This window comes from Amborella trichopoda, chromosome 6, assembly GCF_054954075.1.
Source record: "Amborella trichopoda isolate Santa Cruz 75 chromosome 6, AtrichopodaSantaCruz75HAP2 v2.0, whole genome shotgun sequence".
NCBI classification, from domain to species: domain Eukaryota; kingdom Viridiplantae; phylum Streptophyta; class Magnoliopsida; order Amborellales; family Amborellaceae; genus Amborella; species Amborella trichopoda.
In genome coordinates, this window is record NC_142341.1 from 36,331,588 (window position 1) to 36,459,930 (window position 128,343).

The 128,343-nt window shown below is 38.8% G+C and overlaps 2 protein-coding genes across 2 annotated transcripts; both read right to left on the reverse strand.

The window, feature by feature from the left end:
- Positions 1-10,180: 10,180 nt before the first annotated feature.
- APM1 (aminopeptidase M1) lies at positions 10,181-78,767 on the reverse strand. The gene is made up of 19 exons (XM_088870264.1): positions 78,528-78,767; positions 78,254-78,399; positions 77,907-78,009; positions 50,444-50,630; positions 50,265-50,358; positions 49,880-50,033; positions 49,446-49,550; positions 49,242-49,358; positions 40,790-40,903; positions 35,097-35,279; positions 28,715-29,027; positions 28,504-28,625; positions 28,330-28,427; positions 17,028-17,205; positions 16,772-16,886; positions 16,618-16,685; positions 16,456-16,533; positions 10,642-10,719; positions 10,181-10,507 (listed from the first exon to the last, which is right to left on the reverse strand). The coding sequence occupies exons 1-19, from the start codon at positions 78,735-78,737 to the stop codon at positions 10,322-10,324; spliced, it is 2,649 nt and encodes an 882-aa protein (XP_088726390.1). The 5' UTR covers positions 78,738-78,767; the 3' UTR covers positions 10,181-10,321.
- A 37,317-nt stretch (positions 78,768-116,084) lies between these two features.
- LOC18435094 (Leucine-rich repeat protein kinase family protein) lies at positions 116,085-122,975 on the reverse strand. Its single transcript, XM_006845147.4, has 2 exons — positions 121,397-122,975; positions 116,085-117,030 (listed from the first exon to the last, which is right to left on the reverse strand). Exons 1-2 carry the CDS (start codon positions 122,865-122,867, stop codon positions 116,339-116,341), a joined length of 2,163 nt encoding a protein of 720 aa, XP_006845210.1. The 5' UTR covers positions 122,868-122,975; the 3' UTR covers positions 116,085-116,338.
- Between the last annotated feature and the right edge of the window lie 5,368 nt (positions 122,976-128,343).

Sequence of the window (128,343 nt, forward strand, 5' to 3'; positions counted from 1 at the left end):
CCCATGAGGCTTCTTCATTAAATTCCACATCTCTACTAATTATCAATTTCTTATTTTCAGTATCATAAAGCTTGTAAGCTTTTAATTTTTCATCATAGCCAATAAAAATACATTTTTGACTTTTGTCCTCTAATGTGGTTCTCATTTGATTTGGGACATGAGATTATGCAATGCACCCAAATACCCTTAAATGTGCCACATTAGGCTTATGTCCACTCCAAGCTTCTTGGGGTGTCCTAAATCGCACACTTTTGGTGGGACACCTGTTCAGAATATAGATAGCACAAGAGACCGCCTTAGCCCAAAATTCTTTAGGCATATTTTTGTATTTCAACATGCTTCGTGCCATAATTGTCCGGTTTTTTCTTTCAGCCACTCCATTTTGTTGGGGTGAATATGGTGCAGTAAATTGATGAAAAATACCGTGATACTTGCAAAACTCATCAAATGCCTTTGAAAAATATTCACGACCCCTATTTGATCTTAAAGCTTTAATAAAATAGCCACTTAGTTTTTCCACAAACGCCTTGAAATTTTTGAAGATTCCAAGGACTTATGATTTTTCTTTCAAGAAATAAACCCAGGTCTTCCGACTGAAGTCATCAATGAAGGTAATGCAATACTTATGTTGCCCATAAGAAATTTTTCTTTCAAGAAATAAACCCAGGTCTTCTGACTAAAGTCATCAATGAAGGTAATGAAATACTTATGTTGCCCGTAAGAAATTGTGCTAAGTGGCGCACATATATCCATATGGATAAGTTCAAGGGGTTTTGATGCTCTATATGAAACACCACTTGGGAAGATTTCACGGTGATGCTTCCCGAGCATACATTCTTCACAAAATTATTCTGGATGATCAATTAGTGGTAGCCCTTTCACCATATTTCGATTATACAACAACTTCAAGCCATTAAAATTGAGGTGTCCAAACCTCAAGTGCCATAACCATGGCTTTTCTTTTAAAGATACATTTAAGCATTGCAAAAATTCAGTTTTGATATCTAAAGAAAATGTCCTGTTTTTTGACATGCCAACTCTGGCAATCAAGTTTTCCTTTTTTGTCTTTTATGGTAAGGGTTAAATCCTTTAAACGAATATCATACCCTTTTTCTAAGAGTTGCCCTAGACTAAGAATATTATTTTTGATGCTTGGCACATAATAGACATTGGAAATAAATCCATGCTTTCCATTCTTGAATCGAATTAAAATTTTACCTTTCCCTTTGACCAGAACTTTTGAGAAATCACCAGATGTTATATTACCTTTCACTGATTCATCCAACTCCACGAACATTTCTTTTCTTCCGCATATGTGGTTGCTTGCGCCACTGTCAAGAAACCATGAGTTGCTACTTTCACTCTCTTCTTCTTTATATGCCAACAAGAGGATTGGTTCTTGATCCACTTTGGATTTTTCAACAAAGTTCACTTGTTCTTCATTTTCTTGGGAGTTCTTAAATATGCATTCAGAATTGTAATGGCCGAATTTTTTGCAATTAAAGCATTAAATCGAAGATCTATCATATCTTTGACGATTGAATGGTTGAGTAAAGTTTCCTTTTCCGGCATTGAAATTGGAATTGTCATAGTATCGTCCACTTCTATTAAATGTCCCACGTCCTCTTTGACCTCTACCTCTAAATCGTCCTCTTTCATCTTTTAGATAGGGATTAGTTTTGAGCACTTGTTCCAAAGGGGTGTTTGTTTTCTTCATCATTCTTTGTTCATGGGCTTGCAAGGAAACCACGAGTTGATCGGTAGTCATAGTTGACAAGTTTTTACTTTTTCTATTGCTACAACTATGTGCTCAAATTTATGGGTAAGAGATCTTAATATTTTCTCCATGATACGCCCCTCATCTAGCACCTCACCATTTCTCTTGAGTTGGTTTGCTATTGCCAATACTCTTGAGAAGTAATTTGAAATTAATTATGTTTCTTTCATGTGAATCATCTCGAACTCGGCTCTTAATATCTGCAAACAAACTTTCTTCAGTTTTTCTTCTCCTTTGAAAACATTTTGTAAGATCTCCCATGCTTGTTTTGAAGAGATGGCGGAAGCAACCTTTTCAAAGGTGCTTTCGTCAATGCCCTGATAGATTAAAAACAGAGCACTCTTGTCTAGTCTCCTTGATCTTTTAGGGCAGCCTTCTAATTGTTTGTCATTTCTGCGTCCTCTTTTGGGGTTCTGGGTTCATTATATCCTTTTACAATAATTTCCCTCGCATCATGTGATCCGAGTAGTGCTTTCATCTGAATGCACCAATTTTCATAATTTTCTTTTGTAAGACGAGGAACTTGTGGTTGGAACATCAAACTTGAGGATGCCATTCTTTTCGAACCTTGCTCTGATACCAGTTTGATAGAACTTTGTTGCAACAAAAAAGAATTTAAAATATTAAATAAAAGAGTTTCGACTCAAAATATATATAGGAAGCTTGGATTGAATCAATCGACACTTTCACTATTGCTTTAGAATAGAACACTAGGTTGTAGTACAATAGAGCAACCACAATCTTTCACTTGCGCCTAACTCACCCTTTCTATCTCAACACACACATTACATCACAATAATGTCTTACTATTTATAGACTCAATTAACTGCCTATACATATGGTCTACGAAGGGTCACATGGCCCATCACATTGTACACCTCTTTTCACCAAGCACCCCATCATATTGTACACCTCTTTTCACCAAGCACCCCTTCACATTGTACACCTCTTTTCACTAAGCATCGCATCACATTGTACAACTCTTTTCACCAAGCACCCCTTCACATTGTACACCTCTTTTCACTAAGCATCGCATCACATTGTACAACTCTTTTCACCAAGCACCCCTTCACATTGTACACCTCTTTTCACCAAGCACCCCATCGGTTTAGTTAAACTGCCACTCATGAATCTTCTAGAGAGAAGGAATGAGAATAGTCACTAAACAACAAATTAATATTCAACAAAATCTAGCTTCAGGTTCTGATGGGTTTTATCGACATATACTGTAGACAGAACATATACTTCATCTATTTGTTGGCCATGCATTATTGGGTCACCTTTTCTTCACCTTCTCAGACATCTTCACGTCCCAGTCACATCATTCATGTTCTCTGTCTTCCTTGGAATGCACAATGTTTCACAAAGTGGCCCAACTTTCTACAGTGATAACAAGTATTTTTCTTTTATTTATCCTACGATTCACCACTACTCTCCTCCTTGCATAAGTCGCCTTTGGGGAATGATTTTTGTTTTTGCTCCCCCATGGCTCATAGCTCGCCACAAACACCTCCTCACTCTCTTCACAAAGTGCCCCACCATGTGTCTTGCTAGAGCCTCTTGATTTACTAAGAGGTTCTCTAACTCGACCTACAAGGGTTATGTGGGTCAACCTTGAATCGCGGTCAATAAACCATTAAACTTTGAGCTTAGCCTGGGATGATAAACATCTACATATGACTATCAATGTTCTATGACTCCTCATCATGTTTGGAGATATCGTTGCATCTATTCTCCACATAAAATATTGAGAAACAAAAAGTGAACCTTATGTCAATGAACGAGTTCATTCTCCAACAGCTGTAATCGAGCTATGTTATTTTGTGAGAACACATCATATGCCTCCTTTGATGTCTTTACGTCCCTGATGGGGCCCATTGAGTCTTTTTAGATCAAGGCCTTTAACATGTACAATGCCTTAGTTGCTTGGATCTTCTACTTCTGTAAGGCCTATCTATTCAAAAATTATATTGCTAGTGCGACCGTGTCACTGCCATTCAACTTCTCCCAATGATCTTACCCCTACAAATATGACTACACGCAGGATCACCAATTGACATAATTATGGTTACTAAGCTTCTTGATTACGGCCATCAAGCTTCCATTTTCAGCCATTTCAATTGTGTTTCTTTTGATTCTAACTAATATCAACCCTCGAATTTCGAATAGTCTCAACCAAAAGTGAAAATCAATTGGATGCAAATATTTCCTTAAATCGAGTCTCCAATATGGAAATTTAGGAGGCATCAGCCAAAGTGTTAAATTACATGGAGACTAGGCTTCCTTTTAATCAAGTTGAATCTCAATGTTAAAATCTGTACCCTTTTATAAGAGCCAAGAGAACAAGCCCTTTCTCATGGCTCATAAAACATGAACCATGGAAGGTATGGATTATGTAAGATATTTCGTCAAATTCTCTGACTCGTAAACTCTCTACTCAATTGATAGAAGAGTGTTGATTGTAGGAATGTATACATTTAAACACGACAGTGTACCAAGAATTCTTCTGAAGCTAGATATGGAGAAAGCATATGATCGAGTTGATTGGGATGTTCTTTTGAGATCCTCAAATATATAGGATTTGGGGAGAAATCGTGTATGTGGATTAGAGGTTGTCTATCGTCAGCTCACTTTTCCGTATTAGTGAATGGACGAAAAGGTTTCTTTCAAGCCACAAGGGGACTAAGACAAGGTGATTCTCTAGCGCCTTTTCCTTTTACCATTGTTGTTGAAGCTCTTAGCTTGATGAATGAGAATGTAGTGGCACAAGTTAGATTTAATGGGTTTAAGGTTTGTCCTTCTGGAAGGATTGTCTCTCACTTGCAATATGTTAATAATACGTTAATGTTTTGGAACAAGTCAACAACATTAGAATATTGCTCTTATGTTGTGAAATGGCTTTAGTCTTCATGGTAAATTTTGATAAAACCTCAATGGTGGATGTCGTGTGTGAAGAAGAACTTGTGAATGGTTTAACTTCGCATTTGGGATGTAAGGTGGAGCAATTCCCAATTAAATATCTAGGCCTTCCTATTTTCGATACGAGATTTCCTAAAGTCAGTGTGGTATCCAGTTTTGAAAATGGTAAGTACTAAGCTTGATTTATAGAAGTCTAAAAATATCTCTATTGGAGGTAGAGAGCCACACTGATCAAAGCTTCGCTTTCAATTATGTCGGTTTATCAAATGTCTCTTCTTAATATGCCAAATTCTATTGCAAAGCACATTGAGCAGCTTATGACGAATTTTTTATGAGGGTCAGGGAATTTTGGAAAAAATATCATTTAGTAAGTTGGGAGAGAGTATGTATGCCAAAAAAAAGAGGGAGAGTTGGGGATTAAGAATATTAAACTCACAAATCAAACCCTTCTTGCCAAATGGTGGTGAAGAGTAATGAACCAAGATGGGATGCTTTGGAAGGATATATTAAGTGAGAAATATGGGGTGAATTAATCTATTATTCAAATTGGCGATGGAGGATGGGCGGGACAACAATCACAAATTTGGAAAGGACTTTTGGGGGGAAGAGAATTCATGATGCGACATTGTAGATGGATTGTTGGAAGTGACAGCAAAATTTCTTTTTGGCATAGCAAGTGGCTTGGAGACCCTTTATTAAAAGACTCTTACCCACTGGTTTATGATGTTGTTCAGCAGAGAATGACTATGAGCCAAGGTTTGATTGGATGAGGAAAGAGTGGAATGTGACTTGCCGTCACAATAGGGTCTCAGATTTGATCATTGGGCAATTTTTAGAATTGCATGAAGCATTACAAGAAGTGCAACCAATTCCAAGTAGAGAGTATGAATTTCTCTGGGAAGTTGAAAGTGATGGGATGTTCACTGTGAAATCAGCCTATAATCTGTTATTTCATGACAGTGAGAGATGGAGTCGAAGTTCTTTGAAAAATCTATGGTGTTAGAGAGTTCCATTTAAATTGTTTCTGTGGATTCTCTTTCAAAGAAAAACTTTAACTGTAGATAACTTAATGAAAAGAAGCAGAACAGTAACCAATGTTTGTATTATGCGCAAAGAGAGTGACGAGTTTGGAGAACATTTGTTTCTCCATTGCTTCTTTACTATTTAAATTTGAAAGTGGTTGTTCCATAAGATGGGGATGACTTTAACGCTGCCTAATAGTCATATGAAGATAATGGATCACTTAAGTATGGATGGCTTGCCAAAGGTAGGATGTGTGATTCTGGAAATTGGCAGTGCAGCAGTGTTATGAGAGATTTGGTTGAAAAGAAATGGACTAACTTTTGAAGGTCAAGGTGGATATGGTGGAGAGATGAGTTTTAAATACAATGTGGAGATGGTTTTCTATTACTAAGGAGGGTTTTGGAACTTCAGGAATTGACATGGAGGTTAACCTCTCAAATTTGATTAAACGACATACGGTGAAAGTGCGACCTAGAGGAAGGTGGATGCCACTTTTAAGAGGATGTTTGAAACTGAATTTTGATGGTAATTCTTTGGATAACCCAGACCCGATAGGCATTAGAAGGAATTCGTAAGGACTCTTCAGAAGCCACTATTTTCTATTATGCAGGACCAAGTGGTGTGTTATTGAGAAATCGAGGCTTTAGAACGAGATGTGCAGCTAATGGTACAAAAAGGACTCACAGGTGCTTTCATTTTCAAAAGGGGCTATTTAAATGTGACTAATTGGTGCAATTCTATTGCAAGACCTCCTTAGCGATTGAGAAGGAAACTGTTGCAAATTCTGGATCTTTAGTCAAGCACGCAAGTCTATATCCAAAATGTGTATGGGGAAGCAAATTCAATGGTTGATGACCTCGCTAAAAGGGTAGTTGAATTACCTTCAGTTTTAATTTCTGATGTCTTTCCTTTTTGAATCTTTGTACTCACTCTTTTGACCAATAAAAGTAACGTTGTTAAATAAAAAATAAAAATAAAATAAAATAAAATAAAATAAAAAACTGACAGAAGTACATCTAGGTAAAGTATTGTGGAAATTTCTGTCATTGATTGTAAAGTAGCAATGTTCAACTCATCATGGAAGAAGTCACATATGTTATTCGGCATTAGCTGTGCATGGCAGTGCCGAACCGTGCTCCTTCCTAAATACAAAGAGCATGGTGAAGTCATAATACATTTCATCCAATTTCACGAGTGAACATATGTCTCACTCCAAGAGCATGCACGAATCTCACCTCGTGAACCAACAGAAATTTACCTAGAAACCATAGAACTACAGTTTCAATAAGTATTATTTATGCCTCTATGTTACTGAGAAATAAACAGGAAAAATCAAACAGAGTAGCACACCATAACGTCTTTCTGAAGATGAGGACAAATTTTCGGAAAGCACTTACCTAGAATCTGGTGTTTCAGATTGTCCGAACTGTCTGAACAGTGCAGCCAACAAGAAGCCGCATTTGGCTAGTTTGTAGCCAATGTATCGCCGCATGTGGCTGAAACATGGCAAGCAGCCAAACTCATCTGCAAGATGATGTCCCCTTTTGGATGATGTTTGGTGGTAAGCTGCTAACCCACGACTGCGCGTGGTGCATGGTCGTAGTGTGTCCACTTTGTTTTTCATGACTCTAGGAGTGATTTACGACTTTAAAATTTTTCCAAACATATCAAATGTACAGTAGAAATTACAAAGGTTGGTCAATCTGTTTTTTTTTTTTTTTTTCAAAATTACCCCTAAGTCCAAAATTTCCTAAAATTGAATTTTCATTTGTTTTAGTTTCTTTCATAGTAGGGCACTGCCCTACTAACAAAAAATTTGGACGGAGGATTCTATCCTCAAACCAAGGAGAACTTTTGAAAAAACCTCTAGGAGCAATTTTGAAAAAATCTTAAGGAGCAATTTAAAAAAAAGAAAAAAAAAAAGCGGGTTTATTGACCTTTGTAATTTTTACCCATAAATAAAGCATTTCGTATTTAAAAAAAATTAGGGTAATCACTCAAACTATAAATACGCCACTCCTGCAGCTGAAAGGGGTATCGCATTAGGAAGAGAGAATAAAAAATGTCTCAGCTGCCCTTTTATGAATCTTTGTCGACCTGAACCTGGAGGACTTTGAAACCTCTGATCTAGTCACTGACCAACCATTTCATATATCGATTACTATCAATCTGTCGATTCCTTGTCTTCATAGTCACTGACCAACCATTTCATATGTCGATTACTATCAATTTGTCGATGCCTTGTCTTCATTAATACCCCTCCCTGCCAATGGATATCTTCTCTGAAACATGGCTTTCAATCTATTCTACGGTTCTCCACTCCAGATAGTCTTGTTTTTTTCTGCTTCTCTATTTTTTTACAATTTAGAATCCAATTAAACAAAAATCCTTTCATATTCAATACAGTTCATCAGTAGATCTTTAGTTTTCTTAAACAACTTATGATCATAGCCCAGAGTGTGTGTGGGGTGACCCGACATAATTTTGGTAAGAACCCCTTTTTACTCTCTAATATCAAGCAATCAAGAATTTGTAAGGTGCTAAACCACAATGAACTTTGATATGAAGGATTTCAACTCAAACTGATTAAAATAGATCAAAATGATAATCATGATGTAAATTTTCATTCTATTAAGGGATCTACTCCGATCAACAAGGATTTGGAAGTGATTCAGGCACAAAGCTTTGGACCAAGCAAGAGTCTAGCCAACCAACCCTAGCGAACATTCATGAATCTAATTTGAATTAAAAAAAGGGTGTGGTTTCCATAAGGTTGCAACCTTAAACACACCTCCAAAATTTCTGATGCAATTTTGGTTTAAAAAATTCTAAGGATTATATGAAAATCTATTTTTTACCTGTAGTTATACAATTTTAAGCTCCAAAAACGATTAAAATCAAACAGATCTATAAACATATGAAAATAGATGGCTAAATAATTTATTACGAGATGTACTATGTTTAAGACTCAAAATCTTTTTTTCTTTTCATATTCTCCATGTTGAGGTGTCTTTAATTTTACATTTTAAGGTTGCAACCTTATATAAACTTTCTCCTTAAAAAAAGTAAGTCTACTTAAATTGGACAAACTTAGAATCACCAAAATCTCAACTGATGCAGGAGAGGATCAAGAACCGTCAAATTTGAAAATGGAAAGCCCAAGATTGAGCATTGTTTAAGGGATTATTATCCATTCTTAAAAAAAAAGTATAAATGCTATTCTTGATGTGAGAGAACACCCCCTGCATGAATCGCGATCAAGATAGGCAGACTGTAAATCCAACCCCAACCAAAAAAAAAATACCGCGTTTACCTATATTTTTCATTTCATTTTCTTAAGTTCATCTACTATTTTCTTATATCCCCATAAACCTCTTTTTTTATTTTATATTTTTAAATTACTGATTTGGACTAATCCAAATTAGTGATCCAACAATCTGACATGGATTTGTGGGGTGCATGATCTACCCCACTGATCCAAATTTTGAAAAACCTGTTGGGGCCATCATGGTGCCTTACTCAACCAGCTAGCAGCCTCAAAGCCCATTCCTCGGTTTAGCCCACTAAAGGGTTCACCAAAAGCAAGACCCAACCATAGTCAACCAAGAGGACACAGGTAACGAAGGACATCGCATCAAACCCTAGCTTTGAACTTGCCTTTGTTCAATGAGGCAAGCCCATCAAGGTGGTCGTCACCTTCCCTAACTAGCAATGGGAGAGCCCCTAGTGGGCAGCCCATGTCCAAGCTGCTGCCCCTCCAATGGACCTAGCTTGAAACATGGGCAGGAGGCCGCCCCAGGAAGTGGCCCGGTCTCCATGACCAGCCAACCAGGATAGGTTTCAAATTAGCTGCTCGCAATCTAAAAGAGTCTCAACAGCTGTAGCGGAGCACGTGCCGGGAATCTTAAAGAGAACCTTGTCCCTATTAGGTTGAGATGCTCCAAGTAAGGCAACAAGATTCATCCCCAGTGCCTGAAAGAACCAATGACAGCCGTGGATGCTGAAAGCAATATTTTTCTGGTAATTCCAGAACTTTCAGATTTTCAAGGCAAAACTGGTCGCTAAGTTGATTAGGTCACATCCCAAAACATGGGGTCCAAAAAATGCTCTTAGCTACAGTTTCGTTGAAGGAGCAGACATTTTCTGCTCCCCTCTGGGAGAATATAATATTTTTCAAAGAACAAAGGTTCTTCTTAATACTTCAAGCACAGTACAATCAATGTAAAATCTCACAACCGTTTTATAACAAAATATCCACTCCCGCTGTTAGTGCAAAGTCTAGTTTTTTGCATTCTGTTGTCACTGAGATCTAACAAGAAGGTTACTAAGTTGAAGAAATGTCAACAGTTTACAAAAGGTAGCAGACTGTAAACGTGAAATCAATGTTTACGACTCATAAGAGAGCTTATTTGTAAGAAAAATGAAAGGCATCATAATGTGAATCATGAGCTCATCATGATCTTTGCTAAATGCTCGTCAGAACCTCCTCAGATTAAGGATCATACTTATTTTTAACATGAATATAATATTGATTATAGGGATGGTTCTTTGACCTTGCAACAAAAGTAAACACTCATATTATGAAACAATCTTAAATGTTATCTAGTACTTCCTATAAGTTAATTCCTTCACAACCGCTTCAAGGGATGGCTCATTCTTTATACTCTTAACCCACTGCGCATTGATCCGAATGTGCTCAACACTTTGCTTCACGGTCCTTTCAATTGAAGGTTTGATACGGCTTGAAAAGAAGGCTTCTACCTCCTCTGCTCTTTCATTGCTTGAAAACTAAAATCACAAGTAGATATATATAATAACATTAGAAAAAGGGATGTGCATGAATATTTTGCAATGGAATACAATGCATCATCATCCAATCAATATGCACGAATCAATACATTGAAGAAAGCTTCGGGACATACCTGAGACACAACAGCGCTGATAAAACGGGTTACCAAGAATCCAGAACCCCAAGTCTTTGATATGAAATCCCAGTTGTCCTACATTGAATTGAAGATATTAGCAAGACACGATTGGATTTTGCATGACAATATCAGACAATTTGTAGCTGAGGAGATCGGATCTAAATGAGACTTTCACTTCTTGCCTCTTTTTTTTTTGTTTTTGGATTTGGTTTGCATAAGGTGTCAACCTCAAACAATCAAAGTAAGGTGCACCTCTGGATCTTGCTAAAAGATGTCGTTTTGGTGAAAAACATCCTTTTGGTGGCCTAAAAAGCTATTTTCACCCCTATTATTGAAATTTAAAGCACAAAAAATGGTGTAGTTCCAGTTGATCTATAAACACTCAAATTTTTTGAAAATAGACTAAGATTTTGTATTACAAGATACACTATTTATAAGATTTGAAATAACTTTTTTTTCCATATCCATACATCTCAAGGTCAAGATTTATCAACTATAGAGGTTTTTAATCTCAAAAGAACCTTTTTAGGATAATTTTTAAGGTGCACCTTGCTTCTACATTATAAGGTGACACCTATATATACTTTTTCCTTTATTTTTTCTTTTCTTCTTTTTTTTTGAAATGTTCGACAGTGCTTTCATTAACTGTGAAGGGGCTTACAAAATGTGGCGAAGGCCCACCTCTTGTGGAGACATGTACAAAATATAGTGCTTGAGAAAGCATGCTATACAAAACTAGTGCTTTAGAAAGCCCGCTAGACATCTTAAAGGAGAAGGAAGACAAAAATTAGGAACCAAGCTCATAAAGTTGCTGGTGAGGTTCCACTAATGGCATGTGAAGTAGCTTCCCCTTTTGCCCACGCATCCGCTCCAGAGTTGGCCTCCCGCCAGATACATTGATAGGAGATGTAAATATGCCTGCATGGGAAGGGATATTTGCTAAAAAATGCTTTTTGAAGGCCATGGGCAGGTGGAGGCTCCTGAGGCCCATGCATTCATGGTTATAATTTTTGATACCCTGGAGAAGCGCAACCGCTTCAACTGTAGTCGAATCAGCAAGGCCTATGTGATCCAAGTAGGAAAGAATTAATACTGGAACTTAGATATGTGAAAAGTCATGTGAAACCTGCAGGATCCAGCTTGCCAAGAGAGCAGCCAATGAAGATCAGCTTGATTTGGTTGGCCTCAGGAGGCCTCTGAAGGGAGTGACAGGAAATACAAACCTAGTTTCCAAAATGTTGTGACAACAGTTGAGGAAATAGGCGGACACCAAACCTTTGAAACTTTTGTGACTATGTGACAAAAGTATCACCATGGCTTTGACGTTATATAACCTCGAATACTCTTGAGTTTCTTCCAATCCACAAGGTCCAAATGACCACCGCTACAGTTGCTCCCCAAAGGAAGATGCCGCCTGCTTGGATAGGTGGTGAGCGAAAAGCTTAGAAAAGTTGTATTGACTGGAGGGTCAACCAATACCATCCAAAGCACTGCAATAGGTCTGTCAATAGAGACCTACCAATGAGGGAGGAGATGATCGTTGGTCTCTTTTGCTGATTTACATAACGGACATCTGTTTGGGAAGGGCATACCCCTGCATTGTAGTTGGTCAACTATCAAGACATCAAGGATAGCTAGCTAACAGAAAAATTTGGGTCTTAGAAGGGATGGTCCAAGAAGGGTGAGGACCTTAAATTTTCCCTTTAACCTGTCGTAAGCCCAATAAAGGAGGTGGATTGTGTTAGGTACGCAGCCAACGTAAAACTTTGCATGAATTCTGTAGCCAATCCCAAATAGTTGGAGAAAGACTCTAATGACAATGATGATGATGAGGGATGGAGCTCAACCATGCTTTCTTGGATAAGGGTTGACTGAGTAGGTGAGGGAAGTTAGCGTAGGGCAGCATACAAGGAAGAAACTGAGAATCACCCACAGGCTGATGGGGACAAAATGATCTTATCAGGTCCTACAGTGGGTAAGATGATGTTCTGGATGAGGGCAGATAAAGAGGTGAAGTCGTTGAGCTCATGATCCTGCAACAGACAAAAGTGTGGCTCCAAACTCAGTGGTGCCCTAAAGTCTCAAAGGATTGACTAATAGTGACCTTTGGGTTACGGCTTGCTGGAATAGAGATGGATAAGATCATGTACTCATGTAGGCAGGCGTCACCTATTCAAATGAGCACCAGAACTTGGTTCTCGACCTAAACAAAATTTGGGCTTTCAAAGAGGAAGGATTGACATAATAGAATGCGAAGCCCCCAAGGGTATGGAGGTTAGCTGTGCCGAAGGGTCTAGTTGATACTTGTGCCGAAGGGTCTAGTTGATACTTTTGCCCAATGATCATGTGCCATATGTGATCTGGTTTTGTGGTAAAATGACGCCACCATTTACATAGTAGAGCTAGGTTTCTCTTTTTGAGACGCCGGATACTTAGGCCTATCATTCTTTTTAGGGAGAGTGATGATGCTCCACACAACCAAGTGTATGTGATTAAGGTTGTCTAATCCAGACCATAGGAAGTCCCACATGAGTTTTTCAAGGCCTTGAGCTGTGGATGCAGGCATAGGGAAAAAGGACACAATAGACTGGGAGATTAGCGAGGGTAGATTTTATTAAAGTGAAACGTCCTACATGGGAGAGGCCTCTACTACCGCAAGGTTCCGGTTAAACCCTTTTACTATAGGGGCCCACAATTACTTTCTAGGTTTGTCACCAGTGTCTTGAGGCGATCATTCCACCCGATTTTCAAAAACTAAACGAGAATGAAAAGCTTAGGTTTTGGGAGCCATAGTTATAGGGATCACCCATGTAGGGATCTGCTTCTGCCGCAGAATCTCAATCCCATGCTCCGAGTGACCGGATCTCGATTCCAAAAGCTTCCTTGTGTATTTAGATCTCGTGCCCAGAGTTATGGGAACTGGATTCCTATTATTGGGATCCAGATCTCGTTCCCTAGCAAGTGGGATCCAGATCCGCATGCCCTAGATCATGGCTCCAATATCATTTGGAACCACGATTCCATCATACCAGCAAATTTTATTTTATTCGTACATAGTATTTGGTTTTCCTCAATTTTTCAAATATCAATTAGTTTGTGAGTAAAAGCATCCAGTCGTGTCCTTGACTTTCATTTATTTATTTATTCTACAACTCCAATTGTTAAGCGTGCAAACCAAAAGAAATACATAATGAACCCAACACCCCTACTCCTTATACCTCGCTTCCTCTTTTTTCTCCCTCCCTCTCTCTCTCTCTCGCTCTCTCTCTCTCTCTCTCAAGAATGAAACCAACAAGTCATAGCTGCCACCTAAATCATTTCACGCAACCTGGGAATAGCGATTGTAGAATGCTATTTGGTGTTCTCTGTGCCCACCCACGAGAAGTATCACATGAGGTTTTCAAGGCGAAGGATAACCGAGATGGGGATTTGGGAGAGGGACATATAGTAGATAGGGATGTTTGCTAGAGTGGCTTTGATTAGAGTGATTCCTCCCCCAAAGGATAGGAAATGACCCTTCCAGAAGGCGAACTTCCAAGTGAACTTCTCTGTGTAAGATTGTCCCAGAGGTGTTTTCTAGATTTACCTAAACAGAGGGGCAAAAAACTTAAGTAGGAGGAAGGGAGGGAATCCAACACACAACCTGAGCGTAGGGCAAGGCATTTCAATTCTGCACCCTAAAGACGGATGCCCAGCATTTGGTCTTTGTTACGTTTACTTTCATTCCAAACAAAAGTTTAAAGGTCCTAAGAAACTGTTAGACGCAGTCTACTTGGTCAGGATTGGCCTTGCAGAAGATGCGGGTATCATCTGTATAGAGGAGGTGCGAAATTGTTGGGCAAGAGGGAGAGGTCCTAAGGCCTGAGGGGAGACTCCTATCAAAGAGTCCAGAGATAGTTCTAGTAAAAAACTCTCCAATGAGGGTGAAGAGGAAATTCGAGAGGGGGTCCCCCTGCCTAAGCCCTCTAGCAGCAGGGAAGAAACCTTTCGAGGATTAATTGCAGCACTTTTCAAAACTCGAGGACGAGTTTTCTCTAACCAGGGGAGAAAGATGGAGGGAAAATTATACTTATATTCAATTTTAAGGGATGTAGATTTTGATTTTACTTTTAGAATTTATTATAGGATTTGAAGTTTTTTTTAAGGATTCTAGGGTCTTTTTATATATTTTGTTTATTTACTACTCATGAGTACTATTTATGGTACTGTTCATGAGTTATTGTCCGTGCGTTATTATTCACACAGTATTTTTGAAATTTAAGTATTGTTTTAGGGGTAGTTTAGAGTCTTAAATTTTTACGTGGATCTCAAGTTAAATTAGGGTTTTATACGTTTATAAAAGATTGGATGTCATATTTTGGGAGATATATGTTATTGGAATAAAATTTTATTTTATAAAAGAATAAAGTTTTCTTCTCTTTGCTTAATTTACAGCCATATTATTTCTCCATTATTGTTGATTTTATTTGTTTATGGTTCAGGAAAAAGGAGGATTCAATTTCCCACATTTTCTTCCTGCATCAAGATGACAAAATAATGGAAAGATTTAGCCGGTCTGGTCATGGGCAGCATCGATCTAGCATAGCACCGGTTAAGAAGGGTGATTTGGTTCAAGTGTAAGGCTCTAAAAGAGCAAGGGAAAGGTCCCAAAGGACATGATGGAAGTAGTGAGAGAATATATAGTGACTTACGGTCCAAAGGGGGTATGGCACTTGATCAGTGTTTTCAAAAGCGCTAGGTGCCACCTAGGCAGTCAGGGGGGGTCTAGGCCGCCTAACGCCTAGGCGGGCACCCAGAACTTGGGTGGCAAGGTAGAATATTTGTTTTTTTGGGTGTTCTCTCTCTAAAATAGCCTCTAAGGGGTTTGGGTTTCGAATGAACCTAAAACCTTCAATTTTACCCCTTTAGTATTAAAAAAATACCTAAAAATACCCTTAAGGAACCGCATTTTTGCCCCTGGGAGGGGCACAGGCCTTGGGCGGCCGCCTAACCTGGATCAGGCAAGCGCCTGTGAAAATCCGCCTAGGCAGCTGCGAAGGTGCTGGGAGGTCTGCTTTTTGAAGCACGGCCCTTGATAGAGTAGAATGGTAGAATAGGATTCATGTAGCCGACCCAAAATAGTTGGGATAGGGCTCGAATGATGATGATGATCAAAGCATTTCAACTTCACATTTCCGCAATGATTCATAAGATGGTGAAAAAACTATGTGAGTTTAGGTCCCTAGCTCCATAGGCATGACTCATGCACCTTGCTAAATTTATTTTTATATGCCATCACCACTTTTTTAACCAGTAAACAAAAAAGGGATGCAAACATACCACATAAAATGAAAATGTTTGTGAGTAAACAACATAATTAATTGTCTTGTTCAATAAAGTTTTCTAGAAATGCAATCGGTTACATAAGACAAGTTAATTGTGTTTAGATGACCGATATCAAGAAATGTCCCGTGGTTAATATGATGAACTTGGAAAATATGGAATTAAAGCTTACAACAAGAACTTTACAATGTAAACGAACCACCATGAGATTATGTGAACCTCGTAAAAGCATAAATTTAAGTCACAAAATCATGGCTACTAATTGCAAAACTATGAGAAATTGTTCTTTGTTCGTTTTTATCAGAATGACAACTCAGAGCAGAACGCATAAAATTACTTTTGTCCCCACTATGCAAAGATACAAAATTATATAATATTTTGTCTAAGAAAGACATAAAATTACACTATCACAGTTTCTATGCTCAATTATGAAGGAACCTACGAAATAGATATCTTTGTATATTAAAAATTATATTGGGTAATTATTACCTGTAGCCATTTCCACGCAACATCGCGCCCTTCCGTGCTTATTCCTGCTAGTCCATATACTACATCTTGACTGCGAACCTGATTATGATACGGCAAAATGTCAATGACTATCGAGTATGTGATGCAATGAATGTGAAACAAATGGCTTCTGAACTGCCATACCTCAGAGGTCAGCAAAAAGTTTAAAGCTTCTTGAACAATCTCAGGATCTGGACAAGACGCCAAAGAACCTGCCAGAAAATAATGAAAGAAATTATTTCTTGCTTACCAGAGTGGCATGCCTTTAATATTTCTATGGGGTTGCATTATGACTTACTCAGGATCCGACTCTTTTCTTGACTCAGATCAGTTTCTCTATAAATTCTCAAAAGTGATTCATATCCAGACCTATTTGAAGTACTAACACGCTGCATGACAGCCACATAAGCCGCCTACAAAAAGGTACATGAACCAAATATCAATAAAGACTCTCAACTATGGAGACCAAAAAAAAAAAAAAAAGGAAAAGAGCAAAAGACAAATTTCTACAGAGAAACACAAGAGTAAAATCAATTATAAGCTTAAGGCATAACCTTTCTTGTGTCAGCAGGGAGAAGTGGTGTGTTTCCATCATGGACGAACATATTGAACCGATTTATTGCTTCAGATAGGGCTATCTCGTGCCCAAATACAGCCAGGGCAGTTAAAATCTGCCCCCTCAACATTGCATCCAAATGGCTCTCACCTGAAATTGGCTCCCAACCCAACTTCCTACACAATATTAAAATGACAAGCAGCTGTAATACAAAAGAATAACAAGGCATGCAGAAGTTACGATGTTACAAGATATACTGAGGGAGAACGAAGAAACCTAACCCACATTTTGCAGAGATGAGCAATACAAAAATAGTTCTCATGAATAACCATGATTTCTAAGAATAATTAGTATTGGAAAAATGAACAATTGAAAAATCATATGATTGCGTCGCATCACCTCCTACTGTTATTTGGAGTATCATCATCATCATAGCTTTTTCCCAATTAATTGGAGTTAGCTACACGAATCCTGGTCCACCATTCTGCTCTATTAAGGTCATACCTTCAGTGAGGACATAAGTCCCTATATCTTTTGTCACTACTTCAAACCATGTCCTGTTTGGCCTACCCCTTGTTCTTTTTTAGCCTTCCAATTGAACTAACTCGCACCACATAACTGTGTTGTACTGAGTCTACGACACACATGGCCATCCCACCTAAGTCTACTCTCTCATCTTATCACCTATTGGTGCCACACCTAAATTTTCTCGAATGGATTCATTTCAAATTCTATCATTTCTTGTCTTGTCACTCATCCATCTCAACATCCTCATCTCCACTACACTCATTCTATGGGTATAAATTTTTTTGACTGCCCAACATTCTGTCCCATAGAGCAAAGATGGTATCACAATTGTCCTACTTTTATTTGTAATATAAAGAAACAAAAATGGGTTCTTTCTATATTTGGCTCTGCGCAAGTAAAATAATCCCTTCTCAATACGATTGAAATGTGATCGGCAAAATTTCAGTTGATGGCCATCTGCATTCAGACACGAATGTTATTTCTTATGATTTTTCAACCAAACACAATACTGAGGGCTTGACGAGGAACTGAGGTATCGATGAACAATTGAACCAAATCTGCAGCTTCAACTTCTTTTTCTTGTTTTTGTTTTCCTTGTTCTGCATATGTTTTGCATTGATATAGTTGCAATGTAGAGCTTTGTCTATGTTATGGGGCCTTCAGGTTGAATTTTTTTTTTTTTTTTAAATTGTCAGAACTTTATTTACGCTTAGGGCCTTTATGTAATTGTTCATATGTCTAAGGGCTTTTTGTCATTGTGTATGTAATCTAATAAGAGCTTAGGGAGCCCCAACCCCACTTCTTCCAACCTCATGAGACCACTTCTTTCTGTGTGCTCTCATTAGAGAAAACTACATGGAAAAGAATTGGTTGTGCACCACCTATCACTCTTTTAACACAATGTTGTTTAGACCCAGTCTGGTTGGACAGGCTGGTGATCAGTTGAAATAATTATAAATTCTAAAAAAATGAAAATAAATAAATTATTGAAAACTGTAAATAATATAAAAAAAAAAGGAAAATTTCAAAAATGATTAGAAACAAAAAAACCCATCAAGAAATAATTAAATACTCATTAACAATGAAAAAAGTCGAATAACTACGCAAGAAACATCCCATGGCAATTATTTGACAAAAAACAAATCTTGAAAATATACTTAGTTACTCTCGGTTCATATAAGTGATTCAATATCAACATAAATTTAAGTTTTTCACCAGAATCACTACGGAAACTAAGACAAAAATTACATAAGCTCTTGACTATGGAAATAAATTCTTTCTATGATTCACTATTTATAAAGAGGCATTCCTAACATACAACCAACAAAATAGACAAGAAAACAATTTTCATATCCAATCAAAACCAAGAAGAAAAATAATGGAATAAGAAAAACCTAAGTATCGATGCAAAGAAACATCCCAACACAATTATGTGCAAAAATAACAACTTTTCTTGAAAAACCTTTTCATGATTTATACTTTCATATCTTTTTTGAGAAAAGTTGACTGTTGTATTGCTGTAGAGTGTAAAGTACATTAAAGGGATCCGAGAGACCCACAGGTCGGGTCTCCCAGCCAAAACATAGGTTAAAATAAAGACCTTATACAAAAAATGAGCTATTTTAGCGTACCCAATTACAATAGGTTGACCTTTGGAATAAGAAGTTGGGCTTATAGACTTGCCCACATACAGAGTCTTCTTTTAAGTTACAAAAAATGGGGCTTATAGACTTGCCCGATTACAAGAGATGAGCTAAGTAGTTACAAAAAATGGGGCTTCTAGACTTGCCTACAAACAAGAGACGTGCTGAGAAGTATTTACACCCTGTAACGCCCTCTGTGGTCCAGAGCAAAAAAGGACACAGATCGGGTGGGATCTTCAGCTTGGGCCCCAGCTCCTTCTTTCGCTAGGAGATCAGAGAGCTCGTTGGACGTCCTCCAAATATGCTTCGAAGAGATGTCCATATCCCTGCATGTGTAAGTAATTCTATCAAAAATAGAGAAAGGTACCACGGAGGTTGTGCGGTCCCTACTGCCCAGGAGATGACGTTTTGAGTGTCCCCTTCCACCAGCAAACCCAAGAGTGGTCGAAGCTTTTAAGCCCCATTAGCAAAGCCATGGCTTTAGCATATTGAGAGTCTTTGTGGGCTAAGTGTTGAGAGAAAGTGAAAAGGATGTTGTGGTGATGATCTCGAAAAACTCCACCTGCTCCCGCAAGGGCCGAGTTCCCCAAGGAGCAGCCGTTGAAGTTGAGTTTTAATGCACCATCTGGAGGTGGTTGCCAATTGTTGGGTCTTTGGGCCTTCCGTGGTTGGAGATATAGAATATTTTCTCATTGGCTGAGAAAAGTATTTGCTACAATCCTGTAGAAGGCCCTGTGGTTTGAGGCCCAAAAGGTTACTAGAGTAGTAACCTTATGGAAGAGGACTGAAACATCGTTTTGTGGCCTTGGAAGACCTTGGCATTCCTCAAAAGCCAGATGACCCAAATAGTGGCTGCAATAGATAGCTGCCACATGGTTCTTCTTTCCTTCGGCCAATGATGAGCTTGGTAGGAAGAAATGAGAGCCTTGACTGAGGGTGGGGTGACCCATTGAAGTCGAAACAGCTGTAGTACTTGGCTCCACAAGCCGAAAGCTAGGCTGCAGCGAATGAAGAGGTGAGAGTTCGATTCCTCCTCACATAAGCACATGGCGCAACGCTTGGGGATTTGAATCTCGTTCGTTTGAAGCTGATCAACTGTGAGTGCCCTTTGGGAGCAGGCAATCCTGTTGAAGGTCTGTACTATGGGAGGGGCAATGGTAGACCATACTTTGGATAGGATCGAGATAGGGTTGAGAGGGAAAGTAACGGGTTGGATGAGTGCTTTGTAAAAAGAAGCTACGGAGAAGGTTCTTGTGGAAGAGAGCTCAAATTAGAGAGCCCCTCCCTTGGGGAGCAAAGAAGGTGGAATGCAATGTTGCCGAGAGTGGAAGGAACATGCTAAATTCGTCTTCGTTGAGGTTTCTTCTGAAAGAGGGGTTCCAGACTCTTCGGTCCCTAGATGTGACCATTTCATCGACAATGGTAGCCTCTTTGTTAAAGGCTAAGTGGTAAAGAGACAGAAAAATATCCCTCAGGGGAGTGTGTCCTATCCAAAGGTCCGACCAGAATCGCACTCTTGTTCCTCCTGTAGGATGAATGCAAATGAATTTTTTGAACAGTGATAGAGAAGCAGTAAACGATTTCTACGCCCCTGAAGTCTTACCTGGGACCTTTCTATCAAGAATTCAGGTATCATCTACAATCCTGTATTTTCTGCGAATGACTTGAGCCTAGAGGGAGTTGGGTTGAGTTGCTAAACGCCACCACCATTTTCCAAGTAGGGCTAGGTTGTGCTTTCTAAGGATTCTAATCCCTAGGCCACCTTGGAGTTTGGGCAGGCACACCTTATCTCAGGAGATTAGGTGACATTTGATCGTCTTAGTCTGTCCTGACCAAAGGAAGCTCCTCATCAACTGATCGAGACGCTTGGCCACCGAGGCAAGCATGTGGAAGAGGGACATAAGGTAGACCGGAGAATTTGCCAAAGTAACTTTGATCAGAGTGGTGCGGCTCGCCACGGAAGATATCACCCTTTCCAACCAGCCAAACGCTTGTCCACTTTGTCTATGATATAAGACCACTCTCTTTTTAGGTTTTCCCAATCCCAAGGGTAGGCCCAAGTAATTGGTGGGAAAGTCTTCTACTTTGCACTCCCAATTAGGAATTAGCGCTCTGATTATGTCATTTGTGAGTGCCACCCCCATCATCTTTGATTTTTCCATATTTACTTTGAAGCCTGTAGCTGCCTCGAAGCATTTGAGATAGAGCCTCTGATTTTTAATTTCTTCACAAGAAGCATCAAGGAACACTAAGGTGTCGTCTGCATATTGCAGATGAGACACCATCAAGCCTTGAGTGCTGCACTTGAAGCTAGTGAGGAGACCTACCTAGTACAATCGTGAGATTGACCGACTAAAGGCTTCTACCGTGATGGCCAAGAGAAACGGGGATAGAGGATCCCCTTGGCAGAGCTCCCTTGAGGATGGAAAGAATACTTTTACGATCCCATTAATGAGGATCAAGAAGTGGGGTTGAGAGTAGCAACCTCTCATCCACTTTCTCCAACGAACCCCAAAACCTATTCTTGCCATTATCTCGTCCAATAATGCCCAGTCTACATGGTCATACGCTTTCTCCCAGTCAATTTTGAAATTTGAGTCCTGGCTTCTTGGAAATGTGCTTAGAGTGTAGGCACTCATGTGCCACCAACGCCCCATCAAGAATTTGCCTATCTTTAATTAAGGTTGATTGTGACTGCGAAATGATGAGGGGGAGAACTTGTTTTAACCTGAGGCTAGCACCTTGGCCATAATTTTATATGAAGAATTGAGCAAACTAATTGGACGAAAATCCTTTAGTTCCTCTACCCCTTCAACCTTGGGGATTAAGGCTATGAAGGTGACGTTGATGGCTTTGTGAAGGATTCCCCGAAGGAAGAATTCATAGTCTTGTCGAAAGGTTTACCAAAAAGATTTGAAAGGGGCAATGGGGAAGCCGTCCAGACCCAGCGCTTAGTCTTTGGCTAAATCACCTACAGGCCCTATAAATTTCCTCTTCAGAGAAAGGGCGCTCCAGCTAAGATGTTCAGTGTATTGGCAGAGTTAGGAAGTCTAGGTCAGTCATCCGTGGTTTGGGACCCTGAGGGGCAATGTAGAGTGCCTTGAAAAAACCGAGGATGGCCAACTCGATTTCCTCCGGCTGAAGGAGATAAAGATTATTCACCTTGATGGTGGAAATCATGTTATCTCTTCGGTGACAGTTAGCAATACGATGGAAGAACCTCGTATTTTGGTCCCTTGGTTTTAACCAATTATACCCTAGATCTCTGAAACCAATACAACTCTTCTTTTTTCAAAATAGAAAAGTATTCTAGCTTGGTTTGGGCCCTTAAAGTTCATTCAGTGGCTGTCAGAGGTCTGGACTCCTCTAAACGATCGAGGTCTTCGATGGAATTCAACAGAGAGAACTTGGTTTGAGAGTAATTCCTAGGGATGGACTTACTCCAGGTTTTGAGAGCGGCTTTGAGAAGTTGGATTTTGGTTTGTAATCTATAACCTTCTCTACTCGAGACCTGGGTGGAAAAGGAAAAGGAGTTCCACCAAGTTGGAAGCAGGTCGGAGAGAGAGTCCTCCTCAAGCCAAGCCAGTTCAAATCTAAAAGGCTTCGATCCTTTCGTGACTGCTATAGTGTCGAGAAGAATAGGACAGTCGACAAGGCCAGAGCATGAGAGCCCGGAAATTGTTCCTCCCAATTCAAGGAAAGGAGGAAAGAGAGGGTTGAGAGGAGTGATTGGACTGGGTGAAACTGTTTCCTTGAAGGGGTATACCTAGTAGTTCATGATGAAAAATGAACTCCGAAAACTCCATCATTCCCTGAGAGAAGGTGGGATTAGAATTTCTTTCATGGGACCATCTGGTAGTGTTGAAATCCCCCCCAGACACCAAACAAAATGCGGTAGGGAGGCCCATGGTCAAATTGAGCCCAGAACTGAGGTTTGAGAGAGGCTAAGTTGGGGCCATAAATGGCCGAGAATTTGAAAGGGAAACTGTCAGGTATGCGAGAGAGCAGGACTGTGATCGAGAACTCCCCTATGTGAGAGGATCTGAGAAGATGTTCTGATGGGTTCCAGACCACCCAAATTCCGCCAGAGGCCCCAACTGCAGACAAAGAAACCCATTGGCAAGGCCTAAACTAGGTGGATTAGTTGGAGGGTGGGTTCCGGCTGCTTCGTTTCAGTGAGGGCTAAGATCAACGGCAAGTGTTTTAAGGTGAGATCCTTGACAGCCTCCCTCTTGGACGACTGTCCCAGACCTCTTACATTCCACGTAAGAATCTTCATGGGTTAACAATGGGAATTGGAGAAGAGTTTACTAGTTTAGTCTAGCAAACTTCCTTAGAAAGGGAGGTCAATGGTAGCAGCCCTTGTAAGGGGCGACTCTTGTATCAGATCGAGGAGAATAGATTTAAGAGCTCCATGTGTCCTTTGAAGCTCACCATTAACCAGCTTTGTGAGTCTGCACGTAAGAACCTATGAGCCGGGCCACCTTAATGAAAGCCCATAACATGGTATATTTCCTTCATCCTTTCCATCTCCCTGTTGCTCCCAACCCCGTCAACCCCCTCGGCGTTGGAGTCAGCCGAAGGGGGAGAGATGGGTTCCTTAAGTCATTCCATCTCCCTGTTGCTCCCATCCCCGTAGACCCCCTCGTCGACTGAAGGGTGAGAGATGAGGGAGGTTGGTCAACTCGGCGACTCGCGATATGGTGCTGAGTGTAGGGCAGGTGTGTTGATAGGGTATAGGTCAGGAGGCAAGGTAGGTAGTGGTCCCGGATTCGGAGATTGTGTGGGGACCGTTAGGTAAGCAATGTCAAGGGGAGTGGGAGAAGATAGCGGGCTAAGTGTGTCTAGCGGATCAGAGTAGGGGCCTTGGTAATAGGAAGGTGAGAAGTGAAATGGATCATTGTAAAAAGAGGAGGAGGAGGCCAGAAGAGATGGGTAAGAGGTAGGGTTATAGGAGGTTGAGAATCCAAAGAGGGGAAAGGAGCGGTGATAGGTCAGGAAGTGGTGCTGTTGGTGAGGAACCAGAGGAGAATACGGTTAGGACAGGTATGGTGGGTAGGTGAATAACAGGGTCTGAACCCGGTAAATGTGGACCAAGTGTGGCGTAAAGGAGAGATGAGAGGCAAGCAAAGAGGAGATCAAATCTAGGTCCGGGGGAGAGGGATCTATGGAATACACTGCCACAATGCCGAAAGGGAGCATCGATCTGTCCATGCCTAGAGACGAGGAAGCAGGGGTAGGTAGAATTTCCTGCTGGGCTGTTCCTACCTCTGTGTCAGAGAAGAATGGGAGGTAAGTTAGAAAGAAAAAGGGAGGGGAGGATGGTGAACCAAGAGGAGAGGGGAGTACCAAAGGCACATAGATAGGTCTGGTTCCAAGGGTAAAGAGGGGGAACGTGGCTCTTGGAGGGATCCTCCACAGTGGATGGGGTCGAAGAAGGAGAGGGGGATTGCAGGGAGTTTGAAGGGGATCCCTGGGGGAGAAGAAGAGAAGAAGAAGAACAAGAGTCACCTGAAAAGTAGGAAGAACGGGTGGCTTGCTCGAAGCCATCAAGGGTTCCTTGTCTCGGGACAAGGGTTGGGGCCAGGTGTCACTAAATGGGACAGTAGGGGAGACCCGTGGTGCTTTGGTTGACGAAGAAGGATAAGCTATAGGTGGGGAGGGCGACTGTTGAAAGGACGGGTACGGTGACAACAAGGGAGGGGTGGGCAGATAGGAAGACACAAGCGGTGGGTGGTACAGTGGTGGCCGGAGGGAGACGTGTCGGTCTAACGAAACAGAGGGCAGGAGACCGAAGGATCGACAGGCACAGGTGTTAATCGAAAAGTAGAGGCTCTAGGGATGTAAGCCTGTCTCGGTAAAACCCCCGGCTGAACAAGCCGTCGGTTCGAGAGAGGGTCAGGCCTGGATGAGGAGGATGGGCCGGGATCGTTTGGAAGACCGAACGACTGAAACGGGCATGGACCAGACGGAGGGCTGGTCGACTGCAGCTGAGAAGAGGGTTCACGATCCTCTACGACTTCCTTGCCGGGCCGATGGGAAAAGATGGTGGTGGAATCAGGAAGTGACCTACATGGGCCAACGGGCCCGCTGCCTTCGAGACTAGAGTCTGACTGATGGGGTACATGTGCCGCGTGCGAAGGCGGCTAGATGACCTCCATCAACTGTTCAAGGCTTCCCGAATGATCGCCAGGTGGTCACCAGGTGGCTGGCTGGGGTCGTTTGGGAGGATTGGGTTGGTGGTGCTCCTTGAGAGGTGCAGGACAAGAGGGTGGTTGTCAATGTCGCCTCCTGGTGTGGCGAAGCTTCCTTGAGACGGTGGTCCAGCTGTGAGAATGAGAGCTCTTGAGCGAAGATGGTCCGTTTGGGTAAAGAAGTTGGCCGATTGCGGAGAGGCCGCCGACCACGAAAGCGAGACAGGGTAGTAAAGGTGGTCAACTTTAAGCCAGATGTAGGGGGGAACGAGGTTGCTATCCAGATGCTTCAACAGGAGACGAATGGACCCGAGAGGAAGCGATTCTAAAGAATTCCAACGGATAGATACAAGGTTACCACAAGCTTTCGCCGCTCTCCTGAAGGTGGACGGGGACCACACGTGGAGCGGTATGTGTTCTGCAATGAGCCTAATTCTCTGCTTCCTAAAAGACCCTTCCTTAGGGAACCACACTCGAAGGTTGAGAGTGGCCCCTTTGAAGGTGGAAGAGATGGGTTCCCGAAGATCACTAAGGGCATGTTTATGCGAGCGGAAGGAGAAAAGAAAATCTCCACTACAGAGCCGTCTGCAAGGGAGGTTAGGTTCCACCCAGAGGCGTTGAGCCCATCGTTCAATACCGTTAACATTGTCTCTTCTAGGTTGGAAGCTTTCCACCAGCAAAGTGAGATGTTTGGATATGAGAGGGACAGACTCCTCTGCAGGGGTAGGGATGAGAAAGGGACGAAACGGAGAAGAAGCATCTGGGGTAGGTGTACGCCCCTCAGAAAGAGGAGCAGTAGAGATAGTGGGGATAGAATTAGCAGAGGCAACCACCTGCGTGTAGGAGGCCTGTGGAGCTTGTTTCGCCTTCGGGTTTGGCTTGATGACTTCCCTAGAAGACAGGGAGAGGTGGGGAGGGGGTGGCTTCGGTTTAGGCTTAGAAATCGAGATCTGAGGAGAAGTTCTGGGGTAAAGGTTGTAGATACTATTCCAAATCAGGGCAGGAAGAAGACGATGATGCTTGTCCCACCTCAGGGGAGGAGGAAGATGACGGTGCTTGTTCCACATATTTTGGACTAAGACAAAGTTTATGCAATGCTCTTCTATTTATAATTTCATATCAATGATTCAATAGCACTATACTTTTCAGTTTTTCACCAGAAATCGCTGCTGAAAATAGAAGAGAAAACACAATTTCATAAGCTCTGCAATATCGAAATAAATTTTCCATGATTAACTATTTCTATAGACGCATTATACACACACACACACACACACACACACACACATATATATATATATATATATATATATATATAGAGAGAGAGAGAGAGGAGTGATTTCATATCACCATTACATTTTAGTATAATAAAACCACTCTTTAAAAAGAGCATGTTTATGACATTTGTATGATCCAAATTTTGCAATTGTGCTCCTTCATCCCAACAATCATTGCCAAAAAGAAAAAAGGTTGAATATGCACCCCAAAAGAAGTCAAAATGAGTCCCTCTCCAAAAATGAATCTAAACTGTCAATTTGGCAGATGTTGATCCAGGCCTTTATGAACTCGAAATCATTTTTCCCCTCGTTACATGAGGCCATATACAAAATTTGGGATTAAAAAATAATCCTTTCAAAACCTAGATGTGATACATCCCATCAAATGGACTACCTTGAGTTTATTGGGCCAAAAAAAAAGCAATTTTATGTTGAGTTTACAAGTTCTGGTTTTTTAAGATGGTTCATCATAGTTTAATGAGTGCTTAATAATTAGGGTTTACTAACAAGGTTTTTGAAGGCATGCTTCATTATTACTATAACACAGTTGCATGAAATCACTCCACACACCCAAACAAATCGTTCTTGTACAGATGAGTCCTACGGTACTAGCCTTTCGTGTCAAAATACTAGAATATTTAGATACGTACTAGACACGATACTCATGTCGGAATCCGTATAAATTTGCAATATCCCATAGAAATTATTAGGAAACAAAAACTTCATTATTTGTAAAAGCCCTAAAAAACAGAATTTTCATAAAAATTTTAAATCTTAAAGACATAAACCAACGAATGAATAACATATACATAACTAACTATATCGTCTTCTAGGGTGGCCTTCTAGACAGGCGAGCTAATACGGGAATGACCCTCCTTACCACAAGGATAAGCATTTGGGGAAGGAGAGCTGCTGGATCCATGATTGCTTAGTATACTTCTATAGTCGGTGCACAAATATTATTACTTGCTTAGTTCATAGAAAGAATTGACAAACAACCATTCTCTCTCTGGAAAAAATTTAACCAAGTTGAACATGCAAGATATTTGTGCACCGATTATAGAAGTATACAAAGCAATCATGGATCCAGCAGCTCTCCTTCCCCAAATGCTTATCCTTGTGGTAAGGACGGTCATTCCCGTATTAGCTCGCCTGTCTAGAAGGCCACCCTAGAAGACGATATAGTTAGTTATGTCTATGTTATAAGACCTTTTGGTCTAATTTTGTATTATCAGGACTTTATGGTTCACCCTTAGGTCCTTTATGTAATTATCCATATGTCCAAAGGCCTTTTTTCATGTTTTAAGTATATTATCTAATTCAAGGTTCGGTGGGCCATAATCCCACTTCTTGCAAACTCATGAAACCTCATATTTCCCTCTTTGTGCATTCATCAAAGAAGACTACACACATATACCACCTTGTGCAGGTTCTAGTTTGTATTTTCCAATATGCTTTCATACATTTGTCTAAACAAGTGAAAGTAAGTACCAGCTTGTCATCAATTCCTACAAAACATGAGGCAGTGGGAATGTTAAGGCCCATTCCTTTTTCCCCACACTTGAGTTAATGCATTCCCAACTAAGCAAATCTAACAAGCATAGGAACGCAAGTAACAAATAAACACACAAAAAGACAAGAAAACTTCAAAGACTTACTCAGCCCCAAACTGCAAAAGATTGATGATAAATTGTTTCAGGTCATTAGATACGCTTGGAATGGCATCACCAGCCATCTGCACAACTTTGTAACTTACCTGCAAATAACTATTATTGTGTTAAACTGCGAGCAATAATCACAATTTCAAAGGAAATGCATGAAAGACAACTCACATCAATCAAGCATGATAAGACAGTATAATCAAGCTCTTCCCTGTATGCAACCATTAAAGAAAGCAAAGAGGATAGTGTCTGCTTGCAAGCCGCACAAAGAGCATATGCATCATCCAGTACACCTGACAAACAATAATATATAAGGAATATAAGAAACACAGATAAAGAAATTTTGTGAACTATTGAAATATTTAGCTTTATTATGACTAACCAAATCGATCTGTTGCAGACAAGGAGTTTGTTTCTATTGCTCTTCTAATTCTTGATGCAAGCTCATCATCATATTTCACCCTATAGAAACCAGCTTGATCAATATTGAGTTTAATCCAATCTCCTGATGTGTCCGAACGAGTCCTTTTTCCCATCAAACCAAAATTGCTCTCATGCAATAGCTCTGATAAACCCATATCCCCTACTTTACTTTTTAAGAGGAAGTTTTTGCGAGTATTGTATGAACCATAACATAAAGTTATAGGAACAATCCACTGCCCATCTCCAGTCAATCCACTTGACAAGAAATGTGACTGCACAAAGAGCAAGAAAATTTAGGTATTCATCTATAAAGCAGTCTAACACAACCACAAAACAATTGAAGTAAAAATAAAATATCTATGATGAATATAATACCCATATTGGTCAATGCAACTTTGATAAGAAATGGGAAGTAATCCACACCTTAAAACCCTCATATCTAACAAGGAGCTAATATAGAGATGCCCATAATTTGTTTATTTGAGGAAGAGAACTACTATATCACAGGTCCCAGCAGAAAACTCAATACAATCAGGACACAAACTGAAAATAGTCAGGTATTCTGAAGCACTAGCATTTAACATGTACTTTTACATCACCAGGAATACAACAAAAAACAAACAACCAGTTAATATGTAAAATAACAACCAGTTAATATGTAGCTAAGTGCATCCACAACTTAAGGCAGAGGAGCATATGTGAGGTAGAGTGCCATGAAGAATAAACTTACAGTTGACCTCATAGTTTTCTAAAATAAGCCTTAATACTTTTATAAATCTCGTTACAATGGAATAGTGAAGACCATTGGGCAGCTCTTCCAACTCTGGTGTGATATAATCAAGCTGAGTTTGATGAACATACGGCCATATTGCAAATTAGAATCTCCACAAAACAGGATGGTGCATTGAAGAGGAAAAGCGAAAAGTCATATGACTCAAATTTATACTAGATAGGCCATAGGAAAAGGTCAAGGAAATCAACGAGAAGCACTGAAGTTTCAGGATTTCTTCAACGTGCAATGGACAGTTTGTTCGGTCATATGGAATGAGGACATGGGGGGCTTGAAAAGTAACTTTTATTAGTTAGTGTTGTGAAAAAGTAAGTTTATGTTTATTCCTTCTTATACTTAAGTCCCCAAGGCCTATTTATCGCTTCCCTCACCAAAGGGGACGTTTGTACCCCAAACCTTTTATTTATTAATATAGAAGTATGTAAGTGGGGCATGGAAGTCCAATGGGACAACATTGTGACCCTGTTCTCCTTCTTCCTCCTCAAGTGACTCTCTCTCTCTCTCTCTCTCTCTCTCTCTCTCTCTCTCTCTCTCTCTCTCTCTCTCTCTTTCTCTCTCTCTCTCTCACACACACACAAACAGACCCACCCACATATCTCTTTCTAACTTTCTCTCTCTTCCTCGACCTTGATGCCTCCCATACTCTTTCATCTCATACATTAGCTTGCTGTATTTTTTACTTAGTATGTTGAGATGAGGATGAGTATAGCGGAGATGAGGATGTTGACATGGAGGAGTGGCAAGACAAGAAGGGATAGATTTCAAAATGAATCTATTTGAGAGAATTTAGGCAATAAATGAAAGAGAGTAGACTTAGGTGGGTTGGCCATGTGTGGTGCCGACCAAGTACAGCACCTGTTAGGAGATGCGAGTTAGTTCAAGTGGAAAGACTGAAAAGGGTAAGGGGTAGGCCAAAAAGGACATGGTTGGAAGCAGTCCAAAAAGATATGGGAATAGAGCAGAATGGAGAACCAGGATTCATGTAGCCGACCCCAATTAATTAGGAAAAAGCTAAAATGATGATGATGATTTTTGACTTAGTATCACAGTAGGAAGCTTCAAGTTATGTGATTGAAACCCTAATAGTGATATCTGACTATGAGAAGGTTTCAAATGGCAGCATGGTCAGAAACCCTAGATCTGGAAATCAGGTATGGATTGAGAAAAGAAACCTAATGTTACAGTTCCTTCTTTCCACAAATTTTTTTTTGTGGTTTGAAAAATTCAATCTAAATATTAATGGTGGCCATAGCCTAGGATCTGGCTTGTGTGAATTGAGGACTCGGATCTGAAAATTTTTTATGGTGCATCAAAACCTATTTTAAGGTTACTTTCTATCTTGGTCGAGTTAGAGATGTTGAACCGAAAACCTTAGAACTATTTGGGATGTTATGGTGATTCAAAATTGGTTTCTAGGCTCCTACAATATGTTGTACCCTCATCACGAGTTGCAAGACTCATATTTTACCAAGATCGCTTGTATGGATGGTCTCGGATCTCATTGTGGAGTGAAGTAGAGTGGCTGATTATGTTAATCGGTGTCGGTCAAGTGGTTATTTGTGTTAATTAGCAAGTGTTTTCTAGCGTTTATTGGTTGTCGATATGTCCAATACTAGTAATTCAGAGCACTCTCTACCACCACTTGTACTCTGGATGCTCTCGCATGGGTATCTATGGAGAAAACCCTAGACTGCAAATTACGACTAGTAACCATGATGGGATAATAGAATGGTCACAGCTTGCTAAAATATTTATTGGTGGAAGAGGGAAGCTGGGATATATCAATGGAAAAATATAATTTAACCTGAAGAGACAAATCCTCGCATGAGAAGTGGAAGACTGGAAATTTAATTGTAATCTCTTAGTTGTTGCACTCAATGCTACCTTCAATTAGTTGGGCTTTTCTGTTTTTTTGGATTGCGAGGAAGATCTGGGATTCGGTACACCACACTTACTCCCATAGCAAGAATGTGTAAAGGGTGTACCAATTGAGGCATTAGATATTCCACCTTCGACAGGGGAGCGGTCTCTAGCAGTATATTTCTACTCACTTTGTAGTCTATGGGGACTGGATCATTATTAGATGTTTAAACCCATATATAAGCAAGATGGGAATAGAAACAAATTTGTGGAACAAAATCATATTTTGGAGTCTTTGGCTGGATTGAACCCTGAGTTTGAGTTAGCTAGTTCAAATCCTCAATTGGGATAATGTACCACTCCATCTCTCATTGAAGTATATTCCTATATTCAGAGTGAGAAAAGTAGAACAGGTGTCATGTTACCTACACAACCAATAGATCGTTCAGCCCTTGTCTCGGCCTCATTACCTCCTAGGAACAATAAGGCGTATTGACTTCGAAAATTTTGAAAAGGGGTCCTAATCAAGGAGATAAAAAAGCAAGCTGAAATGTGATCATTATTGTACAAAGAGAATTGCTGGGATCTTGTTGGCCGACCAGCAAATTCAATCATCCTGGGCAATTCAATGCACACTATACTTCATCCACTAGTGATTCAGCAACCATTAATACAAATCAAAGACAACCCAATAGAACTCCACCTTTGTCTTACGCCCAAAAGAAGACATCAGTTCCTAAGGAGGAAATCGAGAGCCTTCATTGGTTGTTTGAACAGTTAGATGGCCCATCTACCACCTCCACATCTTCCTCTGCCCGCTCAGTATCCATGCTTCTACTAATCATGTCGCTCTTTATCCATCTGAACAATCTTGAATGATTGATTCTAGAGCTTCAGATCATATGACTGATATGTCATCCTTGTTTCCTTCTTACTCTCTTTGTTTTGGTAGAGAAAAGGTTAGAATTGCTCATGGATCATTTTCTTTGCCATTGCTGGAAAAGGAACTATAAATATTTCGCATGAAAAAGAATTCCCCTCAATTGTCTCTGTCTTCAGTTCTTCATGTTCCTAGCTCTACAAACTTAATGCCCATCAATAGCGTTACCAAGAGCCTAAATTGTAACGTAACCTTTTTCCCTTCCAATGTTTTTTAGGACCGAGATACGAGGAAGATGATTGGCAGTGGTCATGAAGCTAGTGGTCTCTATATTATTGACTTGTCTACTACTCCTCAAGCTCTTTATCTAGCATTATGATAGTAAAGACCGGATATGGCAGTGGCATCTCCGGCTTTGTGTTTCAGAGATTCAAAGTGAAGTCTGTGACCTTTCAAAACATTGTAAAGACTATATTTTACCCAGTAATACTAAAAGTACTTTTCCTTTTGCTATTGCCCATTGTGATGTATGGGGTCCATCTCCTGTTACTTCTATTTTTTTTATTGCTATTTTATTTCTTTTGTGTATGATCACTCTTGGTGTACATGCATCTCTCTTATGAAGACCAGAGATGTTATCAAGGTCTTTCATAATGATCCACACTAAGTATGATACTAAAAATTAAGATATTTGGTCTAATCAAGGTGAAGAGTATAGCAATGGAGAGTTGTTGGACATATGACGTAGAACATCAAAATTCTTGCTTATACACGCCACAACAAAATGGGGCAGCTAAAAGAAAAAATAGACACCTCTTGGAAGTTAGTCGTGTTCTTCTCTTGAGTATGAATGTACCAAAGAAATATTGATAAAAAATTGCTGCTATCTCACCAATTGGATGCCTTCTCGTGATCTAAACTACGAATCTGCCTATAAACTTCTTCATCTTGGTCGTCCTCCTTTTAGTGTTCCTCCTAAAGTTATTCATTGCTTCACTCATTTTCTTGGTCTCAATCGTACATAGTCGGATCCCGAATCTGTAAAAGGCTACATATACTATGAGAATAGGGGGGGCAGTTGTACAATGTTGAAGATGGACAAAAAGGAATTAAAAGTTTATACTTGAGGGAAATAAAAAGAAGTTGAGACCATCATAACTAACATGCCTCCAAGCCAGTCACATACCTCTGATCCAGGTAATCCTAATGCAAATACAATCAATTCAAATTCCATCAATTCTCAGGATGATCAATAAGATCTTCCCATTGCTATACAGGAAGGTGAAAATAATTGCAGTGCTCATTCAAATTAGCAATTTTGTTTCTTATGAGTTCTTGTTCTCCATCCTACAGTGAGTTTGTGTCCTCTTTGCTTTATATTTCTATTCCTTCAAGTGTTACAGAGGCTTTAGATCATACCAAATGGAAGGAGGCAATGTGTGAGGTGATGAGGTCATTACTTAAGAATGGTAATTGGGAACTAGTAGACCCTCTGAAGGGTAGAAGTTGTTTGGCTGCAAATGGGTTTAAACTGTGAAGCACATGGTTATGGGTTTAAACTGTGAAGCACAAGGTTGATGGTACTATTGACAGATACAAGGCAAGATTAGTTGCCAAGGGGCATATTCAGACCTACAGAATAGACTACCAAAAAACATTTGCTCATGTGTCTTAGTTGAATTCCATTCGGGTACATCTGTCTCTAATAGCTAACTTGAGGTGGCCCTCGCATCAATTGGAAGTCAAGAATGCATTCCTTCATGGGGAATTGCAGGAAGAAATAGGAATCATGCTTGAGCTTGCGTGGTTAGCACTTGACATAAGCAACGCTATCTCAAGTTCGATTCCTACCACTAAACTACCCCCCAAAAAAAAGAAAAAATGCAGGAAGAAGCCTACATGCTACATTTACCTGGATTTTGAGCTTCAGGATATAAAGGACTACTTTCTAGATTGAGGAAGGCTATCTATGGACTAATACAATCTCCTCGTGCTTGGTATGAGAGGTTCAATGGTGTTGTTGAAAGAATAGATACACTCAAGTCATCCTAACCATACCTGATTCATCAAACATACCAAGACCAGCACAATTGTCCTAATTATATATGTGAATGACATTATTGTAACTGCTAATTGTCCTAAGGAAACTTTATTTCCAAAGTTCTTATCAGTTTTTAAAATCTTTTCTTAACATAATGCTACAATGTGGAAACGAAATTCGAACGATTTTCCTTAATTGTCTGTTTTTTGTATATTTTAGTTCAAATAGAAGTGATTAGTATTTTGTTCACCCAAAATTTTAGTAATTCCCAATCGGAATTGGTCTTGATGTACAATTCTTTAAGTATGTTTCACTGTCAGCACGAAGTTGTACATCAAGACCAATTCCGATTGGGAATTACTAAAATTTTGGGTGAACAAAATACTAATCACTTCTATGTGAACTAAAATATACAAAAAACAGACAATTAAGGAAAATCGTTCGAATTTCGTTTCCACATTGTAGCATTATGTTAAGAAAAGATTTTAAAAACTGATAAGAACTTTGGAAATAAAGAAAAATTTAATACCCAAAGATACAAAAATGAAGTGATAAGAAACACTAGATGTAATCAATCTCTAACTAAATACCAAAAAGAACATCAATCAAACCATAGCTAATAAAACCCACAAAACAAAACTGATGACAAGATTCATAAAAACCTAGATATAAAAAAAGATGCCAAAACAAGAAAGTGCACAAATACAAGCAGCACAACCAAATTTACTAAAACTAAAAATTCATCAATATAAAACATGGGACTCAGGGACCTGTTCAAACTCCAACCGGTGATCCTCGAGTTTTGCATAAATAACAGGATATCCTTTCTGCTTGGTCCATGAATCCATCAGCATGTTCACTGGTTCTCCAGATTCCTCAGAAAGCACAGCCCATAAGTCTTCTGTCTTTGCATTTTTATATGCATGCCTCTTTATGTATGAAGCCAAAGATCTCTATTGCAAACATATCATATTATAAGTTAAAATGCTGATTGTTAGGGTCAATAAATACACAACATATTATAGGTATCTATATAAGGAATAAAACCTGCAAACAAGTCACATTAGTAGGCTCCATTTCAATTAGATTAACAAAAATCGATAGTATTACCAACAAAATGCATAAGACATGCTCACATCTCCGACATTTGTAAAATCAAACTGGGCAGAAGACAAGCACAATTCAACTGTCCATATTAGCCAATTCTATACCAGGAAGCATCATAAGATATTTCTTGCAAATGACCAAAGTATAGATGAGGGTATGTCAAAAACTCAAAGAAACCTACAACTACTTGAAAACCATCTGAATTATTTACTATAAAATATCCAAATCATTTAAAAATTTGTAAACAACATTAGAACATTCCAATAGACCTTTAAAAGGCTAACAAGAAGACGATATAAGAGGTTAATTTATCCATTTGCAGCAATGATTAAAAAGTCGGCGAGTTGAACCGGACTCGTCCTATTCGACTCGAGAACCGGCACACTCGTGCCGGTTCCAGTGAAATATCGGAAATCACCCAGTTCTAGAGAAGAACTATCGATTCCATGCCATAAATCGCCATGTGATGTCATGAATCTCCCGATTCTTCGATTCATTACGTCATGGCCCGCCCGATTCTTCAACAATGGGCATTTTTGTAAATTTTAAAAATTACAAAACCTAAGGTCCGCACACCTCGCCACGTGGCTCTCCTTACTGCGCACGCGTTATCCTCGTTGGGTACAAAGAGGTATTTATTTACTACAACTTCCTTTTACCAATTCGATGTGGGATAATGTGAAAAGGTATTAACTTGAAACATTAATATATTATATATTTTGTTTTCGCTTTCAATACCACTAAGTTGCATGTGGCATACTGGGTATCAAATAATTTTTGCGCGTGGAGGGCGTTGGTTCGAATCCCCTCGAGTTGGTTTGAATCCCCTCTCGGAAAGAAATGTTGTTTTTTTATTTTTATTTTTTTTGTCAAATTTTTCTCTTATAAAAAAAATGAAAGGTTTTTTTATCAATTTCGCTTTTGTAAAAAAAATTTCTTATCAAAACAATGAAAGGTTTTTTTATCAATTTCACTTTTTGTCAATTTTTTTTCTTATCAATAAAATAAAAAGTTTCTTAAAAAAAAAAATGAAAGGTTCTTATCAATTATTTTTCTTGTCAAATTTATTTTTTTGAAGTCAAATATTTTTCTTATAAAAAAAATGAAAGGTTTTTTTTATCAATTTCGCTCTTTGTCAAAAAAATTTCTTATCAAAAAAATGAAAGGTTCTTATCAATTATTTTCTTGTCAAATAACTTTTTTTTGTCAAAAAAATAAAAGGTTTTTGTCAAAAAAATAAAAAGTAAAACAAAGTTATTGTCAAAAAAAAAAGTTCTTAAAAAAAAATAATAATACAACAAGTATTTTTTGTCAAAAAAAAGGTTCTTGCTAAAAACAAAAAAAAAATGTAATACGACAAACATTCTTGTAAACAAATAAAAGGTTTTGTCAAAAAAACTAAAAGGTTCTTATCAAAAAACCATTCTTTATTGTAGTCCATGTATGATTATTTACTTCATCCATGATAGTTCCAAGATTTTTATTTTGTGTGATGTAATTTAATGGTTAAAATAAGTTCATACAAAGAAAAAATATCTCAATATTCACATATTGAGGAAAAAAATGAAAATTAATAATGTAGTACCCTGATTTCTTATTGGATTCCTAAAAAACAACATTTACAATGAATTTTAATAATTTTTTTAGATTTTTTTAAAGCTTAATCCGACCGATTCGGCCGATTCCCGATCCGGATCGTCGATCCACTGATCCGGATGGGTTTTTGGGGTGACCGATCCGGGCCATCGATCCGTTTTTTAAACCACTGATTTGCAATATTAATGTAATATGTATCGGTTTTGAGAATATTTCGATCATCATAATTGCATTTGCACATGCATGCCATTGATCCCAATGAGAAATTATGCCCGATTGTGGAACTTAATCACCATCAGCTCTGATACAGAAAGCTAAGAATCTCAAGGACCCTAAAGAAATATTGGAGAATGTTGATCGATCTGTTGAGAGCAATTGAGAAATTCCCATCCTTTCTCCAAGTCCGTCATACAATTTTTGAACCACACCTGCAACAACTCAAGTAATCAAGTCATACATGTCAGCCAATTTGAGAAAGGGGAATACGACATTATATTTATATCGGGAATACGGCATTATATTTAGATATAGCCAACTTGAGATTCAGATTTTGACTCTAGATTAGGTGGGTACATTATTGAAGCCCGCAGAAGAACATCCAAAGTTCAAATCCCAACACACCAAACCACTACCACCACCACCACCACCAAAACCCCAGCCCCATGGAGTACCCACCCAAAAGAAGAAAAGGACTTAGTTGACCTGGAGATTTAGAAAGCTCCCCAAAACATTAAGAAATGAAACATCCATTCTTTTCATCAACAATTTCATAAGAGAGGAAGTGCACATTAACAAATATTTAAAAACTTCCTCCCTCAAGAAGGCATGAAACCCCACAAGCCTGACCCTTCCTTCTCAATATTCCTGCTCACAAAATTAGCATTTGGCAAACCCATCCATCCATCCATCAGAACATATGTTTCTCTGAGTACATAACTAACCACTACTGCCAACATGAAAAATCCACATTAGTATCCCCACTCCACTCCAGGTGAATGTGAAGTTTCAACTAAGACATGTTATCTAGTTTCCAGTCATATTAAGCTGTATGGACTTCCAAATTGAACGACAACGCTATCAGAAAGTATTTGTGTTGTCCATATGACCATCTAGTTAACAGTCTAAACTGGAAAATTACATTTAATGGCCGTAGGGTTCTTAGTTATATCCACACACATTGATTCTTCCTTTTGCCTTGTCATTCAGCAGATCTTTCAAGAAAAATCAGGAAATCTGAGGGAGAAGAGAAGAGGTTAACCTTGGAGATGGAGAAAAAGTAGTTTCGGTTTTCACACACTTTTCAATAACTTATATACGTTACGATAATAATTATATCATTGAACTTATAATCAACCAAAGAAATCCATGGGGAGAAATCGCATAACAAAAGAAAATAAATGTTGATAAATAAAGAGTTTAGCGTAGCTAACCCCTTAGAGAGTATCTCTTAACCTAGACAACTGTCATTGGACACCAATATCATTGGCTTTTAAATATAAAAAAATTTCAAGTAACAACGCATTTTGTCATTAGTGGGGGCAGAAAATGTATTTCTATAAGAAGACGATGAAATTTCATTAGTTGTTGAAAAGTATTTAATGCTCTATAGGTAATATCACACCTCATGTGGATAATGTCATTATCCAATATAAATGTTTTTTTTTCACCTACTAAAATTTCTACTTTACCTTTGATTAATTAATGAAAAAAGTTAATATAGAGTTGACATCTTAAGATGTAGAATTAAAGTGATTCAAAGAAGGTTGCTTTGATGTTGCTAAAACATCGTATTGATCATCTCAACATCGAAATGTATAGATAAGAAGAAAAAAAGAGATTTCAAGTCCTAAAAATAGTACATCTTGCTACACATTATTTGGACAGTCTATTTTCAAGATTTCCATGCGTTTATAGATCTGATTTATTTGGACTGTTTTTGGAGTTTAAAATTTTTTAATTAAAGATAAAAATAGATTCTCACACCATCCTAAGAATTTTCGACACCAAAATTGCATTTCAGGACAAATTTTGGAGGTACACCTTAATTTGATTGTTTAAGATTGCAAAAAAAAAGGTTACAACATTATGCAAACCAATGTCCAAAGACAGAGTTACTCATGTGGAGAAGTAACGGTATTGAATGTCTAAAAATGTTAAGTAGGTTTAGGAATACACTAGAAAGGGAGTATCCTAAAACTGAAATATACAAGATCATAACCCTCCACAATAAATCAAAGGGCTTTTAAAAAGACAAATAATCTGACGAAGATTCTTCAATATTTGATGGCCACAAGTGAAGAGTTTGATTTCCATTCAAGATCTTAAGTCTTTTCAGTTCCTTAATTTTTTTATCCTCTTTACTGCAGCCCATGTTGCACAAATACAGCTATGGACACGGCCAAGACATCGTAGATAAATAAATAAACATATAAGGCCAAAAATAGCCTTCTTCTACACAAAGCAAAATATGAAGTCTTCAGTACAAGATGGTCAAAATAAGTGAAAAGTCTGAATTCCCTTCAAAATAAGTGAGATGGGGACTTATGGCCTCACTGAGGGTATGGCCCTTGATAGAGCAAAATTGCGGACCAAGATTCATGTAGCTAACCCCAAATTGTTGGAAAAAGGCTCTGATGACGATGATGAGTTTTTCTCCTCTTTGCTGCAACCTTGCACATTTACAGCAGTGGACATGGCTAAGATGCCACTTCTCAAGTTTTCAATATGTTTTTTAAGGTATTGATGTATATACAGCACCCTTTTCGGAGAATCTGTGCATCACAGGAAGCAGCATAACAATATTTGAATAAGGATCCTGCTGTGATCTATTCCACCTATGGATTATTCACGAAGGACCAAGGTCCTGGACTTTTGAGTTACAATGTTATAGAATAAGGATATGTATATTATACTAATATGGTGTCAATGTTCCCAATACAATATCCCACAAGGACATCACATCAGATGACAAAATATTGGGGTTTTTTTATAAGGGAACCCCATGCATAGCTGGTTTCAGTATCTGGACAGTCTACAAAAGTGACCAGTGACGACAAGTTCCAGGTTTTTGATAAGGGAACCCCATTACAAAAACATGTTTACCGCAATGAATACCACCAACCAAATTCTCTACAGGACCCTAAGTTTGCTCATATATATTAATGTTCTTGGAATAAAAGCAGACAAATAGAAAGAAAAATGAAGGTCACAGGATGCCAAAACTCCACTGAACCTTTGTTCTGTCAAGAAGTTGATCCATGTAATCATAAGCACCATTGAAGATAGTGAAGCAGAAAACGCCCTTGCAACACAAATTCAATGTGATGTTATGAGATTCCTAATACCATTTAAATGGAGGTAAAGAGGTCTAACCCTTTTCCTATTTGACTCCATAAATTTGGATTGCCCATCCTAGCAATAATCAGCATTCCTCTTGCAATTCAATAAGTAACCATGTTAGGCAATTAATATGTATGATCAACTTAAGAAAGGGTGCCAATAATCTAAATCCTCTGTAGAGGCACATGATATCATTCTTAGAAAATACGACGACAACAGCAACCTCTTTTTTGTCTGACAACATATCTTAAAAAATTTTAACATGCAAATTGCTAGTTCTTTCTTAACGTTACCTTCAATGAAATTACAATTCCTGCCCACTTGCTATCAGGTGGAATACAAAGAATTTTTTCAATTTTAAGAGCTAAACGGATCAGTATTGTTTCTGAATTAAGCTAATCAACGAAGCATGGAACATCACCTGAACAGTTTCAGCCCCGAGGTAAGCCTGCAGCATGCGAATAACAGATGCACCCTTCTTATAGCTTATGGCATCGAAGATTTCATCAACCTCACGAGCATGGTTTATCTCAACCTGAAACACACAACATTTAATGCATAGCCACATGTTGAAAAGAGAAAGCAAGAACTCATTAAGCCAATATACAATTCGAAAAGTACTATAAACATTAATTTATATGGTAACTGGAACAACAGAAACGGAAAATTCTTAGGTACGAGAGATTTTAGGATGTAAATTGTTTGGATCCACTTAATGGAAACTTCCTTGCAGCAGTTAGAGAGCCTAGTAGATAATGTTTAGGCAGCATACGGACCAATAATTAAAACCCAAATTCACAAGAGAGCGTACAACCATCTAACATCCACTTCATCTTAACCTTTGATACATCAAATTTCAGTATCCAATCAAATGCAACTCTAAAAATACCATCGAACATCTCAGGCAGGTGGCTGCAAGTTTTAAGTATTTAACAATTGCAATACGATTACACAATGGATAATGCCAGATACCAAATGAGAAAAACTTCCACTTGCAGCCATCTCAAACTTATGTCCACATAAGACCGATGCATATATGCTACATGTAGTATTATAAGACCGTTTCAGGATATTTTGATCCATAAACCAGAGTAATGCACAAGTCCAATTGCCTGAAATGGGCACAACCTGAATGGAGGTCGGGCACCTAACTTAAGGTCCCATAAAAAAGGAAATACATAGAACTCCATTAAGATCAGCATACAGGTTTTTTTCCATTGCACACTATATGGCATACCATATAGCCCCTATGAGTGGGCCCTGAATCTAATTTGAAGGTTTCCACATTATTGCTTTCGCAATTTTTCCCAGCATGAAAGATGAAGACAAATGGTGTGGCATTTTTCTTTATTCTAGTCAGTCACAGGTGCAAGGGACCTTAGCCTGCCAATAAGCTTTTACTAGCAGCATTTATTGGCTTTGATATGACCATGAATATTCTAGAAATTAAGAACAAATTGTTAAATGGCGACACATGACCTTCAATGATCTCCTATTAGAGAATGAAGATCATAGATAATCTGCAACTCCCTAGAAAGTCCTACTAATTTTGCTTCAGAAATAATCTAACATATCCCTTGAAAGCATCTTACAGAAATATTCTTTATGATATCTTTTTTTTAACACAAAGATACTTTATGATATCAATGAGAAGAGCTAGCTACACCCAGTCCGAAATAGGAGGTGTAAAAACATCTAACTCTAGATGGCTCATCGTCGTCATCATCCTCCCTCCCTCCCTCCAACTTTGAGTTGGGAACAGATTTACAACCTCTACCCCAAAACCTCTCCCCCACTTTCCAGTACCCTCCCTCCCTCTTCTGTCGGCCCTCGGCCCCCTGCTCTGGGGGACTCTACCAAGGCCACCTTCTCTCAGGTGCTCACCTCGACTTCACCTACTCCTGCGCCGGTTTGCTCCTCCTCCTTTACTTGCGAAAGGAGTTCCCCTTTTTCATGTCCCTCTTCATTTCTTTCTTGCATCATCTCGACCCCGCTAAAAACCTTGACCCATCTCGAGGAAAAGCTTCACTCATGCTTGGTGGCCACGTTTCGTCCCAGACGCGATGATGACAGACGTATTGAGCGCTGGGCTAAAAATATCTGGGGTGAACCCTCTCTCACCTGCCGATGCATTAATGGCAGTTTCTTTCTGCTCTCTTTCCCATCCCCAGAGTTGGCCTTGAATGCTCTTGAGGCCTCTTCAAGTTCCACCTTCCATGGGGCTTCTTGCACGCTACGACAGTGGTCCACCTCTCAAGGATCCTAAAGGAAACAACGGGTTTGGCTTACCCTAGACAATGTTCCCCACCATGCTTGGTCTCCGGTGACTTTCAAAAGAGTGGCTGAAGTGTGCGGGGACCTGATAACCATCCACTGGAAATCAATCGAGACCCTTCCCCTAGGCTCCATCCGTCTGCTTCTCGAAGTGCTAGATACCAGCCTCATTCCTTCGAACGTCGGGCTTGAGGTTCAATTCCTTTTCTTTCGTGTCTCTCTCTCTTGGACAGGAGCCTCGCCTCCTTCCTCTTGCTTCTTCAATTCTCCTCCACCTCCACAGCCGAAAGATCCACTAGCCTAGACTACTATGCAACGCAAGAACCGCCACTCTAAGAGACGCCACCAACAGGCCACTGCCCCCCTACCGAGCCTCCCGGCGTCGCAACGGTCATCGGTACCTAAACCTCTTGGCTCGGTTTCGTGGCAGCCAGTTCAACAACCTAGGGATACGGCTGAGTACTGCCCTCGGACCGAACAAAGCATTGGAGGCTCTACTCCTTGTCGGGGGCCGGTGACTACAGTGGCAGAGGATCAATCGAGTTCGATTTCTTGTGTCAGAGCCCCTGCCAGACCTCCTACACCTCTACCCGTCGGCTCAGCAAAGAGCCCATTGCCCCAACAAATTTGAGTAATTTGTCGTCAGGTCTTTCTCTGAACCTGGCCCGTCCTCCACCACCGCCTCACCTCTAATCCCCGCAGCCTTTTGCCTCTTCGAACCCTTCACATCTCCTTCAGTGGGGCCTCCCTCTAACTCAGCATTTATTCCACCCGCTCCTCCGCTGACTGCCACGTCCCTTTCCGCCGACCTTGCCCCCCCTTTGTACGCCACGTCGCCGCCCACCTCCCACCCAGCCTTTAGTTCCTCTGCCCTCTCTCTCCATCCATGCACCAAGGCATCTTGCCTTGAGCCCCGCCCCTCTTCCCCCCTTCCTCTCCCCTGTGCCTCCATGGATGCCACGTGGCATCCACCCGACCACCGACTCCAGTCGCCATCATGGCACTTGGTCCCCTCTCCTTCTTCCCCCGCCTCGTCTTCTTATCTGCATCCTCCTTTTGTTCCCCCTCCCCTCCTTCCCTCACCTCTGGCGAGCCCTTCCCTCTCCTCCCGGCCTCGTCATCCTCTCCTCCATCTTTCTTCCCCCCCCCCATCCTTTCCTTCACCCAACCCAATCTCCGTCTTGTAAACAATGTCCCCCCCGGCACTGCTCTCAGTTGACCCCGAGGTCTCCCTCATCTTGTCCCCCTCCCACCTCCCCTTTTGCGTCTACTCACTCCACCCATATGGACAGCTCCTCTCCCCCCTTGTACCCCGCCTCCTCGTCTGATTCAGCCTCTCCTAACTTCTTTTTGACATCTCCCTTAGCCCTGAGCCCTTACCTTATCAAGGTTAACAGGGTCCATTCCTCGCACCACTTTTTTGGGCCCTGCTGTTTCTCCCACCACTCTATCTCCATCTCCCATTTTTACGCCTACCTGGTTCCTCCCTATCCTCCTTTTCTCACTCCCACCCCTCCTCCCCTTCTTTACCCCTCCCCCGTGCTACCTCTTCCTCTTCCCCACTTCTCACTGGGGATCAAGACTCCCGATCTTTGCCTTTTGAGCCTCTCCCCCCCTCCACCGTTTCTCAGCCTCTTTCGCCACAACCCACCCCTTTCACTGTACCCCCCTGCACTTCCCCCACCTCTTTCTGCTCTACTCCTATTCCATCTGCTTCACTCCCCACCCTTCCCCTTGATCTGTATCCTCTGGTGTCGGACTCATTGGAAGACTAATCAACGCCCATCTCTCCTCCCTCGCCAAGAACCACCGACGAGGGGGTTGACGAGGATGGGCAAGATCGCGATATGGAAGACCCTGAAACGCCCATCTCTCCCCCCTCAACAAGGGTCAACAACCCGGGGGTCGACGAGGAAGGGCACGACCGTGATCTCAAAAGGATGAAGGAGATGTATCGCATAATGAGTTTTCAGTACAACGGTCCAGAAGGACCAACCCATCACTTCATGCTCGCAGATGCACAGAGTCGATAGAACGTGGGATTCAAAGGACAAAGGGAACTACTGAACCCATTTTCTTCTCTCTCTTTCGACGGCCCATCCACTTCTGTAGGTGTCCCTACCTCCTCTCTCCCCTTCTCTTTGAGGCGATCAGCTCGATTAGCCTCTTTCTCTTCCCCATCTCCTAAAACATGAAGATCATCTCCTAGAATATCAGAGGTCTGGGTCATCCATCCAAAAGGAAGGTTGTTAAGGACCTCACATCGAAACACTGCCCCACTATTCTTGCACTTACTGAAACCAAATCACCCGAGCCCTCTCTCTTCCTCATTCGACAGGTATGGGGTAGGAGGCCTTGTCAGTGGGTAGTCCTACCCGCGAAAGGAACCTCAGGGGGAATTTGGGTGATCTAGGACCCCACAGAGCATCTTCTAATATCCTCACATGTAGGGGAATTCTTTGTAATTATTCTACTGTCTCGTTTTTTGGACGGTTTTGAATGGAATTCTCGGCCATTTATGGCCTCTGCTCTTCCTCCATTCGACCTCGTCTTTGGTCCGAACTGTACTTTGTAGCCTCCCTACCCCACCTTGTTTGGTGCTTGGGTGGAGACTTCAACATCACATGTTGGTCCCATGAACGAAACTCTACCTCCCTTATATCTCAGGGGATGTCGGATTTATCCAACTTCATTGTCAAGAGATCGCTCTTCCAGGTGACCGTTTCACCTGGTCCAGTCATTCCACCCAACCTACCCTTTCCAAACTTGACAGGTTTCTCTTAGCCTTGGAGTGGGAGGAAAGTTTTTCGAGATCACACGCCATTGCTTTGCCTAAACCTATTTCAGACCATTGCCCCATCCTCCTTTCCACCATAGCCCTGAATAAAGGCCCTAAACCTTTTAAATTCGAACTAGCTTGGCTAGAAGAAAAATCCCTACCTTCTTTAATCCCCATTTGGTGGAATTCCTTCTCTGGCCAGGTGAATGGAAGAGTTGGTTTCAGCCTCCAATCAAAGATTCAACTTCTAAAAGCTTCTCTCAAATCCTGGAGTCGGTCCATCCCTGGCAACTATTCTCAAATTAAGTCTGATCTCCTTAAGTCCATGCAAGAACTAGATTGCCCTGAAGAGTCTCTCCCTCTGACTACCACTGAAGCTGACCTCAGAACCCAAACCAAACTCAATTACCTCTCTACTCTCAAAAAAGAAGAGCTTTACTGGTTCCAAAGATCAAGAGTCAATTGGCTCAAAGTACGAGACCATAACACCCGATTGTTCCACATAATTGCAAACTGTCGCAGGAGGGATAATTCAATCTCGACCATTAAAGTCAATAATCATTATCTGGACCAGACGGCAAAAATCGAGTCAGCTATCCTCTCCCTTTACCAGAATCTTTACTCTTCTCCAAGTGGTCCAAGACCAGCCATGGCTGACTTAGGGTTTTTGACCTTATGGGAAGAACAGGCTTCATGGCTGGGACACCCTTCCTAGAAGATGAAATCCTTAAAGCTCTGGATGACCTAGCAAAAGACAAAGCTCTTGGCCCTGATGGGTTTCCCGTGGCCCCATTTAAAATTTTTTGGGAAACTTTTCGCCCAGACTTCTTCACATAATTCTTCCTTCAGGTTATACTCAATAAATCCATTAATGCCACCTTCATTGCACTGGTACCTACGGTAGAAGGGGCTGAGACTAAAGGACTTCCATCCCATAAGTTTGCTCAACTCCTATAAAATCTTGTCCAAGGTCCTGGCATCAAGACTATAGCAGGCCCTCCCTGTTCTCATTTCATCTTCACAGTCGGCCTTCATTAAAAATAGACAAATCCTTGACGGTGCACTAATCGCACATGAATGTATTCATTCAAGGCACTTGGCCAAAATGCCTGGTCTAATATTTAAGATTGACTGGGATAAAGCATATGACCATGTTAACTAGTCAGTCCTGGATGAGACAATGGCAAGAATGGGCTTCTGAGATCGATGGAGAATATGGATGAGAGGTTGCTACTCTCACCCATTCTTTTCGATTCTCATCAATGGTACCCCCAAAGGCTACTTTCCCTCATCGAGGGGCCTACGTCAAGGGGATCCCCTATCCCCATTCCTTTTTGCTATTTCGACAAAGGTTTTCAGCCGATCATTGGGTCGTCTTTACCAAGCTAGCATTCTTACAGGTTTTAAAACTTCATGCCGGGGGCCTAATGTGTCGCACCTGCAATATGCAGACGACACACTAGTCTTTCTAGATGCCTCCTCCCAAGAAGTTGAAAACCTGAGGCTCTATCTCAAATGTTTCCAACTGGCCACTGGTTAAAGGTCAATATGGAGAAGTCTAAAAAATGCTGGGTATAGCAATCGACAACAGTCAAATCAGAGAGCTCATACCATCATGGGAATGTAAAGTGGAGGACCTCCCCACTACTTACCTGGTCCTACCTCTAGGACTTGGAAAACCAAAAAAGAGACACTGGTCCCATGTCATCGACAAGGTAGATAGAAGGTTGGCTAGGTGGAAAGGGAGCTATCGTTTCCAAGCGGGTAGAATCACCCTCATCAAAGCCAACCTTGCTAATGCACCTGTGTACCCTATGTCCCTTTTTCAGATACCTACTTCAATGGCCAACCGCCTTGACCAACTCATGAGGAACTTTCTCTGGTCAGGGCAGGCCGACAAAACTAAGTTTCATCTCGTTTCCTAGGGCAAGGTATGTTTACCCAAAAATCAGGGGGGGTTGGGGATCAAACTTCTGAGAAAGCAAAACTTGGCCCTAGTAGGAAAATGGTGGTGGTGTTTGGCCACCCAAACGGATACTCTTTGGGCTTAGGTACTTCGGAGTAAATATAACACTTCAGATCATACCTGGGTACCAGAGAGATAACCATGGTCCAACACATCAGGAGCGTGGAGATCCTTTACCTCCTCCCTTGCACCATTCAAGATATTCACCAGGTTTCACACAAGAGAAGGCACAAGAGTGCGCTTTTGGTCAGAGGCTAAGCCATGCACCATTGAGGGAATGCTACCCTTCTGTTTACTCAATAGCCGTTAGTGGCAACCCTCATTTAGAAGAAACTTCTCAGAGGAGGAAACAGACCAATTTCTCTCACTTTCGGCACCGGTACACCGTACTTTTATCCCTCTCCAAGGAAGGGATAAGTTGGTATGGTCCCTCGTCCCTTCAGGGGAGTTTACTGTAGCCTCCTTTTACAATATACTCACCCAACCTCCTACTTTCCCGCTCAATCCCACATCAGTGCTCTCTCAGGTATGGAAAACTATAGCACCTCCCAAGGTGCAAACATTCAAGTGGACTGTTGGCTCCCACAAGGCACTAACTATCGATCACCTACAAAAGAAAGGGATTTCTATTCCCAATAGGTGCAGCATGTGTTTGTGCGAAAAGGAATCCAACAATCACCTCTTCCTCCACTGTAATTTTGCACACTACCTTTGGAGTCTCCTGCTTCAACTCTTTGGTGTCCACTAGGTAACACCACCGACGGTCAAAGATCTATTGGCTTCGAATTACACCTCACACTGGCTGGAAGCAAGAAGAATTCTATGGAAAGCAACAGTGGCAGCAACCATTTGGATGCCTAGGAAAGAAAGAAATGCCTGAATATTTCAAGGAATGGTCAGCCTGGCCCCAGCTCTCTTTCAAAAGGTTACATCCTTGGTAACCTTTTGGATATCAAACCACTCCCTCTTCAAGGGCATCCCAACGAATTCCTTCCTAATTCAATGGGAGAATATTCTTTTACACAAACCAAAGAAAAAGAAAAAATCAAGCGTCTGGAAACCTCCCCCTCAAGGAGCAATCAGACTTGACTTTGATGGGTGCTCCTTGTGAAACCCTAGCCATGCAGGTGCGGGTGGTGTCTTTAGAGACCACCAACACAACATCTTTTTCACCTACTCAGAATACCTCGGCATCCAAGATTCACAGTATGATGAATCATTGGCCCTCCTTAAAGGCCTGCAAAGCTTCGATCAATCTTGGGCACAAAACCTAATAGTGGAGGGTGATGCCCGAAATATCATTACTTGGGCCTCCAGGAATGTTATTCCTCCCTGGTATCTTGCACCTCTTTATGACGAGCTTGAACACCTTTGCAGGGATATGCCCGTCTCATGGATGCATACATCGAGGACGTCAAACGAGCTCGCGGATCTGCTGGCGAAGGACGGAGCCAAGGCCCATGAAGAAGATTAGGCCCTTAACTTTTTTGCATTGGGCCGGTTACAAAGAATCTTGCTAGGAGAACACTTGTCTTCGAACGGGGTAATTTATTTTTTGTGCTTCTTTGCAAACAAACTGTATACTCTGTAAGGGGACTTACTTACAACCCCATTTTGCATAGGGTCTGTTGACCTATTCTTTTTTTGCCGAGAGTCCCGTCTAGTGGGGCACTCTCGGACTAACCTAAACTTGTACCTTCTCTCCGACAGCAATACAAAAGTTAACATTTCCAAAAAAAAAAAAAAAAAGAGCTACCACTCCCCGAATTGTCTTAAAATATGCTATTAACAAATAAGCAATTTGTGAAACAGATGATACCAAAGTACAACACGAAATAATAAACAAAAGTTTACCTCTATGGGATGTGACTCTGCCAATCCATCCAGTCTAAGACCTCCAGTTGTTTCGTCAAGAAATTGTGTCCAAATATTCCAATCAGGAAACAAGGAATCAACAGCCAAATAACTCACCTGCAAGTTTAGCATTTAGCAGTCCAGACATATTTCCCAGGTGTACTTCGAGCAAATACAAGAAACAAAGAAACAGAGAAGAACTACCCAAGTTGCAAATCCCTCATTAAGCCATAAGTGGGTCCACCATTCCATTGTAACGAGATTTCCAAACCACTGGTGTGCCAATTCATGTGCTACCACAATGGCAACCTGAACAGTAAATAGTTTAATATTCTGATGAGTCCAATGACATACACTCCTAGTTGGCTGCTGAAAGATAAGACGAGAGTCATCATGCATCCAAAAGAAATAGCCAGCCAAGATTGCTACCCAATAGCCTTGGAACTACATAGGATATTATCAATCTAGATAAGAAAAAGAAGAGCCATGATACGTTCATGAGTGTATGTTATTTCACAAGACTTTAAAAGCCAATACAAAGCCATGTTTGATGGGATAATAACCAACAGTACACAGGAGTTCATGCAATGCACATTCTCAAACAAATAGAAGTCAAATCGTCAAATTTACAAAAGTACCCGCTGCTTGTTTGCAGCCGCAGAATTGCGCTCATCATAGAGCAAAGCCGTTTCACGATATGTAACTAAACCATAGTTCTCCATTGCTCCAGCAGCAAAATCAGGAATTGCGATCATATCCAGTTTGGGAAGTGGATATGGCTCTGCAAAGTATCTGCAAGACAACCAAAAAAAAAAGAAAAGAACAAGAAATAACCAGAAAAAGCTGATCACACAATTACGCACGCACATATACCAAATGCAAATTTTAGAAAATACATCAATCCATATTTAAACCAGTTTGTACACCGCATGTAGGAGCATTTTGTAAGAAGTCAATGGTGTTCCACCACCAAAATTTAAGATTCTACATCAAGGATCATCTAAATAGAACTCGGGAACTTACTTCTTATATAGATCAAGTGCCTTCACAGCGACATCTAGAGCAAATTTCCCTTGATCTGTCTTGCCAACCTGACAGTATACACGAACGCAAGTCCCTGCAATTGACCATGTTTGTGTTAGTTTGCCACGAGAAGAGAGGATGCGACCATCACAAGGAACCTGGTTTGTGTATTTGCATACCATTCAATGTCTTGCCCTCCATATAATCAAACAACCCCACAACAACAGCCACCAAATATGTGGACATAATTGGTGACTCCTCAAAATAAACAATTTTGAGAGGCCCATCATGTTTTTCTTGAAGCACTGGCATATTAGACAATGCTATCAGCTCCGAAGGCACTTCCAATGTCACCTTGAATGTAGCCTGTAATTTATAAGCACATAATGTTTCATGACATGAACAAACCCAACAAAAACACAAGTAAATCATAACTGAACATAACAAGATATTTGGAGCCAAAAAGTTTATCGGCATTACAAAGACATAAACAAGAGAGAGCAATTGGCTCAAAGCAGTGAAAATCAGAGTAAACATGCAATAAATGGATGGGTGAAAAAGAGACAAGGGGAACAATTGTGCCCAACAATAAAAGGTAATAATTACAGATGCATGTATGAGTTTCAATTCACAACATGAACATGATGAATATCTTTAAACTCCCTTACCAAAATTGTCAAAAAATGTGGCCAGAAAGCACATGGACGCAGGCACAAGCAGAATTGAATTATTCAAAGAAATGATCATGATTTTAATGAGAAGAAAGAAGCATAAGCCAGGACATCTTCTCCATGCAATGCTTCTTAAATAGTTGAATTTTCAGCTTTATTTATCCAGAGTTCCCACCTACTTATCCACTCAAACTCACCTGGACCACTCTGGCTCAGTATGGTCTCGAGCCCATGAACCCCCCAACTCGGGGGGTAGTTCATAACAACATATGCTGCGATACATAGAGGAGTATAAGCTCGGAGAGTTTTGAGTGACCGAGTCAATCACAACTGATCAAAAACCAGAATATGAAAGGGGCAGAAATAGACCCCCACTTTTTTCTCCATTTCTCATCATAGGAGCACTGATTTGAACCCAAGTTTCAGCAGTAGACTTCTTTTGCCAAGATTATCAATTTTGAGATAAGAACATGATATGTTATGAAATTAAGAGATCAAAGGTTTTGACACCAGTTTTGGCCGAAATGGAAAACTTGTCACTTATTCAGAATAGTTAGTTGGTCTTCTACGAAAATTTGTTCCCCAAGCCTATTTTTGGGTTCTTCATCGAATCAAAACAAAATAAAAACTAAACTGAAACTGGCAGACATTTCAGATTTCTATTCCAGGCCTACTACTTATCGGAATTTTAATAAGATCCGAATTCAAAACTCAATTAGGATGTGGGGCTTTCAATTTCGATATCTAAGGAACCTTTGACAAGAATGGAGGATCGGCCTTGAAATTTTAGATAAATTTCATTTTAATCAACCTAAATTCATAAAATTGATTTATATTTTACTGAAATCACTGGATCAAGTATTATTTCAGTATCTATTGCATTTTATTTTTAAAAAAAAAAAACAAGAGTAAGATCAATTTTTTTTTTATGTACATGCATAGAGAGAAACTTCTCACTTGTACACAGAGTTAACATTCTATGTATGGGTGTGGTTTGTATAAGGGTGAGGCTTTAAACAATAAAAGGAAGGTGTATCTTCAAATACTGTCGATAGACGTTATTTCAATAATGGAAATCTTTGTGATGGCCTAAAAATATATTTACATCTCTAATTACAGAATTTAAAAAGCTTTAATAATAGTGTAGATCGAGCAATCTAAGAACACTTGTAATCTTGAAAATTGACGGTCCAGAAATGCATTACAAGATACACTATTTCCTAGACTTGCTATCCATGTTTTCTCAAGTCCACATATCTTCAAGTCGAGATCATCGATTCGAGGATTTTGGGCATTGAAACAATCTCTTTTAGTGAATTTTTGAGGTGCGCCTTAATTTTGTTGCTTAGGGCCTCACCCTTATATAAACCTTTTGCTTTATGTATTTATAACGTTGATTTTGTTTTTTGTTTGATGATACCCATTAGATTTTCTTATGGTTCCTTTATGCATCTAGCATGCTTCTATAGTTTTGAAAACAGTAATTTTTCTCATAAGTTCAGTTAAAAAATTATATTTAATGTATAAAAAGATATTTCTTGTAGATTTATTAAATTAATGCCGCTAACATTTTTCTTATTTAATTTAATGATGTCATTTTATTCTTTTACAGTCCTTTTGTCTGTGTTTGAAAACCTAGATCGGCCGGGCTGATCTGTAGTTCAGGAACGTGGTCCGGATAGGAAAATCAATGATTCGAAACAATGGATCAAAAAATTGTTGAGAGTTCTTAAAATCCATTTTTTTGAAATTCCAAAAAAAAAAATAGGGGTATTGCATTATGGATTTTCATTATTTTATCGAAGATATATAAAACCTGAGCACATGTTTTATGTTCGAGTGTTTATTGACCATTACATGTATCTCATAGTCAAAATGAAGTTTAAAATGCAACTTATTGCAATAAAATGGATCCATAAGAGCATACAATTATCAAGAAATTATATTGTTAGCATGCATTAATATAGTGATTTGAAGTTTGAGTAATTTCACGGAATAACACTCATATATATTAAGCTCCCCAACAACAACAGTCTCGCGACTCTACTCTGAAAAAGAAATGACAAGTAGATCTAGTATGAATCATACATGGACGATAGTTGGATTCCCCTCTTACGCACATCATGATCATTTAATTACCAAAGGATTTGGCAACGTTCACCAAATTTTGTGAATGTCAAAATGAAAGTATATTGTATTATAATTTATTAAAGTTAATATAATAAATCATTTACTATAACAATATTAATTACAATTTCATTAGTTATAATTATGATAATTACATTGTATTATCAAGATTTTATTTTATTTTATTTATATATATATATATATATATATATATATATATATATATATATATATATAATTTATTTTGCTTTCAATAAATTGTTCCTTGCAATGTGCATAAACGTGGACCGCCCAGCGCCTAGGTGGCCACTTAGGCGGTCCAAAGAGCTTGACCACCTCGCTCAGGCCTAGGCGGCCGCCTAGGCACTAGAGAACCCAACTTGGCAAGCACCCAGCCCTGGGCAGCCGCCCAAGGGCAAAGGGGCATTTCTAGGTCTTTTTCTAATATAAAAAGGTGGAAAATTGTGGGTTTTAAGTTCATTTGAAACCTAAACCCCATTAGAGCCTATTTTAGAAAGAGAAATATTTTCATAAAGAGTTTTAGGTGCTTTCAAAGGCAACAACCACAATACATAACTTTAAAATTTCAAAATGCACTTTTGCACATGCAAGTGCACTATTACAATTACAGCCACTTAAATCAACAATTGAAGACCACAAGATTCAAATATCAACAATAAAAAGAAGACTACAACTCTATAGAGTCCCAATTACAAGTTCATAAGCATCACTTAAAAAAAAAATCAAACTATGTCACTTTTCAATGACAATATTACATGGACTATACTTGTGCTCTTGTCACCATCAAATACATAACATAACTTCAATACAACTTCATATCATTCACAAAGATAACAACAGTGAGTAGAGTGCCAAATAAGTATGGGAAAGCCAATATTTTGAACCCTTTGTGCCCAGGTCACAAGATGGACTTAATCTTGTCCCATAGACTAGAGCATGGATGGTTTTGATACTCAAGGAGATCCATTCACTTTGGGAAGTTCAAAATCAGATTTCTACCATTTTTATAAGTTTAATATGAGAGATAAATCATGAGAATCAAATATCAAGATGATTTGAGAGAGATCCAATTCATAGAGCTTAAACTATGTGCTCACTACAACCCACACTTTCCTTCATAAGAAATGACATTCACGAACCCTATTTGGTTTCTCAAATATGAAAATTAAAACCACTGAACAGATGTATGACCTCACCAGGATACTCCGAAAATTCGGATGAAGAAAACTACAGGTGTAGATGAAAGAAGATTCAAACTACAGTATAAATATTCAAGGTATGGATTATACAATTCAATTTGAGCACAAAGATCAATGAAACTAAGCATCAAAAGAAGTAATAACTTTTGTAAAATGAAATTTACGGAAGTCCTTTGATGAAGAAAATAGGATGTAATGAAAACCAAACTTGATGGAAAGGATTACCTTGTTAATGGTGATAAACCACTTTGATCTTCAAGAGGAAGACAAGCACACCATCAAAATTCAAACTCTAGCTCTAAGGTGGAAAATGGATTTCAAAAGGGGCTGGTTCTTGAGGCTCAAGATGGTCTCCCTCTTTCTCTCTCTAAGTTTGAAATTAATGTTCTCAAGGTATCGCAAGTTGAACCTTTAAGTGGTATTTATATTAAGTGGTATGATTTGAATTGATTTTAACCCTCGGTGTTCCAAAACTATGGCATATGAGAGGCCATAATCCTAGCCACTTATCCCAATCCAACCACCAAGATGTAGGGGTGCAATTTGACACCTTTACCACCCCTTAAAACCCTAGGTTTAGCCTTTTACCTTTTGGCCCATGTCCCACAGAAAATTTCCAATTTAGTCCATTGTAGAGATTTCAAGATAGCCCTTAGGTTTTAATAAAATCATGAGAGTGCTTTATGGACAAGGGCATGTCCACTTTAGTAATTGATACAACCAACATATGAAAAAATATCTTATGACATACATCCAATGAGATTTAAACAACCCATACTCTTCACATGGATCACACCAATGGGAAAAACACACATGATATTTTCCCACATGCTAAATATCCCATGTGGATAAGATATTTTAAATTCAAATTATTTCAAAAATACTTTGGCTTCACACATGCCAAAGCGGGACACATGTGAGTGAAAATAACATGTGACCAAATAAATCAAAACCATATGAAATTCAAATACAAAACTATACATCAAAATGCCTTAATGCCATCAAGGTCCCTCACGTGATGATTTGACGTCATCACCCTGTCAGCCCCCGATGGGGGCATGGGGGTGCCACATCGCATCCCCATGGGATGTCCTTAAAGTTAATTTAAGTTAAACAAATTTGAAAATGCTAGTCTCAGTGTTAGAAAAATTCCAAAAAAATTCTCAAAACATCTATGAAAGATATTTAATCATAAATACACATTTTTCTCATCAAATAAAATGGGCCCAAAGGTAAATGAGATATCTAGGCTTAACACTCAGTATTGAGCTACTCCATTGAGCTAATCCTGAATGGTTGGTCCACTTGGTTTCAAGATGAACCAATGGACCTATACTCCACAGTCTATGGCAAAGACACATAATTGGCCACATCAAAGTCATTTTAACTAAGCTTTCCATATCTAGTTCTCAAAGGATTACAGCGCACCCCTGTGGGACATATATAGTGCCCTAAAATAGGGGTCCTCTCAAGACACATGTGCATTGGCTCTTCTAAGTCGGATTATACTACCAAAGAGTAGTTTCCCAAGCGACTGTAAGTGCTATGGAGTGGTCCGTGTTACGGTACGTACTTATATTCCATAAGTCGTGACCATTCCATACAGGGCGAATACTCAGAAATTACTTAGGTTCTATTGTTCTCATTTGGCTCTCCTAGCCCTCTCCATTTACAACGACCATGAGGCATCCTAATCAATAGAGCCCTGACTTAGAGGTGACCTTTACACCTTCCAAAGAGATCGCCCTCTCAAAGCTCAAACGCTCATTGCCTTATGTACTCGGGCTATACAAATCTAAGTCCCAGTTCGCAAAGTACCCAAATTCAATCTCTTTTATTCCCACTGAGCGAAAGATTCTTAGCTTTAAGGCCTTGAAAGGCCATCTAACCAACAAGAAAAACCCCAAAAAACTAGATTTTTGTGATTGCCATATAATCGAAGGGTTTCTCAAAGATACAAGCAATCGATCTAAGCATCACCCATTGATATTAGATTTAGTTTTGGAAGTTTTATAAGTCTATCAGAGGGTTTTTAAGAAAATTTTGACCTTAGAAAACATCTTAGAGGTGGAAGTTTAGAGATCAAGCAATCAAAATTAATGAAAAATTTTATTCTTTAGATCGCTTGTATTATTTTGAGATGTCTTCTTCGGGATCTAATCAAAATGGTGATCCGGGTTGGAAATATAGCTACAACGTGAATCCTTTCGATAAAAATTGCATAAGAAGCAATTTTTGTGAAAAGGATACAAAAGGAGGTATAAACCAGTTCAAGAAACATCTTACCGACATCAAACGGGATGTTGCCCCATGTAAAAAAGCTCTTGATGTTGTTAAAGAGGAGATGAAAAATTTTATGAGTCTTGTAAAAATGAAAGAAGATGAAAAACAGGCATCCATAGCAAAGATGATGTCTCAGGTTCGGGTCAATTATGATTATGGTGATAGTTATCAGGACGAGGACAGGTGTTTTTAATATTTTGTTAGATGATGATGCATGGGCTTATTGATGATGATGATAATATATTGTTAGATGATTTTATGACGTGAGTATTCCTTTCAATACTGCTCGCCTAAGCAGCTTCTACACCTTGGTAGAGGCAATTGGTCAATTTGAGCCTGGGATGAAATCCCCAAACCCATATGAGCTTTCAGAGCCTCTTTTAAAAGAGAGGTTAATATCACAAGGGATATTGTTGATGTTATGAAGGATGCATGGGCTTATTGATGAAAAGTGGGATAAACAACTATATTGGCCATTGTATGTAGCTAGTTATTTTTTGAACCCAACTTTTATTTATGCTGATAGGGATATACATACAATTATGACTCAATTTAATAGTTGTGTAGATGTGCTAGTCCCTAATTCGGATATCCAAGATATTATATGCGTTGATGAGCTGATAAGTTACAAGTGCGGATTAAAGTCTTTTGAGAGTTCAATGGCAATGAGCGAAAGGATCAAAATTGATCAAGTTAATAATATTCTTAAGTTCCTCAAGTGCAAGTTTCATTTCATGTTTGTAGTTTGTTTTCCATAATCTATAATTATATTATTCTATATCTTAATATTTTGTATATAATTAGCAATTGTAAATTTGTAATTCACAATCAATTTGCAGACACTTGCTGGAGCCAACATGGGTTTAGTTCTCCAAATATACAAAAAGTTGGCCATTCGAATCTTGAGCCTAACCAGTACCTCATCCGGTTATGAGCAGAATTGGAGTACTTTTAAGACGATAATTTTTATCGGTAATTTAATACTTTAGGAGTTATTACTTTTAGTTTGTTAGTTACTTAGTCTTAGACCCTTTTTAATTTTTGAGGTTGGGGCAAATAGTCATAGACTCTTAGTTTAAAGAAAAAGAACGGCAACCTGAATCGTCCACCCTAAAAACCGTGTCGGATCGACATGTCAAATTAGTAAGTTTTGTCCCAAAATATTTTAAAAAATATTATAAATCTCAAAAAATAGTGTTTTTTAGTTTCTAAAGTGGTGGATTAGGTACTTTCCTTACTTTGTAAAATAGGTGAATACTGAGATGTTGTTTTCCGATCTGAATGTTCGTATAATTATTAATTATAATACAGTTACATAATATTGCATCAAAATAATGTAAAAATATTAAAAAACACTTCCATATTATAATATTAAGAATAATAATTTCCCACATAAGGGGAATTAGTATCACATTTGCCGAATCAACAATTTCGGCCTATAAAAAATCATTGCAATTTCTTAAAATTCTAGTTTCTTAAGTTTTGAAAAAAATAATGGTAAGTACATTATAGTTTTTTATTATTGTATAAAAAAAATGAAAATATTGAGAACCTATTTCATTATTTTATATAAATACAATTTAAAATTACATTAAATTTTTAATGTTGTATAAAATAAGTAATCATAACCATAACAAATTAACAATAAGCTATTTTTGTAAAAGTTATAAATATATTAATTTAAAATTACAATCCACACTAAATATGAAAATAATGTAATCTATGTAACAATAATAATTTATAAAATAATATAGCAATTTAATATATTAAATTATGTGATATTTTAATGTATTTATAACAATAAAAGATCTAATATATCAATAACAATTTTAACATAATTATAGCAAATAATTTAACAATTTTTACATAATTATATTCATTCGACATAATTATATTCATTAGACATAATAATATTAATGTAATTTTGAAGTGATCATATTCACATAATTAAAATTTCATAGTAGAGGGCCAACTATAGACAACTATATTACATTTTAAATCATTTAGAGTGATTTTTAATTTATAATCATATTTATTAATAGCATTATTAATATTTATAATTCTATAACTATAAGTTTAGGGTGTGGTTTGCACGTAGTGCAGACTATGTTTTATTTTGAGAAAGAGAGACAGGGAGAGATTGTTAGTAGAGAGAGAAAGAGAAGCATACCAAGGTTCGCAAGGGAGAGAGAGAGAGACGCCATGGTTGGGAGGAGAGAGAGAGACAGATGGCACTACTTGCCGCAAGGTTGGGAGGGGGGAGAGTGAAAAGCGAGACTAATTGTGCCAAACTCAAAAATTAAAAAGGAAAAGTGGCTTTCCCTTTAACTTAAGGGTGAGGTGAGAGTATTTATCCCACATTGATGACGCCAAAGTGGGAGAGCCTCAATAAAATCCTAAAGCTCCGTCAATCAAGGTGTGACTTGTGTATCACATGCCTTTGACTTGCATGCTCTCAAGTGAGAGTGGTGTGGGCCCACTAGCTGGGATCTCGCGATATAATTTTGAAAGAAGCATGGGGTGGGCCACCTCTTCAATTTTAAAAAATTTATAGAACCGGATGGAGCGCATACAGATTTGGATGGAGTTGACCGACTCTGTCAAAGAACCCGTTTGGACCAGTCGAATTCCAAATTATTATAGGATCTGGAACAATATGGACGATTTCCGATCCAAATCAGGCGATTCCATATCAAATAAGCGAATTTGCAAATTTGTAGTTTTTGTAGTATTACTATTAGAGAAATGATCCTATTCTCCCCCACCCATGTGTGTAGGACCCCAAAAGATCACCATTAAATTTGGTATGGATCTATAGAAAAGCCAAGTCCACACCCAGTGATAACTTTTCTAAAGATCCGTGCCAACTTTAATGGTGATCCTTTGGGTTCCTACACACATGGGTGGGGGAGGATCTTATAGGATCATCACTCTTACTATTATATATTTAATTATTTCAATTAGTTCCACTTTCATTCGATTTTGCTAGATTCATACAAAGAAAAGGAACAAACTTGAATCAATGAGACTCAATGGCCTAGTCTATGTCAAGTATAATCGATACTTGAAGGACACGTTTGCTAGGAGAGATAACAGAGATCTCCTCATATCAAAAAATATGGACAATGCTATGGAGTGGTTGGTTGGTGATGATAAGGTCGAAGGGCATGAAAGATTGAAAAGGGATATGGTCATGGAGGCCTCAAGGATGCTCCTAGGGCCACTAGATCTTCCTAGAGAACAAGGGTGGAGGAAAAGGAGGAAGCAGAGGCAGATTCAGAAGAGACATAGGAGGACAACCATAATGTCGATGAGGGAGATGATTCCGATGATGATGGCTTCGACTCCGATGCATATGATGCAGATGCAGCTGACCCTACTTTTTCTAATGATGAGTGATGAATGATGAATGATGAATGATGATTGAAGATTCTTTTAGTCTTCAAGTCTATATACTATATTTCTTTCATTTTTGTTTTCCCCTTGGTTGTGTATTGTGGATTTGTGGTTCATTGGTTTGGTAACTTTAGTTCGTAAATTTTAAGTTTCAATATGTGTGGAATGTGGACTATAGATAATTAGATATGGACTTCTAGTTCTGGAGTATAGAGGAGTGTATGTGCTATGTAGACTTGTGTACTATAGACATTTGACGTGCCCTAAGTTCCTAACTCTAGTCTTGTGTGCTATACAATTATATTGTTGAACTATGGACATTTTTCTTTCTACTAAGCCGCCCAGGTTCTGGGCATCCGCCTAGGATCTGAGCGGCCTGGACCCCCCGACCCCATAGGTGCCACCTAGCGTTTTTTGAAACACTAGTTCCTTAGGACGACTTTATTTGTTTTTAGTAAATAATTCCTTGTGACTTTGACTCAATAAATGGTATTGTTATATTTGTCTAGTAGTATTTAATAAACAAAACACATGCACGTGTTTATGAACAGTATTATCTACAAAACATAAACATATGGTAGTAACAGCATGCGCAAGGGAGAGGGAGTAAATGGCATGCACACGAGAGATGGAGAAATTAAATTGGTGGTAATGGCATACACACGAGAGAGGGAGAGACTGAAATGGTAGTAATGGTGGTAATGGCATGCACATGAGAGAGGGAGAGATTAGATTGATAGGCCTTGATAATTGAAATGAGAGAGAAAAATTGCAAGTGTTAACACTCTTGTCCCACATCAAATATGGGAAATTACTAGGTAGAAGGCATTATAAAAGTGTTGGGCAGTAAACAACGTGTGCTTACTTGGGATGAGGGCTACCCCCATTACAGATAGTGGAGGTGGGTACTCTACCATCTCTCTTAATTAGAATATTTAATAGAAAGTAAAATAAAAATAAAAAAATAAAATACAATATGAGGGAATTGGGCAATCCCACAAACCGGCCAGTTTTGTAGGGAACCGGCCAATTCCTGGTTCTAACTGGGAACCAATCCGGCCCCCACCAATTCCCTATCTACATCGGGCACTTTCGATCCGAATTGATATTTTCTCATGCACTGGTTTTTATGCATGTAGAATGCTTCAATTGTTTTAAAAGAAGTATTGTTCTCAAATAGTTCAGTAGATATTTTTCTTTTTTTTTGGTATTTTGATGCATAATAAGTTTTTATAGACGCGTTAAAATAACCTTGCTATTGCCATTTTTTAAAACTTAGCATTGCTAATGTGATACATTTCAAATGCTTCTGGTAGCCATAAATTTTTCCAAAGTACCATTTCCTTTAAAAGAAATATATATTTAGAGGAGATGTCGACTCCGAGGGAGGATCCAAATCGCAACTTGAGGGAAAACTGCTGAAGATTGGTAAGGGGTGGGTGAGGTGTGGATGTTATGGGAAGAAATAGCAGGTGGTATTAATCACCTAAAAATTTGGCTTTTATGGCCTTATTCAAATGTGCCGGTACAAGTGAAGAAACAGACTCAATAAGTTATCGAGGTTGTAAAGGCAAAGCAGGTGCAAAAACTTAAGTTTAGGAGGGGTGTGACTATTATGTATCTTCTCAATTGGAAGACGAGGAAAATTTTGATGCACAAATGAAGCTTGCAATGAGGGTCAGTGTAGAAGATATACAAGCTAGACACTCCATGTAAAAGAGAATTAAGCTAGACAGGCTGGAGCTTCCAGTAGTCATCTAGTGCCTCCAAAACCATTAGTCATTAGGGGGTGCGCACCAGGACTTTTCAAGCATTCCACCATGAAAAAGCTTTCTACTACTTGACCTTTTACTAATTCCAACCCAACTGCAACCTATTAAGGCCTACCCAAGGTCTAATTGACCGCTTGACTTATTAGCCCTAAGTTGAGTAGAACTGTAGAAGGCCCTTAAGTCCATGTTGGGTAAGTCATTTAAGAAGAAGATACAGAAGGCAATTATGAAATAGTGCTTTGTCATTATCATCCATTTAATGCAATGAATGGTGAATATTATCAAGTGATGATGTCCACTACAGCAACAGAAAGTTTGGGATTCGAGGGCCTAACTGCAAAATAACTTGCAGGCCCATTCTTAAAGGAGGAGATGAAAACATCAGACTTGCTCTTTGAGGAGTAAAATCAGATGTGGCGTAAGACTGGAGAGACAATTATGTCTGATGGTTGAAAGGATGGGATAGGGAGACATTGTTAATTTTAATTCTATTGTTTAAGAAAGTCTTGCATTCCAGTATAGAAATCTACCACAAATTTAGGTCATCAGACATATTGCAAAGAATTGCATTAAAGTAAGGAGATTTCTAATGAATATGTGAAAGTATTTAGTTAGGACCCCCTGTGCTGCTCTTTGCATAGGACCCATGTTAGAAGCAGTGAGTGAATTGAAGGATGTGAAGGGCTTGAATGAGAAAGGGAAGATTCTTACAAAATTTACACATGATCTCTCCATCATTAGCTCAACGAGGTAGCATTATGACAGCACGCTCATAAGCTCTGTTGTCACTAAGTCTGCGACTTCATACTTGATATTAGAGTCAATCATAAGGCAACAGTCGGGATTGACTAAGATGGTATCATCAAAGAATGGGTTTCTATATCTATCTCAAGAAGTTAGACTCATGGAGGCATATCTTCAGGATGTCCAACGAACTCGCAGATCTGATGGCCAATGACGGAGCCAGAATTCAAGAAGGCGGCCAACACCCCTCGTCCTGGCAAACCACCGTGGAATTCAAAAGCGAAGTGATGTAGATCGGGCTTCCCCCTTTAGGGCCATGTTTTGCCCAGTCTCTGCAATTACGTTGTAAAAAGGGTGATTTATAAGCCCATTACCTGGCAGTGTAGAACCTTTTTGTATAGGCAAAAAACTAGCAAGTCTGCAAATCCTGCAAACTACTGAGCCTATCCAGTGGCTCCCAAACACTTGGACCGACTCACTTCTTATTAATGCAAAAGTCAACATTATCAAAAAAAAAAAAAAAGTTAGACAAGAAGAGAGGTTGAAAAACATTAATAACCACAAGCTTGGGATAAGTGAAGGCGGATTATTGCTGCTGCCACCCCACACACATTTCTTGATGTTGGTTTATACAATGGCTAATCCTTCCCTAGGAATCTTGTATGAGGTGCTCGACCATGCAAAGCAGGTCATAAAAGCTAACTGCAGATCCCACAGGAAATCTTATCTCATTTAGTATTATAGTATATCTAAAGCTAACTGCAGATCCCACAGTAAATCCTATCTCATTTAGTGTTATAGTAGAAGTACTGTGTAAATGTACTCTTGTTTGATTAATTTATGTTCAGTCTGTTGAACAAGATGCTCGGAGGTACATGGAGGTAACACTCCGCACTTAAAAAGGATCACAATCATGAGCCTCAGTCAAACTTTTTCAGACACAGTGTTAGAGAAACTGGATCGCTTACCAGTAGATTCATATTCAGAGGTGGAAGAGGTTGAGAATTGAAAGGTCACACAAGATTGTCTACATGCACTATGAACTTAATCTGAGGAAGATGCTACTGAAAAGAGAAGTACGAATTACAATCCCGTCAGCATGCACTACATTTGAGGACCCAGCAAAGAAATGGCTAGTGGAGCAAGAAGAACCAGTCATCAACAAGAGACTTCTTGAAAAACAAGCTGGTCAAGAGTTAGATGAGAAGCAAGGAGAAGGGGCGCTGAAGAGACAAACAAGAGGAAGCTAAGGAGGGCCAAGATGGTGAGGGCTGTTGTGAAGAGGAGGGCCATGCAGGTAAGAAAGGTATGTTGAAGGGGACTGGACTAGCCATGGCAACTTTGTGTTAGATATCACTTCCACACAAATATTTGGGTGGGACCCCTTCCCTGACATTGAGGGACCTGTGTTAAGAATTATATGGCCTTTCAAGGGCTTGACATCATTGTACTAAAGCCTTTTAATGGATTTTCTTGGCTTTAGAAGAAGTATGGTCCTAAAAGGGACCGGGATGAGCTTAGGCGCATCCAAGACGAGGAAATTATGCTTGCCCATTGGGTATGCCTAGATGCACACATGTGACTCATCAGGTCTATGCAGTCTAAGTCTCGGATTGGTACCCAGAGTCACCAAACCCTTAATGTTGGGCATAAGACGAATCTAAGTAGGATTTGGAGGGTCAGCCCTTGTCCTGGTCAGAGTGATGCCCAGTGCTGGTTAGTCAAGTGGAAGAATTACTCCTGCATAGGGTTAACTGCTCGTGAGGGAAAGAGTCAAATCCTCGACATTTCTGCCCCATGGAATGTGCAAATGACAGTCATGTTTATGGGAAGCCGCCTCCTCGTAAAGGACATGAACATCTCCCAAAGAGAGATCCCCCGCACCCTTATATTTTGGAGCAAACAACCCCGAAAGGGCAACCTTGTCCTTAGGGGCACTTGAAATCCACTAACTCTGTGATTCTGCCACCTATCGGCCGGCTTTGATAGGCTAATCAGGCCCTTATGTAATAGACTATGAGTAATGGGTTTCCTTGGGCCGGGTTGAGATCGTTATTCGAGGATAACAATTGTTTAGCCAACTTGGGACTCACAGAATCGACTTAGACCAATCAGGCCCCAAGTTCCATGTCGATGCCAATTTTTCTACCATTATTCGTAATATAGAGCAATATTAAAAAAACTAGGATTTGCTTTGGATCTCACTTTAGGTTCCACCAAGGACCCAAAGAGAGACGGATGGGTGAGTAGGGAACTTGCCAAGTCCAATCCAAGTTGAGTGAGACCATAGTTAGCAATTCGGCGACTAATCGCGGAATTGTTCAAAAAATCGGCGAATTTTTGGAAAATGTTTTAAACGCCGGTTTTTTTGAAAAGTTCTTCAAAAAAAACACGTTTTTTTCATAATACCATTAAAACGAGTTTTTTTTTTAGGAACGAAAAAAAGGGACCAAAAAAATGTTTTTTTTTTTTTACTTGTAATTTTTTTTAGAAAGAGAAACAATGTTTTTCCAAATCTGTGTAATTTCTAAAAGAACCTACTATTTCCACACAAAAAAATCGAAAAATGGAAATTTTTATGCCCAATAGATTTGTGTATTGTTAGGATTTAGGGTTTATTATCTTAGGGTTTATGCTGTGTTCTTCTTCTTCTTCTTCATAGCCAAATTTTCAGATTGAAGGTATGATTTTTTTTTTTTTTTTTTTCCTTTTTAACTTCAACATGATGCATATTTCAGTAGTTATTGTGCAAAAAAAATACTGTTTACATGCAAATCATTGTGTAAAGAGAATTATTGTGTAAAAAAAATCATATAGACGCAAAAACCAGATTTCTGTGAGCAGATGTTCTTGTGGAAGGCATTGGATAACTAGGGATTTCTTCTACCCTTTCAAATTTTGTTGTTGAGTGTTTCTTCTGCCTTAGCCTTGTGAGTGATGAGTGATGGGAGCTGGGGCCACAACGAGAGTGAGAGGGACCTGTGAGAACAGAGACTGGTTCCAACAAGAATATGGGGATTTGATCGAAAGGGGTATTTGATGTTATGGGAGTCCCCAATTGGAAAAGGGATAAGAGGGGGATATGGACTTGAGGGGATTGGCTGGGGAAAGGAGGGGGTTGGTGGCTCTGTGTTAGTGAGGGTCTATGGAACTGGGAAGGGTGGTTTAGGGTGAAGGAGTGCGAGAATGGGAGAGCACGGAAAAGATGGGCGTAGGGTACGCCTTTTGCTGCTGCAACATCACTAGTGAAAACCCATCTTCTCACAGTGGTTAAGGCAGCTCTCTCTCTTGGTACGCCTTTTGCTGCTGCAACATCACTAATGAAAACCCATCTTCTCACAATGGTTAAGGCAACGTTCGCTCTCTCTCTCTCTCTCTCTCTCTCTCTCTCTCTCTCTCTCCCACACATATCATGTTTTTTGCCACGCATTACCCACCATTCCAATAGCCAATAGCCCATATGTAATTGAAAGGACAGTTCGGACACCTAACCATGGTTAAATGTAATACGCTTTTTTTTTTCTACAAAGATATTCAATGAATCTGCACCACTTGAGTTCAAAACACCAACCAAGCATAGAATGATGGCTTTGACATAATTTTTATTTTTTAGAATTTCAAAATTTCTAACATTTTAACTTATCCGATTTTTTTACTCCGATTTTTTTAGCCTAGTCCGATATATTGGCGATACCTTTACATGAAGTATTTTTGCAGATCCGTATTTTTTATCCGATTTTTTCATCCAACTTTTTAAAATAAAAACGATTTTTTCCCGATTTTAAGGTATGCCGATTTATTGAAAGTCCCTGACTTGCTAACTATGAGTGAGACCCACAAAATGACGCCAAAAATTGGGAAAATAAAAAGGAAAAAAAAAAATCAGCAAACCCACTTATAAGATGAAAATTTGACTTTATTAGCATACACTGAATGAAATTATCTACAATCTCATGTAACATTCAATGATTCTATAATTTCTAATCTCCTAGTGCAAACTAAAAAGAGTCCCATCAAGTTCCATATATTTTTTTCATATTAGAGAGTACGTAGTTAATGATATGCAACAACCATATACACAACACACAGACCTAGAGACATACACAACATACAAACATACAGCAGTGGAGTGAAAGTCTCACAACGAACCTCGCAAAGTTAGCATTTATGCCATGTATCTCGCTGGCGATGCAAAGCTTTGGTGGAGGATGCAATTTGAGAACACTTCAAGGCCCAAGGTGAGCACTTAGGTGGCCTTTAAAAAAGAGCTAAAAGATCAGTTCTTGCAAGGAAATGCAGCTTGAGTAACTTCAACAAATGGGCTCGGTAAGGATTACCTAAAGAGGTTTGCATCCCTCATGTTGGCCACACGAACAATGCCCGAGAAGGATAGGTTGTTCAACTTAATGTCTGGGTTGAAGGGTTGGGTCCAAGCCTAATTGAGCAGCCAAAGTGTGCAAGACTTCCCTAATGCTATGGCGGTAGCCAAGAGCCTAACATATTATGTTCTTCGCAGTATAGTGGAGTCCACTCGCAAGATGGGCCATCAAGGGCAAGTGGTCAGTTGGGCGCACCTTGATGGGAACAGAACGGAGAAGGGCATGACCAATAGAGAGAAGCACCTTGGAAGACCTTCTCAAGCTGCTTTATTTGCAAGGGTGACCACAAAGATTGTCCACAAAAGCAGCCCTCAATGCGGTTCGATTGATCAAGGAAAATAAGGACGCCCTAGTTCAGATATCCTCAATACACTTTTTGAACGCAATGCAGTTGATAAAGGTCAATGCACGGACTATGCAGGAGCCCAGGCCAAGGGTCATTGAGGCAACAGACTCAGAAAAGTCAAGTGGTGACTCAGGTGGGGCCATCAAAAGGAGACTGTCGGGAGTGAAGGTGGACCAATGTTCAGGATCATCCTACTCCACGACAAGGGAGGCATCTTCGACTAGTGAGGGTGTGATGCGAGAGGGCATCCACCTAGCCCACGTGGGGCAAGATGAGGCAATTCTGCAACCAGCATGAGTACTGCATGTATCACTCAATCTGTGGTAGGGTTGGTGTAAGGCATTCCTTGAGGGCCACGTGAGGTGGCATGGGTTGTAGCGGCAGTAGCGAACCTGACCAGTAGCTTAAGGACTGATGGTGTGGACATGAGCAGAGACTTGGCAAAATCAGATGACCTGGCCTAGGGTATGAGTAGAGAATTGTTGGAAACATCAAACCTAACCAAGTGTGAGGACATAACAAAAAGGTTTTACCCAAGCAGGTATAAGCCTTGGGCAAAGCTGTAGTTTATGGAAACCTAGTGTAGGACAGTGTCCAATGAGGACATCGAAGTTGAGGTGGGGAAGCCTGTCAAACCCCTTTCGTTAGCATCATGTGTGTGGATGACACAGCATGCATGGTTTCTATTAACGACGGAACAAATCACAATGAGCCTACAAGTCCTACATGGACTTGTGCAACTTTGACAAGGTTGGCTATCTCCTTGCATGCCAGTTCTTTAGATTCAAATTTCAAAAAAACTTTATGAGGGAAGTTAAGTCCCGTCAGTCCAGCTGAGAGGTAAGCCGGGTGCAGCATTGGTGCATAGATATGCACTTGGGCTAACAGCTAAAGACCCTTAGTGCAAGGCCTAGGCGAAGATGTACTCATAGATGGCTAAGGCGAACTCACTCAAAGGCTTGGTTCGGTGGAAAATGAACAGCCGAACCTAACGGGACATGGGTATGGACCATCATTATAAGGGCAACCTGATCAAACACTTTGCTAAGCAAGTGCATTGATTACGACAACAAAGTGTAGGCATTTGATTTTGAATTGTGTAACTACCCCAAGCATGGGCTTGTATAACAATCACAGTGCCATGTAAAGGTGGTTATGTGCACCTATAGCAAACTAAGTTCATTTCAAGTCATTATAATGGACCATGCAGGTTTGAATTTTTATTCATGGGCAATTAAGACCAATAGCATGGGCGGACCAGCACTTGCAACACCCATTAACAAGCCACATGAGAATGCATTAAAAGCATGGGGAGTGGGCTAGTGTAACTGCCACACTAAGGTGGTGGGTAGTGAATGTAGTGCAGGCCTTAATGGCCATCATAATAAGAGGGAGTATGTGGGATTTATCCAAACCCCTTGCTTAGAGCCCTGAGGGGAAGATAGATCAATGGTAGTATGCATCATGTCAGTATATAGCAAATAACAGTGGGTTATGATGCTTTGTCTATTGCGTTGTGTTTGTGTGACCCTTTTGCGTGCTTGACTTTGCTCTCTCTTGTCTGGCTAAAGGAAGACTGGCCTGACCTTAGGCGAGGGGGGACTTACGCTTGACACCACGAGGATTGGTAGCCCTGGGATAATTTGCTTGACATTTGAATCAATCCACATGAGAACAACTACAACTGCGGCAATGGCAGAAAATTTGCACCTCTCATCCCAAAACATGTGGTTTTTAATGATTTCTTCATCTTGAAGGTGGAGCCTCAGAGATACTTGTAGAAACTCATTCCTCACATGCTACAATCTTCTTCAAACTAGATTGTGACTTTAAGGATTCACTTTATAGTCACGTATGAGGTCACAAATTTAGTGACGATAAGCCTTATAAGCTCCTTTCAACAACATTGCTTCATAAAGCTAAATGCGAGTCATTGCTGAGGAATTATGTTACCTTCCGTTACTCAACCCAGTTCTTCACTTGATTCAACTCATGAATTACTTCTACAATGCGGTCTATAGATAGAGGTACGCAGGGGCTCCGAACTAAATGCCCCATCTTCATCATGAGTAACTTCCTAGCTTTAATGTAGTTCTTTGCATTGTCAGTAGTCACATGAACTACATTCTCCTCCATAATTGCCTCCATTACCTTATCAAGCATCCTAAAAAAAGATTCCAACTCTTGAGTTTGTTGGAGACATCTACACCGGACTAGAAGATTGCCCCACTTGGATAATACACCAAAAATTAACGAGATTCCTTCTTTTATCGTTCTTCTTGTCATCTAAAATAATAGTTACATCTGTCCCTCAACAAATGCCTTATACTCATCAAGAAATGGACAGCCTCGACGACCTCCTCATCCAAGCAAGGGCTTGCAAATTTATGTGCAATTGGGCCCTTGAATCCTATTCTTAAATTCATATAGAGGCTATCATCAGTCAATCATATTTGTTACTCACTATATTGTATGGGATTGCAGCCTCATAAAACCACTTGGATACACAGAAAGGGATCAATTCAACTGTGGATAGACCCAATAGGCTGTGAAGGCCGTGCACTAAGTTGTGTAGCCTGGGATTGGTAGGACTAAGAAATAGGAGAAAGTATTCACCTCTCAACAAAGATGGAAGACCTAAAACTCTGGGACTCCTAGAGCGCATAACCCCACACCAAGTACTACTGATTCGAGAGGTATTGAACAACTAGTTCAGCTCCTGAGGACGTCACACCCATGCTTGTCTGCTATTTAGAATACGTCTTCTAGAGTATACCTCATTGCACACTAAAGTTGGGCCCCAAAGTATTCATCTCGCAAGAGGTTCATAATACTACCATCTCCTCGGTCACCATATGAATTTGCACATTTTTCCTACTGCCTAGATAGATTGCAATATATGTTGCTTCACTTGCACAGGTACACTTCCACAAGGCACCAAATCCTTCAGAATATATCCAGTGAGCAACATTAGGTTAAAAACAAATAGTGAAATTAAGTTATATATCTATATAAACATCTTCTTATGCATCAAATAAGGAGAGAAAAAATCTTGATTTATGGAGTAAATACTACTTGGAAACATCCCAAGCAATCTAGATGCATAAAATAAAACCATAAAACAATGTAATTGGCCTCATCAAATTTAAGAAAGAAAAACACAATTAAAAAATTACCTCCGTATACAAGCAAAAAGTGTCTCTATATACATTAAACAAAAGAAAGTGAATCTTACTTTGGTTTTAGAGAAAGCAAAAAGAAAGAAATATTAACTAAAAGTGACTTGATGAAGTTATCTTTTCCAAAAAACTTTGTTTGTGTATCTAAAATTGAAAAAATAAAACGCAATTCAGCCTACCAAAAATTCAAAGTTGATCCTTAATCTTTGCACTTGGTGCAAATCAATGCCTCCAATGTTTGTGAAAGGGACATCAAAATCTCCAAAAGACACTAAACTATATTCTGGATTCACGTTCAGAACTGGATGATTCAAGCTCCTAAAATTTTGGATGAAATAGTGTTTCAATGATCAAAAACTTGAAAATCCAAGATTTTGAAACTAAGCCTATTATTTGATAAGAGGGGTCAAAACTAATCTAAAGAAACGATATTTCAGCCAAGATGAAGCTAGGATTGCAAAGAATCGCAAGTCTTTAAACTTTGACCAAGCCCTAATTCAATAATCAAATCTCGTGCAAATCCAAGCCCGAACAACCCCCCCCCCCCCCCCCCCCCCCCCCAAGAAAAAGAAAAAAAAAAGAACCCCAACCCCTCGAGTATGATATTTTCAATGGCTAGAGGATTAAAAATATATGCTTTAACCTCAAATTTAAGAGCAACAGATCAACTGTTGAAGAAATCCCTCACCTCCTCACCGACCCGGTAAAGAAAGTTTTGTACCCAGCCCATCTAATTCAAACTAACCCCTGCCACCTTCTTCCTCTTGTCATGCCCCAATCATTGGCCATGTATCCCCGCCGCCCTCTCGTCCTTCCTCCACTCATCCTCCATCCCATCTGTCCACCCCGCGTCTCCAAGTGTCAACTCCGTTGACACAGGTGGCAGCATCTCCTCACCCTCTCCCTTCATCACCCTCCTTCCCACCCTCAAGTCTTCCTCACTCATCTCCGTCGCTGCCCGAACCTGACACGTGTTACCCCCCCCCCCCCCCACCTCGAAACTTATCCCACTATAAGGCCTCTTCTGACCATTCCTGTCCCTTCCCCTTTCTCTCTCTCTCCCTATCCTTACAGTACCCAGCTCTCCTCTCCCTCTCCACCCTCCGTTAGTCTGAACCCAGAGTTTTCTCCTCTGAACCCTGTTACCCCTCCCCCCTCCTCTTCCCCTTTTCCCCTCGATCTGACGTCCTCACCGCGGGTCTCTGACCCCCTCTCAATTTTAGCCCCCCAACCCCGGTCCCTACAACCCCTGTCGCATATCCTCTCGCTGCAGTTTTTCTTTGTCCCCTTCGCCGAAGTTTCTGAACCTGCTCCTCCTCATTATGTTATGGACAGAAACCTAATCCCTTACAATTTAGTGGCGATCCAATCCATGGATCCCTCTCCCCCTAAACCTGCTCAAGTTTTCAACCTGTTAGCTCCCCGCCTCGTACGGGTTTGCGAAGTAGGGACGATGCATCAAACCTACCCTCCACCATTTCAGGGGTCTTCTGTTTCTTACTCCTCCCTTCACTTCCACCACTTTATTACTTATCTACCCTCACAGCCCCCCCCCCCCCCCCTTGGGACTTCCTATCCTCCTAGCGCTCTACTCCTCCCCACCCCACAATTGGCCCCCCTTCCAAGTGTCCCCCCTGCCTTCTCCCCAACAATGACCCTTTCTCTTAACTCCCCTACTTCTCCTGAACCTTTCGATCTTGACCTTGTTAGTTATCCTGCCCTGTAAAAACCCCTTCACCCCCTCCCTCTGTGCCACCTACCACCCTGCCTTCTGACCTTTACCCTTCCACCCCTTCATCTCCCCTGGGGTAACCCCACAATGAAGCCATCTCTCCTTCCTCTACCTCGTACCAAGCCGATGAGGTCAACGAGGAAGGGAACAACAGAGATGTAGACAAAATGAAGCAGATCTACAGAATTATGGGCTTCAAACATGATGGACCCAAAGGACCGGCACATCGCTTTCTCCTGGCAGACGCACAGACCCGGATGAAGGTGAGACCCAAAGGACAGAGGGAACTCTTAAATCTTTTCTCGACGCTACAATTTGAGGGGCAATCCTTTCAAGCTTCTCTGGCCCCAACCTCTTCCTCCCTCTCGAGGAGGTCAGCCAGGATTGCCTCCACCTCGGGAACCACTTCCGACCACTTGACAGAGCCATTAAGTTCTTCTCATGGAATATAAGAGGATTGGGTCAGTCGAGAAAAAGAACAGCAGTCAAGGACCTGACTGCAAAGCACCTACCTACAATTCTTGTCCTCTTTGAAACTAAATTACCTGAGCCTACTCTCCACCTTATTCTCCAGGTGTGGGGCCGCAGGCCATGTCAGTGGATCACGCGGCCGGCGAATGGGGCCTCGAGAGGCATTCGGGTGGTCTGAGACCCATCCGAACATATCCTCGCCTCTTCCCACATCGGGGAGTTCTTTGTCACGACTCTTCTTACTCGCATCTCTGATGGCCTCCCTTGGAAGTTCTCGGCCATCAACGGTCCAAATTCAGCCTTTGTCAGACCTCGCTTTTGGGCTAAACTGAACCGAGTAACGTCCCTCCCCCACAAGTGTTGATGCCTGGGAGGGGACTTTAATATCACGAAATGGTCTCACGAGAGGAACTCCTATCCCACCATTGCTAGGGATATGAATGACTACTCGAATTTCATATCCCAAAACGAACTTATTGACATCACACTTCAAGGGAGTCGCTTCACTTGGTCAAACCACTAACACCAACCCTCCTAGTCAAAACTTGACAGATTTCTGCTCTCCCTCTAATGGGAGCAGTGCTTTCTGGGTTCTCGTGCTATGACTCTCCCCAAGCCCACCTCTGATCACTGCCCTATCCTCTTGGATACCACAGCAGTGAGGACAGGCCCTAAGCCATTCAGATTCGAACTGACTTGGCTTCAAGAGGAATCCCTCACCTCACTGCTTCCATCTTGCTGGAACTCAGTGTCAAGCGTGGTCTCGGGAAGAGCAAGCTATAGGCTCCAAACTAAAATCCAACTACTCAAAGCGGCACTCAAGCATTGGAGTAAGTCCATCCGCAGGAACTACTCCAAGAGCAAGGTCTCCCTCCCAAATGCACTCCAAGAATTGGATCGATTAGAGGAATTAAGCCACTGACCAATGACGAAACCAATCTTAGATACTCTGCGAGACTAGAATACTTCGCAACCATCAAAAAAGAACTCTTTTGGTTCCAGAGGTCAAGGGTTAAATGGCTGAAAACAGGAGACCTCAACACTGAGTACTTCCACCAAATAGCAAACTGTCGAAGAAGAAACAACATGATTTCCATTCTCAAAAAGGATAACTGCTATCTAGTTCACCCAGAGGAAATTGAGCAGGCCATTCTGGAGTACTTTCAGACCTTCTCCATAAGCCTAGAGTGACGACACTCGACTTCCTCACCATTCCAGGTAGAGATGGAAGACCTGGCTAGAGCGACCTTTTTTGGAAGATGAAATCTTAAGGGCCATCGACGCTTTGGCTAAAGATAAAGCCCCAAGCCCAAACGGGTTCCCCATAGCGCATTTCAAAATTTTTTGGGACACCTTTCATCTAGATTTCCTTAGCTTCTTCGAGGAATTCTACCATCGGGGTATCTTACACAAAGCTATCAATGCCACCTTCATAACATTAGTTCCCAAGGTAGAAGGGCAGAGGAACTTAAAGATTTTCGACCCATAAGTTTCCTCAATTCCTCCTTCAAAATCCTGGCCAAAGTGCTGACAACAAGGTTTCAACATGTCCTTCCTTTTGTCATCTCTCCATCACAAACAGCCTTCATCAAAGATAGGCAAATACTTGATGGAGCTCTGGTAGTACACGAGTGCATCCACTCCAAACACTTGTCTAAGAAGCCCGGCCTAATCTTCAAGATAGACAAGGAGAAAGCCTACGACCATGTAGACTGGCCCATTTGGTCTTCGGTGAACTGTGGCGAAAATGGATGAGTGTGCTACTCCCACCCCCACTTTTCGATTCTCATCAACGGAACCCCCAAAGGTTACTTTCCCTCCTCGAGGGGGATCTGCCAAGGGGATCCTCTCTCCCCATTCCTCTTCACTATTATTGCTAAGGTATTTGTCCCACCTCTACCGAGAAGGTCTGCTCACTAGTTTTAGAAGCTTTACTCATGGACCAATAGTGTCCCACCTGCAATACGCAAATGACACACTGGTCTTTCTCGATGCCAACCCAGAAGAAATCGACAATCTGAGAATTTTCCTCAAATGTCTCCAGGCTGCCACAGGGCTCAAAATCAACATGGACAGATCCAAGATGATGGCCATGGCTATCACAAATGATGAAATCAGAACCCTGATTCCTCTCTGGGGTTGTAAAGTCGAGGACCTACCTTCCACCTTCCTTGGCCTACCATTGGGTTTAGGTAAACCGAAAAAGAGGCAATGGTCCAAGGTGATAGAAAAGGTAGATAGGCAGTTGGCAGGTTAGAAAGGAAGGTTTTTGTCAATGGTGGGTCGTATAACTCTAATTAAAGGAACATTGGCAAACACCCCTGTCTACCTCATGTCCCTCTTCCACATGCGAACCTCGATGACTAACCGTGTGGATCAGCTTCTCAGAAACTTCCTGTGGTCCAGACAGCCTTAAAGAACAAGATACCATCTCATTTCATGGGATAAGGTTGGCCTACCTAAATCCCAAGGAGGACTAGGGATAAAGATTTTGATAAAGAATAATATAGCCCTTCTAGGCAAGTGGTGGTAGCGCCTAGCTACACAATCAGACTCTCTCTGGGTCCAAGTAATACGAAGCAAATATAACATCCCCGAAGGGACTTGGGTTCTAGACGAGAGACAACGTAATAGAACTTCAGGAGCGTGGTCCCTCTCAATCTTCAAAAAGTTCATCAGAAACCACCCTAAAGAAGGAACGAAAATCTGCTTCTGGTCAGACCTCTAGCTGGGACATACCCCCTTACAGGACCTCTTTCCCTCCCTATACTCTATTGCCTCAAACAAAGAGTCTACTGTTGCTAGGGAAATGACACCGACAGGGGGGCCAAGGGTTTGGAACCCATCGTTCAGAAGAAATCTTTCAGAAGATGAAACCAACCAGTTTATTCAACTTTCGGCGACCCTTCACACCACTTTCATTCCCATCCGCGGGAGGGACTCAACTGAACGGACTCTGACCCCCTCTAGATCCTTCACGGCGGCCTCCTTCTATAAGAGTCTCACCCAATCTCCCACCTTCCCTCTCAACCCACCCTCGGTTTTATCAAAAGTTTGAACTCTGGTCTTCGATCGCTCCCCCAAAAGTTCAAACCTTCAACTAGATCACCAGGTCACAAAGGACCTTAACAGTTGATCAACTCCAAAAGAGGGGTATACATATCCCTAATAGATGGGCAATGTGCCAGAAAGAGGAGAAATCAAACTCACATCTGCTCATTCATTATGAGCAAATACACTGTCTCTGAAGTCAAGCATTGCAGCTCTTCGGTTTACGATGGGTTACCCCACCTACAGTCACAGTCACTATCTCCACGGACTTCGCGACCCTATGGCCCAAAGCCAAGAGAATCCTTTGGAAGACGATGGTAGCTGCAGTAATTTGGGCGATTTGGAGAGAGAGGAACACTAGGATTTTCCAAGGACTTTCACTCCAATCTCCAGCACTTTTCCAAAAGGTTACTTCACTGGTAATCTTTTGGGCATCCAACCATAAGGCTTTCTCGGGCATCACAGCAAACACCTTTCTCAGACAATGGAAAAACATTCTCCTCCATCAACCTCGAAAACAGCAGACCTCCAATGGGAATCATTAAACTCAATTTTGATGGTTGCTCATGAGGTAATCCAGGCCCAACACGTGCTAGAGGAGTCTTCAGAGACCATGATAGGAGCATACTGCTCACCTATGCCGTACACCTTGGCCATAAAAACTCCCAATTCGCCGAAGCAATGGCACTGTTATTGGGGCTCAAGTACTTTAACCCATCTTGGGGTACTCAATTTATAGTCAAAGGGGATGCACAAAACATTATTTCATGGGCGTCTGGGCAGTCTACACCTCCTTGGTATTTAGCATCGATCTTTGATGAGATTGAATTCATATGCAGGGATATGGTCGCATCATGGAAGCATATCTGGAGGACGTCCAACGAGCTCGCAAATTTGATGGTCAAAGACGAAGCTAGAATCCAAGAAGAAGATGGCAACCAGCCCACGGCTTTCCCTCCCACCCTGAACTAAAGAAGTCAAGAGACGTAGGCCACCATCTCCGAATATGGGCACCCTTATAAGCCCAACTTTTGTCTACCATGTCATGTATAAGGCCAACTTTCTATAAATCTTCTATAACAGGGCATTTTTATAAGCCCAACTCCAACGAAGCTACAACTTTGTATTGGGACAAACTTGCAACCCATCATTTCTTGTATAGGGTCACCTGAGCTCAATAGAAGGGCTCTTGTGGACCCCCTTACATGTATTGACATACTTCCTATTAATATAAATGTTAACATTATCAAAAAAAAAAAAAAAAACTGTTGAAAAAAAATGGGAAGGAAGGGACTCGATTTTCTGCCCTTAGGAAAGTAGGGGACATGCCAAGCTTGGTTTGCCAAACCCCAAACAACTAAGGCAAGTCCAAGTCAGATTCACCGAGTTATTTAACACTGACTAAGACTTAAAGCAACATGAACTTGCACATATAAGTGGCTTTTGAGCAAGATCATTTCAGGCTGCTTACTTCCAAGAGAAATTGTGATGTACATAGCTATTTGAGACCCCTTGATACCTTTGGGAAAGTCATGTTATACCTCATCTAGGATGATTATGCGGCATATAAACACTATTTCTTTTGGACTGTGTCAGGTCCATCCAATTTTTCTTGATTTAGGAAACCTATGGATAAGGTAAAAATAACCAAGCATCAAACAGTGAAGACAATTACCGGATGCTTCAATCAGCTAAGCTTCCCTGGTAGTTCTCTGTCCTACCTTAAACCCAACTGGTTTAATGAACACAGCAGCAGCCACTCCAGTCAAGTTTAATAGCTTAAAACTTGGCTCACTTTGTTAAGTGGTGCTTAAATGAAAACCTCAGACTTGGCTCAAGACTAGTCATAGTCCTTGGCTGAGTTGAAGTAGCAACCACTGGGAAGCCAAAGTTTCAACTTGGTAAATCTTTGAAAAAAGTCAAACAACCATCAGGACATTGCTCAAATTTATGAAAACAAACAAAAAGTGTACAGTACAATCCCATATTGACGAATTTACTCAAGGAATACAGTACACAGTCCTTGTGTCATTCCCCTGTTACAAGGCGAATATAATAGTGCATAGAAAATTGTTGATGGATTTCCCAACAGTCACTCAAGCTAGATTGCAAAGCAAATGTTATTTATGCCCAATAGATATTCTATTTTAATGATTATGACTGAAATTCACTAAGTAAGGGTAAATAATCAACAACTATCTAAAGCACAATAACATCTATTAAAGAAAACGGATAAGAATAAGAAAAGAAAGGGAGTGGTAGTATAGGAACCTTCACGGCAGGCTCATCCCAGCAGGGAAAACAACGCCGTGCATCAGCAGGTTCAAATTGTGTAACAGCCATGTTCTTCTTCTCCCCGTTTATCTCGTATGTGCTACACAAATCGACAAAAACAACAAGAACATTTGGAGCCGTCAAATAACTGTTGTTTGATTCATATAGTTACACAAAATCAGATAAATTAAGAAACTTTCAAACCATCACCACGAGTTCAACAGAAAACAAAGGGGCAGATATATATATATATATATATATATATATATATATATATATATATATATATATATATATAGAGAGAGAGAGAGAGAGAGAGAGAGAGAAGCTAGAGGAGTTAGTACCTTCTATAGAAGCCTTTCATCTGATCATTGAGAGTGCCATCAAAGGCGATCTCTAAAATAGCGTTTCCTACCGGTATCAGATAGTCAAACTCCAAAACCAGGATCTCATCCTCCTCAACCAGAGTGATATTCGAAGGACTAACCCCCTGCGACACATCGGCATAATCACTTAGCATTTCCTCAAGCCAAACGACTGCTAATTGAAAAAAGGAGAGAGAGCTAAGGAGACAATAGAAGTCTAGAAAGAGAGAGAGGGAGGGCAATGGAGTATGACCTGTTGAGAGGGAGAGGCGTAGAAAGAGGCATGGCGGATGAGCAGGTCTGCAGCGTTAAGAACGATATATTTGGTTTTCTCCACAATATCGAGAGTGATTCGAACCTCGCCGCTGAATTTACAGGTGACGAGGTCGGGTTTAAGGGTGAGATCGTAGCGCTTAGGTACTGCGAATTTGGGGAGCCTTGCTAGCCCTCTGAACTCGTCCATTCTCAACAGCCAATCGATCGCCCCTGTGATGTGCTCATGCGATATTTTATATTGTTGACGGGTAGTGATCTCATAGAGCGTTGTATCACCGTACAATGCAAGAATGTTCAAAAATTAAAATATTTTTTTAGTCTAATTAATATAAGCTATTTATTTTAATAAGATACTTAGATCTAGTTCTTAGAAAAAAATTTTCTTTTCTAATATTTTTAGATGGATTTATTATAATTAGATGAAAAGCGTTAAAGAAGAAAAAAATGATTTCAAGTTCGTAAAGGCTATGATATTGAAATTCATCAAATGAATGGCCTAGATTTGTTGTTGGAAGTGGACTCATTTTGACCATGTCTAGGGTTCAAATCGAACTTTTGTTTTTTGATATTCATTATTGAGATGAAGAGAATGTGTGTGCAAAATTTTGGGTCATATAAATACCACAAACATAGTTTTTAAACAGTGTAGTTGCATGATACTATGATACAACCGTTGCATGAAATCACTGCCTTGAGTGGTTATCTTTTAAGCTCTCATGAAATAATGACAATCCCAGATATCGTACTGGTAGGGAACCCTCACTAAATCCTTCAAATTAATGTGTTTGTCCTCATGTGTTACCCTAAAGAAGAAAGCCTTACTCTTGGCTACATTAAATTGCTAACATGTAGCCCTTTCAAAATTACTCAATACATAATGCATAGCCCTAGCAGTATTATATGAAGCTTCACAAAAAATTTTGTTATCTGCATAGAAAAGATGTTACACACCATAATCACAACTTGATGGGAAGGTTGAAAGAATCATACCTTCCATTATACCGTGTTACAACTGTCTGTTCAAGAAATTCATGACCAAAAAAAGATTTTGGAGACAATGGGTCTCCATAAGGTTATATTTTTCCTTTTAAAATAATAAGTTCTTTCCTTTTGTATGACCATTTAGTGATAGTTTTCCTCTCTCATTACTTGCAAAATCTGGAGTGCCCAGGTATAAAGACTAGCTTGGTGGAAAAGATTATTGGCAAGATTGGAACTTGTCAAGCCCTATCTCTCTCTTATGTAGGCCGCTTACAACTATTAAAATCTGTTATTGGCTCTTCAATGTTTTTTGGATCCCGTCTTTTATCCAACCCAAGCCCACATGTAATACAATTGGGAGGTTGCAATCAAATTTTCTATAAGCCCGTTCAATTGGGAAAAAACGCATTCACCTAGTGAAATGAAAGAATATTTGTCTTACTACTTCACAGGGGGGACTTGGTATCCGTGAGACATCAGAATTCAATATTGCTGGCATGATGAAATTAGCTTGGAGAGTAGTCGCTAACCCTTCTTCCCTCATATTACATTTTTTAAAGCACATATATTTTAAGGACACAATTAATAGTTGACTCGGAGGATGAATTGTTCTTATGCGCAGAAGGACATCCAACTAGGGTTATCCTGTCTCCATCATAATGTTAGATGGATCATTGAGGATGGTCGTTTGGTGGATTTCTGGACAAACCTGTGGCTATCCAACCAATTTATATGGGAATCTTATGGAGATCAGATACATAAGGATATATGGGTTCTTCTATTGCAAGGGTCGCCTAAGGTATGGATTTTCCCTACTCTTACGTCTGACCCCTTATCCAAGCTTGGAGAGAGATTGCTACCTTTACACTTCCCTTACACCCCTGGAGTGACTTCTTGATATGGTTCCATTTTGCCAATGGTTTGTTCTCCGCCAAAGGTGCATGGAATCATATTCGAAATCGGGGCACCCCTCAACCAGTTTTCGGCCCTATATGGGCTTCCTATTTCCATCCCAGAGCAAACACGTTTTCTTCGTTGGCTCTCTATCAACGCCTCCCTACCACCTCTCTATTACAACTGAGAGGAATCACCACGGCACAAGTATGCCCCTTTTGCCAATCAAATGATGAAGACGTCTGTCACCTATTATTTCAATGGTTGTCCTCATAGGGTATTTGGAAATCCTTTGTATGGAGGTGTGGTAAACGATTTCATGGCTTAATCCAATCCATTGCATCTATATTAAGAACTTCGATTTCTTATACGTTCAAATCAATGGGTCTCCTTAATGTCTGGCATTCCATCTTCTTCATAACTATTTGGATGCTTTGGGACGAGTGTAACCATCATGTCTTTGAAGTGAAGGTTTCTAAGAGAGAACAACTTGTCAAGAGGATTATATTGCATGTTACAGAGATGGAAAATGCTGAGGCTTGATCTTTTCATATATCTGAAAAAGCCACAATATATAATCTTCGCATCACTTGGGGGCAAGTGATGATGAAATCTTTTATCCCAATTGCATGGTCATTTCCTCGCCCAGGCTATTTCAAACTTAATGTTGATGGAGCTTCTTAACAGAACCCAGGAAGGACAGGTGGAGATGGGATCATTAAAGGTGAAATGGTTCTTTTATTGTTGCATTTGCACAACCCCTTGGAGTTGCATAGAATAATTATGCTGAATTTCATGCTTTGCAAGTTGGAGTGGATCTCGCCATCAAGTTAGATTGCTTTCCTCTACAAATTGAAAGTGATTCATTTCTACTTGTCAACGGTACTCGAGATATATACAAGGCCTGATGGCGTATTCCCATTGTTGTTGCCAATTGCAGACAAATACTTATTTTACATGGGTGATATATTTCACATATCTATCGTGAAGCTAATACAGTAATACACTCACTAAAGAAGCTACATTTTCTTGATGCCACTATCTGGCGCACTAGACCTGCCTGATTGTATTTCCCTTCTTTTACTCCATGATGTTGCGCAATTGCATCGAAGGGTTGTAAATTTATGAGATATATTTTTTTGTTAATATTTAATGAAAAACGGATAGGGGTCCTTCTCCCCCACTAACTTGCCAAAAAAAAAAAAACATTATAGTCCCTGCACATGAAATATCATAGGTATTGTATACAATGAGACCATTTACCTATTATACAAGGAGTTCACTATTACTTATAACCATTTAATGAGAAATTTGATAGCTTGGATGTATTATAAAGTTTGCGAAAATTTCCTTCGAAAATTGAGCTTGCTCATTGGAATAAATGTGGCCACCCAATTTCACATCCAATCGTCAAGATTCATAAGGACCACCTTATACACAAAAAGTAAATGGTCTCATTGTATATTTTTCCAATATAATATCTCAAAGAGGAATATAGGTAATTCACTCACAAATTGCACAAGGGAAAAGTAAAACGAATCATTGTGGATAACATTTGAATCACTTGGTTTTATTTTAAAAATAAACTAAACCATGCAATATCCCAAGAAGGCTATTTCTAATGCGCGAAAAAAAAGATAAAGAAGGGCTAGTTCTCTTAAAATGATAATATTTTCATTAGATAGATCCATGGGTCTAAATTGTTCGGCTGGACTTTGGGCCATAAAACCAAGTTAGGGTACTGGTATAAGATAGGGTCTACTCTTAAGTCATTTTAAATTGACCCAAAGTATAACTAGAAAAAGAAAGATTTTTTTTTTTGACAAATAGAAAAAGAAAGGTTTTGAATGCAAAATTCCTCGCACACATCAAATGGGCGGTCCAAATTAAATATTCGAGAGGATGTCATTTGATTCTTGAGCTCTAAATCCAATTCCTTTGTTGTTTAATTGATCTTAGAGTACAATAAACATGGGTGAGTTCCAGTGCTACTGAATCACTCCCAAGGAGAAATTTGACCCACAGATTCCAAATGAACAGTTAGGACCCGTGAATAGCATTAAGTCATAGGCATGTTTGGTGCAGGTGCTGATTGATTGCAATAGTACGTCACAAGTTTGAATCTTATGGGCCAACTCCCATAAAAAAGAGCAAGAAAAAGGAAATTTGGATCGTCAAATCCAATATTCCTTTTGTTATTTCAAGTTGTGATACCTCTATTATAACAACTTTAGAAATACTTCATCATGATTTTCATAATTTTTGTTTGAATAGCTTCAACAAAGTAGTGTCCAGGGTCTCAGGAGTCCCACTTTTATATTTTGTTTCTTGAGCTATCGATTAACCTTAGGAGTTTTATCATTATTTTGTATTTTGTAAATTATTATTTTTATGTTAAATTAAAGTGGACATCCAAACCGGCCTTCATTTACCTTCAGACCTGCAAACTTTTTTCTTTTTTTTTTTTTTAGTAGGTGCTCAACAAACTCAAGAAGTCAAAAGTTGTAAGCCTTTATTCTCTACTTTTTTTCAGCATCTAAATGATCCATATCAAATTGTTCTCTGTGAAATATCTTCCCAAGAAACCTTGTTTATGCTGTAGCGTCACATGGTCAAATCATCTCATACATTGTTAAATGCGGAAACGGAAGGTGGCGAATAAAGATGATGAGTAATCCGGTTCTTACTGGGTAACCTTAACCTTTTCTTAATATTCTAAATCTGGATAGGTTACCTTTTTGTACGGTAGACTGGATTCGAAGGCAAAGCAAACACGAGCATCGTGTTCCTTGCTTCGCATGAAAGTAACCATGTATTAATTACTTAAATTTGTGGGTGATTCGCAAGTTGGAGTGGCATGGACACGACCAAAGGATTCGACGGGTAGACCCAACCTTGGGTCTGGGTATGCGTCCAAGTTTTGGACCCGACGGTTTGGGTCCGAGTCCAAAACTTGGACCCAAACACTATTGGAGTTTGGGTTTGGGTCCAACCGAACCTAACCTGTACCCGAACCATATCCGTTTGGGTATATTAATACTAGAACTCGTAGTCATCTTTAACTATTACATGACAAATCAAACATCTTGAAATCTAACGGCAGGTGACTATGATCTTATTGTCAATAATAAGGGTATATAATGGTTAAAAAAAAGCAAAAAAAAGAAAAAGAAGCTCTTCGTCATAGGGTGGCTAAGGATCCAACCAGACTCGAGACCCAATGAAAACATGTATAGGTCCAACTTTTAGACTTGATGTGTTGGGTCCAAGTCTAAAACTTGGACCAGAATACTATTCAGGTCTGGGTCCAGCCGGACCCGACCCATACCCAACCCATTGCCACCCTTATTTGCAAGCATAACACTAGGAATGAAATCATGTTATTATTATTATTATTGTTATTATTGTTATTATTGTTATCATCATCATCATCATCATCATCATTAGGGTCCGGTTTCTGTAAGGTTGCAACCAATAGTTTAAACAACGGATCGGTAACCGGATCGGGTACCCGAAAAACCCATCCGGATCTGTGAATCGGCGTTTTGGATTGGGAATTGGTCGAATTTGATAGATTTAGCTTTAAAAACTCCAAAAAAATTATTAAAAATCATTATAAATGTTGTTTCTTGTGAATCCAATAAGAAATGGGGGTACTACATTAAGAATTTTTATTTTTTCATCAATATGCGAATGTTGAGATGTTATTTCCCTGTATGAATAAATTTAAAAATATTCTTATAATTTTATCTAATTTAAAATTTTTTTATTTACAGCTATAATAAAAATAATATATTATATAATATATAATGTAAATAAATAAACAAATAAAATACAAGATTTGGTTATCAATGTATAATTATTAATAATAAACAAAGTTGTGATCGTTACAAATAAATAAATCTATAAAAATATAGAATTTAGAAAAGTAAATTTGTAATTATATTATAATAAAATTAGAAAAATATATAACTATCATACTTGTAATGTGGGATGATTGACAAAACAACTTTAAAATAGATTTTAAAGTGGTTTGGGCTAGTGTTATTTTTTTAGCTTAAAATGTCTCATAAACTAATAATTTTTTAATGGTTAATAACCTAGTATTAATATTATTTTTTGTTGTTCGAAACTTTGAATATCCTATGAGTTAGTACTATTTTTTATTTTTAGTCTCTATTAATCAATAACCTAATGCCTAATATCTAATAAAAAGGTTATTTTTTATAGTAAAAAGCTTAATTTAATTTTAACAATAAATGCTAATACAATAGATAAAAAATAATGAGGAAGCACACCGTGCCAAAGACAGGGCACAAGGTGTTTGCTAGCGCCTGGTACAAAAAAACATTTGCCCCACATCGAAAAGATGAGGGAGGACATGCTGTATAAAGTACAAGGCACAAGGCACCGTGGGGGCCCCCACGCGTTTGGTACAGGGCAAGGCCACTTGGAGTATAAGAAACGGAGCCAGGCGTATTGCCTAACTATGCAGACCAATAAAAAGTCAGGAAAGTTCGGTTGTAACCAAAAAAGCTTGGTGGGGGGAGAAAATTGCTGAAAACCTAGGCATTCTACCCTCTAAACTTTTTTCTGTTTTTTTTTTTCTAAAATCATCTTTTTTAACTAATACCCCCAACTCAAAAAAACCAATTTTTTTAACTAATACCCTCAACTCAAAAAGTGATTTCTTTTTCTCAAAAACCATCATTTCTAACTAATACCCCCACTCAAAAAGTGATTTCTTTTTCTCAAAAACCATCATTTCTAACTAATACCCCCAACTCAAAAAAGTGATTTCTTTTTCTCAAAAACCATCATTTCTAACTAATACCCCCAACTAAAAAAGTGATTTCTTTTTCTCAAAAACCATCTTTTTTAACTAATATCCCCAACTCAAAAAAGTGATAAAAGAGAAAATTGCTGAAAACCTCTAAAATATACTTTCTAGACACTCTACCCCCACCCTAAACTTTCCTCACTTCTTTTTCTCGAAAACCATCTTTTCTAACTAATACCCTCCAACTCAAAAAGTGATAACTTTTTTGACGCAAATACCTCTTCTCGTACCTTCATCGTACAAACAAATCATTTGAACGGACCGCAATAATACATTCGTTGAATCGCAGTTGTTATTTGCCGGACTTACGACATATGTTGGACTGTGTTTCTACAATACCATACTGCTAATTTAGACAGTGATACACCGGACCGAGACTACTAATGCCAGACCGCCTTACTTATGCATCTAAAATGCTGAATCGAGACCATGAAATGCCGGACTTACGTCTCCAGTAGTAAAATCACCGGAGCGAAGTTTTGTAACACTGGACCACGAGTAAGTTATTGCTAGACTGCATCCTCCCGTGTTGGATACATTGACCATAACGCCGAAGCGAAGCTGTGAAACGCCGGACTTAACATCTTTTCATAAACACATGCTGAACCGCACATTGCAAACGCTGGACTAACCCCATTCCAGTAAGTAAATTGCTGGAGCACTACTTCAAATCACCGGACTGCCCACATTACAGTAAACATATCGTCGGACCGCGTACATACACTGTCGGACAACTACATCAAAACGCCGGAGGGATTTTATTACAGTATGCAAAACGCCGAACCGCGCCCACAAAATGCCGGACTGCCTACACAAATGGCAGATCGACGATCACAAAATGTCGGACTGCCTACGCAAATATCGGACTACCTACGCAAACGCCGGACTGCCTACGCAAATGCCCTTTTAACGTAGAAGTCAAAAAGACGGGGTAATTTTGTCTTTATTTCTATTCTTTTTAGGTTGGGGGTATATTAGTTAGAAAAGATGGTTTTGAGAAAAAGAAGTGAGGAAAGTTTAGGGTGGGTGTAGAGTATATAGAAAGTATAATTTAGGAGGATTTTAGCAATTTTCCCTTTCATAAAAAAAAGGTAAAAAGTCAGGTTGTAAGGAAAAAATCAGATGTATGTGCCAAAAAAAAGCCTTGTGGAGACGAAATTTTTCATTAAAATAAAAAATAAAAAAAAAATAAAAAAAATGGAACCTCCCGGATCTCCCTGATTTGAAGCGATATCACAGATACCCAATCCGGATCGCCCGATTCCGGATCGGATCAATGATTTTTCAGACACTGGTTGCAACCTTAAATAATCTAATTAAGGCGCACCTCAAATTTTATCATAACATACGATTTTGGTGTAAAAACAATATTAGGATTATCTGAAAACCGATTTTTATATCTAATTATAAAATTTCAAACTCCAAAAATGGTTAAAATCAAGTAGCTCTATAAACATATGAAAATATTGAAATAGACGGTCTAGATAATGTGTTGCAAGACGTACTATTTCTAGGATTCAAAATCCCTTCTTCGTTTCTTTCTTTTTTTCATATTCATACTTCTCGATGTTGAGATGGTCAATTAGAGAGTTTTTCAACATTAAAACAACCTTTTTTGATGGAGTTTTGAGGTGCACATGTGCTTCTACATTTTAAGGTTGCAACCTTATATGAACTTTTTCCTTATCATTATCATCATCATATATCACTATCATCACTACTACTACTACTACTACGACAACTACTATTACTATTAACTATTATTATTAGTAATAGTATTTATGATATATAATACACTATTATTGTTTTTATAATAATATTATTAATATTTTATTATTATTAATAATGCTATAATACAATTATATTAACATAAATACAATCCAAACAATGGACAAACATCTTCCAGGTCTCTTATCAGATGTTATCCAAATAGCACGTACCTATACTCCAAAAATACCAATTCTAGGAGAGACATTTCCCCTGGACATACATCTTTGGGGAAACAAATGATGCCTTAGTTATGTGGGCATAGCACTAGGAGTTAAGGTTTTTTGGTGACCCAAAAGGAAAATGATAATAACCTAATTTAACTCCAAAATGAAAAGTACAACGTCCATGTCATGCGGTTGCTTTAAAGGTCCACAAGACCCATTCTAACAGTTCAGATTGGATATAATCTAAACAATTATAATATAAATATATGATTATATTTTTATATTTATTTAGTTTTGAAAAAAATTTATTCATCATATCATCAGAATCTTGTCCCAACTATTCAAATGATTAAGCATAGAAATTATGCATTTATTTTGCATATAAATATTATAGCTTTAGAATAAAGGAAATTAATAGATTTTATTTATTTATAATAACAATACTTATAATTTCATATATCACAATTACATTATTATAAAGTTTTAATTAAATATTAGTATTAATTTATTGTCATAATTTGACCATAGCTATATAAGTTTGCAATATAGTTTTCAATTTATACAAAATAATTCATCAATAATAGGTTCAAATATTGACATGACAAATTCAATAGATAAAAGTGCTATTAATAATATTAATAAAATAATTTTAATAATGTGATGATGATTATAATGCTAACAAAAGTGATTAGAACCCCAATTGATTATTATTAATGTGCTATGGTCATCTAATTACTTTATCTTATGGGCAATAAATATAGTTTATATTTGAATTAATTGTCAATTGTGATAGTATCCTCTGTACCTAATTTGCTATATCAAATTTTCGTGTTATTTGAAATATAATATAAACAGTTTACTCATTCCATTGAATAAATGTCTAATACTCAATCATATAGCATAAATAAAAACACATTCATATATTTCATTATAGTAATCTCATAATATTTCTATTAATATCAAATTATCTACATGCAACCATTTAATGAAACTTTTAAAGCAAATGCGTCTTACTAGTAATTATTAAAATGATATATAAAAAAACATGTTAAAACAATGGATTATTATGCGATTTTAGAAGTAAGTTTTTATGCACCAATGAGAAAATGGAAAAATTAATCTAAAAAGTTTCCGAATGACTGGTAGGTATTTCTGTACTATGGTGTTCTAGAAATTCAAAAAACATTTCTACGTCATTGGGAGATGGGGCTGCAATTCTTTTTGTCGAACTATGCAATTCAATAGGACACGGTTTCTATACGCCTTGCCTGCATATTGTAGAAATGCGGGCTTGGCAATAAATATATATTTTAAAGATACTTTGATCTTAATTTTTAGAGAATATATAATCTTTAATACGGAGATCATAAATATGAAAAAAATATATATATTTTGAGAGAAATGATCCTATCGGAGCCTCCCCCACCCATGTACGTAGGACCCCAAATGATCACCATTAAATTTGGCACGGAGCTATAGAAAAGTCAAGTCCCACACCCATGTGATAACTTTTCTAGAGATCTATGCCAACTTTAATGGTGATCATTTGGGGTCCTACACACATGGGTGGGGGAGGGTCTTATATGATCATTGCTCATATTTTGAAAACTAAAAATAATAATTATATTAAGAAAACATTTGAACCGTTAGTTACACTTATTTTTAGATGGACCACCTATTTGCATCCATCTTTATGGTGGATGCTTTATACCTCTGGACCGCATATTGTAGAAATGCGGTTCAGCCCGCATGAAACAACTTTCCAATTCTATATCTTGCACCATTCAAGAAAGAGCAAAAAAGTATAGTAGTGATTAAGATGGAACCTGTTGGGTTTACGTGGCATTTAAAGGCTTTATGAGAGCTTGTATGAGCATTTTATATAGTAGAACATAAACTCAGTAGGAGTATGATCCATTTGTGGACCATACTAGGCAAATATTATTTGCTAATACTCGGACTAGGCTCGACGAGGTAGGCCAGCCGAGGTTTGGGAAAACCCAAAATACGTGGGCATAGGGATCTACCGATAAAAGTTTAGTGAGTTATCCCTTGATGAGGTCGGAGTATGCCCAGATGAGAGCCAAATGACTGTCTGGCTCTTGCGTGTGATGAATAACATTTAGAGACAGTGCTAAAACCTCATCATTATATCACCACACAGTATACACATAGATAGCTGTTTTGAGATTCACCAATGAGGGGCAATCATATACATATGTGAGAAATTATCCCTATGCATTATAGAGTCATGGTTGCATCATGGTCTAGAGGACCATGAGTTTTTTGTGTAAAGGGGAGAACCTGAAATCCATAAACTGAGATTGCGTCCTCTAGTCTATTGGCTGGCTTGGGTGGTCCAATCATGAGCTCCTACAGTGGGCTGTGGGTCATGGGAATCAATTTGAGAAAGCTCGACGAATCGTGATTCGTAGTTGAAGGTGGAGTGCGCCCATATATTGATAATTTCCTATATCTAACGGATTCGATTCCCATCAAAGTTAATTGATTTTAATTAATTTTATGCTATGCGATTTTTTAGAATGTTTATTTGAATTTTTGTGAATCTTATGATATTTTAATTTTATCATTTGGATTTATAAATTAAGAGAAATTAAAATTGCAATGTTTTAAATAAAATATAATATTTAAAAATTCTAAATACGAAATAAAATATTTTCTAAAAATATATAGGACCTTCATAAAATATGGGCCCAAAATTTAAATACATGTGGATTAGGTGGGGCCCACACGTGGCCACCAAAAGGGTTGCACACACTACCCATTCGCATATTCTTCTTGGGAAGAATATTTATCTCTTGTTGGCTTATCTTTTCGGTATAGTCATGATAAGGTTGAATGTTTGAAATATTTACTAAATATTTGAATCAAGATTGGTTGATTCAATAATTAAGGATTTTATATATTAAAATATAAGCTTTCCTTATTTGATGGGAATAGATTTAAGAAGTAGATAGTGCTCTATCTCATTTTTTTGAATCTTGATGGTGGATCAAAGAGATGGATGACTCAAATCTTTCACGCCACAAGTCTCTTTAGATCGACGGTGGAGATTTGACCCTACGAATTGAGGAAAAATTCTATGGCATAGAAAATCTATAAAAGGAGGTCTCCCCATGATATATGTATTCTCTTCTCTCTCTTTAAAATTTTTTTCTCTCCCTACCCAAAATTTAGCACTTTTCCAAAAGGGAGGCACGCTTCAATTTTTTATCTCTCTCCAAGTTGCACCATGTTTTAGTGGCATGCATCACCTCTGTTCTTTATGGGTGGCATCACCTCTGTTTTTTATGGTTGGCAAAGGGGTGGAACCCCTCGCTAGTAGATCTCTCACTTTCTCTTCATATTCATCTCTTATCTCTCTAAAATCAAGCTAAGAGGCTTGATCAAGATTAAGCCATTGAGTGAATTTTTGCCATAGTAGGAAAATCAACATGTTGATCATAGATCCCGAGCACCATCGGAAGGAAGAGACTCGGCGTTGAGTGTATTAAGCTTGGTGAGGTAATATCTGGCAATTTTACCTTTTTAAATATTTACTTCTCTTCCCATAAAGCAATAAAGTCTAATTTTGTTTCTTGTATAAAGAATTGTATTTGAAGAGGTAGCAATTGAGAATCGATTTTATTTTTATTTTATTTATTTCAAGAATAATTTGATTATAATTGGACATTGCAAGTGATCTTGCTGGTGTAGGGGTAAATTAAAATATATACACCCTGCTTTATCATAAAGTCCTTTCATTGGTCTCAAAGTGAGGTTGATATTTGAAGCCATTATATGTCTTTTCCATTTATTGGGTGGAGGTCAAGCTTGTGAACAAGATGAAAGAAAGCTACTAATTTTTGTGGTCAAGTAATACACCCGGTTAATAATTATTGAAATATTCAAAACACTAAGAAAGCCACTTTGCAGAATGAGTATTCTATGCTATTTTGGAGTAGTTATGTGTAGATGATAATGATGTATTTCTCTGTTGCATACTTCATTGATTTTGTGTGTCTTTGAGAGTACGATCTGCCTATAAAATTTCAGTGGGAGATCCTAAGGGAATTGAGAGTTATGGACTCATGATTGAAGGGTGCCAATTTTGACCCTACAAAATCCAGGAATTATCTATTGAGTTCCGTGATTATTTCCACCAATGGTATGATATTATTTCTTGCTAAAATTTTACTATGACTTAAAATTGAGTCTACTTTCAAACAACAAAAGTTTCATCAAAAAATTCTTTGTGGTTTGAAAGATATGATCGATTTATTGAAAGCTGCGCAAGTGTTATTTTATGCAACAAAAAGTATTTCCACGACTTGGAAGTCAAGATTTTATTTCTATCCTTAACAGAATATTTTATAGCTCACACTAAGTTTTTAGACATCCATTTTGAGTATAGTTTCTAATAAAATTTATTTGAGAGAAAAATATCTATGGGAAGAGTGGAATAAAAATTTTGGATTGAAAAGAGGTCATCCTAAATTTTCTGCAATTATGGTGTGCTCTTCATTGAGACTTAAAAAACAGTAATTATCAAGCCTACCTAACAAAGTGATTTGAGGCTTGTGAAAATATATGTGCTACCATTATGTATCTACTTTTAAATAAAATTAATTTGAAAAGAAAACTCCACAAGAGAGAAAATACAATTTTACTAGACATTGTTTTCAATTTGAATCTAGTTTTCAACGCAAGAGATTTCATGAAGAAATTCTTTGAAGCCTGAGAGAACAATTTTTTATTGAGAAATGCTCAGCCTGATTTTCTACTGAGAAAATTGCATTGTGATGTAAAAGTCACTAAAAGGTAGACTATTTAAATGGTGTGATTTGGAGATGGAATTGAGCACTACTTTATATTTTTGAGTCTATTTCAGTACTCAAAAGGATTTGGAGAGAAACTCTTTATGAGTTGAAAGATATCATATCTTTATCATAAGATGCTCATGTTCTATTCTGTAGTAAATTAAAAGATACGACAGTTAATACACATCTTTGGATTCCCAGTAATGGAAACATTTCTAAGGCTCATTTAAACGGGTTTTATAGCATGTCATGCATATGGTTTATTATAATAAAACTTCAGAGAGAGGTCCTACAGAGCTGGCAAGATACGACACACTATATGAAGAGTGTTCAATCGGGGAACAAAAAATAAATAAAATACAATACCTATAACAACATATTAGTTTCTTCAAAATGAAGGGATATATAGAGAGGCTTGGAGATAGCAAAGAAAAGCTAAAGATCAGTAGGAGAATCAAATTTGTGATATTTAAAATGATGGGATGAAGAAGATATTTTTCTTTACAGTACTATACAAGGAAGAATCCAAGTGCCGAAGAAATGCACACTTCGTGACATATGAAACTGGTGACCAATATATTCTCCATTAGTTGCGTGCTCTTCCAAGATCACAAAAGTTGGCCAAATAAGTAAAAGTAATGAATCAAGAAAGCCCAGGTACCACGCTATATGGTTTTGAGGTATGAAATTTATCTCACATTATATGGAAATGTCATATAGGGAAAGAGGATTCAGTAAAAAAAATTTTATATACTTTGGTTATATTTTGACTAATGGTTTTGTGAATATGTATGGAGTATATGGACATTGAGTGATATGTGTTAACAAATTTGAAATAGCTTGTTTATGAATTTCATGTGCTGTGGTGCCTCATTGTGCTAAGAGTACGAACTACTTAAAGTAGTGACACACATGGAGATGTAATTTGATTAAGGGCTTTGAGTCTTAAATATGAGACAAGAGATATGGGTAAGACTCATTCAAATATGTAAGTACGAAAGAAATGTTCTGATAGAACTCTGTCTTAGTGACTATCCTCCCAACAATGTCCAATAATATGATGTGTTGCATGTAATGATGTTCTCTTTATAAAGTCTCTATATTTGCCAATTTTTTTTTTTTTTCAAGATTTTAATAACTGTTATTTAGTCATGCTTTGTTTTAGATATAATTCTAATATGAACTTTATGGCTTATTTTTGTAGCTGTAAATATGACTTGGTAGGTGAATGCGGTAAAATGATTTTTGAATACTAAACATATATTTTAATATTAAATTGGATGTTTTGAGAAAAACCTGAGTCTTTATATAAAAAAATCATTTCAAACCATCATAATATTATCTAACCATTGCTTGTGATATATATACCAAGTCAATTTTTTAAAAGGAAGAAAACCATTATGCGTTCAAAGTATTTATAAAAGTGGGAGAAAAACTGTCATGCATAGGTTTTTAAATACCCATATACATTGACTCATGTTTGTAGTTATTTAGAATCCTTAATTACCTAAGACCTTGAACCATAGGGAATATTGTAGGAATGTTATCTTGCTAGGCTTTCTTGACACATGTTATATTGATTAGATAACTTGGTTTGTATAGATTTACTACCAAGATGACTAGTGTGATTGAACCTTTGTGGTTTATAAAGGTTTTGCATATTGTGAAACCAATAGGCATTGAATTACTTATTGCATGAGACTTGATATGCTACCTCATGATATAGACATAAGAATGTTGAGAATGTATATATTGTATGTACAATAATTGAGTGAGAGCTGCTACAGTCCCATGTTTTTTTTAGTTGGTTGGATATTCAAATATACAGATGCAAGCTATCTCAAGGATTCAGATAATGTGAAGTCTACATCTGAATACCTGTCCATACTTGGAGGGAGAAGAGCTTCTTGGAAATCAAAGAAATAGGACGCAATGACATTGTCCATCCTGGAGCCATTAACATGTGACGTGCTATTTGGCGGCCAAGGAGGCCATATGGGTTAAGAAATTTCTTAATCGACTAGACTTTTAACTAATGCATTGTGAGGTAGTAAGGATTTGTGCGACAACACGGTGGCAATATGTATGTAAAAAGGAGTCACGATTCCATAATAACTCCAAACGTATCAAACTAAATATTCCAGTGGGAGTTCTTAGTGCTTGACAAGCCAGCTGGAACAACAGACTATGGCGTTGTTCACCCATGGAACCTAGATGTGTGGTGTTGATTACATGACTACAGAAAAAAGCAGCTTATATGAAGAACTCGTTTGAGCCCATGAAGATACGAGCCCATGCGATGAAGACACGTGATGAGTTTATGTGACAACAGATCCATGATTCACGATGCGATATGAGAGATAGACTACTACCATTTTTGGGATAAGATCCGAACAACAAAAAGAAAGAGGTATTGTCATTATGAGTCCTTTTGTGAAAGGATTGATGACAAAAGCCATGATTCACGTATTGAGAGAGATTGTGATTGGGATAGATAGATGGGGATGAGAGAAAGTGAAGAAGAGAGAATGTACAGCATTCAAAGGCCAAGTGGGAGATGTTAGGTTTATGTGGCCTTTAAAGGCCTTATTAGACCTTGTATGAGCATTTTATATAGTGGAACATAAACTCAGTGGGAGTGTGGTCCTTTTGTGGACCATACTAGGCAAATGTTATTTGCTGATACTCGGACGAGGCTAGCCGAGGTTTGGAAAAACCCAAGATACCTAGGCATAGAGATTTACCGATATGGGTTTAGTGGGTTATCCCTTGATGAGGTCGGAGTATGCCCAGATGAGAGCTAAGGAACTGTGTAGCCCTTGTGTGTGATGAATAACTTTTAGAGACAAGGCTAAAACCTCATCATTATGTCATCACATGGCATGTACATAGATAGTCGTTTTGAGATTCACCAATGAAAGTGAATCATGTACATGTACGAGAGATTACCCTATGCATTATAGAGTCATGTTGCATCATGGTTTGGAAGACCATGATTTTTTTGTCTCTAGGGGAGAACCTGAAATCTATAAACTAGAATTGCATCCCCTAGTCTATTTGCTGATTTTGGTGGTCCAATCATGAGCTCCTGCAGTGGACTGTGGGTCATGGGAACTTCTGGATCAGTTTGAAAAAGTTTGACGGACCGTGATTCGCAGTTGAAGGTAGAGTGCTCCAATATATTGATAATTTCCTAGATCTAATGGATCCGATTCCCATCAAAATTAATTAATTTTATGTTATGTGATTTTTAGAATATTTATTTGAAGTTTTGTGAATCTTATGATATTTTATTGATGTCATTTGGATTTATAAATTAAGAGAAATTAATTTTTGGAAACATTACAAAAAACACCCTAAAATGAACTATCTATGCAACTTACCCACACCACAAACTTTTCTCACACTTTTTTCCCCAAATTACCTTTCTTTGTAAAAACCCCCCAACCCAAAAGTAACATGAAATAAGACTAAAGTACCCTCGTTTCTTTTCACACAGCCTTCTCTCTCCTGTTTCCCATAGTAAAGACGTGCTCTGGTAGTCCCAATGTGCACTTCGGCAGTACTTTGTCTGACTCACAACGCTCCGGCATTCTGATAACTCGCTTCGGCAATGCAACTACATGCTCCAGCAGTCTGCTCCGACAATGAAGCCTCGGGAGCCACAACGCTTCGACAATGGAGGACTGCGTTCCGACAGTCCGAATGCGGGCTCAGGCAATCACAATGTGCTCTCCGACAGTGCTTTTTCGGAAACACAATGCTCCAGCATACTGAGAACTGTGCTCCAGTAGTTTGAATGCGTGCTCCGACAGTCTCAATGTGCGCTTCGATAGTTATTTGTCTGACCCATAGCGCTTCGACATTTTGAGAACGCGCTCCGGCAGATCACTCTAGCAATGAAGTCTTTGGAGCCACAACGCTCCAGTAATGTAGCACCGTGCTCCGGCACCACTCTACTTGGGATCCGTGAATTGATTTGGTTTGTAAGGAAGGGCATTTTTGTCCAAAACATAATAACTTTTTACCTTGAGGGGTTTTTACGAAGAAAGGTTGTTTGGGGGAAAAAAGTGTGGGAAAAGATTGGGGTGGGGGTAAGTTGCATAGCTAGTTCATTTTAGGGTGTTTTTTGTAATTTTTCCTCAATTTTTCAATGTTTTAAATAAAATATAAGTTTTAAAAATTCTAAATATGAAATAAATATTTTCAAAAAATATATGGGACCTTCATAAAATATGGGGCCCAAAATTTAAATACATGTAGATTAGGTGGGGCTCGCACATGACCACCAAAGGGTGGCACACCCTACCCATTCACGTATTCTTCTTAGGAATAATGTTTATCCCTTGTTGGCTTATCTTTTGGGTATAGCTATGATAAAGGTTGAATATTTGAGATATTCAAGATTGGTTAATCTAATAATTAAGGATTTGATATATTAAAATATAAGCTTTTCTTATTTGAGAGGGAGGATAATGTTGTAGCTCATCTCTTTGAATCTTGATGTTGATCAAAGAGATGGATGACTCAAATCTCTTGCCCCACAAGTCTCCTTAGATCGATGGTTAAGATTTGACCCTACGAATTGAGGCAAAATCTATGGCATAGAAATCTATAAAAAGAGGTCTCCCCATGAGATACATATTCTCTTCTCTCTCTTTAACAATTCTCTCTCTCCTTATCCAAACATGCCCCAATTTTTTATCTCTCTTCAAGTTGCACCATGTTTTGGGGGCCCGCATCACCTCTGTTCTTTATGGGTAGCATCACCTCTATTCTTTATGAGTGGCAAAGGGGTGGAACTGTTCTTTATGAGTGGCAAAGGGGTGGAACCCCTCGCTAGTAGATCTCTCCCTCTGTCTTCATATTCATCTCTCATCTCTCTAAAATTAAGCTTAGAGGCCTGATCAAGATTAAGCCATTGAGTGGATTTTTGCCATAGTAGGGAAATCAACATAACAATCATAGATCTCGAGCACCATCGGAAGGAGGAGACTTGGCATGTGGTGTATTAAGCTCGGTTGAGGTAATCTCCAGCAATTTTACCTTTTTAAATATTTACTTCTCTTCCCATAAAGCAATAAAGTCTAGTTTTGTTTCTTAAATAAAGAATTGTATTTGAAGAAGTAGCAATTGAGAATCGATTTTATTTTTATTTTATTTCTTTCAATAGTGGTTTGATTATAATTGGACATTGTAAGTGATCTTGCCAATGTAGGGGTAATTTTTTTTTAAAAAAATATATACACCGTGCTTTATCATAAAGTCCTTTTCAAAACCTTCCTTAAAAATTGAGATTAAATGGAGATTGAGAATGGAACCTTCCTAAAAAATAATACAAGCTAAGATTCAAATGATATTGAAATAAAAGATGAAAAAACTATTTAGGAGGATGTTTCAAAATATGCATATCCCTCTAAGAAGCTACCAATACTAATCAAAATTGGAAAACCTTAATTTTATATCATCTCTCTCTGTTTTTGTTATTAAAATCCTAGCAGCTCCTAAACTTGGCATGCATAAATTTAGGAGGTGCACCTAAAATTTTATGGGGAGCCCTTATAACACCTCCTAAAATTCTGACGTATATATGAAAGGACATCTTCTATAATTATTTGTTTTCTTCTCCACCAAAACTCAATTTCAACTATTTAAGAAAATAATTTATATCTTTCTATTTTTGAAAATCTAGGAAATAATTTACCTTGCTCTATCCTCTACCTCCATCTACCCTCTATTTTTTAGGACACCTTCGTCTATATTTTATGATAGATTTCCCTACACTTACCCTATGCCATAAGATTCCCATGTAATTTTTACAACATGTGTTCACCTTTTAACTGTGACTTAATATATCTACCCTAAACTCCCTCTAGGTTTAGGACTCTTGTTCTATTTTAAATAAAGTCTCGAAAAACAATTTATATCTCTCTGTTTGTGTAAATGTACCACTATCTATCATAAACTCCCTCTATTTTAAGGGCACTCATCCTACGTTCTCTTTAGGGGATAGGTTCCCTACGTTCTCTTTAGGGGATAGGTTCCCTTTTATTTGTACATGTGTCTACCACTTAACTATGGTTTAATAAATCTACCCTAAACTCTCTCTATTTTTAGAGCATCGACCTTAGTTCTCTCTAAGGATAGATTCCATTTTATTTTTGTGATGTGTCAACCCATTGAATGTAGCTTAATAGTACGGCGTGTGGGTATATATGTATTAGAAAGTGCCTAAGGCACCATTTGATTCAAAAAATCTTAAAATTTATTAAAAAAATTAAATTGCAATGTACTTAATTGTAGATTGAATAATTCTTATTTGTTTTGTGAGGGCGTTTGATTGTTGGACACTAATATGCAATTGAGTAATGTTCAAATTCAACTTCCGACTTGATAATCTCTCATATTACAATTTGCCAAATACAAAACGTGAGAGAAGAAAACCCCACTTGGCATAACAATAGCGGGCCATAGGGATTTCCAGTACAGCTAAAGAATCTAATCACAACCTAGGTATTTTTCTCGTTGTCTTTGCAATAGGTTTTTCTCTTCTTGCCATGTTTGATCTTATCACACTCGCTCACCATAACCCTATAAAACATTGTCCAATGGTAGTTTATTCTGGTGAGTGTTTTCTTATCCACATCGGTTGGGTGCCTTCTTGGCTACTGTATTGCCCTAGTTTGTTGGCCACCTTCAAATATGTTCAAATTCTTTTAAAAAATAGATTGATGATCCATACCAATGACTTTGATGATAAACAAAAAATAAAAAAATTAAAAAGAAGAAGAAGGAAGAATGAAGAAAATGTTTATACCACTCATGTCGATGACTGGTTAGTGGCACTCGTTGCTGCTCGAACACCCCTTTTTCGAGCCCTCCCGTGCCGATTCTTCATCCTGAATCCCAAATTGGGATTCCCAATATGGGATACGTGTAGTTTGAAACGTAGATTGTCAACGGTGATTGTTATTTGGTGTTGACACAATTTCCTTTGGATGACCCGTTTGGCCCAAATTATCATGGAACAGGTTTGGGAGATATTTGCGGTTGAGAGAGAGATTGATCTCGATTTTGGTGTGGGGAGTGAAAGACTTGGGTAGTATTTGGGGCTAGCTCTAAAGGGGGATTTTGGTTTGGGTAATGAGAGCTAGAGATTTGCAGTTCTATAAAATAATTGTAAGAGTACTTTTGTGTAGGCACCCATTTTAAAATCGACAAATTTCATGATTTTTCTAAACCGACAATACTTATTTTAGTAGATCCCTAAACTACAGACCATGGTCCTATGATTCACACCTAGCAAATCTTGTAGTTTTTAGTAGTTATCGATTCCACACCTATGGTTTTAGTAGTTATCCATTCTACACGTAACAAATCTTGTAGTTTTTAGTAGTTATTGGTTTTAGTAGTTATCCATTCTACACATGGCAAATCTTGTAGTTTTTGGTAGTTATTGATTTTGGTAGTTATCCATTTTACAAATAACAAATCTGGTAGTTTTTACTAGTCATTCATTCTACAGGTTTTAGTAGTTATCCATTCGACATCCTATTGAGTCTTAATTTTTTTTTGAGAGATAGAGAAAGCTTAGATAGAAAACTTGTGCAAATCCTAGATTTAGAAACACTTGCAACCCTTAGATTAAGAGATCTATCCAACTAAGCTAAAACCTTAGATTAATATATCAATCCAACAAGCCAATGCCTTAGATTAAAATATCCATCCAACCATGCCAATGCCTTAGATTAAAATATCCATCCAACCATGCCAATGCCTAGTCAAAACCTGAAGAGAGACAAAGACGACGCACAGTATAAACTCAGCTGGTCCTGATGAGGGCAAGGCTTCGAAGCCTCGGGAGTCCAGGACCAACTGACCCAGTTTGATATTTTTTCATTCTTTCTGCAATTCTTTTTTTATATTTAGTTATTTTTATTAGAATTAAATCCGTTTTATTGCATTTTATATTGTATTTCGTGCTTTTTGGATCGATGCTCGTTCTGCCACTGATCTGAGAACGGATCTATTTATTTTTTAATAGATCTGGCCTCATATCAGAATTTGATTATCCCACTCCCTATCACTCTTTTGAAAAAAAATCAGTTTGTGGTTCGAATCAGGTCGAATCTCATCTTGAGATAGTTCTGATTTACACTGTAAATAGTTTGGCGCCCACCGTGGGGCATTTCGAACTAGATCCGCACACAAAAAAAATAAAAAAAGTTCTCCTTTCGAGGGACCAAAAAAAAAACTCATAATAAAAAAAGAAAAAAGGTTTGTTTTCTCTCTTCTCCATGTTTTTTTCTGGTTTCGCAGGCATTCTCTCTCTCTCCAAGTGAATGGTTTTATGCTTGGGAGGTTCTCGTGTTTTCCACGCACTAATATTCTCTCTTTGATGATCATCTCGTACATCTTTGTTTTGATTCCTCTTATCAGTGGGCTTTTTTTTACATGATGCTCATCATACTGATTTTCAAACTTGATATAAAATGATGCATGTATATGCTTCTCATCAGCATCTCATAATACTTTTTCAGTATATCACATAGCATGGTAACAGCTCTCTCTCTCTTTGCTTTAGGTTTTCAAGGTATTCCCTTGATGTCATTTATTTGTTATTTGCTATTATGTTTGCAAGGATTTTTCTTTCTTTTTGAGGCCTTTTCATCATCTCACCTTCTCGTTTTTTTATTTTTTATTTTTTGCTTCCTGGTGTTTAGTCTTAGTTCACAAGGACAAAAAAAAAAAAAAGTGTAGGGAACACAATAATTTTTTGTTGTTGTTGTGTTGATTTTTTGCTCATGGACATCACACCTTTCTATTTCTTTCCATAAAAAACGTGTGAACGTGTTATTATCTTAATAGACCATCTTCTTTCTCTTCTTTTCTAAAAAGAGGCACTTGATATCTGGCTCATGGCCATCACAGCTTTCTATTTCTTTCCACAAAAAATTTGGTTACTTGTTATTATCTCCCTAAAGGGATAAGGGTTCCGGTCATCTTCCTTCTCGTCCTTTCTAAAAAGAGGCTCTTCTATTCTTTATTTTTTATAAAAAACCACACTTCTTCTACAAAAAAAAAAAAAAAAAAAAAGGCCTCTTCTCCTTCAAAACAGAAAAGAAAAAAGAAAAATGAATTTCCTTAAAAGAGAAACAAAAAAAAATAAAAATTTTGAGGCCTTTTCATTTTCAAATAATAAAATAAAATAAATCATTTTTTTTTAGAATAAAAATAACCATTTTTTTTTTTTGTTTTACAAAAAAATGATTAATTTATTCTCTTATAATTTAGCACTTGAATTAAAGCTAAAAACAAAAATCACTTTTAAGGCAATTTTGCTTTCAAAAAAAATAAAATTTGTTTGGCCTTTATTTGTTATATTTTCCTTCTTTAATTAGTGAAAGAAAAATATTCCGGAAAATCACTTCTTTTTTCTAGGTCTTTGCTATCTAAAAAAAAAAAAAAAAACACTTTCGAAAAAATGAAGAAGGTTAGTTGTTGTGAAAAAGTTGTTTTTATTTTTGTAAGGTCATTCTTCCTCCAAACACACACAAAAAAAAGAATAGGTTTTGAGGCCATCTTTCTTATCAACAAAAAAAAAAAAAAAGAGGCATCTTTAGAAATTTTTATTTTTAAAATAAAGAATCACTTTCTTAAAAAAAAATCAGCAAATTTTTTAGGCATATTTGTCTAAAAAAAAATGGAAAAAAAATTCTTTTAAAAGCAATATTGCTTTAAAAAAAAAAAATCAAATTTAAGGCCTTTCTTATTTCTAAAAAAAACAAAATTTTCTTTGCAAGAAAAAAATAAAATCTTAAAGCTTATTTGGTTTCAAAAAAAAAAAAAATTTGCTACAAAAGTTTACTTTTTTAAAGCCACTTCATTTTCTAAAAAGAAAAAATAGAGAATATTCACTTTAAAAAAAAACACCTCTCAGGCCTCTCCCTCTTTTCAAAAAAACAAACTTTGTAAAAAAAAAAATCTCTTTTTATTTCTTTGCTTTTGATTCAACATTTACCACTTCTCTCTTTTCATCAAAAAAAGAAAAAAGAGAAAAAAAAGAAATCTAAGGTCACCTGCATTCTCTCTCTAATTCTGCCCTGATCGAGTTACCCTTGACTCGAAGCACACTTGACTAGGCACAGACTGTGCCTGGTTTCACTATTTTGACTGAACACCTTCTCAAGGGTTGCTTACCGCTCCATCTTTGTTGTGCTATCGAGCGAGTTCCACCTCGAAGCACACATTCACATCGCGTGACACAATTTGTGTTGAGCTCTCATGTTGTTTTTTATGCTTGGTGTTTGCCTGTTTGCTATTTTCTTTTCACTTGCATGCTTCTTTACTCACTCTTTCACACAATGGACCGGAGAAGCCTGGGAAACCAACAATGTTTTTTGAAAACCCCCAAAATCCAGTATTAATTGTCGTGAGGGGAACCTAGCAATGAGAGTCGAGGCGGTTGGGATTCACGTAACTTTAACTGTGAGCGTTGGTTCGATGCTTCGATCTCGCCCTCCTGGTCGGGATGACCGGGTGGCACATGTCTTGGGTTTCAAGGAGATCCCAGAACTTGAGACCGCTCTCTTGTAAACCTTGTTAAGAAACAGGGGTAGGTACACTAACCGGTGAAAGAGGAATTTGGTGTGAGGCGGGACACACCTCGCCTGGGTCTGTGACTCACTTGGGTTGACTCGTGTGGGCGCCCTTTTAGTTCACGACGGAAAGCCCCCCAATCCCACAACTGGTTCGCCTCTCTTGACCTGTACTCTCTTGTTTCTACAGTCACACACACACGATTAATTTACAAGACTAGTGGGCCAAGGGACCCCACCTTGTCTTTAGGCGAATGCACACAGGTGTGCACATTCAAAGAAGAAAGGGAAGAAGTGATGAGATGAAGATTGGGGTAATAAATAGAATAGAGAAAAGAGGAGAGAAGAAAGAGACATTTGACTGGGTGGTTAGCCTGACACAGTGGCTGGATTGGTATGGTGATCGACTTGGCTTGGTAGCAAGATCGGTATGGTAACTTAGACCGGCATGACAACAATACTACTCGACAGCAGAACTGACACGGACCAGCCCGACACAATGGTGAGAGTATAATGTGGCAGCAAGACGGACACGGTAACTTAGACCGGCAGGACGACAATATTGCTTGACGACTAGACTATCATGAAGTGCTAGACCAAACCTGTCCCTTGGCCCAAGGAGAAAAGAGAAGAGAGGAAAAAGAGGAAGAATTAGTGAGAGAGAAGCAGAAAGAGAGAAAGGAGAAGAGAGGTAGAGGAAGAAGAGAAGAGAGGAGAGAAGAAGAAGAAAATAGAAGATGAATAAGAGAAAGAAGAAAAAAGAAAAGAAAGAGAAGAGAAAGAAGAACAAAGAGGAGAGAGAAAAGAAAGAAAAAAGATAAGAGAGGAGAAAGAGGAGAGAAAAGAGAGAGGAAAGAAGAGAAAAAAGAGATAAATGAGATGAAAGAAAAGAGAGAGAAGAGAGAAGAAAAAAATAGAGAGAAGAGAGAAGAAAGAAGAGAGAGAAAAGAAAAAGAAGAGAGAAAGGAGAAAGAAGAAAAAAAAAGGAGAAAGAAGAAAGAAAAAGGAGAAAAGAGAAGAAGAAGGAGGAGAAAAACATGAAGAAGAGAGAGAAGAGAGAAGATGGAAGAGAGAGAAGGGCAAGAGAAGAAAGCAAGGAGTGAGAGAAGAAAGAAGAGAGAAGAGAGAAGAGAGAAGAAAGAGAAGAGAGAGAAGAGAGAAGAGAGAGAAGAGAGAGAAGAGAGATGGAAGAGAGAGAAGAAGAAGAGAGAAGATGCAAGAGACAAAAGAAGAGAGAGATGAGGGAATAAGGGAAAAGAAACATGGACGGCAATAGGGTTCCGCTGTCCATGACTTAAGAGAGAGAAAGAGAGAAAGAAACATGGATGGCGATGGGGTTCTGCTGTTCATGACAAAGGAGAGAGAAAGAGGGAATGTGAGAAGGAACATGGACAATGATTGGCTCTACCGTCCATGATAGGAGAGAGAGTAAGAGAGAATATGGACGGCGATGAACTCCACCGTTCATGATAGGAGAGACTAAGAGAGAACATGGACAACGATGAACTCCGATGTTCATGACAGGAGAGAGAGAGAGTAAGAGAGAATATGGACGACGATAGACTCCGCCATCCATGACATGAGTGAGAGAGAAAGAAAGAACATGGACAACTATAGGTTCCGCCGTCCATGATAGAGAAGAGAAAAAAGAGAAAGAGAGAACATGGACGGCAATGGGATTTTACCGTCCATGACAGAGGAAAGAGAAAAGGGAAAGAAAAAACATGGATGGCAATGGGGTTCCACCGTCCATGACAGAGGAGAGAAAAAAGGGAAAGAGAAAATATAGACGGTGATGGGCTCCATCGTCCATGACAGAGGAGAGAGAAAAGAGAAAAAGAGAACATGGACGGAGATGGGGTTTTTCCGTCCATGGAAGAGGAGAAAGAGAAAGAGGGAAGAAGAAAAGAAACATGCACGGTGGTGGGGTTCCGCCGTCTATGATAAGTGAGAGAAAGTAAGAGAGAACACGGATGACGATGGCTTCCATCGTTCATGACAGAAGAGAGAGAAATGAAAGAATAGAGAGTGGAAAGGAAAGATTGGAAAGCAAAGATCGAGAAGAGAGAGAAAGAGAGGGAAGAGAGGAAAGTACCAAGGGAGATTAGAAAAAAGAATATAGAGAAAAGAGGAATGAAGGGAAAGAGAGACATGAATGACGGTGCTTACTGTCGCGCATGTTGAGAAAGAAGAGAGATGGAAAAGAGGAATGAAGGGAAAGAGAGACATGCACGATGGTGCTTACTGCAGTGCATGTTGAGAGAGAAAAGAGAGAGACAGGAGAAGAGAGAGAGAGAGAGAGAAATAGAGAAAGAGACATGCATGGCGATGCTCACTGCCGTGCATGTTTGAGAGCGACAGAGAGTAGAAGAAGAGAAAAGAGATATGCATGATGATGCTTGCTACCATGCATATTCGAGGTAGAGAAGAGAGAGAAAGGAAAGAGGAGAGAGAAAGAAAGAAAGAAAGAAGAGGAAAGAGACAAACAAAGGGGAGAAAAAGAGGAGAGAGAAAGTTACCTTCACCGAAGGGTACTAGAATTTTTCTTCTCTCTTCTCTCTCTCCAAGATGTGCCCACAATGTCAATGCAAAACTCTCAACTTTTATTCATGAAATCGAAACCCTTTACAATTAGGTTTAGCATATATTTATAGAATTGGGACCAAAACATGGGTGGATGCCCAAAATCTAACCTAGTTAGTGATAATTACAATTTATTTGAATTAAAATAAAATGTAAAAATGGGTGCAAAATTATGGTTTTGCCCCTACCCAACAATACATGAAATTTCAAAACAATCCCTGTTGTTGCCCTAGAACGTGCATGATCTTCCATTGGTGATTCGGGATTTCTCCGGTGTCCATTTGACAAAAAGATGATTATTTTCTCATGGGGCTCGGCATGACGATCAATTTGGTACCAACTTCGAATCATGGATTGCGTTTTTAAGCCACGATCATGCGACTTGAAATTTGAACAAAAATTGAAAATTTTCGATCGATAGTGCGCTCATTTTTTGATGTATTTTCGTGATTTCTTCACTGAATTACACTAAGGATACCGTCACAATCACATTGCAATAAACGCAGCTCGATTTCGTGCCTGGACGAAGATTTTACCATATTGAGTTTTTGGCCTAAATCTGAATTCCAACGGTCGAAATTTTACAAAAACTTTAACACATTTGTACGTCAAATCTAACCTTTCATCACATATGGGGTTTAGATCAGACATAGCTCAGAACCTTACGCATCCGATGCAACTGATTTCGTGTCGATCGGGTATGCGAGTACCATGATATGGCCGCTCGAGTGGGTCATGCTACTGATTTTCTTGCAACCTTGATCACGAATCACAAACTTCTCTCTACCTTTTCTCCCTACTCGGGCATCGTCACGAGGCGTGTCACATATCAAAATTGCTACCCAAGACTGTGAAAACCAGTCTCCATTAATGGAAACTGGTGTAGGGACGGCGCACGGGAATATCGTGCAACTTACCCTTTTTCAGTCTTTTATCCATAACGTTTTCCTGAAACGTCAGTTTAAGCTGAAACTTGACCCTAAGGGGTTTTCGATCATTCCAGATTCAATGGAGGTGGTCTCATAGCCATTTGATGCCCCGTTAATAGGATTCCAGTTATAGGATCCGTTTCAGGGTGCAAGAGGCCGATTTTTCTGAAACTGTTTCTTTGCCTGCACTGCCTTAAACATGTCGGATTGCGACGAAACTTGGTAGGTAGGCTTTTGAAGTGCTTAGGAATATTTTCACTTGTTTTGAGGAAGGTATGAGACTGTCAAGAATTGCACTGTAAATCAAAGGCCTTATTGACCGGCTTCTATTTTATTCCGCATCGGGGACCCAAGGTACTAAAAATGTCTTCAAACAAGTGCCCCTCCGTAATCCTTAGCCTCAAAGCAACTCCACACATAATAGAACCTGGTTGATTCCTTTAATAGGTGACCAGGATCTACGTGGGGACCTACTCAACCTAGCCGCATTTCAATAGTTAGGAACTCGCTCAGACCGAGCCTCCCCATAGTTTAGGGCAAAAGTTTTCGAGTGTTTTGTTTGTTTATTACAGTTGTTTAGTCTTAGATCTTGGTCCGGATCTGCTTTTGGTCTGAGCTGAAACCTTATAGGTCCAAGTCTAAGCTTGTACCCGGTCTTGCCCAAGTTCGAATCAGAGTTACACTCAAGTCCGAACCTAGGCCCCTTTTTGATCTGAGCCAAGGCTCACACCAAATCTCACCTAGAACTTAGTCCGGGTCCACACTCGGTCTAAATTTGAAATCTTTAGGGTCCAAGTCCAGGCTTGTGCCCAGCCTAGCTCTCCGAACTAGTTTCACACATAGGTCCAAACCTAGGTCCCCTTTTGGTTCGAGCTAAGGCTTGTACCTAACCCAACCTTGATCTAGTCCGAGTCAACACCCAGTCTGATATTCAAAACCCTCTTGGTCCAAGCCTAGGCTTGTACCTATCTCAGTCCAGGTCCGAACCTAGCCTCCTCTCGTTTCGAGTCAAGACTTGTATTGATCCAGTCTAGATCTCAGTCTAGGTCTTAGCCTAGGTCTAAGTGTAGAGTTGCCTCTAGAGCTAGACTAGGTTTATCCTAGTTCAAGATCTAAACCAAAACCCATCGAGTCTAGTGAGATACACCGGATCTAGTCCTAGCTTAGGTCTTAGTTTAGGGTTGTGCCCCTAGAACCAGACTAGATCCTATCCTAAGCCATCAATTATAGATCTCACCCTAAGTCTAGATTCTAAAACTAAGTCAAAGAGAGTCACCATGTTAGTTACCCAAGGTGACCATGATGATTATTCTACAGCCGACTCCAAACCTAATCTTTCGAAACCTAGAGACCAGTATGCCGCAATCCCATGGAATTATGGTCAGAACTTGTCCAAGTTTTCAATTAGAGGCAGAGTCTCAAGGATCAGCTCTTGATCCTGAGATCTGCGTCGAAAAGCTAGCTCTGCCCGAAAGACTTTAAATACTCAAGGGGTTCAACCTGAGGTCGTCCTGCAAGGGCTCTTCGGTAGCCCAAGTAGGAGTCGAGTGAGGGAAGAAGTTCACACAGCGTCAAATGCTCATTCCTATAACTCAAACCAAGTTAACCTCGAGGCACGGCGGTCTCGAAACCAAGACCCACCTAAGTCTAGGGGATCTGACTCGACCTCAAGCCACCATAGCACAACTTATGATAACCTAAATGTCATGCAAAATAGAGGTGTCGATTTGAATCGACCCCTAGGTGATGTAGGTGTCCAAGCTGCCCTCCAAAGTTTAGTTGACCAAGAGAACACTGTTCATGCACCAGCACATGTGTAGGTCCCAAACTAACTTAGTTCTATAGGACAACCGAGTCAACTGATTCTTCAATCTGTCCCAGTAACCCATCCGGTCTAGCAGACGGTGCAATTTCCACAGGCTGAGGTAACACGTATGGGACAATACATCCCTCAGGCTCAGGTATACCAAACCGCCCCAGTGACCGCAGCTCATCAACCTCAGGTCCATATGGGCCAAGACATACCCCAAGCCTTGACTCATCAGCCTATATTTGGGAAACCGCCAACCGGTGGGCCTACCGTCATGCCGAATGCCCAATACGAAGGCACCATAAAAGCAATGCAAGACATGCTTGTAAGAATGGGCATTAACGAAGCTTTACCCCTGAAGGCTTGTATTCATGAGACCCTCGGAGGCATGGAGGACCTTCCTTTTGGATTCGTCATCCCCGAATTCCAAAACAAGTTCAATGGGAAGAGTGATCCAGATACCACGTTAACGCACACCTCCTCTCCGTATGAGCTTTGCGAGATAGGCCAAATCAACTAAAGGCCATATTTTTGCAAACGTTGTCCTATGAGGCTTTGAACTGGCATCGAAGAATGATGTGTACTCAGCTGCACATCACTCCAGATGAAATGTTCAATCTATTTGTCTCTCACAACCGTGGATCAACACCAAGGTCTCTCTCCCTGGGCGAACTCAATGCAACAAAACAAAATCCAAGAGAACCCTTTGAGGACTTTATCAATCGATTAAGTGAGGCGGTGATGCGGGTCATTGAATGTCCACTCACGGACCGATTAAGATCTCTATGGCCCTAGAAAATGCCCCTCCCAAATACAAGGACCTTCTTCAGCCAAGGTCTTCTCCACCACTCTTTTGACTCCATGATTGAACAGGTGGCATGTCACGAAAGGGCTAGAGGAACACCCCTCAGGACCAGGCCCGAGAACAAACCTACAACCACTCCCCAAAATAAGAACAATAATAACAACAAGGGGAATACTTCCAGTCAAGTTAATGAAATCGTCATTAACGGGCCGGCTAGTGGTTTAGTCATTCAATGAAGCAAACATAACCAATACCAAAGGGGTCGGCCTAGAGTCAACGCTCAAGGAAAGAATAGGGAAAACCTCGAGCCCAAGCCACAAGCGATTACCATAAATCAAGAACCCCAAAGGGAGTCACTAGTTCATCTTGGCAAGATCCAAGCTCACATGTCCATCTTTGAGCGGCTCGCTAACTCACTGGCACATAGGACCCATATTGAGAAAGTCTTCGCCAAGACACACATCTCGAGCAGCATACAATAGGATGAGTTGTACAGAATGATCAACCAGTTGATGGCACCAATGCTCATCGTATTCACAGATGAAAATATCCCTGTCAGCTTCAACCGCTTTCACGTCCAACCATTGCACATCACCATTTTCATGCAAGGGTATGAGATACAAAGGGTACTCGTTGACGACAAGGCATCCTTAAACATATGTCCTATGAAAACGGTGAAGCAGATAGGCAAGAGCCCGGATGATTTCGAGCCGTGTCAGCTCAATATCGATGCCTACGCTAGGCCCAAGAGACAAAATAAAAGCATATGGCCTCTCACTCTCAAGATCAGCCTTGTCGTCCGAGTGATAAAGGTTTATGTCTTAAACATTAAACCCTCATATAATATGCTGTAAGGATGGGCGTGGCTGCATGAGAATCTTGTGGTGGCCTCTACACTCCATTAGTGCCTCAAATTTTCAACCAAGAACGACATCGCCAAGGTATGTGTTGAACTGTATTCTCTTCCGAACCTTAGTCTAAATAACGGGAAGCTAGCCGTAGGGGTTGAGCTCAGAGAAATCCCGCTCGTTTCCTTCGAGCAAGCCAATTGTGCCACCTTGCGACTAGAGGTCAGTGACCATGTTCCTCAAATTCTGTAAACTTTCGCATTGATGGAAGACATCATCCAATGTCAACATCGATATGGTTTTCGGCTCCCTCGAGGCCACGCTTGGGCTTCGGAAGTCAAGAGCAAGACGTAATGGAGGCGATCTCTGAATCACCCCAAGCTACAATTGAAAACGGGGATCGAAGAGGACTCGGGTGCTCTTTTACATTATTTCAAAGCCGGATGAAGCCTTCATGCCATCCGGGTTTTGTATTTGGAGGCATTCAAAGCCTTGACTCTCTCAATACCCGTCCTTCGAAACTGCCAAATGTGATAATTAATTCCCCAATGGTGGAGGATTCTTCTCCCACACCTCAGCACATACAAGAACTGAGAATTGGCGACCTTTTTGCTGACCTGGACTTGAAAGTATACATAATTGGCTCTGACACAGCCAATCGTGCTCAATTGTATGTTCGAACCTAGGAACGAAATTGGTCAATCACTCCCCTATCTCGAGAATCGCTCAAAGCATACCAGTGGCTTATTAAAATCTCAATGCCAAAAAACGGATAGGTGACCACCCTGCGCATCCGGTCCACAACATATCCCTTGCGAGTCCCATAAGGGACACCTCTTGTGAGATTTCAAAAACCATTGAAAATTTGGAACATGATAAAAATGATAATACGAAAAATGAATTTTAAAAAATGGCCTCAAGATAGCCTATTGATGGTGCAAAATTCCCCAGATGACGAATCAGATAACCTAGATGAAAATCAAGAGAACCAAGAGTCTGAAGAAATCCCTCAACCTGAGAAACTCAGTTCTCATGTTGAGTAGTTCAAGAAGAAATTTGATGGTGACCCAATGCCTACCATCGAAGAGACAATCGGCATCAACCTAAGAACCGAGAAGTATCCAAGATTAATTAAGATTGGAGCCTCTCTATCTCCTGAGGAGCAGAAAAATGTGATTTTTTTTCTCAAGGAATATCGTGATGTCTTCGCTTGGTCATATGATGATATGTCAGGGTTAGATCCCACATTGGTGCAATATCACCTAGTATTTAACGAGGGGGCAAAGCCAGTAAGGCAAAAACTTTGACGTCAAAAGTCCCACCTTCAGCTCAAAGTCAAAAAAGAAATCGATAAATTGCCCGAGACAAAATTCATCACCCTCGTCGATTACTCAACATGGTTGACCAACATAGTGGTCGTACCCAAGAAAGTAGGGAGGATCCGAGTGTGTGTCAACCACAACGAGCTCAACAAGGCATGTCCCAAAGACAACTTTCCCCTACCAAATATAGATGCCTTGGTCGACAACACTGTGGGGCACGAGATTTTGTCATTCATGGACGATTTCTCAAGTTACAACCAGATCCTTATGACAGAAGAAGACCAGACCAAAACATCGTTCATAACGCAATGGGAAACCACCTACTACTGTGTCATGCCCTTTAGCCTATTCATGTTTGGATACTTGGAGATGCCTATCCTGGAATCAACATCTCCTGGAATATGAGTGTTAGCTGTTTGGATAGTATTTTATAAGAAACTTAAAAGATGGTTATCCATTATTTGGCTTGCATTAATAATATTGTAATATAATATTATTATCTAATATTACAGTCTTATCAGTGTGATATACTATATACAATATTAATACAATAATATATTAATAATAGAGTAGTAAACAATGATAAAAATATATTAATAAACATCATAATATTGTACATTAATTTGCATAATAGCAATATATCGTAGCGGTAGCAGCAACGGTTTTATTATTAGTTTGGTGGATTACACATTTCCATGTTTTTACCTCAAAACAGATATTCACATAAATATTGAAATCCCATCTCTAAATGGTATCCAAATTGTGGAAAGGGAAATTGTTTCATGCGGGTTGGACCGTATTTCTACATATGCAGTCCAGAAAGTGTAAAGCATCCATCTTAAAGATGGATGCCAGTAGGTGTTCCATCTAAAAACAATGAAAATTAACAGTCCAAATGCTTTCTTACTACAATTATTATTTTTAGTTTTTTAAATTTATTTATTGTTTCATATTCACGATCTCTATGTTAGAGATTACATGTTCTTAAAATTTAAGTCTTAAAATCCATCTCAAAAATAGATTTATTAAGAAGCCTGCATTTCTATATTTGCGGGCTTGGGCGTATAGAAACCGGTCCTTGTGGAAATGCCTAGTCATTATGGTATCAAAACGGCTTAAAATGAAATAGATATCTTAATTGAAGAGGACAAATAAGAAAAAAGCTCAAGCTTAATTGGTTAGCGCTTATTCTTATCAGGGTTGGGAGCCTCTCCTCACTGACTCATCCAATTACTTACGCCAAAAAAAAAAAAAAAAAAAAGAGAACAAATAATTCAAAGAACACAAAAGCCTATACTTTGAAACTAAGTTAGACAACAAACAAACCCATGTGAAATAAAAGTTTTAAAGAGTGGGGAGAAGAAAAAGTAGAAGGGTTGGTTAAGGAAAGGAAATCCCAATAACTTCCTCTGCCCCACAAAACCCAATAATTAATGCAAGGTTACTTTCCTAAGAAGCAAGGCATATAATATTAGTATGGTCCACCACTTCTTCTATGACTTTGCCTTGCCTTCGAATCCAGTCTTTCATGAAAAAGGAAACACTATCCATTACAGGAACATTCTGAAAAGTAAAAAAGATAAAACCATTAAGAACCAGATTCTTCATCATCGTTATTTGTCGCACACATTGTGAGATCATTTGAGAGAATAGTAAGCATAGTTTGTGACTTTATAACATTAACATGCTTTTTTTTAGAAGCGATTGCGAGGATAAAAAATTTGATATGGTTCATTCAGATGATGAATTGTGAATGTCCCTGGGTAGACTAGGCCGTGTAGGAAAACACAACCGGGAACGGAAACGAGAAATGGGCAGGGTCTGGGTAACCTCGAACCGGTCCGGATAACCAACTGTGGTCATGCAGGTAGTGGCTAGGCAACAAAGTGTTTTAAAAATAAAAAAAATACAAAAAAAATCAAAGTTTTGAAAAATATATTTAAAGTAAAATTAAACAAAACACATGAGGTGAAAAAATAGAATTTAAAAAAGGAAAAGTTTATATAGAGCTGAGGCTCTAAACAATCAAATTAGAGCCTACTTTATAATTTTTACTAGAAGAGGTTGTTTTGATGCCCAAATATCCTCAAATTGATCATCTCGCCATCAAGATGAATGGACATAAGAAAAAAAATGGATTTCAAGCTTTGGAAATGATGTATTTTGTAACGCATTTTTGAATTGTTGATTTTCAAGGTTTCATGGATCTGTCGATCTACACTATTTTTGAAGCTTTAAACTTTATAAATAAAAATGAAAATATATTTTTAAGCTATCACAAATATTTATAATATTGAAACCACATTCCTCGACACTATTTGAAGGTAGGCTCTAATTTGATTGTTTAGAGCCTAGGCGCTATACAAACTGCACCGTTTTAAAAAATCAATTTGTGACAAGGAGTATTTTAGAAATAATCTAAAAAGATGAGAAAATGTTGCGGCCAAAATACTTTCCAATCTTTGCCGAAATGATAAAAACATATAAAAATACATTATGAATAAATTTATTATTTTTTATATTTTTTAATAATTTTTTGTGATTTGTTTTTAACTTGTGAACTTAACCACCACAGCTGGCTTAACGAGACCCGCCATGGCCCACTTTTGGGTAACCCGGCCGGTTTGGCTAACACTGAGACAAGGACAGCCCGATTTATCTTGAGGAAACTAACACAATACCACTGGTACTGACATAATTGGAACTTGGTACTAAATTGTGCGGTCTGAAATCCCCATATTTGAACGTTCCATTACCTTATATAACTGTAACACGTTTTCATGGAAACTGCTTTTTGAGGAGTGTCTTTAAATGTACGTTTCATTACTTAACATCCAATAAGTACCACTGTCTTCTACTTTTATGGTTTTTGACTCATGAAGAAAGAGGTCAAGTAAATCCCTCTTCTTGAAGGTTTTTGTCATCATTAAATTTTCATTTCGGATGAAAAGTTTTGAGCACCATGATTTTGATCAATTATTTAGAAATTTAGCCCCTTTTAATTGGAGATATATATAAAGAGACTATTTACTTTTAATCTAAAGAGGTCACAATCACTCTTGTCCGTCAGTTCTCAAATTGAATATTCTGAATATCATTAACTAGAGTCAAAGTTCAATAACAAATTAAAAAATTCTTGAAGTTTGTGTCACACTCCAAGCCATCCAATTTAACATATAATGGATAGTAGTAGTTGTGATCTCTTTCTAACAAAAATAAGTGGTCTCATAGTATACAATCCTACCATAATTTTGGCCTACTAAACATACCATCTAATATATTAGAATCACAATGTATCTTGTCAAACCAATCAATGATTTGGATATATTCCAAGATTTCAATTATAGAAGTTGGCAACCTTGCAGGATGCTATGTGATCGTCCTTGTTTCGGTCTCCCTTTTGGGTAGTGCAGTGGTAGGAATCGAACTTGACAAGCAGGGTTGTAGTTTTTGACACCTTAATAATCAAGCCTAATTCCAATTCCTGCTCTGGTGAGCTTTTTTTCAATTTGAAAGGGACTCCATTGAGTGATCCCAACCATTAGAAGGTTGAGGTCCTCGTCATGTACATTGTAGCAAACAATCTTTACCTTTCTTAGAGAAACTTATTTATAAACTAGATTGGAGGAAAAAAGAAAGAAACCTTAGGGGGAAAAACATTCGACACAGATTATAGAGAATATTGATCATGGATAAGATGAAGATCCAAATGCGTTCTTTCTTGTCCTTTTTCGGCTACCCCAACTTCATTGGTTATGGACTTCTGGCATCGAAGCAGCAACACCACGCCCAAAGTTCGAATCCCTTTGTGGTCAGACCCCAAAACAAGGACTTTAGATTGTCCCTACACATTATTTCAAAGTTCTATATCCTACTGTACCAATGTGGGCATAAATAGCAGCATAGACCATTTGAGATCGATTGCTGGGGAGTGTCCTTCTCTGCTCCAAGTCTATCTGTAAATTTTATGGAGTTTGAGCATAGGATTAAAGGGCCCTAAAAATCCATACTTTTAACACCAGAAGGCTGAGAGATAGTTTATATCCAGGTTCTTTTAAGTTAGCTTTCAAAAGCCCGGTTAGGGCTTTAAAATGATCGAAAGTACGACACATAATTTTACAGCCCTAAAATAGGGCAATTTTGTCAAATCATGAAGTACTGACACAACTGCCCTATTCTAAGGCTGTAAAATTATAAGCTATACTTTTTTTATTTATTATTAGTGAAAATCAGGTGGGGACTTTTTCCCCAACTGATTTAACCAACGTGGTTCTTCTACTACACAGGGAACTTGTCCAACTCAATGGGAAGTTGCCAATTCTATCAATGGCCGAAGCAATTCTATCAATGGAATTGGCAATCTTGGTTAGAGAGCTGGGATTCCCAATTTTTTATAACTTTTATTTTTTAAAATTTTTTACCATGGAAAATCATGGGATCGACAATTCTTGATCTAGATTTGGTACAGTGGAGGGCCGATCCAATACCCATATTGGGTTTTTAAGCGCTAGTAAAGACTAACCTAGTAATGTCAAGGACAATCCTTATCTCACCACTTACCTACCCTATAAAGGAAAAAAAAAAAAAAAAAAGAAAAAGAGAAAGACTGTCTGCATGGTACAAGTACTAAAAAGTCAGAAACGTCACTTATAGATAAGGGTGCGGTTTGTAGAGAGCCTAGGCTCTAAACAATAAAATTAGAGCCTACCTTCAAATGGTATCGAAAAATGTACTTTCAATACTGAAAATCTTTGTGATAGCATTAAAATATATTTTCATCTTCATTCGTAAAGTTCAACGCTTCAAAAATGGTGTTGATCTATAAAAACTTGAAAATTGACGGTCCCAAAATACGTTACAAAATATACTATTTTCAAAACTTGAAATCCATTTTTTTCTCATGTCCATGCATCTTGATATCGAGATGATCAATTTGATGATATTTGGGTATCAAAACAACTACTTCTAATGAAAATTTTGAGGTACGCTCAAATTTGATTGTTTAGAGCCTCGGCTCTATATAAACTTTTCCCTATAGATAATGTCAAATATATTTTCCATTAATACGAGAGAATGTGAGTAGCCTAAATCCCCATTCCATATAGTTTTATTTATTCTTTAACATTGTTGGTGACAGAGAACATTGGAAAAAAAAATTTTGCAATGAAAATTAATCACATGGAATGGTAGATCTTATTTGCTAAGCAAAGCTATTCTTTCTCGAGAGAATGTCATTTTCAGGGAATTGTTCCCATGGAATTCTTTTTGAAGCCTTTGAAACCTGCTCCAGACATCTAGTTATTAATGAAAAATACATTAATCAGTAAAAAATTTAGAAAGCCAAATAAGACATAAAAATTTGAAAGAGAGAGAAGAAGAAGCTCGCATCTAAGGGAAAAACAATAGCTCCCCCAGTGGAGAATGTTAACACGAGTATGACGAAGACCCAATCTTCTCCAATGCATCAGACACACTCTTCATCCTTGGTCGAGCTTCCGGCTCTGCTTCTGTGCATGTCAAAGCAACATGAAATGCAGCAAGAACCTCCTTCTTGGCATGAACTTCCCGAAGCAATGCCGGATCCACAATCTCCGAGAGTGCCATCTCCTCTTCAAAAGCCTTCCTCACCCAAGAAACCAACTCCTCTCCTGTGGCTGCCCATTGAGCTTCTGGTGACCTTCCAGTAAGCATCTCCAAGAGAACTACACCAAAAGAGTAAACATCCCACTTTTGGGCAGGCCGAGCCCCAACAATTCGAGCCTCCGGGGCTTTATAGCAATCGGTGAAGCTCTTTGAGGTGCCTGCAGTCGTGCCTGACCAATCTCCACCTTTTGCAGAGACAGACGGGGTCCTTGCATATGGGAGGACGCTGCCAAGGTAGCCCCCAGAAATGTTGGCATTGGGATTTCCGGTGATTCCGAAAAGGCGGCTAAGGCCGAAATCGGAGATATATGGGTTGAGGTTGGAATCAAGAAGGATATTGGAGGGTTTGATATCACCATGGACATACTTTCGTGGGCTACAGTCATGCAGGTGGGCAAGCCCCCTGGCAGTGCCCTTCGCTATCTTGAGCCTGACAGGCCATGGGAGGTTTGCGGGAGCCTGGCCGGAACGACCTGCAATAATTTAGGTGAAATTCAATTCAGAAAAGTCCCCAACCAATGGGCACCAAAGTAATTTACATCTAAGGGTGGCAACAAACTGGGCTGCCCTAGCCAGGCCCAGCCTTGATAGATCCTAAGAGATCCTGGCCCAAGCCCAGCCCTACCCCTATCAAAACTGGCCTGGGCCGGGCCAAATACAATAAAAGTAAACAAAAAAACTAATTTGCTATAGTTTGTGGTCTATGCCCTTAGTTTTTAAGGCTGGTGTGACCAAGTCGAGCCGGGCTATTCGACCCATTGTGAGCCCTATTTATATCTAAAAGCAAAATGCAAAAGAAAAAACAAACAGTTTGTTACATGGTCCCAACTGTCCTTTCTCAATAATGGAGAACAAAATGCATTGTTCCTCCGTTTAGCCGGACAATGACAAACATGAGGGAGGAAAGGTTCTTTTCGATCTTCCATATTGAGAAGGAACGGTGATGACAACATGATGGCACCCTAACCGATCAGGTAATCCTAACCCGGATTGACTGATCTTGGGTTCAACTACCAAAGAAACCAAATCATTTAACAACATTGAGAACCGGGGCTATTGCAAGTGGGGTTCCATGGACCCCGATCGCCCCCACATTGATTTCAAACCTTAGGTTCTAATCACGCAGTATAACTACAATGAAAGCGCTGATAAAGCTGATGGACGACATGCATTTGCGTACACCGGAAGCCAGAATCAAATGCAAGGCGTCCCACAATGAGTACTTCCATATAAAATGTTTAAATCGAGAGGTTCAGATTTCACATATACATGCCTCGTGGGATCCGAACCGTCAAACGAAAGTCAAAGCGTTAATAAATCGTGTGAAGAAAAAGGAAAAGTTGGTGGAACTGGCGGGACCACGGTTGTTAGCAACCGCGGAAGACACCTTTACGAGGGTATTATTCGAATTTGATAATGATGATCATCACTTCATGCTCGTGTAGTGTCCTTATCAAAACGGCTTCAAATAGTACGTATCACTTCGATCTAAGTACAATTGGCAGGTCAAGCTTTTGATAATCCACCGAAAGCTTCTGATTTTGCCACCCAAAATATGCTTCTGTATTCTTTTGTTTTAACAATGAAGAAAAAAGATGGACGTTGTTCCACCACCCGATTTATTGGGTGAGCTAAAAAAATGTACTACCGTTCATGCTGGTGGAGTCATTGCCAAATATCAAAATTATCGAAGTTCAAAAAGTGAAAAATTGTTTCATGTAGGCTAGAGCGCATTTTTACGGTAAGTGGTCCAGACGTATAAAATATCCATGCTAAAGATGGATGCAAATAGGTGATTCATCTAAAAATAAGTGTAATTAATCATCCAAATATTTTTTTAATATAAATATTATTTTTATTTTTCAATTATTATTATTTTCATATTCACGATCTACATGTTAAAGATTATATATTCTCTAAAACTTAAGATCAAATTATATTTTAAAAATATATTTATTGGCAAGTCTGCATTTCTACAATATGCAGACCGGCCAAATAGAAACCGTGTCCTTAAAAACATTGATGATTTAGATTAAAACCAACCGATTTGGATCGAATCAGTCAGATTGATCTAAATCTCGCTAAATATTAGGAACCGGGTAGTTCCAACCACAAACCTTATGATTTGGATTTCTTTGTACATAGAGGTCACAATCATTTTTTGTCTCATAAATTTCAAAATAAGTGATTGTAAACGTGTCATTGAATACACACAAAGCTCCAAAAAAAAAAAAATTTTCGGACTTCGTGACTCGCCCCAAGCCATCCAATTTGACACATAATGAATAAGATTCTGACCTCCATGTACAAAAGCTAAATGACCTCTTTGTAAACAATCCCATAAATTTGATGATACAACAAGGCAACATTCATCTTTGATCAACATTTGACAAACAGGGTGTTCCACAAGGTTTGAACCAATTCCACATCTAATTGCCACAAGTTATAATCTTATATACGTTTCCAACAAAAAAAACCCCGTGTACTCTCGCGACCTACCCTTTGCTTATTGTCTTATGCTATAACCTCTAAAGCTCGAGCTAAAAAGTTTGTTGCATCTCATAGGAGCATACGGTACAGTACCTCACTTGGGTTACCGGGGACAATTTCCTTTATGTCAATTTTTTGGGAGAATAATAAAGATGATTATTTTTAAAATAAAATTGTAATTTTGATTTTTCAGCAATTTGATCTTTCCTTCCAAATAATGGAAAATTTAGGAACATCATTTTGTAGGCTTATGAAATTTTTTTCTTTTTATATTTATTTTGTATTGTTTATTTTTATTTTTAAGATTGGTCGCTAAGCCAGATCTACCTCCCAAAAATTGAAGTCAATTTTACCAAAGGGAGCAAATAGAAATATGCTCTACAAATCCTTCCCAAATTCATAGAAGCAAAAAGGGGGAGGGGGTGTGTCACAAAATTCTAGATGATTTGTTTGAACTTTAAACATAATTAATCACGCACAAATAATCATCAAATTTGAAATCTGATGGACAAAAGTGATTGTGACCTTTTTGTATCAAAAGTAACATTCTTGTATCAAAAGTAAGATATTTTTTTTTATTCTTTTCCTTTTTAATAACCACAATTGCTTTCGCTCGGACACTATACCTCGGTGTGTGAGATAAATCTAAAATGCATGTGTGCGAGAAGCTCCAAAGTCACCAGTACATATTAATTTACATATAAGTCCAGATTTTACATCTAATAATCAGAAATGGTTATGACCTCTTTGTGCCAAAAACAAAATAGTCTTATTATGCATTTCTCTTTTAGAAACAATCCATATATTCCTAATTTTACGATTATATTTTAATTTCTATATCTCTTACTTTCTTTTAGGAACAATCCATATATTTTTTATTTTACGGTTAGTTTTAATTTTATATATTTTTCTATATCTATGATTGAGTTGAAATTTGATATGTATATACTTCTCATCATTATACACGTATAAAAAATTATTTAAAAAAACTTTAAAATAAATAAAATTATCAAACTAGCTCCAAATAGTACGAGAGTAGTTTGGTAATTTTATTTATTTTGAATTACTTTAAATAATTTTTATATGTATATTATTGTAAAGATTATGGATATACTAAATTTGAGCTCAATTGGGTGCATAAAAAAGACATAAAATTAAAATGCATTTTATATTATTAAAAAATAAGATAAGTTGTAAAATACAAAAAGGAAAAAGTTTATATAAGATCGAAGCCCCTAAACAATTAAATTAAAGCACCTAAAAAATCTACTAGAAAATGTTATTTCAATACCCAAAATCCTCAAATCGATCATCTAGACATGAGACGAAATGGATTTCAAGTATTGGAAATAGTCCATCTTCTAATATATTTCTAAACAATCAATTTTCAAGATTTTTCAAGTGTTAATAGATCTGCCTGATCTACACTTTTTTTTAAGCTTTAAATTTTATAATTAGATATGAAAATAAAATTTCAAGGCATCACTAAGATTTCAGGTACCAAAAAACATATTTGGACACTATTTAAAAGTGCGCCTTACTTTGATTGTTTAGGGCCTCCGACCTATTACAAACCACACTCACACAAAAATACCGAACTATTTTAGAATATAAAAAATAAAACTAGGTATAAAAAATAAAACTATTTTAGAATACAAAAAATACAAAAATGTACCAAACTATTCTAAAATGGAAAATAATTTGATAGAGGGCTGCAGCCCCAACAAAATAAGTAAAATACGTACCTCATAATTCATCAAAATTCACAATTCAAGCATCAGAAAATCATTAAATTGATCATCTCGGCTTGAACATTTTAGTTGAGAAAAGAAAATAGAATTTTAAGTTCTAAAAGTATGTAGATTGTAACAAATTATCTACACCATCCGTTTTACCCTAAATTAAATGTTGATAGATCCACAAGATTCAAATTTTGCTTTCGGTATTAGAAATTAATTTATATCCATCATAGAGATTTATGCTTTTTAGAAGAAGATTTGAGGTGAAGTTTTATTTTGTTTTAGTAAAGCCTTTTAGAATATAAAAAATAAAACTATATTTATACGTCCCTAAATTTCCCATCAGATAAAAGTACTAACTCAATATCGAAAGCAGCACCGCCGCATTCGGTCAGCTCTAAAATAAACAGCCGATCTGTAAAGGAGTGTGTCAAAGCAAAGATGCTTACCAATTTAAAAGACAATAAAAACGAGTCTCCCATTTTTTTTATTTGAAAATGAGGACAAAAGAAAGGGTCCGATGGAGTAAAAGATATAAAAAAAAATTGGATAGAGAGAGAGAGAAAAAGAGAGAAGAGAGAGAAATGGGGGTCAAAGCCTGTAAACGTACCGTGCAGCGCAGTGATGAGATTGCCATTTGATATGTAATCGCAGATGAGAAGCTTCTCGTCGGGCGCCCAATAATACGCCCTCAGCCTCACAACATTGGGGTGCCTAACTTTCCCAATTGCCTCCACCTCCGCCTCGAACTCTTTGAACCGCTGCGCTCCGCCCTCCCCCAGCCGCCTCACCGCCACCGGAATCCCATTCCCCACCACCACTTTGTAAACAATCCCCAAACTACTCTTACCCAGTACATAGGCGCTTGCCCTCAACAATTCCTCCATTTCCACGTGAAACCCTTTATCGATCGCCACTAGTTCGCCTTCTCCTCCCTTCTCTGACCCACTCTCTGTCGCATTGCCCCGATTCTTGCCGCAAAACCACTTTCTGGCGACGTGATTCCGTCCGAGCTTCTCTTTCCCGGTACAGCTACAGCTCCCCTTGTTATCTCTAGCTCTCCAATAGATGAACACGATTAAGCCCCCGATCATCGCCACCCCCAAGGCATCGGCAGCTGAGATCGCGACGATAATGCCGGGCTTCATCCCCTTCTGAATGTGTTTGCTGGCTTCGGGCGTGATAGCTGGAATCCGCTGGCCGGAGATTGGAGAATTGCGGCAAGGGTTCTGCAAGGGGAAGCCGCAGAGGCCTGGGTTGTCTAAGAAGGCCGTTGGACCCTGGTTTGTTAATGAGCCCTGTTGTGGTATTTGTCCGCTCAAATTATTTGATCTCAAGTCTAGGCTCACTGTGATAGGTAACCGACCTAGACTCGCCGGAATCTCGCCGGAAAATTGATTTTCCGATAGATTCATCGTACCTGAAAGTGAGCCCAGGTCACCAAGATCGGGAGGCAGGGAGCCATTGAAGAGATTCGATGAGAGATCGAGCTGGACAAGGTTCTTAAGGCTCGATCCCAGCCCTGCTGGAATCTCGCCCGAAAATCGATTCCCCGCTAGAATCAGGCGCTGGAGTTGCTTGCACTGTGAAATATTCGGCGAGAGGGGGCCGCCAAGATCATTATGAGAGAGGTCCAGGTTTTGGAGACGAGGGGGCCGGCATAAACCAGGGGGCAAGCTCCCAGTAAAATTGTTATCATAGAGAATGAGGCTATGGAGGGAGGAAGCATTGAAGAGCTGAGAAGGCAATGAGCCTGCGAAATGATTTCCATGGAGGTTGAGGCGCCTGAGATAGACTAGGGCACCGAGTTCAGAGGGGATGTAGCCGTGTAAACCCTTGTTCGAAATCGTGATCCCGACCACCCTAGGATCTGAATTTCCCAGGATCGCCATGCACGAGACGCCAGACCAGTGGCACGGCGTGGTATCGTTCTCATTCCAGTCTGAGAAAGCCTGGTTAGGGTCCGAATCCACTGCTGATTTAAGGGCCAAAAGAGAGAGACCATCTGGTGTTAGCGAGCACGAGAATGGAATGAGGAGCAGCAGAGAGAGAAGGGAACAGACAAAGAAGGAGAGCCCCATTTTCTCTCTCTAAAAGAGGGGGAATTTTAGAGAGAGAAAGAGCATGGAAAGTGGCTTTGGAGTTGGAGAGTGGTCTTTTGATTGCAGAGAGGAGAGAGGGAGTGAGGAAGTTTCAGGGGTATTTATGGAGAGGTCGACAGAGCGAGGGAGGGGAATTAGGTGGGTCCCAACCTCCCGCCAAAATATTAAAAATAACCCGTTAAAAAGGCATGCGGTTTGTATAGAGCCGAGGTTCTAAACAATCAAAGTAAATCACACCTTCAAATAGTCTCAAGAAATATTGTTTTAATATTAGAAATTTTTTTGATAACCTTGAAATATTTTTTTATCTTTAATTCTTCAAAAATAGTATATATCGTATAGATCTATAAAACTTGAAAATCTAAAAAATTGACAGTCTAAAAATGTTTTAGAAGATACACTAATTTCAAAACTTGAAATCTATTTTTTCCTCAGGTTAATATATCTTGAGATGAGATGATCCATTTGAACATAAAAAAAACTATCTTCGAGTGAAATTTTTGAGATGGGTTCTAAGTTGATTGTTTAGAGCTTCAGCCCTATAAAACTTTTTCTTTTAAAAAGTGGGAGAATGGGGCAAAACACAAACCTCTTTTCCGTGCTTTAGGAACACTCCTTAATGATGGGGAGGTTCCCTCATCATTTTGATAAAAAAAACTCTCTCTCTCTCTCTCTAAACAAAGATATTTTTTCTCTCTAGTTTTTGTAATATCGTTTTAGTTTTTTATTGGGTAGGTGGAACACCATGTGATTTGAGTACACTCTTCGATCCCCATTTCTTTTGCAATTCTTTTTATTTTTTATTTTTAAGGTATTTCCTATGTTCTTTTTTGGTTTTTTTTTTTTTTTTTGTTATTTGTTAGAGAGAGAGAGGTGTTCCCTAACACGTAACACCCCAACCTTTGCCTTTCTAACAAGGGAAAGCTACAGAGGTACTACCACTCGTTTAAATAACTATTTAATTAGTATTAAGTGACCAAAATCATGTGTACGGGATTTTAAACACTTGAAAAAATTCCTTTTTTTTTTTTTTTTTTGAAACAGTAATTCTTTGAGCCAAGGAGAAATTGTTTTCTAACTTTAACATTGGTGAGGCCCAATTAGGACACAGTGTCTCCCCGTTAATGTTTAGAAAAAGAGATGAGTGGTATCCGTTTTAGTTGGGTAGATAAGCCATTTGGTCTATCCAACGTTTAAAAAATCGGTGACCTGCTCTGAAATCAAGCGATCTGGATCGAAAATTGTCGAGAACATTCCGGATTAAGCAAAAAAATGGGATTTGGGTGGTTTTCAATAGTAGAATCACCGGTCTTTTCTCAGAACCATCAATTTAGATGATTCTTCATTGAGTCCGGCCGATTCTTCACCGAGTCAAGCGAAAGAAAAGGATGAACTGTTTTTCTTCAATTATATTTTAAAAATTTTGAAACAAAAATGACTGATTCCGCCTATTCTTCTGATCCTATCCACCTATTCCCCCGATCCAACACGGATATGGGTATGACCGATTCAAATAAACAATATGTTTTTTCCAACCTTGGGTCTACTGAACCAATCATTAAAAGTTTAAAAATTGAAAAGATATAAGAAATTGTGGGGCTCATTATGGATGTTTTTGTTGTAGTACCGGCCAGACCAACTGTGTCATTGGGGGAACCAGCTAATTCTCAATATTTCATGAGTACTGGTTCGTCCCTTACAATTCTCGATCCAAATTAGAGGGTCCTGATCAGGACAGATTTCGTTTTTAACATTGGACTCCCTGTGATGGCGGTTATTCCGAAAAAGGACCTCCCTTTACCTCCTTCCTCCTCTATTTTGCACTTCATTTGGGCCCAAATCAATCTAAAGTTTTTAATTATTCGAAGTAAAAGACCAAAGCCTCTCTCCCTTTTTCTGAAAGTACAACTAAGGTACCTATCTTCCCTATTTCGCTTGCAGGTTGCCCTGAGATGGCGAAAGATGAGACAACCTGTCTCCAAGGCACAACAAATTTTAAAAGAAAAAGGTTAAAATAAGGCCAAGACTTTATGAAAGAGAGTAAAGTCTGATCTCAAAATTCACGACAAGCTATAGTTCTAGTATTGTAAAACGTTCAAATTGATCATCTCAACTTTGATTATTATGGTTGTGAAATAAAAGTAGGATTCCAAGCCTTAAAACTAGCATATCTCATAGCACATTATCTAAACGGTTCATTTTCAAGGGTTGATCGATTTATAAGTTTTGTACCTCTTCTTAGCTACAAATTTCATAACCAGCGGTGAAAGCATACTTTAGAGCCAATCTTAGGGATTTTCCATGCTCAAAGTATTTTTCAGATGCCATAATGAAGTGAGGCTTTACCTTTTTTCATAAGGCCTAAGCCTTATAGAAATTGCGTCCAATTTAAAATAGTCTTGCTGAGAACATATGAGTTTATGTAGCTATTGGTCAAAATGCATCTTATGGGGCTCAAGTAATACCATTAGCCAATAATAATGAATACACTAATGTGGTAGTTGAAATGGCATATTCACTTGCTACATGCAATACCTCGCCAGAGCAGCTTTGGCTGAATATTTTTTCTTCAAATGGTTCACAGGATAAGCAATATATTGATTTTCTTCCCCAGCAACAAATTCCATGCGGTAGCATTGACCTTTGTAAGGATTAATGTGGGTAAGTCCATTAGTCAACACACTTGTCCATGTATCAATGGAAGATTTTGCAGCTACCCTAGCTCCTACATCCTCACGCGGAACTCCAAGTTAAGAAGTTACCCTCTATTTGTTTTATGAGTTTAATATATCTTTTCCTTTTCTTAACATAGAAATTGATTTTCAGATCGAGTCCAGGTCGCTCATAATCAATTTGGGTCCAAATTCTGGTCCGTGGGCTTTGGACCCCATTGGATCCAGATCCGATCCCACAACATATTTTCGGGTTCAGGCCCAAGTCCAGGCAGACCTGACCTAACCCATTGCCTCCCTAGCAACAGAGGAGAGGAGAGGAGAGGAGAGGAGAGGAGAGGAGAGGGACCGAGAGTCAACGGAAAGCAAAAGGAGATGTGTGCCTGTGACGACGGATCCGATGTTTGCCGATTTCCACCCCTAATCTACTTGGGAAAACAAAATACATGAAACAAAGCTTTTACGAGGAATGATTGGGAGTTGGGGACGCTTTAAATTTAAAGCAGGCTTTATTTGACAAAGTCGTTTAATCTTTTCTCCAAAAGACGCGGTAGTAATCAACAAACCAACTCATTCCCCCCAGATATTTCAGGTAGGCACTCGTGCCATAAATTTTGCTCGTATAGTATATTGCACACATACTGTCAATCCCACCATTAAACGATTGCATGGAGCCCCATTAGAATCGCCACCTGTATACTATCGTTTTTCCAGTCTGATTGTGAGATATCTAATTTATCCCATAAATGACAATTTTCTTTTTTTGGAAACGTATAGAATAAGAGCATTTATTTTTTATATAAGGTTGTAATCATTATTTACCATTATATTTGAAACTTGATGGTTGATGATGTGTCATTATTTAGATACAAAGTTCAAAATAAATTTTTTTGAATGACGTGACATCATCATCATGATTTGTCAAATTTGTTTTTCAAGATCTAATTAGGGTCGGCAATACGAATTCTGACCAATTACTTTGTTCTATTAAAGGTCATACCCTAGTGAGATTATAAGTCGTTATATATTTTTTCACTACTTTCAACCATGTCGTTTTGGTTTATCCCTTGCGAACTAATTCGCACCTACTCATTGGTGTTGTATTAGATCTGTGCCACACATGGCTTGGCAATCTAAGTCTACTCTCTCTGAATTTCACATACTTTTTGGTTATTTAATTTCATATCCAATGACTAGAAGAGATTGGGGTCTCTTTATACCAAAAAGTACAAAAAATGCAGGGTGCGGTTTGTATAGAGCCTAGGTTCTAAACAATCAAATTAGAGCCTACCTTCAAATAGTATTGAGAAATGTAGTTTCACTATTGAAAATCTTTGTGACAGCGTTAAAATATATTTTCATATTTATTTATAAAATTTAAAGCTTAAAAAATAGTATAGATCGACATATCTATTAAAACTTGAAATCTTCAAAATTGATGGTCCAAACATACGTTACAAAATAAATTATTTCCAAAACTTGAAATCCATTTTTTTCTCATGTTCATGTATCTTGATATCGAGATGATCAATTTGAAGATATTTGAGCATCAAAACAACCTCTTCTTGTAAAATTTTTGAAAGAGGTTCAAATTTGATTGTTTAGAGCCTTGGCTCAATATAAACTTTTCCTAAAAATAAATGGCCCAATAATATATAATAAATAACTTAAAAGCTATAATAACCCATATCCTCATTAATTGGACTCGAGCCTAAGCGGCTATTAGTAGACATTAACAGCTCTCTCTCTCTCTAGTTTGATTTCTATTCTGAATTATATATAAAAAATAATTAAGAATCCTATAATATTGTATAGAGACATCTAAAAAGATAAGTTTCTATTATTGAAAAAAGATCTTCTAATTTTTGGATTCTCGGATCCTATGTTTATGAAAATAATCATGTAATAATTTTTACATGGATCGCAAACGTCATATGAAAAAACTCATCCATCTCCCTTTAACCCCAGGGATTAAATGTAATATATGATCCCATGGGAATATGATAAAGGAAAATTTCCAAATTTCCTACTTTCTACTTTTGAATGCTTTCCGAGAAAGGAAGCAAAACAATATTTAAATCTTACTTTTGGGGGTTCCATCTAAAGAGCCTTTGTTGCATGATTTGATGCTCAGTTGGTAGTCCCTTTCAAGTTGTCTGATAGTGCCCTTGGCTTCTATCCTATTTTGGTTGCATTAGTTCAAGAGCGAATGCTCCTCATCTTCTTCGAGTTTCCCCATTCGAAAAACGTTTATATAAGGTCTTGACCTTATACTGTACGGGTAAGGTGCACCTAAAAAACCCACTAGTGGATACTGTACGGGTAAGGTGCCCCTAAAAAACCCACTAGTAAAGGTTCTTTTTATGTTAAAAAAACTCTGAAATTGATCCTCTCGACCTCGAAATTCATAGACATCAAGAAAAAAGAGATTTCTAGTCTTAAAAATAGTTTACCTTCTAATGCATTATCTGGACCGTTCATTTTTAAGATTTTAAAATATTTTTAAATTTATTCGATCATCACCATTTTTAGAACTTTAAATTTCATAATTAAAGGCAAAAATGCAATAGTTTTGAGACGTACTTTACGACAAAAGTATAACGTTGACACCTTATAAAAACCTCAGCGTTCCTATTCATAAATTTGAGGGTTACGGCATTTGATTTTCTTGGTAATGGATATATACCGTTTTCTTTTGATATGTTAACGGTGGGAATGGAGGGTGGGATGTATGTTGCATTAATTGTCCTAGCTATTGGCACCCTAAACCAATTTCTAAGTGT

Coding starts and splice junctions, on each gene's coding strand:
- APM1 (XM_088870264.1), bottom strand. CDS start 78,737: ATGGACGAGTTCAGAGGGCTAGCAAGGCTCCCCAAATTCGCAGTACCT. Junction 40,904..49,241: donor CAGAGTCACATCCCATAGAG/GTAAACTTTTGT, acceptor TGTGTGTTTCAG/GTTGAGATAAACCATGCTCG. Junction 28,626..28,714: donor GTCTGCAACAGATCGATTTG/GTTAGTCATAAT, acceptor ATTGTTTGTCAG/GTGTACTGGATGATGCATAT.
- LOC18435094 (XM_006845147.4), bottom strand. CDS start 122,867: ATGGGGCTCTCCTTCTTTGTCTGTTCCCTTCTCTCTCTGCTGCTCCTC. Junction 117,031..121,396: donor TCTCATCACTGCGCTGCACG/GTACGTTTACAG, acceptor AAATTATTGCAG/GTCGTTCCGGCCAGGCTCCC.